At 41.1% G+C, this 144179-nt stretch overlaps 4 protein-coding genes across 10 annotated transcripts; all 4 read right to left on the bottom strand.

Annotated features, from left to right (window-relative positions):
- Positions 1–6015: 6015 nt before the first annotated feature.
- LOC142839415 (GTPase IMAP family member 4-like) lies at positions 6016–14590 on the bottom strand. Of its 2 annotated transcripts, XM_075955533.1 has the most exons (4): positions 14391–14590; positions 13384–13447; positions 11478–11547; positions 6016–7700 (listed from the first exon to the last, which is right to left on the bottom strand). In XM_075955533.1, exons 3-4 carry the CDS (start codon positions 11533–11535, stop codon positions 6769–6771), a joined length of 990 nt encoding a protein of 329 aa, XP_075811648.1. In that variant the 5' UTR covers positions 11536–11547; positions 13384–13447; positions 14391–14590; the 3' UTR covers positions 6016–6768. The 2 variants fall into 2 exon arrangements, with proteins under 2 accessions (XP_075811648.1, XP_075811647.1); XM_075955532.1 differs by lacking the exon at positions 13384–13447 and having other exon boundaries at positions 14391–14589.
- A 2220-nt stretch (positions 14591–16810) lies between these two features.
- Positions 16811–20468, bottom strand: LOC142839448 (GTPase IMAP family member 9-like). Of its 2 annotated transcripts, none has more exons than XM_075955578.1 (2): positions 20331–20468; positions 16811–18923 (listed from the first exon to the last, which is right to left on the bottom strand). In XM_075955578.1, exons 1-2 carry the CDS (start codon positions 20415–20417, stop codon positions 18012–18014), a joined length of 999 nt encoding a protein of 332 aa, XP_075811693.1. In that variant the 5' UTR covers positions 20418–20468; the 3' UTR covers positions 16811–18011. The 2 variants fall into 2 exon arrangements, with proteins under 2 accessions (XP_075811693.1, XP_075811695.1); XM_075955580.1 differs by having other exon boundaries at positions 16811–18930; positions 20331–20420.
- Positions 20469–36469: 16001 nt separating this feature from the next.
- On the bottom strand, positions 36470–105305 carry Stk31 (serine/threonine kinase 31). The gene is made up of 23 exons (XM_075955256.1): positions 105265–105305; positions 105125–105177; positions 99326–99424; positions 90727–90801; positions 88463–88621; positions 83911–84263; positions 81491–81674; positions 79986–80101; positions 74009–74168; positions 73085–73207; positions 70124–70303; positions 69562–69678; positions 68190–68309; positions 67073–67204; positions 65201–65302; positions 63892–63972; positions 59610–59735; positions 58730–58855; positions 58481–58567; positions 56781–56930; positions 55290–55412; positions 40905–40973; positions 36470–36858 (listed from the first exon to the last, which is right to left on the bottom strand). The coding sequence occupies exons 1-23, from the start codon at positions 105290–105292 to the stop codon at positions 36631–36633; spliced, it is 2991 nt and encodes a 996-aa protein (XP_075811371.1). The 5' UTR covers positions 105293–105305; the 3' UTR covers positions 36470–36630.
- Positions 105306–116602: 11297 nt separating this feature from the next.
- Fam221a (family with sequence similarity 221 member A) lies at positions 116603–141412 on the bottom strand. 5 transcript variants are annotated; one of them, XM_075955355.1, is made up of 8 exons: positions 141313–141412; positions 136179–136352; positions 132386–132576; positions 130133–130339; positions 124683–124799; positions 123449–123451; positions 122892–122971; positions 116603–117061 (listed from the first exon to the last, which is right to left on the bottom strand). In XM_075955355.1, the coding sequence occupies exons 1-8, from the start codon at positions 141375–141377 to the stop codon at positions 116993–116995; spliced, it is 906 nt and encodes a 301-aa protein (XP_075811470.1). In that variant the 5' UTR covers positions 141378–141412; the 3' UTR covers positions 116603–116992. The 5 variants fall into 5 exon arrangements, with proteins under 5 accessions (XP_075811470.1, XP_075811471.1, XP_075811472.1 ...); XM_075955356.1 differs by having other exon boundaries at positions 124692–124799; XM_075955357.1 differs by lacking the exons at positions 123449–123451; positions 124683–124799 and adding an exon at positions 127259–127261.
- Positions 141413–144179: the final 2767 nt, after the last annotated feature.

The raw sequence follows: 144179 nt of genomic DNA, 5'->3' as shown, positions 1-144179 counted from the left end.
AATTCCCTCTGCCTACCTTTCAGCTGTGCAGCAGGGGCTCGAGCTCTCTTCCTCACGGAAGGTTCGGGAGTGGGGCAGTAGGGACTGTGTGGGTGGACTGTCAGGACTCAGAAGATGCTGCCTTGGGTTCTGCTAGATGCTTATCTGTAGGCCTGAGTCCAGTCTCCTCTGTTTGGCCAGAAAGAGGAAGTCCTAACCTCCCTTACCAGGCAAGGATATCATGAATCACTTCTTTAGCAAAAGGCAGAAATGGCCCTGTTTGGAATGATGCTGGGAAGTATCTGACAAAGCGCTTGCCCTTCCTTGTATTGTTCTGACTTCCCCAAACAGGAAACAGACTGTTTCCTCAGCCCTGGCTCCCAGCAGCCAGAGTTGATCAATACTTTTACTTCCGTGATCCTCTCCTGCCTGAGATAGCTGCCCCACTAAAAGCTGGGCACAACTGATCAGGCGTGTTGATATCCCCAGACTGAATCATCCACCTGGAACAAGTGATTTTTATTAAAGACAAGCCTGGCATCGTGCAAGGGATCTGTATAGAGTGTGGATCTATAGTAAGGCACTCTATTACTGATCTATAGGAAGGCACTCTATTACTGATCTATAGTAAGGCACTCTATTACTGATCTATAGGAAGGCACTCTATTACTGATTTATAGGAAGGCACTCTATTACTGATCTATAGGAAGGCACTCTATTACTGAGCTGTAGTAACACTCTATTACTGAGCTATAGGATGGCATTCTATTTCTGAGCAGGGAGGGAGGAGTCCTGAGCAGACGGAATGTGCTCCACAGCCTCACCAGCGGGGACGCTCTGTCGGGTAATGACTGCAGCAGGACACACTGGCAAAATGTGGAGGAGAAAGGGATGCCCTACAGCTAGGTCTAAAGTTCCGCTATGCCAATCATAGCCTCTCTAGAAATAAGGCTTTGAGGGATCTTAAAAGTTCATGGGCAGCAAGCTGAATGGCAGCATTAAAGGCAGGCTAGGATTGGGAGACCAGGAGAAAGTTGAACATTCTTCTTTTCTAGAAAGAAAGAAAGAAAGAAAGAAAGAAAGAAAGAAAGAAAGAAAGAAAGAAAGAAAGAAAGAAGAAAGACTATTCTTTTGTAGTGCTCACCCATTGCATTTGGCAGCAGATCACAAATGAACGTTTGGCACTGTTTAAATCAATGCAATCTGACCTATTGAGCAGCTCTATATGGTGGTGGTGTGCATTCTCCACAGTGTGCAGTCTCTGCAGCTCTATATGGTGACGGTGTGCATTCTCCGCAGTGTGCAATCTCTGCAGCTCTATATGGTGACGGTGTGCATTCTCCACAGTGTGCAGTCTCTGCAGCTCTATATGGTGACGGTGTGCATTCTCCGCAGTGTGCAATCTCTGCAGCTCTATATGGTGACGGTGTGCATTCTCCGCAGTGTGCAGTCTCTGCAGCTCTATATGGTGACGGTGTGCATTCTCTGCAGTGTGCAGTCTCTGCAGCTCTATATGGTGACGGTGTGCATTCTCCGCAGTGTGCAGTCTCTGCAGCTCCATATGGTGATGGTGTGCATTCTCCGCAGTGTGCAGTCTCTGCAGCTCTATATGGTGATGGTGTGCATTCTCTGCAGTGTGCAGTCTCTGCAGCTCTATATGGTGGTGGTGTGTCGTCTCCACAGTGTGCAGTCTCTGCAGCTCTATATGGTGACGGTGTGCATTCTCCACAGTGTGCAGTCTCTGCAGCTCTATATGGTGACGGTGTGCATTCTCTGCAGTGTGCAGTCTCTGCAGCTCTGGCCCCGCCAGCTGTCCTGCAGGTCTCTGTGTGGGTTCCAGAGTCGGGTGGACTCTTCTCCAGACCACACTCTGCCCCTCTCCACTGAGGCCCCTTATCTCCAGGCTCTGGTCAACATGGAGGTCTCAGCTGAGGTAAATGGTGTCAGTTTCTCAGCTCAGAAAGCATCCTTTGCACTGCCATGGTTGACTTCTCCACATCTGTTACAACTGCTCTAAACTTCCCTGTGGCACATGGGGATTGCTCCCCATCAGCCCAAGCAGCACACTGATATTGTTGGCAACACCTCGGGAGATAATTCACTACAGTGGCTTGGCAAACAAAGGGACGATTTGGACATGACGAAGGGAGGTCCTGAGTCTGTTTGGGGCTGAGATCAGCACCTTCAGTCCTGTTTCCCTTTGTTCCTACTCAACATTCTTTGAGAGCAGCCTCCAGCCTCCAAGTCCCAAGGAGAACAAGAGAACAAGGCCTTTATTACCAAGGCAGAGGAAGTGCAGGAACCCACAATACTTCTGCTTATGTTTCCTGGTCTACATCTGCCTCTAGCCACAGGAAACCCTGTGGAATGCAGCACTCACGTGGACACTGCTTTCTAGGCAATGGTGTGGGTCTATGAACAAGGAAGGAGCAAAGGTGGTAAGGACAGAAGACTAGTGGTGGGTGCCCGGCACGTGACTCAGCTCTGCTCCTCACTCTGGAGCCATTGCAGTCGCATTGCCGGGGTCAGGGTGACTTCCTACAAGGACCCACTGCACTCTTGTTGATTGTACATGGGAGCCAAAGATGGGTCAAGAAATAAACCCTCAGAGTGGGCATCTGGTTTCAAACCACACAGAGCTTGTACCTGGCCAGACTCCTACAGAGACACCCTGGATAAAGAAAAATCAACCAGACCTAGAGAAACAAAGGCATTTGGGTTCTTGAAATAAGGAAACATGCCGGGCGGTGATGGCGCACGCCTTTAATCCCAGCACTCGGGAGGCAGAGGCAGGCGGATCTCTGGGAGTTCGAGGCCAGCCTGGTCTACAAGAGCTAGTTCTGGGATTGGCACCAAAGCTACAGAGAAACCCAGTCTCGAAAAACCAAAAAAAAAAAAAAAAAACAAACAAACAAAAAAAAGAAATAAGGAAACACACGCAGGCATCCCCTGTTGAGTGCTTTTCTCCAGACCAAAGCTCAAGGGGGCGAGAAGGCCTGAAGTCCCTGTGAGGTTTTTATTTCCTGGAACAACACCAGAAAGACTAAATTTGAAGTACATGTTTGTTTAATTTATTCTGTTGTGTTAGCCTTTGGGTCTTTTCCTTAAGGGATGAGGGCTGTTCCTATACTGACCACTTACAGCTCCTCTGTATCAGATGTTACCACCTAGTGGGAATCTGGGCGGTGTTAATGGTGGTGATTGGAAAAGCCATAGCAGAGACGATCCACGCTGAACAAATGCCCACGCTGAGAAGGCTGCCATCTTTTCTTAAATTTGCGTTAATCCTAGAAGATGATCGCTGCTGTATACTTCCTGCGTATTTTATGACGTGAGCACAGCACTTCACAAAAACATTCAGTGTTTGTCACAGGTTTTTATCAGGTACCTGGCAATTGTTGAAATATAAAGTGTGGGCCAAGGTCTGATAATGCACTGTCCAAACACATCCCAGGTGTGACTGGTGTGGCATTTCTGTGCCATTTGAGGATGCCTCCCCTGAGACTGAGAGCCTGTGCTGGACCAAAGAAAAGGCATTTCCCCTGCTTCAGATATTCCTAGAAAATAGCAGGATTACGTAGGATTACGCTCCCTGGGGGAGTCTGTAAGGAATGAATACCTATGCTCCCTAAGGGAAGTCTATAAGACATGGACACCTACGCTCCCTAGGGGAGTCTGTAAGACATGGACACCTATGCTCCCTAGGGGAGTCTGTAAGGAATGGACACCTACGCTCCCTAGGGGAGTCTGTAAGACATGGACACACACTAAGGACTGGGTCAAGTAAGGAAGAGCGTCATTTTTGCCCACTTTATTGCTCCGCCTAGCATGTGACTCTCAGGTCATTAATGAGAGTCCACAGCAGGGACCCACAGCCATCGTGGGCGTAAGTATCCCATTACCTGTGTGAAGGTTCCCCATAAAGGACCAGCATGATGAGACCTGTAAAGGAAGATCCCGAAAGAGATCTTCACTCGGTCTACAAAATGGAAAGACCACTTGAATAAGTGGTCCTGAGTTATATTTAAAAAGTTAAGCTAAGCAAGTCATGGACAGCAAGAAAGTAAGCAGCAATCCTCCGTGGCCTCTGCATCAGGTCCTGTCTCCAGTCTTCAGTCCGAGTCCCTGTTCTGGCTCCCTGCGTGAAGGATTATACACTTTAAGATGAAATGAACCCTTTCCTCCCCGAGTTGCTTGTGGCTGTGTTGTTTATCACAGCAAACTGTGGTCCTCTACACCCTTTCCACCCCTCTTACATGATGCTCTCTGAACCCTGGACGCAGGAGCTGTGGGTAGGTGTACCAGTTAGCGCTGGGCACACCACGGTGAGTTGTTCTCTGCATTTGACTACTGACCTTCTGAAATGGTCACCTGCTGCTGGAAGCAGTTCAGAGAAACCAATTTTGAAATTATGAAAGTGTTTGGGTTAAGGCTTCACCCCAACCCCTACATCCATTTATCCAAAGAGTCTGGAATGTGGGGTGGAAGTTCCATCCCAAGCCCCCTCCCCTGGGAGTTGTCTCAGTCCAGACAAACACATGGTTTTCCAGTCTTCCTTTCCCATTTCCTGTCTGGGGGGCTGGAAGGCCACTGGGGAGCATTGGTATCCATTAAAGTTGGGTTTTTGCTAATTCGGTTTGATTTGGTCTAATTTGGATTACTGCATTGGCAGAGAGATTTATTGGGGCACAAAAACTTTTCAGGAAGAAGAAAGTGAGCTGTGAGCTGTCACAGGTGAGCACTGGGAAATGTTGGGACGAACACTGAGGAGTCCTAGAAACTAATAAGTGAGGATAACTCCACTGGCTTTGAACTCACAGAGCTCTGCCTGCCTCTGCCTTCCGAGTGTTGGGATTAAAGGTGTGCACCACCACTGCCTGGCTAAGGAAATAATTCTTGCTACCTCTATATGAGAGGGACACTTATGTAGCAGGAAAAGCTCACAGGCTTCAGAAATCTAAGGTACATAACATAATAAAGGTCCAAAAGGGTCGTGGTGTTTGACCAATGAGGAACTGAGAACGTGGCTCAAAGATTTCAGAGCCAAAAAGAGGACGGGCCTAGGACAGCACTTGTCTCACAAGCTTGGGAACCTGAGTTTGACTCCCAGAACTTGTGTGAAAAGTTGCACGTGGTGGCCTGCACTTGCTAGGGAGGTGGCAGTGACAGCATCCTCAGGACAGCCAGGACAGCCTAGCCAGTGAGCTCCAGGCCAGTGGGAAGCATCGCTGAGGGTGAGGCCTGAGATCACCCTCTACCCTCCACATATGCACATGTACCTGCACGTGCACAAATATGCACACACACATACACACTCACACACATATACACACATGTACCTGCACGTGCACAAACATGCACGCACACATACACACTCACACACATATACGCACATGCACCTGCACATGCACAAATATGCACACACACATACACACTCACACACATATACGCACCTGCACATGCACAAACATGCACAAACATGCACGCACACAAACACACTCACACACATATATGCACCTGCACATGCACCTGCACATGCACAAACATGCATGCACACATACACACTCACACACATATATGCACCTGCACATGCACAAACATGCACGCACATATACACACTCACACACATATACGCACATGCACCTGCACATGCACAAACATGCACATACACACTCACACACATATACGCACCTGCACCTGCACATGCACAAACATGCACGCACACATACACACTCACACACATATACGCACCTGCACCTGCACATGCACAAACATGCACGCACACATACACACTCACACACATATACGCACATGCACCTGCACCTGCACATGCACAAACATGCACGCACACATACACACTCACACACATATACGCACATGCACCCACATGCTTAAGGAAACAAGGAGGTGCCAAAGGGATAGAGTAAGTCTGGTTTTAAAAGTACCTAAAAATTCTACCAATAAAACAAAATTCATCACTGCTATTACAGCAGCACTGTTCTCCAGGACAAAACAGACTCCAATTCTGAACAAGGATGAAGCAATAGAAAAGTTTATTATAAAAACAATAAGAAAATTAGCTGGGCTGGACAGAAGCAATACAAGCTGGATGTATTGGGGTACGGGGTGGGGTTGGAACAATCAGATCAGTTCTCAAGGAGAGAACTGATTTCACCAAACTGGTTAGAAGGTTGACAGAGAGCTTCTAGAAGCCCACCTGACACACCGAACACTGCAGTGTCGTCTATTAAATTGCTAATTTGTGCTCATCCTGAGTTAGTTGACTTATAAGATTTGCTTTGCCATCAAAGGGTAAATAGGGAACAACTTGAGTTTGTAACGAAACAAACTGACACTGAGAACTGTACGGTCATCTATTTCTGCCTAAAGATTACCTAATGCAAAGAATTGACCTTCTAGTAGAACATAGAAGACTCTTGTCAAAAAACCTGAGCAGCAGTGTATAGAAGCTGCAGGTGAAGATTATTGTTGAGAATCCAGAGGAGGACAAATGGGAACATCTTACAGTCATCTCCTGGGGGCGCCTGGGTGACTTTCTCTGAGGAAGAATGCAAGAGTGGCGAGCATTAATACATCTGATTTGAGCTGTACTAGAGAATTGGTCGGGTTTTCTTTGCTGAGTCAATTATACATCTGCCAACTGCCAAAGGTGCCTTTTACTCTTAGTTCTGGAGGACGGAAAGCAGAGCATTTGGCCAGTGAGGGGTGGGCAGGGTTATCAGGAACAAACGCAGAAAGCAGATGAGGTCTAGTCTTACAGACCAGGTCTTAGTCATCTTGCATAAATTGACTGATGATGAAGCAAGCAAGCTTCCATATTTTTAAGATCATTTCAAGTATCTCACTTTGGTTCTCCACTTCCCTCCTAGCATTTTGCTGTCTCTCTGTGTAGTAAGCCTCTGTTCTGGTGAACTCCCTCTCCATCTGTGCCTTTCTCCTCTCCCTCTCCAGCTGATCTTTCAGGTCTCTAATCTGCTCTTCATACTCCTCTCTTATCCGCGCTAGCTCTCTCTCCAACTCCTGTCTGTAATGCTCTTGCTTCTCCCGGGTTTGTTTCTGAAGCTCTTTCTCAGCACTTCCGTACATCTTGTTTGTAAAGCATCTTCCTCCATTTTCCATCACCATGCGCTGGACCAAGGTCAACAGCTGTGTCCTCTGGTCCTCCTGTTCAGCTCCTGACGCTCTGTTGTTGAACAAACAGTAGCGACCCTCAAACTTACGGATCAGTTCTTGAATGCCTTCAGGAGCTGACTTTAAGTACTCATGGATATCGGTGTCTTCCAGGTCATCCTTCCTGGTGAGCAAGAGAATCATGAATTTTCTAGCCTCATTTCCAAACATGCTTAGAATCTTCTGTGTAGCCTTATGATCTTCCACGGTGTAGCGCCCCAATGGGACCACCAGGAGCAGAGCATGGGGCCCTGGGGAGGTCAGGGCAACACAGCGAGCAATCTCTTTTTGCGTGTCAACATTTGGTACCTCAGTGTCAAAAACACCAGGCGTATCCACGACAACAAGCTCTCTCCCACCCCAGGTGCTCACCCTTTTCTCACAGACCTTGGTAATGGATTTTGCACAAATGCCAGAATGAAACACCTTTTCCCCGAGGATGCTGTTCCCTGTTGCACTCTTTCCTGCTCCCGTTTTTCCCAGTAAGACAATTCTCAGTTGGGAATTTTCCTGGTCTTGGTCTCCTAGCTCTAGAACATCAAGGAAATAAAACCAAGTGTTAGACGCAGTCCCCAACAGTTAAACGCACAGTCCCACCATCCAGTGCCTGCTCTCTTGCTTCTCTGCTTGCAGGCTTTCCCCCTGGCTGCCATCTCTGCCCTCCCAGGGTCTACAAACAACCGCTGGGTCTAAAAGGCCATCTTGAAGGACTTGACAAAGAGGTTCGGCTACCTCCCTTGATCTCTTTTCTTCACTGCTTCTTTTCAGTATTCTTTTGAGCTCTTCCTTCTGACCCTTTGTGGCTTCTAAGCCCCCAGAGGAGGAAATAAAAGTTTCAGAAGAGAACTGTGAGCTGCTTCCAACAACGACCCCACTAATGGAATCCAGCGCAGAACACAAAGGATGAGTTTGGGGCATCTGCCGGGAAGAATGTCTTCTTTCTGATTTATATTTAAAAATGACTTGTTCTCCTTACAGCTGAGAGCCAAGTAGGGGTGATGTACAAGTTTTAAGATAGCTCCTCATACTGGCCCAGGCCCTCTACATACATACATATATATTACAGCTGTGTAACTTGGTTCTCCTGTGAGACTCCCCTAACAGTGGGAACAGGGACCGTCTCTGACTCTTTTACAGGCTTTTGCGACCCTACTTCTCATACTGGGTCGCCTTGCCCAGCCGTAATACATGGGAAGGTGCTTAGTCTTACTGCAACTTGATATGCCATGTTTTGTTGATGCTCATGGGAGACCCACCCTTTCCTGGATGGAGATAGAAGAGGAGGAGATTGGGGGTGGGCAGCAGGGAGGGACAGGAAGGGGGTGAGGAGCTGGGAGGGGAGGATGAGGAATGTTGCAACTGGGATGTAAAATAAATAGATGAATACAAATAAAAATAAAATAAAGACTCAGGGGAATAAGGATAATTCCCCATGTTTGGAAACCAGAATCCTATGATGAAGAAATAATACAGCTGAGAATACTGCCTGAGACGACCTAGGAGAAGACGTGAGGGCAGCTTCCGCTAGTATTCATTTAGCTGCACAGCGGAGACCCCCATTTGAAAAGTTATTGTAGGCTTTGGGTCTTTGGCCATAGGAAGGAAGGATGGGAAAAGGTCCCAGTCATAGCTCCTGTGCCCTGATTGGCCACTGTTGGTCCCTGTGGAGATGAGCCATGGTTGGACTGCAGTGTGTGCCCCAGTCCTTCCCATCTCTGAATCCCTCCTCTCTGGGACGGAGATGTTCAGCTCTTCCCAGTAAAATGTAGCCAGTGGGACTGGCTCTGGAGGACACGATGACATGCTCTGACTCTGGAGGACCGGCATCAAAAGTCCCAAGAGCCTTTAAGCACCATGGGCTGCCCGCTCCTTTGACTTCTCTGCAGCCGCCCTGTGAAGACACCTGGACTAGCTTGCTGGACAGCAGCAGCCGAATGAGACCCCACCATCCTGGCCTGCCAAAGAGCTAGTTCACCACCCAAAGCTTTTGAACTACAGGTCGTGACCCCATGTGGGGCCACAAAACTGAACATGAGAAGCAGGAGGAAAAGCTAACAACAGTAAAAGATTCTGAATACACAGCAACTAAAACTCATTTCAAGATCAAAGGTTTAGTGAACCTGTAATGTCTCTCACCACCTTCCCTGTGTTTTATGGTGAAACGACAACCTTGGTTCTGACCAAACACCACCAATACTTGGCCTCGCTCATACCATGCAGCACCAATAACCGCTGCCCAGAGCATTTTGGCTCAGATTTGAGACTATTGCCACTTTGTGTTGTGTACTTAGTGAGTGGCATTCTTACAGCTGATTATTGTAAAACTAAAATACCAGTCGACCCTGGAAAATGTCCAAGATGCTCTGTCCTGCAGCAGCAAATATTCAGTCACACTCACATAAGCAAAACACGCAAACCTCCTCACTAGTGTGCAGCTATGCTTTTTTTTTGAAGTTGAAGAAAAACAACAATACATTCATTAACGTTAGATTTCTTACTTCCTTTGAGCACGCCATACACTTCTTCAGTGTTGCCAAGGACTCGTTTTTAAACCCAACTTGTACGTAGTCATAGTGTACGATGAATGCTTTAAAGGGATATAATACTGACCATCTCCATTGCTCACAAACTATGTTTTGTGGTGAGAACACTTAAAATCTACTGTCTTATCAACTATAAAATTCAGTATTAAGTATGTTCACTATGCTATGTAACAGGTTTCCAGAATGTATTCATCCTATCTAACTGAAACCCCTTACTACATGGACAGAAAAAAATATTTTTTAATCTTTAAGAAATGGTAAATTATATGTCTCTCTCTGTGTGTGTATCAAAAATTTATTTCAAATTTCTTATCTTTGATTTGTAAACTGTTTTATGTACTTATGTACCTGAAGTCACATAAATGTTTCTTGAAAAGCAGCGGCGGGGGGTGGGGGGAGAGTTTCAGCCCTGAAGTGCACACACCTGTGAGTCTGCCAACACCCTGACAGGAACCAGTAGCTTGCCAAGGTGCATCTGTGAGCCTATCGGGACTCTGATGGGGAACCACTAGTGTGTCATAAGTACATGAGTGACACATCTGTGAGCCTATCGGGACTCTGATGGGGAACCACTAGTGTGTCATAAGTACATGAGTGACACATCTGTGAGCCTATCGGGACTCTGATGGGGAACCACTAGTGTGTCATAAGTACATGAGTGACACATCTGTGAGCCTATCGGGACTCTGATGGGGAACCACTAGTGTGTCATAAGTACATGAGTGACACATCTGTGAGCCTATTGGGACTCTGATAGGGAACCACTAGCTTGCCGCAGGTACGTGAGTGAGTACCCAACTTTAACAGGTGTGATTCAGACCCCAGGAATGCCTGACTGACTCCCAGCATCTGGAGCCAAAGAAATGGGTGATATTTGAAGGTACTACCCTGTAAGGTAGTCTGATAAAACAGCAGAATCTCAACTGACATAATGAATATGGTGGGCGAGGAGCTGGGCGTGCCCAGTGACACACTGATTTATTAGTTAGTTGGAAAATGAGGAACCTGGAGCAGGGACCCAGATGGGGTTCAATTGCCCCCACATTGTTTTCTCCTGATCCTCCTTTAGGAAAGGACAGAGATATCACCAGAGAAGCCACAACCAAAGAGGCCACAGGCAGCCTCTCTGCCATGTTCACATTGTAGGAAGGAGGAAGTAAGAGGCTGTGCAGAAGTCAGGCGAGGTGGTCCACTAGGGAGACAGGAGCAAGATGGCTGCCACACGCTCCCAGCTGGCCTGGCCCACAGTGTGAGAGTCTGCGTCCACACAAACAAAAGACGGAAAAAGAAAGAAGAAAGGGAGGGCTATGCCAGGGTGAAGACCACTGACAGGCCCTGTGGCTTCTCCTGCTTAGCCAGATGGACGTCACCCTATGAAGAGAGCGAGAGCACGAGGAGAGGAGGGCAGCAGCTGCTCAGGTGGGGACTGACCATCAGGGCAGGGGGGACTGCCCACTTCCGTGCCTGCCTCCCCCTTCTCCATGCCCCCCACCCCCACACCCCCGCACTCCCACAGCCCCCACACCCCCCCCACATCCCCACACCCCCGCACTCCCACAGCCCCCACACCCCCCGCACTCCCACAGCCCCCACACACCCACGCCCCCACATCCCCACACCCCCGCACTCCCACAGCCCCCACACACCCACGCCCCCACATCCCCACGCCCCCACACTCCCACCCCCGCACCCCTCCCATCCCCACACTCCCACCCCCGCACCCTCCACATCCCCACACCCCCGCAGCGCTCCAGCTCCTCTCACCATAGCCGGTCTTGGGCTTTCCGGTTGTGGACCCCACACCATCGTACTGGGCTGCCATTGGCTCTTGACTCTGCAGATAAAGAAACAGACAAGGCATTTTCTGAAGAACACTCGGAACCCAATCTCCTGAAGCCAGCACTGAACTTTCGGCCATAAACTCCAGACCTTCATTTCTCCTGCTCCATACCCCAGACCTCACCTCACTCCATTTTCGGGCTATTCTTTTTCTTACACAAACTTAAATACTTGCAGCACCTCCTTGCGCTTGTCCTGGCTCGGGACCTCTCTCAAGCGGTTGAGTGCTGTAGCGTCTTTTATAGGAGTTCCTTCAGCGTTCCAAACTTCTGCCTCTGCTTCTCATTGTGGCTTTTGCTCTTTCAAGGACATCTCTTATAAAGGCTGGCCAGGATAGAAGCCCTAACTACTCCCCACCTCCGGGATGGCTCCCTGGTGAATGACGTCACCATACAGCCAATGGCTCTTGCCGGACTAGGCACTCCATTACAGCCTCTGCTTCCTGCCACACATCAGCCCATCCCAAATCCTATTGACGCTCCTTTTATAAATCTCATTTGTCTCTTTGTCTCTACCTTCACACAGATCAAATCTACTGCCAAAATCTACTTTACTTGTCTTCAGGGTAACAGGCGGTGGTCAGATACCCTAGCATGAAGACTCCTGCCGCACTCCTGAAACCTGGCAGTTGTGTCTTCGTGTTATTAGGTCCACAGTCACTCAGCATCAAAGAGATACATTGTCTAGACCCCAATCTCCCCTCATAACTATGTTGTCCTGTCTAGATGGAGAATTAACATTTTTCTTGTCATGTGAAAACAGGAAATAAGCAGAAAAGAAGCTCAAACCTCTCCAAGTTCTAGTACCCCATAAATAATCACTTCCATGCTTTGGTGTAACTGGACTTCTTTTTTATGATTGTGTGCAGATAATTTTTTATGAAAAAGAAACAGTATCACTTTATTGTCTACTGTTAAGATTCAGTGTTCTGCCAAGCAGTGGTGGCGCACACCTTTAGTCCCAGCACTCAAGAGGCAGAGGCAGGCGGATCTCTATGAGTTCGAGGCCAGCCTGGTCTATAGAACAAGTTTCAGGACAGCCAGGGCTACACAGAGAAACCCTGTCTCAAAAAACAAACAAACAAAAGACCATTTTAACTTTGCGTTTTACTTTTTACTTTGTCAATGCTTTGAGCACTCTATTCTAGCAGCGCATGGAGCTGAGGAAGAAGGTGGCTGAGGGACTAAGAGCGCTTGCTGCTTTTACAAAGAGCATGGGTTCCGTTTCCAGACCCACATGGCACTCAAAACTGTCTCTAACTCCAGTTTCAGATGATCTGATGTCTCCTTCTGGCCTCCTGGAGAACCAGACCTGCACACGGTACACATATGCATACATGTACACGTACATATACATGAAATCAAAACACTTATACACATAAAGTAAAAATATCTTAAGGAAAAAATAAACTTGAATTTAACTTTTCTTGTTTGAATTCCCTAGCGACTTTTGTTCATCTTTAGAAGGTGGTTTGGGCTACCGAAATGACCCAGAGGTCCCGGCATGATCATCCCTCTCTGAAGAAACTGACCTCCCTGTGCGCCAGGGTCCTCTCATCTCCTAGGCTTTGTGGGAACCCCCTTCCTAGGGCACTGCTCCAGCCCACTGCTTCCTGAGGGGCCCTGTCTAACCCCTCTCCTGCAGCAGCACCAGCCCGAGCTGCCAGCTCCCGAGGTCGCCTGTGCTCACTGCTCAGGAGTGTTTCTCCGTCAGGACATGGTGGGAGCATGAGATTGTTCTCTAACATCTGCTGTCTCCTCTCAGGCTATGTGACGGGAAACTTCCTGGGTACAGGCACAACACTGGACGAAGGGCGGTCTTGGTTCTTTACCTTCCTCTGTCGGGTGGTGGCCTGTGTGTGCAGCAGTCCCTTCCTCGTTAACCAATACACAGACCTGCAGAAACACCCAGCTCGTTTTGCATGCTTCTTCTACCTACTACCCATAAATATTGTTGAGAACTCTGGAGCCGACTGTGTCCAGGACAGGCTGGAATGTCCTTTGTTAAGGAGAGAGTCTCCACACAGAGAGCCATGAATTACAGATGTGAAACAAATGCTTTTTTTTTTTTTGAAAGAGGCTCATTTCTTTATGTCTGAAGAGGTGGATAGAAGACAGTCTCTCCTAAACTAGAAAGGGAAATCACTCAGCTCTTAATGGAGCTGGTACTGGCGATTAACAAGGAGAGCCAGAGGCTGGGGGAGGGGAGGGGAAATATTTAGACCAGGTTCATATGTAAAACCAGGACCTGTGCTTCGGTAGGTGCTGATTTCATTGACTAAGTTCCCCTCCCTCGGGCTATGAGCAAACATCCTCTACTGGCTTCAGAACTGTGGCCCCAATGAGTGTAACTTAGACCTCCCTGGAGGGAGCTCAAGTCTTCCGTGAACCCAGGAAAGAATGGTTCCCCAGGAAGCAGCTTGAAGGAAAAAGATAACAGCCAGTGAGGACCCTGACCTGTGTGCCAGCTTAGAGGAGGACACTCGCCAGGCTGTGCCGGTTAGGGATCCCCCACCCCTACCTTTTCTTCTCCTGCTCCCTCCAACCTCATTCATTCATTCTCTTCCTGGAAGAGCCAAGTTAAAATTGTTTCTGACCAGTGAAGGAACACTTTCTCCATAAAGAATGTACCCTTGCAGCAATGGACCCTGAAGCATACATGAATTTGTAGGACTCAGCCTTCAGAACGGATTACAGCCTAAAATTAGCAGGCAGGAAACACAAACCAATAAGCACAATTTCCAATAGCAGGTCTGCCGGGGGTTTTACTAGACGCGGCCAACAGAGCAGCCCCCTCCTCACCAAGTTCAACACTCCCGCACTGCACCCCAATTCTTACCTGGAAAGGTCTTGTGGCCTTCTCTGATTTTACAGCGGTGCTGAACCCAGAAGAGAGAGCCGCAGAGGAAGCGTGGGGGAGGAAGTGTGGAGACAGGAGCACACAGGGACCCACCCATCTACCCTGCAGCACTGCGGAGCTCTACAGTCTGGCGTTCTGTGCCATCTAACAAGGCACCCAGGGCGGCTGGTAGCTACTGGACGCTCGAGATAGGAGAAATCAAATGAGAAATAAAGCATTTCAGTGGCTTGGCTGACAGTGATACTGACTCTCCTGTGTGCTTACCTATTTACAAATTAGCGGGAGTGAGGGGCTCCTTGCCGCTAGCAAATAGTAGAATCTACTTTTAATTGGGGTGTTTAGATATTTTATACTTCAGATAATTCACTGTGTGACTGGATTTCAGCGGGACCTCTCTATCATACCTCCTCCCCTCCAGGCCCAGGGAGCACTTCAGAAAAGGGGTTGGAAAGATTGGAGGCAGAGGGCATCTGCAGGAAACAGTACTTGCTCGGTATGACAAGGCCATTTCACTGTGGGGAGAGGGGACACAACGCTGGGAGGGAAAGGAGAGGGCTAGAGAAGGAATTCGAGGGGGGACTGGGGTGGAATTGATCGAAACACATTACGTGAATTTATAAAGTTCTCTAACGATAAAACTGATCATCCTGCTACCAGCCTCTCTGTCTGATCCGTTCTTTCTCTCCCTTTCTCTACTATTCTGCCTACTTTGTGGCTGATTCTTGGGTGACTTTGCTTTTATCCCTTCTTATTCAGGACAGCCCTTGTTGGGTGGGTGCTTCAGGGTCCATGCAAACCTCTTCGACTTGGACTAGTCTCTTTTCAAATTCTGTGCAGCCCTCCTGCATGTGTAGCAGAAGAACCTGGTGTCTCCACACTGTTGTTATGTACTTGACAGCTGCATGTTTTATAACCAAGGGACCGCCAGCCCTGGGTAGTTACTCGGACAGAGATCAGCAGGGAGAACTTAGATTCTGGATCCTAACACAAAGAACAGGAGCGCTGGGGAGGGGGAGTAGTGGGTCAGATTATCCAAATTTCCACCTCCAGGAAACCTATTTATTCGGTGACTTTGATTCCCCAGGTTCACCGGTGAAATCTGCTAACTTGGCACAGAATCACCAAGCAAGCAGGTGGTGCTGAGATAGGTCCTGACCAAGTCCCTTCTTCACCGCAGGCCTTCTAAACCTTCCTCTCACCTTTCCACGTCCTGCACTGTGCACTGAAGGGCCCGTGAATGTGTAGCCTTCAGTAACCAGGATGCTGGGAGCCGAAAAGTCCCCATACGAAACTGACATCTTTCTCCAATCTGTGGACTCCCTTCTCCTACTTACACAAATCTCCAGTCCACCTCATTAGTTTTGCGGCAAAGAGACCAGAGGGTGGTTTTTCATTGCAATTCTCGAGAATCTGTGAACTCTATGTCAGCCCATTTCCCAGAACCCTCTGAGAGTAAGACAGTTGGTGTTAAATGTATCTGTGCCCTTGCAACGCTTCCTGCCTGCATCAGCCGCAGACGTTTCCTGTCCCATCGCCTTCACCTGTCGTCTTACTCATCACTTGAGTTGTGGCCATTTCACGGGGGAGAAAGGTGAGGATGGAGAGACCATGCATCCTGCCAGTAACATAAGGTGGTACCCAAAACAGGCTGTGAGGAGAGGTTGAGAGAGGGAGAAACATCGCGGGGAGACCTCAGCACACTAAACTGTGCTCAGTGGTCTCCCTGAGTGTCACTTTAGACCAGCATTGGCCTACCAAAGAGCTTTCCTCTGCCTTCCACCTGAAGAGGGCACCTAGCTCTGGCCACTCAGCTCAGTCTTGAGTGGGTGTGTTGTGTGCACAGTGTCTCTGCCTTTTAGAATCAATGTGATAGGAGTTTTAAAAGCCTAAATTATTAATAAAACACCTAGCAAATTCATTATAAACATTATCAAAAAGACCAGTAGTTAAGAGCACTTACTGCTCTTCCTGAGGACCCGGGCTGGATTCCCAGGACTCGTGTGGTGACTTAGAACCATCTGTAACTCCATTTCCAGGGGATCTGTCCCCTCTTCCAGTCTCTGTGGGTTCCATTTACACACATACATACAGACAAACACCCATCCATACAAAATTTTTTAAATAATCTACATGAAGGTCACAGCTGGGAAACCCCATTGATGCCATGACTCCCCTAACAGATTCTGGAACTGGTGAGGGTGGGGGAGCACAGTCTCCAGTTTTGTACCCACTGCTGAATGCTCCAGCCTCTAATGTATTGTCTCAACACATGGTCACATGAATAGTACGAGTTCAATTCTGTGAGACATAAAGCAAAACAAAGTGTTGTAAATTTGAGGAGGAAAATTTATAGGGAAAAAGATGGAGCAGAAAGAAGTTGGAGAACCAGAGGAACGGAATTCATTAATAAAAACAAAAAATCAAAATATTTTTTATTATTAGTTATATTGAACCCACAGCTATTTAAAATACCCTTGAGAATACAGAATGGCCATGAGTAGGTCTGTGTAACCACGTGAAAGTATTTTGTGCATTTTGTTCTGATCTGTTCTATTTCCATTTAACAATGCATCAGAGATTTCAAAGTCAAGATAGGTTGGCTTATGGAAAGTCAATCACACCATAACGCTGTGGTCTAGCACCTAGCCCACGGCAGTGTTGTTATACACCATGGGCAGCCTCACATCTAACACGCCTACTAAAGGGATCCCAGGGCTATCAAGGGTATAAAAGTAAAAGCGCTAGCAGCGATGAGATACTTGACAAACACCTGGAAGAGGGGAAGGTGAGAGTTCACTGGACAGGGCGCAGACATCCCGCAAAGCCCAGAAAGTCTAGAGGTGGGTAGCGACAGACTGAAGCACAAAACGCAGCTCAAGTTCAGAAACAACAGCTATAAAGAACCAGGCTACTAGAGGATGACGTTGGGGTTGGCGGAAACAGTGGGACCTATCGTCTCCTCCCTCCCCCTAATTCAGAGAACTGCACTTCATCTTCTCCCAGGAAGATGGTGAGAAGGTTTTCAAAAGATGAGAACCTCGCACAGAAGCCTAGGACATCCCAGCACGTAAGGGTTCATTCTGCAGCCATCTGTGCCTGCTCTGCCACCTGTGGCGGGACTCTCAGGCCCACTGCAGAGCTGCCAGACAGCTTTCCTAGTGACTTAAACATGTGAACGTGTGCGCATGTGTATGCGTGCGCAAGCTTATGTGTGTGCGCGCATGTGTGCATGTGCGTGAGTGCATGCGTGTTCGTTCAGGAAAGAGACGCTGCCATCAGGAGCTCACAGCAGATATGGACCTGGGTAGGGGAGGAGCTCATATGAACCTGTCCACCCTGCTGAGCTAGCAACTGCTGATGGGTTCCGGAAGAGGAAGAGTCATTGTCTTCCATTGTGTTCCTCCTGATCAGCCCACCAGGCTCTGATAGATTGTTCGAAACCTATTATCACCCACACGAAACTAGTTAAACTCAGTGGATCACAATGCAAAAAACATACCAAAACAAAAAGACATGAATTCAATCCGAACACATTATATGCATGTATGTATGAAATTGTCAAAGAACAAATGTCATTAATATAAAAGGATGGCATTTACATCACGATGTCAACTTGTCCCAAATAATTGAAAGCAGTCCACATATCTTCTTGAAAATATACCCAAATATATTCTCTTCAGCCTTTTCCTTCAAATTTTCCATTTTCTCATCATAATTTTTCTTTGCAGAATCAATCCGTTTCTTCTTTTCTTCTTCTGATTTATGAGCACATTCCCTTTTTATTCTTTTGATTTCAGTATTGAGTTCCTGAGCGTAAGTTTCCTCCAGTTCCCTTAGACATTGTCTCAGCCTTCTGCCTATGTCCTCGTATATCTTTTCAGAGAAGTAAGAGCCCCCGTTCCTGTCCACCATTTGCTCTATCAGTTCTACCAGCTGCTTTACTTGATTTTCTCGCTCCGCCTCTACCGCTTTGTTATTAAAGGCCAGGTAGCGTTTCCCACACTGCGCGATGACATTATTTAGCTTGTCATTTGGCTCGCCTAGAAAGGCATCCAGGCTCTGGTCCTCAAGGTCATCTTTGCGAGTAAACAAGACAATCATGTACCTCATGGCTGCCTCCCCAAAAAGACTCTTGATCAGGGAGACAGTTTTTTGCTCTTCCTCCGTGAAGCGGCCCAGCTGCAGAACCAGGATGATGGCGTGAGGCCCAGGGCAGGAGTAGAGAACACAGCGACTGATTTCTGTACATGTGTCTTTCATGGTCTTCTTGGTGTCAAAGAGCCCAGGGGTGTCAACTACAACAAGGTTTTTCCCCTTCCATTCCCTGGATGCCTTCTGGCAGGTCTTGGTAACAGCGTGGGCAGAAATCTTAGACTCGAACTGACGTCTCCCAAGAATGGTGTTTGCTGTGGCACTCTTTCCGTTCCCAGTTTTTCCCACCAGAATGATCCTCATCTCAGTGTTTCTGTGGGCGGCCATGTTGAGGCAAGCAGATTCTGAAGACAGGGAATGCTCAGATCTTAAGGGGAAGAGAGCAAAGTTGTCGATTAGATAAATGTGAACGGCCCCAATCCTTTCTTTTCTTCCCTTCCCTAAACTTTCGCAATGTTCTGTTATCTTCATGCACCCTATAGAGACAGAAGATGAAGCAGTACAAGGGAGGAAATAGAGAAATTGAACAGCTCCTCCATAGAAGAATGTCCTTCCATGGGATTCTACAGGGAAATCCCACTGTTCCTGTAGAGGTCAGGGGATGACTTTGTGGGGTTGGCTCTCTCTTTCCACCTTTCCGTGGGTTCTGGGCACTGAACAGTGGTTGCCAGGCTTGTGCAGAAAGAGCCTTTATGTGCTGAGCCATCTCAGTAGCAACACCCTCCCCAGCACACTTTTAAAACCCTGACAATCTGGATGCCTTTTGAACTGTTTGTAATAACACAGAAAGGATATTTCTACTCCTGCTACCAGCCGACGCGCCATCCCCAATGCCAGGTCTGAGTGAGTGCACCCAAATCTCTGCTGTGCCCAGCCAGGAGCATGCACCAGGATGACCATAATGTTCAATAGCTTACTATATATTTTATGAAGAACTAGGAGAAGCAGTCTAAAATGGCAAACATAAAGAAACAGTAAGAAAGCAGAAGGGCTCACTCCCCCGATGTGACCAGTACACAGTTGAATGTATGTCTTTAAATATCACATTGATGTCAGAAATATGTTCACTTATCATATGTTAATACAGAAGAAACACAACACACACAAAAACAAAAGCAAAACAAACAAACAACAACAACAGCAACAAACAGGACAGTTAAAACAACCCTGAATAATGAGAGAATCACTGGGGCTGTCACCGCCTCAGATTTCAAGGCCGTGATGCAGATGCTAGAGAAATCAATAAGGAAGGAGAACAGCAGACAGGAAGCCCTGGGCCACCCGCAACTGCAGGTTCGTCCTGCGCTGTGCCTTCAGAGCAGCTAATGTGGCCTTCGTGGCCCCACTCCACCTCACCCCAGGGTCACACAGGCAGAGTTCTCTGTTGTCCAGTGGGAGGAGTCAGCACCCTGGGTTCTAACTCTCCTCTGCCCAGGATGACCGGGGGAACTAAGTCATCAGACTTTCTGAGGAAAGAAAAGTGACTTAGACAAATGATCTGAGCTGTCTCCGGGCTCTGAAGAGCCTGCCTTGAGTCAGAACTTTCTGAGAAGAGTGTCGGGCTACACTCTGTGTCCTGCACCACAGCTACCTATGGGCTGATGAAGGCTTCAGCTTGTTGATTCGGCTCCTTGCACCCCTGAACCCCCACCACTCCCACCAGCAGCACCCTCCCTGTGAAGCTGCAGAAACAAAACCTGCACCCCAATAGATGCCCCGTCCCCCATTGCCTCTCACACTTCCCTTCCCCTGTCCAACCAGACTCACCTTCTTCAGGAACTGACGAGGGCTCAAGGCTTCTCTGGGGCCTATTTGAGCTGTACTGGGCTTAACTGTAAAGCAAAACTGCTGCATTCCCAGCCTGCCAGGCAGGAAGTTCTATGGGCGGAGTCAATGAAGAGACTATGACCTTTAAAGAAGCAGAAATATTGTCCTCTAACTTATGGGTGCTTCTGCTTTGTCGAGGTTAAGCTTTCTGTCTGAATGTCTGCTATAATGCCAAGAATTTCAAAATCTGTTTTAAAAAATCTTCTGGATTGCTTTCTGTTTTTTGAGACACAGCCTCAGGCTAGTCTTGAGTTCACTGTGTATTGAGAATGGCTGATGTGATTTATTTAAAAACAGTGAGAAGAGAGTCACACCGTGCAAAAGGGCTCACATAAGAGATTTAGTGGAAGAGGAGAGAGAAGGGGCAGAGACAGGTCCTGGGGGACAAGAGTAATGGGAGGGAGGGAGGGAGGGAGGGAGGGAGGGAGGGAGGGAGGGAGGGAGGGAGGAAGGGAGGGAGGGAGATAGGATGTGGATAAGGCTCACCTTTTGAAGGGGAACTTAGTGAATGTGCACAGGAGGTGCTCTTAGTGGCTGCAGCTGAGGACAAACCCTGCCAGGACCCCAAGGGCAGGCCAGTCCAGGGGCCTGAATACTAACAACCCTCCTTGTTACTCATCATAAAAAGGAGAGGAGTTAGAAAGGGGTAGCAGGTGAGGAGGGGACGAGGATGCTGTGTTCTCAAGACTCTGCTTCATGCTGACCTGGGGGCATCACTAGATTTGGGGGACCTGAGAAAACTGGGGGGTGACTATGTCCTGGAGCAACTGGCTGTTTCACTTCCCTGTCCTGGCTCTGTGGAACCATCAGGTGCTGCTTGGACCTAGCAAAATGCTGTTTGAGCTGGATCCAAGTCAATTCCCTGGGGCTTAAAGCCCAGGAAGAGAGCGGATCTGTTGAGGGTGGAGCAGGTGGGTAGGGTCCCAGCGTGACGTGATTACCTTTCAGTGAGCTGTACCACTGAGCAAACATGTCACAGCAGCAGAGTTAGCCTAAGAGGCCTATTGGGGGAGGGGAAAGCGGAAGAGTGAAAGGAAGAAAAGGTGATTCCTCTTTCCGTCATCAGGGTGGAGGCTCTGAGCCTGAGAGAGCAGTGGCGGTTTCCTGGTACCAGGGCTTACAGAGATCAAAAGGTGAGAAACCACACCCAAGAGACAAGTCCTCACTTGTGGGAACTGTCCAGAGGTGGGGAAGGGGGAGGGGCTCACCAATTGTGCCAGTATTGGATGAAGGGACCCAGTGATCTGGAAAAGCAAGGCTATCATATGCGTACCTGGTTCCAGAGTCTTGGACTGCCTCAAACACCTGTGGGCAAGAGGAAGTGCCAACAGAGCCTTTCCTGGTCAGGGAACCAATATTGCAATTTACTAAAACAAACAAACAGTGAGAAGAGAATCACATCATGCAACAGGGCTCATATTGGAGGTTTATTGGAAGAGGAGAGAGAAGGGATAGACATCTGGGCCTGGGCTATGACCAAGTGCCAGGTATTGCCCCGGGCCCTGGAGCAGCCAAGGGGGTCTGAGCTGATGTTTGTGGCTCCTGCCGTCACTGGGTGTCCATGCAAGGGCCTGCGATGGGGTCACATTGGTGTCCAAGGGTCTCCCTGTCACAAGGGACATGGTAATCTGTGTGGCCCGCACAGCCATGGTGGGGGGTGGAATGTTATGGTGACAACCCGGCCTGGGCTGCTCCCGAGGACCATGTCTGGTCTGTGGTCCTGCTGCAGCCAGGGCTGTGTTGATGTTCCTGGTCCATGTTGTCACCAGGGCCCACCTGGATGCCTGGGGTGTGGACCCAAACCTTTGACCATGAGGGCTTCTGAGGGCCATGCTGCCACTGGGACACACGGACCTAGGTGACCTGCACTGTCAGCCGGGCCATGGTGCTGTCCAGGCCAGGGCTGCCGCAGAGGGCCATGAATCCATCAGTGGCAGCCAGGGTCTGAGTCGATGTCGGGGACCCCTGTCATCACTGAGGGCCATGTGGAGGACCAGAGTCTGGTCTGCCACCTCAGACCATGTCAGTGTCCCGGACCTTGCTGCTCCCAGGGCCATGCTGATCTGAGGGTCTGTGCTACCCCTGGGACCATGGTGACGTCTGACCTGAGCTTCTGCCGAGGCTACGTCTGGGTCTATGATTCTGCTGCAGCTGGGGGTCTGTGGTGATTGATGTCCATTGTAGTAATAGGAGCGGCGGGGCTGCATCCCCGGCACCCCGGCCACCTCGCTAGCTTATGCCCCAAAATAACAACACACAAATTGTATTCATTTAAACACTGCTTGGCCCATTAGCTCTAGCCCTTACAGGCTAATTCTCATATCCCGATCAACCCATCTCTAATAATAATCTGTGTAGCATCAGTCTTACCGGGAAAGATTCTAGCCTACGTCCATCCTGGGTCTGAGCTTCATGCGTCTGCCTCAGAGAGCAGAGCTATGCATCTGCCCTGGAGAGGAGAGCATGGCGTCTTTGAGCTCACTTCCTCTTCCTCCCAGCATTCTGTTCTGTTTACTCCTCCCACCTATGTTTTAACCTATGGGGCCAAGCAGTTTCTTTATTACTTAACCAATGACCTTCCTCCATCAGTCCATGGCATGTATTAGCAATGGGATCATTGGAACCATGCTGTGTTGAGACAGCCCCACCTTTCACCAGTCCTGGGATGGCTATTGGTTAGACATTGCAGCAGGGGAGTTGGCCCTACCACTCAGGGGAGAGCTCACCCCTGCTCTCGGGAAAGATGGTCCCATATCTCACCATAGGCATGCACCTCACCTGGGAAGCACACTAAAGCTGAGCCTGTGGTCGAGGACACAGTGACCCAGCCCTGAGGGCAAGAGAGTAACAGAGATGACCTTACCTCACGCTTGCTCTGCCACGTGGTGGGACGGATAAGGAAAAGATACCCTCCCTCCTCCACCCCTTGCTACCATGGCAGGCAAGAGAGCTGGCCCCAGGGTCATGCAAGTGAGAGACCAAGTGCTTCCCTACACCAGCTGCAGCACACAGAGGAGCAGGCCCTACACTCTGCCTGGGCAGCACCCTAGAGCTCTAACCCTGTTGTCTGGGAAGGGACAGAGGTTAGCCAGCCCTGAGGGCATGAGAGCAGGAGAGCAAACCCTGTTCCTCCCTCGTGTGCCCCCTACAACAATCAGAATAGAGGACCTTGCCTGGGCAAAACAGTAGAGCTGGCCTGCGGCACCCGCACCACCTTTTACACTACATCTCTTCTCTAGGTCAGTTGCTGAGCCCGAAGCATCACAGGTCCATAAAAGGAGAGATGTGGCCCTGGACCTGTCCATAACTCTGTGGAGGCTCAGGGCATAACAAGAAACCAAGTAAGCTGAGACATTAGGTTAGAATGAAGGTACCCAGGCCCAGAGAATGCATGTTAGCCTGGGCCCATCATTTATCCTTAAGAGGCCTGAGGAGAATGAAGAAGAAATGTGGGCCTAGGACATTCCCTTACCATGAAGAGAAGAGGGTTCAAATAAAGAGATGTGGGCCTGGGTCAAACTCTTTCCCTAAAAAGATCTGGGCCCAGTGAAGAAGGCAAAAGGGCCAGGGCCTAACACTTACCCTGGAGAGGCCTGGGCCCAAATAAAGGAGAGATGTGGGCCTAGGCCTAACCCTAACAATGAAGAGGCCTGGGCCCAATGAAGAAGAAATGAGGTCCTTGACCTAACACCCTGAAGAGGCCATGGCCCAGTGTAGTAGAGATATGGCTCTCAGCCTAATGTTTACCCTGAATAGGCCAGAGGTTAATGAAGAAGAGATGTTGGTCTGGGCCTAATGTTTACTCAGAAGAGGCCAGGGCTCAATGAAGAAGAGATGTGGGCCTGGGCCTCACACTTACACTGAAGAAGCCTGGGCCCAGTGAAGAAGAGATGTGGGCCTAGGCCTAATTTTTACGCTGAACATGCCTGGGCTCAATAAAGAAAAGATATGGTCGTGAGCCTAACGCCATGAAGAGGCCTGAGCCCAATGAAGAAGAGTTGTGGGCCTGGGCCTTCCTGAGGAGTCCTAGGTCCCATGAAGAGGCAATGTGTTCCAGTGCCTAACACTTACCTTGAAGAGTCTGGGCCCAGTGAAGAAGAGTTGGGCTGGTCCCAAGGAAGAAGATATGTGGCCTAGGTCTTACACTTACCATGAAGAGACTTGAACCCAATAAAGAAGAGATGTGGGCTTGGGTCTCATGTTTACTCTGAAGAGACCTGGGCCTCATGAAGAAGAGATGTGGATCTCGGCCTAATTTTTACCCTGAATAGGCCTGGTTTCAATGAAGAAGAGATGTGGGCCTAGACCTAACACTTACCCTGAAGAGGCATCAGCCCAATAAAGAAGAGATGTGGGCCTGGGCTTAATACTTACCATGAAGAGGCCTGGGACAATGAAGAAAAGATGTGGTCCTGGGCCTAACTCTTACCATGAAGAGGCCTGGACCATTGAAGAAGAGATGTGGGCCTGGGCTTAATACTTACCCTGAAGAGGCCTGGTCCCAAGGAAGAAGATATGTGGCCTGGGTCTTATGATTAGTCTAAAGATATTTGGGCTCAATGATGAAGGGAAGTGGGCCTGGGCCTAAGCCTTACCCAGAGAAGGCCTGGTACCAATGAAGAAGAGATGTGGACCTGAGCTTAACCCTTACCCTGAAATACCTCAGCACAAATTAAGGTGATATGCGGCCTGGGCCTAACACTTTTCTAGAAGATACCTGAGCCCGAAGAAAGATGAAATGTGGCCTTGGGTCTTTCCCTTAGACTGGAAAGGCCAAGCCCCAGTGGAGTAGATATCTGGTCCTGGTATATCTCTAAATGTAGAGTTGTGGGCTCAAAGAATAAAGTGTCTCTGGGCAAACAACTGATCCTCCTCAGTCCTGGACCAAAACAATGAGATATGGACCTGGACTGATACCTCATATGAATAGTGACCTAAGCCATATAAAATATGTTTGCCTGGGCCTCCCTCTAATCCTGAAAATGTCCAGTCCAAATCAAGAGAAGAGGTGGGCCTGGGTATTTCCCTGACACTGAAGAATCGTTACACAAAAGAAAGAATGGATGTGGTCCTGGGCCTATTCCAGACACTGAAGAGACCTGGGCCCTAGGAGAATAGATGTGGGCCTGGGCCCTTCAATCACTCTGAAGAATGTTGGGACCAAAGAAAGGAAAACTGTGGACCTCAGGCTATTCCCTAACACTGAAGATGCTTGGGACCAATGAAAAGAGAGAGGTGAACCTGGGTCACTCCCTAACACTGACGATGCTTTGGCCCTTAGAAGAAAAGATGTGGGCCTGACCCATCTCTATCCATGAAGAGGCTTGAGTCACAAAAACAAAGGGATGTTGGTCTGCGCCTATCAATCACACTGAAGAGGGCTTAAGAGGGAAAATGTGACCTTTTGCCTGATCAGAAACCTGAAGAGACCCAGACCCATAGAAGGGTTATGGGCCTGGGTCGTTCACTAAGCCTAAGGAGCCCTTGGCCTGAATAAAGGAGAAATGTGGTACTGGGCCTAATCTGAAGAGGCCTGGGCCCAAAAGAGAAGATACATGGGCCAAGTACTATTACTAAACATGAAGAATCCCAGCCCTAAAATAGTGAAGATATGAGTTTGGGTGAATCTGTAATCCTGAAGAGGCTTAGGCCCAAAGAAAAAGAAGAGATGTGGGCCTGGGCCCATCCCTAACAGTGAAGACTCCTGGGCCCAAGGAAGAGCTGTGGGTCTGTGTATATACATTACACTGTAGATTCCAGGGCCCAAAGTAAGACGAGTTGGGGGTGAGGGCCTCTCCATGAACCCGAAGATGCCCAGGCCCAAAGAAGAAGAGATGTGTGCCTGGGGCTATACCTGACATTCAACAAGCATGGGCCTGGAGCACGAAGACAAGTGTGAAAATACAAAATGAGCCACGGCCAGGATAAATTTAAACAAAAAGGTGTGTGTCCAAGGTTCGTCAGAACCAGAAGTGTCCCAGACCTAGATCAAACAGAGCCCTGGGACAATTGGCTCAGATTCATTCTCCCCAGTAATCCCAGGACATAAGGAAGAGTGCCAAAGTCAAAACTAAAGTGAATCAACATTGTGTTTAGACCATGTACCATGAGGCACACTGGGACTAGGCTAAAATCAAAACCACCAATGATAGCCTTTGCTGGAGAGGTAGTGCTCGGCCAAATTCCTGTCTACTACTAGGTCAGTAGCTCTGGACAAGGCCAGATCTGCATTGTCAGCAGTTTCCATCACTCTCACAAAGCTTGGGCAGCAGAAGCAGGAAGGAAACCCTACCCACTAAAGAACAGGACATGAGAACCAGAAGAGGGTTCTGTCTGAGAAGCACAGCGGCAGACCCACCATGCAGAGACCAAGCAAGCAACCCACAGGACCACAGAGTACACACACAGGCAGAAGCTCCCAATCATATACTGCAGACCAGGGTGACATGGATTCTTCTTTGTATTTCTTTCCTTGTTTGTTTCCTGTCTTCTTCTTTTTTTCTATTGGTGAAATTATTTTGTAACTATTTACTTAGTTTAGTTAGATTTTTTTTTTAGTTGGAAATAGACTCCTTTCTCATGCTAACTTTCCAGGACACAATTTCCTCTATCTCCACTCCTTCCAGTTCTCGCCCCCACTTCCCTTCTCCGGCAGAACTAGTCCAACTCTGTCTTCTTTAGAAAAGAACGAGCCTCCAAGAAACAACAACCAAACATGACAAAATAAGTTCAATAAATCAAAGCAAAAGCCCTTACACTGAACCTCAACAAGGCATCCCATAGCGAGTAAGAGTCTCAACAAGGCATCCCATAGCGAGTAAGAGTCTCAACAAGGCATCCCATAGCGAGTAAGAGTCTCAACAAGGCATCCCATAGCGAGTAAGAGTCTCAAGAGCAGGGAGCATACTCAGAAACAAGCCCACTCACACGGTTAAGGAGTCCCACAAAAACACCAAGTTAGCAGACACGACCTGTACACAGAGGACCTAGTACAGACCCATGAAGTCCCCTTGCTAGCCACTTCAGTCTCAGGGAGCCCTAATATGCTCTGCTTAGTTGATTTGGTGGGCCACATTCTTCTGGTATCCTCCCTGTGCTCTGACTCCTACAATCTTTTCCCTCTGCCCTGCGGTATTCCATGAACTGAGGGGAGGATGCAATGAATAGCTCCAAGTTATACTCTCTCACCCCATAATATTTGGCTGTGGGTCTCTGCATCTTCTCCCATAATGCCAGAGAAAGCCACTAATGATGACAATTGGACAAGGCCCTGATTGTAAGTATAGTAGACTATCATTAGGAATCATATCACTGATTATTTTAAAGACCAGTTGCATTTCATTCTATCCTAGGGTTATCCAATCTCTAGTTCCTGGTCGTCTAAGCTGTGACCAGCATAGGCTCAACCTCTTGGAGTGGGCTGTAAGTTAAATCAGAACATTGGTTGACCACTCCCATAAGTTCTGAACCACCAACCACCATTGCCCCAGCACATCTGTCAGGCAGAACAGACAGGCTTTGTGGCTGGGTTGATGTCCATGTTTATCCCTCAGTTGCATACACAATACTGTCTTGCATCAAAGAGACTAGAACATGGGGGTGTAGGCTCCATGTAAGCACAAGCTGTGCATTTTTAATAAGGTGAATGCACAATGTCCTATTCCAGGGAGATCCACTGTCAGTGTGTAGAGAGCAACCCAACTTAGCATCAGCCTGGGTTATTTGAGCATAGCCATGGGAACTCTTCAGTCAGCAACTAAGCAAAGGTAGCTCAGTCCTACTTCTCGGAGCCTTGCTTGGCTACAAGAGATGGCCAGTTCAGGCTCCATTTCCCCCATTACTAGGAGTCCTCAGTAGGATCGTTCTCGTAGAGATTCTTAGGGGAGAAATAGTCAGCAAAATCTAGAACACAATCGAATACATGACTGACAGAAGAAATGAAACAACCCCGAGAGAGTTCAGAGCCTGCCTGTGTGAAAATGCATCACTAGCAGAGTGATGAGCGACGGGAGGAAAGCTGACTGTGGCTTCTGGGTAATACAAACATGTCAACTGTGCAGAGTATTGGGATCTAAGAATGGAAATGAAACCAACAGAAACCTTCCCGCAACTGGAGAAGGACACAAATACCCAGGTACCAAAAGAACAAAAGTCACCATTAAGTCTATCCCAAGACAACTGACTCAGCTCTCAAAGGTGAGTGATAAAATGCCCCATGGTAAAATACACAACCTACAAGATTGTCCCAAGTTGTCAACAACACCTTGCTCAGCAGAGACTTTCCAGGGAGGAGCGAATAACATCGATTTTCACAGCTTCACATAAAAAACTGACATCTCTACCTAATAAAGCTATCCTTTACAAATAAAGGTGAGGCCTCACTCTGGGCCAAGGCTACTTACTACACCCACAAGTGCCAGGTCTTTTGTGGGCCAAGTATGAAGTGGGCATTGTGTGTGTCATGTTGGGGTGGGCAGACTAAGAACCAGCAGCAAAAGCAACAATGGCAACAGAGCTGGTAGCCCGGCCTTGGCTTCAGCACAGCCATAGGTTTGTCACCATGGGCCTAGCCTGGCTGTGGGAAAACAGGTTTGAGGAGCAGTTCAAGAAGTATGCCTACACGAATCTATATATATATTATCCGGGGTCAGTCACCAAGCCACCCAGCCAGTCGGGGAGCAAGCGTGAAAGATATACAGAAGAAAAGAAAAAAGCCTGGAGGCAAAATATAGATAGGATGATTCAAGAAAAAAAAAAAGGTGACAAGAAACAAGCCAAGCTAAGGCTGCGAGTTTATAAGCAAGAATAAGTCCCCGTGTATATTATTGATTCTGGAGTAGGGTGGCGGGCCCCCCAAAAGAATAAAGAGTAAGAGTAAAAAACAAAATCAACTACATTTTGGAGTACCAACGTGGGGCTCAAATAACCATCGAGAGCCTGAGAAACCTGAAAACAACATACAGTTCCTTTAAGAAACCCTGCTGTACAGCAGAGCACTTCAGCAGCTTTCTAATGCTAAATAGAAACCAAAGACGCGAAGGATGCCTGCGCCAGCGCAGAGCATTGGCGCACGGACCGTAGCTGGGGAGCTGAAGCAGGTCCTGGTGAATGCAGCTCAGACCCAGCTGCAGGACTTTGAGCTTGGCTGTGATGAACTGAAAGTGGGCAGAGTCAGCCAAGGGAGCGTGGGGAGGATCCAGGTGTAGCCTAACTTTGTGATTTGCTGTGTGGTCAAAAAGGCTAAAGGATAAGTACTAAAAGCTGTCCAGATGAAAAACAACAACAAAAACAAAACAAAACAAAAAAAAACCTTTAACCGTTTCCCCTGTGTTTTACAGTGAACATAGGCTTAAGAAAGTGAGTAGAGACAGTTATAGAAGGAAATAAATAGTTTTTAAAAATAAAATAAAGTATTTAAAAAAACAGTAGAAGTAATATAAAGGTTGGAAATACCCTGGGAGTCTGGACCCGGTATGCTATTGTGTTGATTTGGAAAGTTTTGAATGCTGATAAGCAAACAACAGCTGCTAAGAGACCTGGGATTGAAAGAGGGACTGATGAAGTTAACCAGCCTAGGGGGTCAAGTTTGGAGTGGGCCTGAGGGGAAAAGTAATAAAGGAGATATCTTTTTTGTGTGTGGTTTCTCAAGACATAGTTTCTCTGTGTAATAGTCCTAGCTGTCCTGGAACTAGCTCTTGTAGACCAGGCTGGCCTCGAACTCAGAGATCCACCTGCCTCTCCCTGGCGTGCAACACCACCACCCTGCTTGAAAGAGATGTCTTGATAGAGGGGGGTCATTATGGGGTTAGGATTAACCTGGTGCAAGAGAAACTCCCAGGAACCCATAAGGATGACCCCAGCTAAGACTCCAAGCAATGGTGGAGAGGGCGCCTGAACTAGCCTTCTCCTATAATCAGATTGATGACTACCCTAATTGTCATCACAGAGCCTTACTCCAGTCCTGATGGAAGCAGATGCAGAGATCCATGGCCAAGTGCTGGGATGAGCTCCAGAAGTACAACTGCAGGGAGGGAGGAGGGATTGTATGAGCATGTGGGGTGGTCAAGATCATGACAGGAAAACCCACAGAGACAGTTGACCTGAACTTGTGGGAGTTCATGGAATCAGGACAGATAACAAGGGAACCAGCATGGGACTGACCTAGGCCTTCTATAACTGGGTGACACTTATGTAGCTTGGTCTTACATGGGGCCCCTAGCAGTGGGCCCAGGACCTGTCCCTGATGAGCTGGGTCTTCAGAACCTATTCCCTATGGTAGGATGCCTTGCTCAGCCTTGATGCACGGGGGAGGAGCTTGGTCCTGCCTCAACTTGATATGCCATGCTTTGTTGATTCCCATGGGAGGTCTTATCCCATCTGAATGTAGACTAAGGAGGAATGGATGGGAGGAGGGGAAAGAAAAAGGTGGGGGGAGGAAATAGGGGGAGAGGAAAGAGGGGAAATTGTGATTGGTATGTAAAATAAATTGAAAAAAAAGGATGAATCAAAAAGAATAAGTGCAGCATCTTTACACTGGGTACAATATATTACTAAAAATCAATGTTCATCAAATTAAATAATGATGATTTTAACTAAAAATACTGTGTCTTCCCTAAATTTTAACTTCTTAACCAAGATAGTAGTATACTTAAGAAAACAGAAAGGCATTTGTTGTGTGGCTATTTTGGTAAATGTTTACAAATAAAGGTAAGAATTGCATTGCAAAAAAAAAAAAAAGAACAATGCCTTTAAAATAGAATTCAAAAAATATATTTGTAAAATGGAACTTAATAGATGTATTGTCTTGGAGAAGCATTTTTGCTTTTGTTTTCTCAGTAAACAAGAGGCTGTGGATTTGTTCCACGTAATAATCAAAGCAGACCTCCTGAACCTTGACAGGTGAAATCTAACAAAGGTTACCACTGGTCTTCCCGGGGACCATCCTCGGGGACCCTAAAGATACTTCATCAATGGACAGCAGAAAGCAGTTTGGAGAACACAATGTCCACATTTCCATGAGTGGTGTGGGAAGTTTTTGGATATTTGGTGAGTCATGGATGTTTTTTATAATTATAATATAATAGGGGAATATAAGATAAAAAAGACAGCTATTAATCTCAGATATTTTCCATTGGCATGCATTTTAGTATAGCAACACAAATTTAAAGTTATTTTTCTTATGTTTCTACTCTTCTTTGGGATATTGTGCTTATACAGTTCACTTAAAAATGCAATGCATAAAAAAGAAATGAGGTTAGTAGTTGACCTTTAATAATTAAACTTGTAGTCACATTAAATATGTTTTCAAGATTAAATAGGTATATTTCAAATAGATAATTTAAAAACACTTCAAAGATTTATAGAATATGGCATTTAAATGTTTTATTAACTTAGGGTTTTGCATGACTGTGAGACACATCTGCTCTTGGCAGTACCAATTTACGTCAGACATGATGGACATTGCAGTAACTCCTTACGGAGTTTGCAGTCATTGTGGCAAGCTTGGCCGCTGGGCAAAGAAACTGCTCCTGCCTTTGACTGCTGACAATGTGCTGTGCAGACTGAACATGCAGGAAAAAACTGGGCATGATGGTCATTCAAAATTCCAGCTTCACAGAAGAGTCTGCCAGACACAGAAGAAAGTGACTGACGAATTTTGCCAATACAAGGCTGACAGTCCTTCAAATTTCCTGCTTCACCGACCGGTCTGCCAGATCCTCTAGGCCTGTAGGCTCAAGATGAATGCCCCAACATTGCAAGGAACTTTGAGTAACTGTGCAGGCAGTCAGGTGTCTCAGTCATTTCTAGAGTTTTGGAAGTTGCTTGCAAAGTACTTCTTGTGTAGTCAGGTAATATTTTATCCTTCTAGGGTCTTTGGAGCTGAAGGCTAGATATACTTGTAGTTTTCTTAGTTATGATAGAAAGTAAATTAGATGTAAAATGTAAAACTTTGAATAGGATAGGATAAATAATACATTATTTTTCTGAATATGCTAAGTACAAATGGACAAAATATTGTAAATTTAATTCTTGATAATTATTTTTGTTATCTATTTTACTATGCTAAAACTTTTCTTTTTGTTTAAACAACAGTGGGGGAAATGTTGTGGAATATTATTTTAGGGTATGTTACATTTGTTTATGCTGTGGAACATTTGTTTTAATGATGTAAAAATATACTGCATTCTTTTATGTTGCAGTTGTCTAACTATGAAGCTGTGTTACTTTACCTGTCTAAAACACATGATAGGTCTAATAAAGAGCTGAACTGCCAATAGCAAGGCAGGAGAAAGAATAGGCAGTGCTTTCAGGCAGAGAGAATAAATAGGATGAGAAATCTGGGAAGAGAGAAGGGGCAAGATAGAGCAAGGAGTAGAGGACGTCAAGGCCCAGCCACCCAGCCACTCAGCCATTCACAGAGTAAGTGTGAAAGTAAGATCTATGAAACCATGAAAAGGAAAAGACCCACAGGGGAAATGTAGTCAGGATAACTTAAATTAAGAAAAGCTGACAAGAAACAAGTTAAGCTAATGCTGGGCATTTATAAGAGAAAATGAGACTCTGTGTGTGTTTTATTTGGTCCCTGGGACGAGTCCCCCAACAGGCTTAAAGAGTAAAAGAGTAAGAATCAACAAAAACAGAGGCCTCCTGAAACTATATTAGTTCTTTATAGAATTGGAAACAGTGAATTTATTTTTCAAAAACACCATAATACTGGGAACATTTTTTTAATTCAATAATAAGAGAAAAAATCTTAAAGAGCCATAGAAAACAAATCACATGTTTATAGGTTTTATTTATTTATTTATTTATTTATTTATTTATTTATTTATTTATTTATTTATTGTTTTTCGAGACAGGGTTTCTCTGTGGCTTTGGAGCCTGTCCTGGAACTAGCTCTTGTAGACCAGGCTGGCCTCAAACTCAGAGAGATCCACCTGCCTCTGCCTTCCAAGTGCTGGGATTAAAGGCGTGCGCCACCACCGCGCCCGGCTGTAGGTTTTAAAGGGAGTGAAATGACTCTGTGTTTTTTTTCCCTTCTGGGATTCCTTTATTTCTATCTTTTTGGCTTGGCTCACTTGTTTGTGTAGAGAAGATCTAAGATGGTCTTCTATTCTAATCAAAATAAGGTTTTGCAGTGGGACCAGAGATTACTAAGCCCATAACCCACTCAGCAACCCAAATCTGCTGCTGGAAATTTCTCTACCTACTCTCAAGTTAGAACCTGTAGTGTCCCCTAAAGATGTTGCCAGCCCAAGACCCTGCCAGCATCAGGCATCATATGTGTTTGGCACTAGGGCCAGAAAGGCTTTACAGCCAGAGACCAGGATGCTACTAAGTTTTTACTATGATAGCAGGAGTGGATGGCTTCTTTCTCCTCCATGAGGAGGACTAATTCTCCCCATTTACCTTCAGACTAGGGGCTGGGGTTCAGGAGCAGGTATGAGAACCTACCCTTATCCCCAACACCTCTGCCCATCCCCAGCTTCATGATGGTGCCACCTAAAACAGTCTTCCTCGGGTGCCTTGCTAGAGAAGTCACTGGTCAGAATTCAAGGAGCACCAACAGGAAGATGGAACTGTGGAATAAACTGCCTTGGTTGTGTCTGTTTGTGGCTTAGCTTTGTGTTTAAATAGCAAACAAAAAAGGAAATTAAGAGCCGGGTGGTGGTGGCGCACGCCTTTAATCCCAGCACTCGGGAGGCAGAGGCAGGTGGATTTCTGTGAGAGGCCAGCCTGGTCTACAAGAGCTAGTTCCAGGACAGGAACCAAAAGCTATGGAGAAACCATGTCTCGAAAATCAAAAAAAAAAAAAAAAAAAAGAAGAAGAAAGAAAGAAAGGAAAAGAAAAAAAAGAAAGGAATAACTAATCAAATAAATCTGGCAAAAAAAAAAACCTCACAGTCACAGAGCTCATTAAGTTCCAGGGGGTGAACCTATTACTATTTTGATAAATGGACACAGTATCAAACTGCCCTCTAAATTCATATCCCTATACTCAAAGATTAATGCAGTTCTCAGACCTCATCAGAGAAGTTTCCTTGTGCAGTGGACAGAGGTGAACACAAAAACACACAAAGGATGTATGTGGACAACTGTCTGTAGAACATTGGGTCATAAATGGGACATATGTATTATACCTTCTCCATGGCTCAGGGATCATTACAGAAGAGGGGATAAGAACTGTAAAAGTCACATTTCAAAGAGAACCAGGGCTAAACAGCTATCTTCTGGACAAGATGGGACCACTGCACACATGAATTCACAGACACTCCGATTTCCCGGAGACGTTAAAATGTAGTCAACATTCCAGCATGCCAAAAACGGAGGAGGTATTTACAGTTCATGTTTTCTGGGAAGGGAGAATCGGTTTTCTTTAAGGATGTGGTTGGTCTCTAGTAGGTTGGCCATGTCTAAGTGGATGACCCCACACTTATGAGTAACTAGACAGTCCTATTTGGACTCAGTGATTTTAAGAAAAAGGGGGTAGGAATATGGGAAGGGGAAGGAGTTAATATGATCAAAATATATTAAATGAATATATAAAAATCTCAATTAAAATATTTTAACATAAAATAAATAAACTTAAGGCTGGCTCAATTATTTAAGTGCTTGAAAGCATGAGAACCTGAGTTCAGTGCCCAGAACCCACATAAGAAGGCAGACATAGTGCACATTTGTAATTCCACTGCTATGAAAGTAGAGACAGGCAGACCCTGGGCACACTAATCAGCTGACCTAGCCTACATAGGTGATCTCCAAGGCATGAGGAACCCTCTCTCAAAATACAGTTAGCAGCATTCATAAAGAATGAAATCCAAGGTTGTCATCTGGTCTTCACACGCATCTGCATAAAAGTGAACACAACTTCCCCAAAACATGCACACGCACACACACACACCCAAAAACTAAATTTAAAAATTTTAAAGCAGTAAATTAGTGAAATGTAAGGAGGGTATAACCTACTCCAGAAAGCATTCTATGACACTACTCCTCCATAGAGAAAGTGCCTCTTTATAATCCCAGAAAGCCCAGAGCTATCTCTGGATAGCTCTATACTGCATTATCAAGATCTCTTTAAACATCAAAATTTTTCAAACTGTGGGCCATATAAGAACCATGGTTTTTTATTGTTTTTTGGATTTTGGGCGAGGGGAGTATTTTGTTTTGTTGTTGTTGTTATTGTTTGAGACAGTTTCTCTGTAGATTTGGAGCCTGTCCTGGAACTAGCTCTTATAGACCAGGCTGGCCTCGAACTCACAGAGATCCGCCTTCCTCTGCCTCCCGAGTGCTGGGATTAAAGGCATGCACCATTATCCCACAGAACCATGGTTTTTTTTTGGTTTTTTGTTTTTGTTTGTTTGTTTGTTTGGATTTTTCGAAACAGGGTTTCTCCGTAGCTTTTAGTTCCCGTCCTGGAACTAGCTCTTGTAGACCAGGCTGGCCTCGAACTCACAGAAATCCGCCTGCCTCTGCCTCCAGAGTGCAGGGATTAAAGGCATGCATCACCACCACCGCCACCCCCCCAGAACCATATGTTGCCAGAACTGGATACAAAACAGATACTAAGTATCATTTGTTTCTAAAAGCATCAGTCTTTATCACTACCAACTAGCATACAAGAATCAATAAAGGACTTGCTCTAATGCCATAATGTAGGGCCCTGGTCTCCCTTATTCCTGTGGTGCATTCATGAGGACAGTTTATGATCAACTACTAAGCTTCCTGTGTGTTTCTGTGCTATGCCTGCCCCACCTGGTGGTTAGCTGTAGGGCATTCACTCCTTTGTTAATATGGTAATTTCCCACCTGCCTGGGCGGAGATCCTTGTGCTGCAGTTAGGTAGAGAAGGACTTCCCAAAGGCTGAATAAAGTGGCATTCGGCTGATCTCCTTTCGAATGACCCTGGTCTCTCTGTGTGTTCTTTTCAACCTCCAGGCCTTTGCCCGACTGGCGTTCAGTAAAGTGGCGTGCGAAGGGTGTTACACCATAATGATTTCATTTCAGGAAGTCCAAACAGAAACCCCTTCCTTAACAATGCCATGTTAGGCAAAATTTCAAAGAGTATGAGTGATTTTCAGGCATAACCAAAACTTTTTTATTTTTTACAACCCAAATACACAGACCCAATCCAACTAGTTCCAGAACACTTACACACACATTTTTGTTGTTGTTGTCTACTAAGCAAACAGAACAAAGTTTTTAAGGGGACATGTACAGAAACATTAGAAGACTACATGTCAGTCAAGTGTTGGCGTCACCATTCCTTGTCTTTCTTTATATCTATCTAAGCTCTCCACCTTTGACTCATCTTCTTTATTATGCGGAATACACTCAATCTCTTTTTCTGGGTTTGGAAGTGATTTCCCCTTTGGAAGCAAGAAACATTCAGCATTCAAAACTTGCTCAGCGGTCATTGAACTTCTACAACATATCAAGCTACAGAGGAGGGATTTGACATTATCATCCTGAAAGGAAAAAGAAACATTTTAAAAAAAAATAATCAAAATCAAAAGTAATGGTAAAAAGAGGAACAAATCTGTAATGATAGAGGATCCAATTTTTAAAACCTCTTTTAGTTACTGAGAGAGGCTAACAGTAGTTTTCTATTTAGATTTTTAGAAATTCTTTCTAAGTTCAGCTACATTTCATTGGAAATAGATATCTCCAGTGATAAGGAAAACAGAATTTATCTGCCAGGGAAAATGCAAAAGCAAAGAATCACAGCTAAAATAAAATGAGTGAAATTTGAATAAAATTTTCTTTCTTTAATGGGACAGTGGTTGGAGTTTCATATGAAAATTTCACCTCTCTACTACCCAACATCTTATGGGAGACCCAACCACTTAGGAAGGAAAAATTTTTAAAAAATTAAAAAAACCGAAAGAAGTAAAATCTCTATTTTAATGGTACACATGTAAGTTAAAGCATTAAGATACCCATTAAAAATCATTTGAATAGTTAAGCATAATTAAACAAAATAGTTACAAAGCATATACTCTGAAGACAAGATATAGTTGAAGGAAATCAAAGGTTTCAGTAAACAGAAAACATTCAATGTTTAATGAACCAGAAAATAACACCGATAAGGAGGCACAGAGTGAAAACAGTCCTTATTAGATAAACCAACTTCTTTGTAGACATTGACAAAGGACCGCTGAACTTTATGGATCAGAATAATAATCCTGACTCTTTAAAAAAAAAGTGTAAAAATTCTTATTTCCCAATTTTGAATCACTATAGCAATAATCAAGACAACATGATACTTGGCAAATGAACAGACACAGTTACTCTGTCCGTGACTGCTGATGGTTAGACTTGTATTTTAGCAATACAAAAGTCTAACACTCTCATTGATATTAGACATCCTCAGTGATCTGCACTCTAAATCAGCATGTAATCACTAAATCAGCTTGATCAAGAAAATCAAACAATATTCTTCAGTGCACAGTATGCAAAGCTGTAAATTCTGCAGGTAATGTGGACCATATGCATTTTAAACTTACAATGGGTTTATAAGGATATAATCCTATCATAAATGAGGAGCATCTGTAAGACAGTGGAAAAGAAATCAGAGTCTAGAAAGAAACAGAACTATCATCTACTGGTTCTGACAAGGATGACATGGTCATTTAATTTTTACAAAAGTCTTTTCCACAAATTATATCAGGACAGATAGCCACAAGCAGAAGACAGCAGTTGGACTATTACCTCTTAAAATATACAATTTACTTCAAAATAGATCAAAGATCTAAATATAAAATCTTAAATTATGTAACTGTAAAGAATATCTTTTTTATATTTGACAATTTTATATTTGACAAAGAATTCTTGACAATAATCCCCAAGCACAAGCAACATCAGAGAAAGTTGCGCTTCACGAAAATTACAAACTCTTGTACTTTAAACAACAATATCAAGAAAATGAGAATCCCACCCACAGGATGAGGCAAAATATTTGCAAACCACGTGCCCAATATGTCATTTGTTTCTAGAATACATAAGCAACCATTAAAATTCAAAAATCAAAGGACAACCCAAATTTTTAAATGTAAAAAACAACGTAAGAATCTGCACAGGCATTTCTCTGAGAAAGACGCCACAAATCTAAATAAAGACTATGAGATGGTACTCCCATTATGATCTCTAGAATCAAGACGTTTTTTTTTATTCTTAAAATCTCCTGAGTAAATTGTGAACATGCAGGTCACAGGAGAGGGGAGAAGGAAGGGAGGGGGGTGAGCAGAGAAAAATGTATAGCTTAATAAAAGTTTAAAAAAAAGTCTTTTTTTTTTTTTTTTTTTGGCTTTTCAAGACAGAGTTTCTCTGTGTAGCCCAAACTGCCCTGGAACTAGCTCTGTAGACCAGACTGGCCTTGAATTCACAGAGATCCATCTGCCTCTGCCTCCCAAGCGCTGGGATTAAAGGCGTGCACCATCACTGACTGACCTCAAATTCAAAAAGTCTTATAACCAGTATTAATATAGAGAAACTGAAGGTCTCACATACTGCTACTACATATGTAAAACAACTGCTTTGGAATCTAGTAAGTCTTCAAACTACTAAACAGGTGCCACAAGATCCAGTAATTCTACTGCTAAGTATACAGCCAAGAGAAATGAAATGTGTCTGCTCAAATATTTATAGTCAAATGTTTGTACCATTTTTCACAGTAACACAAAGGCATATACAACGCAAATGTCCATAAGCAGACAGGTATCAATAAACTGTGGTAAATATGGAGTATTAGTCATGAAAGGGATAAAATATTAATACTAGAATTTGTGAAATTTAAAAGCATGGTAAGTGAAAGCAAAGCACATTGTACCCATTAATTTTCATTCCATCCACATGATTGCCCACAATAGCAAATTAAACAGAATTAGAAAACAGATTAACAGTTAAGATTGAAGAAATGCAAATACTGAGAGGTAGCACAGACAATGTAGTGTTTGTGGTTTGGTCTGACGCATAATACTATACTTAAAACCACTAAGTTATATACTCTAGGTGGATAAACTGTAAGGTTAGTTATCTCTTTTGAAAGCCATTTTTAAATTATTTAAAGCTTTACTGAAAGGCATACCATATCTGAATAAATTTTAAGATGCACTAAAATTAAAGGAAAAATTTTTAATTTGAGAAAATGTCAAACTATGAATGAACCATGATAAAAAGACTTCAACTGAAAAATATATCCTGAACCTTTTCTTCCTTAAATTGTTTCTTTGACATATATTTGATCGCAGCAATAAAAAAATGTAACAAAAGAAAATCTGTACTGAAAGCAGGGGTCAGTGCTGTTATAAACCTGGCCCTGTAGTTCTAGGGTCTATGGAACTGGTTTGCAGGAGGAGTATGAAAGAGTTTAGATTTTGGTGTTAAATTCCCCTAGAGTTCCGCAAGCAGAGCATACTGTGCTTCTAGTGGGGGTTAAGAAGATAAGAATGCCAAAACGAACGTGGACAGTGGCAGTCTGGTCCATGAGGTTTCAGAGGGGAGCAGGATTCTTAATGTGAAGTGGGACAGACGCCTTTGATGGTTTGAAAGAAAATGAGCCCTAGTAGGGAGTACCACTAGTAGGTGTGGCTTATGTTAGAGTAGGTTTGTCCTTGTTTGAGAAAGTGTGTCACTGTTGTGGGCAGGCTTTGAGATCTCCTTTGCTCAAGTTGCACCCCACGTTGCCTACGATCACAAATGTCGAACTCTCAGATCCTTCTCCAGCACCATGTCTGACTTCACGTCACCCACCATGGCAATAACAAACTAAACCTCTGAAACTGTGAGCCAGCCCCAATTAAATGTTTTCCTTTATAAGAGTTGCCATGGTAATAATGTCTCTTTACAACAACAGAACCTTAACTAGGTACATTCTGCCCATATTCTGAGAACATGAGTATGAGGAGAACCTAAGGAGTGGTGCACTAATGTATTTGGTGGAGGAAATTTCAAGACAGACCATCCAAGATGTGTGGAATTAGCTACTGGTAACTTTTCTCATCCAGATCTACAATGCAGGAGAACAAAAAGTAAAACAGAAAGATATAAAAACAAAAATTGTAGTTAGTCAAAGAAAAGGCTGGGCAAGATTACATTCCTAATTTCACTTCCTGCTCCAATCCTGGTAGCCCTAATACCTACCTAGTTCAAGTCCTGGTACCAGACAAGTGCTCAACATAAGTTGGCTAAAAACATATATGGATGACAAAGTCCTATTGATGACATTCGTGAATTTCAAAGAAAAGATATAGTTAGGCACTTATAAAAAAAACAGGAGTAAAACACTCATTTCAAAACAAAATATCTTTGAAACATATAGTAAATGCTATTATTTTCTTATTACATAGATGCTTTGTTAATTATCTGGCAGTGGCTTAAGTGGGATACTTGAATTTTCTTAATACTTATTTCTAACACTAGTTAAATTTTTGTAAAAATTAGGGAACATTTTCATACACTTATAAATTTATATTATTAGATATTTCAAATGAGTAAATAGTCAAAGGAAACCTACCAAATGAAACTGATCCACTTTTGGGATTCCATCTTCACTTGTCTCAAACTCCTGATTATGAACAGAAAGCTACAAAAGAACACAAAAGTGAATAGGCTCCAAAAGTATCTAAATGAGTTGTTCTCAACCAGGGTCAAATATCAGATAGCCTGCATATCAGATATTCACATTACAATTCATAGCACAATTACAGTTATGAAGTAGCAACAAAATGATTTTACAGTTGGGGGTCACCACAGCATGAGGAACTGAATTAAAGGGTCACAGCATTAGGAAGGTTTAATTAGCAATAGATACCAATCTGGACTACTTTCAGATATAATCAACCCCATAGCCCATTGGCTGCATATATCTTAGTATAACCAGGAATGAAACCCAACATTTTATAGATTATAACATCAATTCCACAATGTTCAAAGAGTGGATGTTACTAGATTCTGGTGAGTAGAGAAGAGCTCATAAGAAATCACATTTATCATGAAAGATAAAAGAACTTAGTAAAAATCACTTACCTAAATAGCCAAATAGTTCCTGAGGCATATACAATGTTGATCAGCTCATAGACATACCACAAATAAACAATGTAATACTTCCTTGCTTTCTAAGAAAATGTTCTAGGACCTAGAGAGCTGGCTCAGCAGTAAGAACACTTACTACTCTTACAGGGGAAATCGGAGCTATTCCCCGGACCCATATGGTGGTGCATGCCATGAGTAACTACAGTGCCATCTCCTGACTTCTGTAGGACCAGACACACACATAGTGTACATATATGCAGTCAAAATACTCACTTGAATGAAAATGAATAAATCTCTTTTTTAGAAAAAGAAAATGTTCTAGAACCTAGTAATCTATGTCATATTGGCTTTACCATTCTCCAAACTTAAATACCAAGAAAATAAATCATGTGAGTTTCCTTCCATTCTAACACTTACCTTCTGTTCCTGAAATATAAGATATACTTCATTTGGGCTGGGCGGTGGTGACACACACCTTTAATCACAGCGCTCGAGAGGCAGAGGCAGAGGCAGGTGAATCCCTGTAAGTTCGATGCCAGCCTGATCTACAAGAGCTAGTTCCAGGGCAGCTAGGACTGTTACACAGTGAAACCCTTTCTTGAAAAAAAAAAAGATAAACTTCATTTGTCATGATTAGTTCTACGACAACTTGGTACAAGATAGAGCTATCTGGAAAGAGAGACTCTCAATTGAGAAAATACCTCTAAAAATTGGACTACGGGCAAATCTGTTGGGCATTTTCTTCATTAATAATTGATGTAGGAGGGTCAAAACCACTGTGGGTTGTACCAACAATATAGGTGGGCGTAAGAAAGCAGGCTAAGTAAGCAAAGAGAAACAAGCCAGTAAGTAACATTCCTCCATAGCTTCTGCTTCAGTTCTTGCTTCCAGGTTCCTGCTCTGACTTCTTATGATGAAGGAATTTTTGGAGGCCCAAAAATGTGAGCCTATTTCCACCTTGACCAAAGGTTGGAGAGTTGGAACTTACCTCTACTCTTTCAAGGTTATTTTGTTTCCACCTCAAAATAAGTTCCCACCTAGATTCAGATCAGAGAGTTATACTCTCTCAAGGTTATTGTCAACAGGTGTAGCTAACAGCCAGACTTTGTATTTCAGGAATAAAGAAGGAGATATGTTTCTACTCCAAACAAAAGTCTAAGGATCCAACTAAGTTGTCCAGTTCCCTTAAGGAGACAACATTGGATTCCACCCCAAGAATGGTTTGCCTACAGAATGTTTTGGTCTAGGGTGTGAGCATGATTTGTATTGTTCTAGCAACAGAATGTTTAACTATGGATGTAGCCTGTGACCTTCAACTGGTCTTGTATCATGTTAATGCAAGTTTTTTTTTAACCTTACTCCTACTCTTGGGGTCAGGGGTATTTTAAGCATTTGGAAATTAAACGCGGATGATTTCAGTATTCACTATTCTGTGTTTTCTGTTTTATTATTTTTACATCTTTGTACTCTTTACTTATATTTCTAATCTCCATGCCCCTAACCTGGCAAGTGGTAATTCTGTCAAGGCTGGTCCCCAACAATATTTCTATATGGAAATATAACAAACCTTTTTCTCTCCATATTTCTTTTGATCATGGTGTTTTATCACAGCAATAGAAAGCTAACTAAGACACTATTAAATACACTAAATTTTTTACATTCACAAAGGTATTCTAAGTTCTATATATTTCATCACCCAACCCTAACAACCATCAATTAATGATTGTTATTTTCCTATACACAAAGCCATATTCCATATTTGCTACTATTTTAGTGGTGATAAATATAAGTATACAAGCACACATGTATATGTATATGCAGAGACCAGAGATCTCAATTATCCTTCCTTGGAAGTTATATTCATTACTTTTCAATTGCTGCAATAAAACAGCATGACCAAGGCAACTTATAAAACAAAGTGTTTAATTTGGGGTTCAAGGTTACAGAGGGTTAGAGTCTGTAACCATCATGGCAGCAAGAACAGCAGCAAACAGGCAGCGTAGCACTAAAGCAGTAGCTGAGTATTTACATCTCCATACATAAGCATGAGGCAGAGACACACAATGGGAATGACGGAGTCTTTTGAAACCTCAAAGCCCACCCCCCAATGATATACCTTGTCCAACAAAGACACACCTAATCCTTCCCAAATAGTTCCTCCAACTGGGGAACAAGTATTCAAACATGAGCCTATGAGGGTCATTCTCATTCAAACCACAAGAGCCATTATATACCTTGTATTCTGAGACAGGTTCTTTCACCATCTTGATACTCCCAAATTAAGTGAGTCTGGCCAGTGAGTCCTAGAAATCCACCTGCCTCCACCTCCTCAGTGTTAGGATACAAGTATACACCAAACATTGCCTGTTTTACATGGGTTCTGGGGACTAAACTCAAAGCCTCATACTTGTATAGCAAGCACTTTACCAACTGATCTATCTTCCTAGTCCACATATTTATTTCTTCTGAGGTAAATACTATACAAGTCATAATTTCATCTATGAACATTTTACTACACGAAATAGAGCACTGATGGGACAGGGGCGTTGTGGACCCAGACCCTCCATAAACTATACTGTCACGAATCTCAAAGCCAATGTCACAGGACAATATGCTGAAACCTGACCATCAACTACGTCTAGTCTACAAGGAAAAAACTGTGAAGCACATATGCACAATAAGCAGCAAGGTAGAAACATGGTGAAAGACAAAATATCTATAGATATCAAGATGCAGCACACTCAGTGTTGAGAAGGACAGCCCAGAGGTGTGCCAGCAGTCAACATTGACTCCTGAAGACTAACAGGCGTTGATTACCATCTGTAACCAGACACAACGATGGCTCACTAATAGAATTAGCATCTAGGCCGGGCGGTGGTGGCGCACGCCTTTAATCCCAGCACTCGGGAGGCAGAGGCAGGCGGATCTCTGTGAGTTCGAGGCCAGCCTGGTCTACAAAGGGAGTTCCAGGACAGGCTCCAAAGCTACAGAGAAACCCTGTCTCGAAAAAAAAAACAAAAAAAACAAATAGAATTAGCATCTATATTACCTGACCTCCTCTCCACTTTATTCTTTCCCTAGTAATTTCTATTTAATTTTCCTTTGGAATGACTTTAACCTGGTTTACAGAGTCTCCAACCCCTCAGGACCTGGAATTCTTTTAGGTTGTCTGATTACATTTTTTTCTTTCCATCCTACCTTTAGCTTTTACTCTCTAATCCTTACATCATCCCTCTTTACTTATTCCCTCTTCATGGAGAAGCTTTGTTAACCAATTATCTTTAAGAAGTGGAACCAAGTTAGGGTGTGGCTTTCTAGGACCTGGAGAAAAATGAACGCACGGCCCAGGTGCCCTCTCTCTCTCTGAACACTGTTTAGAGGGTTGTTGATTATCACTTGTATCAGATAGAAGGTTGGGGTGGAAACTATGTGGGTTCAAAAATGAAAAAAAGGGGGATCATAATTGTGGATAATAGAGTGAATACTTGTGAGCTATTGTTTATGGACAATTTACATTGGTATAGTTTTGTATATTGATACAAGTTCAAATTATATTTGTTATTTCTGTTTACAATACTTGTACACTTATGCAAAGTTATTCTGTCAGACTGTATACATGCATGTTCCTACCTCTGTTTAGGACATTTTGTATACTGATACAACTTTTAGGATATAATTTCATATTGCATTATATATTATTCTTACCTCTGATCAAGATACTTATACATTGTTTACATTTTGAGGTCACTGTCCTCATTTGCTGCACATTTGTTTACAGATTATTTAACATTCTGACATGAAGTCTTAGTCTTTAAATTATGCACGTATCAAATATTACAGGTCAACAGTTGTTAATGTTTGTTATATACATAGTCAGATTAATTAGGTTCTTTAGATACAGAGACTATATTCTGCCTAGATAGGTAATCTTCAACCACTTCAAGGATCTGTAAAACATGTCATTTAAATAACTTAGGGTTCTGTTGACATGAGACATGATTGCTCCTGACAGCACCAATCTATTCCTGAGAGAATGTTCAGCACCAAAGGCACTCCACTCAGAGTTTGTTTTCTTCTTGGCGCAATTGGCCTCTGGGCAAGGAACTGCCCATGCCTCAACCACTGACAAAGTACATGCTATCCAGACTGGATTAGTAGGACATAAGGAAAATAACTGCCAAACCTTTCCAAGATAGGTTAAGAGAATTCTGAAAAATTCCCTACCTCTGAAAATGGTCTGTCAGTTATTTGTAGGCATTAGCCAAAGTTGGTTGCTTCAACGCTGCAAATAAGACAGGTAGCCAATTGTCTCTGTCATATACTGCTCAACTCAAGTAATATTATCTCCCTTCTCATCAGGACTTCAATGGGGTTGAAGATTAGATAGTTGTAGTTACCTTCCTCTTATGATTTAGCCAAGCTTATTTCCAATGCAAGACTTATACTTTTTGAAATAAAATGTTTATTAAAACATTTATCAAGTGTTCCTTGCTTAATATTGTTTGTGTTGTAATTTTATATTTGATATCTGTTCCTGTTGCATATAGTTTGATATTGGGTTTGGATCACTCTTGTTTAGAAAAAAGTGGGAGGTGATGGGGAAGCCTTGTTAACAATTATCTTTAAGAGGTGGGACCAACTTACAGTGTGACTTTCTGGGACCCAGAGAAAAATGGGAGCATGGCTCAGGTCCTCTCTCTCTCTCTCTCTCTCTCTCTCTCTCTCTCTCTCTCTCTCTCCCTCTCTGCTTCCCTGAACTTGAACTTCTCGTTTCAGTTTCGTGAGTTTTCCCCTTATAATAAATATAATTGTTTATCTTTTAGCTAACCTGGTTATTTCCCAAATCGAGTTAGCTTCTACATTCTTCCTACTATTTTTCCTTCATCATCAATCCAATATTAATCACTAGTCTTACTCTCCTTTTGTTCCTTCTACTCAAACCCACAGTAATTAACATCATAGTATACCCTGTACTATGAGTGTCCTTTATTTAATTAATTACATTTTTCAAATTTATTTACTTTTCATCCCAGCACCATTTCCCTTCCTACCTCTCCTCCCAGTCCCTCCCTCTAACTCATTTCTTCCCCCAACGCACTCCTCCTTCATTTTTGTTTAGGAAAGGGCAGGTCTCCCATGAGTATCAACAAAATATGGCATAACTTGATTAATTTTAAATGATGATGATTAATTGACTATTATTTTAAGTTCATAGGGAATCGAGCTTCTGACAGTGATCTTACAAACAGTAGTCTATTTTCAGGGTAGTACTAGAGACTAGAGGCCTGAACACTAGTCTTACAGTAAAATGACACTTCAGCCTTTGACAACGTCATTCTTCTTGAACACACTTGCAAATACTTCCACTGAAAGTGGGTATTTTTTAAATCCAACCAATATCATAACTCCAATTGTGCAAAAACACAAGAAACATGAAAAATTAGGGTGACAAGACTCCTTCAAAAATTGTTAATTCCACTCTTAGCATTCTCCAGCTATCTGTAGTTCTTTGTCTAGAGACGAAGCCCAGTGAACTTTCCACTTCTGTGTTAGCGTGTAGGAAGAGCCCTCAATTGGTTATCTAATATCAAATGATCAATCCTGATACCATATACATGCAGGTTACTTTATACAGACTGAGTAAGTTGTATTTATGTATTTAAGGAATACACACACACACACACACTCCAGAGCTTCCAAAACCCTTTTCTAGAATTCACAAGTACTGTATGCACATGGTACACAAGGATTCATGCAGGCAAAACACCCATACACATAAAATAAAAATAAACAAAATTTCTTTAAAAATTAATTAATTAAAAACAAAACCAGCTATCTTAAAAAAAATAACTTAATGATATGCATTGAGGCCTTGGTGAAAAAAGAACAAGCTAAACACAAATCAGAATTGTAAAGAAATGAGGTCAAGTTAGGTGCGGTGGTGCTGCACACCTTTAATCCCAGTACCTAGTAGGAAAAAGCAGGTGGATTTCTTTGAGTTTTAGCCAGTTTGGTTTACATACCAAGCTCCAGCCCAGACATGGCTACAAAGTGAGACTCTATCTCAAAAAAATAATAATAAATAAGAAAGGAAAGGAAAAAGAAATGCAAAAATATAGTCCAAATGGAAACAAACAAATAAACGAACAAAAGGCAATAAAAGAACTGATGAAACAAAGATTGGTTCTTTAAAACAATAAATAAGAAAGGCAAAGTCTCAACTAAACTAACTAAAAGACAGAAAGAAAACCCAAATTAATACAATCAGAAAAAAAAGGGAACATTACCAAAAATACTAATAAAACTCTTTTTTAAATTTATTTCATTCTACATTCCACCCACAGTTCTCCCCCACTCCTCCCCCTTCTACCCCCCCCCATCCACTGAGTAAGGGCTCCCATGGGAAGTCAACAAAGTCTGGCATATCAAGTTGGGACAGAACCAGGGAAATCACCATTAAATTGAAAAACCTCAAAGAAAGTAATTTCTAGAAATAAATAACCTACCAAAAATTAAACCAAGATAATATAACCTTTTTTTTTTTTTTTTGGTTTTTCAAGACAGGGTTCTCTGTAGCTTTGGATCCTGCCCTGGAACTAGCTTTTGTAGACCAGGCTGGCCTTGAACTCACAGAGATTCACCTGCCTCTGCCTCCCGAGTGCTAGGATTAAAAGCATGTGCCAGCACCGCCTAGTCAATATAAATAATTTTAAAGTAACTATAATAGATAACAAGATTCAAGTCATTTAAAAAAAAAACCCTCAAAACTCAAAAGATATCTTCAATGCTGAAATATACTTTCACATGTGAGTATTGCCAAAAGGCCAGAAGCAATTCTAGCAGATCTTCAAAAAACTAATATCAATGCTTCCCAAACTATTCCACTAAATAAAATTAAAGGGGTACCATATATTCTATTTATGAAGCTAGGATTGCTGGGTACCCAAACCAAACTAGTGACCACAACAACAACAAAAGAAAATTACACCTAAAGAGCATCCGTGCAAAAGTGAACAAAATTTACAAACCAAATTCAAGAACACATCAGGATCACTCACCATAGCTCTATTCCAGACATGCTGGGAAGGTTCATCATATTCAAACCAGTAAATGTAATAAAAGGACTCAGAGACTATCATCTCAATGAATGCAGAAAAGGCTTTTGACAAAAATCCAACATTCTTTTAGGATAAAAAGCCCTAGAGAGACTAAGAAGGAATATATACCAACACAATTAAGGTGATATAAGTCGATATTCACTGTCACACTACATAGGTGGAAAAACTCAGTACACTCCCACTAAAATCAAAACAACATAAAAATATCCACTTTACCCACTCTTATTCAATAGAATGCTTAAGGTCTTAGCAAAAGCACTATAAATAAAAAGGATACAGATCACAAAGGAAAAATGCAGTCAAAGTGTATTTTCAGGTGATATGATTCTATCCATACTAAGGAGACTCTAAATAATCCACTAGAAAATTCCTAGATGTGATAAACATTGTCAGTTGATAAACACTGTCATTTAGTTAAATGGCAAGATTTAAAATAAACATATATCCCCCTACATGCCCTTCACATGTATCAGTAACAAGATGAGAAATAAACCAAAAGATACAAATCTCTGTCAGGCAGTGGTGGTGCACACCTTTAATCCCAACACTTGGTAGACAGGGGCAGGGGGATCTCTGTGAATTCAAGGCCAGCACGCTCTACAAGAGCTAGTTCCAGGATAGGCTCCAAAACTACAGAGAAACCCTGCCTTGAAAAAAGTACAAATCTCATTCATAATTTTAAAAATACTCTTTGGAATAAACTGAACCAAGGAAGTAAATGACCTCTACAAATAAATTTTTTTAAACTCTACAGAAACTAAACCATCTCCCATGCTTGTGGATTGAAAATTTTAATATGTAAAAATGGCTATATTATCAAAAGCTATCTAATGATTCAATGTATTCCCAGAAAAATAAAACGATGCTAATCTCTCACCCAGAACAAAAATAAACTCCATGTAAGATCTGAAACTCTGAAAATGTTTAAAGTAAAAATGTGGGGGGGGGGGGGGGTCTAGGGGCTGGAGACATGGCTCAGCTGTTAAGAGCACTGGCTGTTCTTCCAGAGGACCTGTACCCAATGGCAGCTTACAACTGTAACTCCAGTTCCAGGGTACCTGACATGCTCATACAGATACACATGCAAGTAAAACACATAAATGGAGGAAGGGAGGGAGGAGAGAGGAAGGGGGAGAGACAGAGAGACAGAGAGAGAATGAAAGAGGGGAGGGAGGGAGGGAGGGAGGGAGGGAGGGAGGGAGGGAGGGAGGGAGGAAGGGAGGGAGGGAGGGAAAAAATTTTTTAAATGACAGATTAAAAAAAAAAGCCCAGCAGTAGTGGCACATGTCTTTAATCTGACCATTCAGGAGGCAGAGGCAGGTGATCTCTGTGAGTTTAAGGCCATTCTGGTCTACAGATCAAGTTCCAGAAGAGCCAAAGAAACCCTGTCTTGAAAAACTAAGAAACAAACAAAAAATAACAACAACAAAAAGAAAAAGCAAAAGGTAGGCAAAATACTTAAAGATCTAAGTATAGGCAAGAATTCTTTAATAGGACTCCTGTCACTCAGGAAACAATGCCAACAGTTAACAATGGTGACCTCATGAGATGAAAAAGCTTTAACACAAAAAAAAGGAACTGGTTATTTGAATAAGAAAGATAGCTTTCATGTTCTAGTTAGCGTTTTTTGTTTTGTTTCCTTGACACAAGTTAGAGTCTTCTGAGAAGAGGGTACTATAAACCTCTTTAAGCACAAACTGGCTACCCCACCACACACACACACACACACACACACACTCATTCACTCCAGGCCATAAAACCATTCCTAGCCTCTGGAGGTGTCAGCAGCTTGACCCTCAACCCCAGACTTCACGAAAGGCCTTTCCCAGCCCCTTAAGAGTGGCTAAATTCTGTCCTACAGCGGCAGGGCATACAAGCGCGCGCGCTCACACACGCACGCACACACGCGCACACACGCACACACACGCACACACACACACACACACACCAAGATCAGTTAACAAAATCCCTCCAATCTCAGGCCACCCTAGAAAGCTCTGCCTGCCCCAGAAGGAAACCCTATATAAAACTGCCTCCTGTTCAGTTCTTTGCTGCTTCCCTCCCAAGAAGAGGCAGCCACCGTTTTATATCTTTTCTAATAAATCTCTTGTGTGATGTGACTTTGTAGTATTCCTTGGTTCCCAACTGCCAGGATACCTCTCCCCTCAGAACAGTAACACTTACAAGGTACCTCAATTAAGGAAATGCCTCCATTAGACTGGCTCATAGCCAAATCTATGGAGCATCTTCTAGATGAGTGATGTGGGAGGGTCCAGTCCATTGTGGGTTGTGTCATCCCTGGGCAGGTGGTCCTGGAAGTTATACGAAAGCAAGCAGAGCAACCTAGCAAGCAGTGCTCCTTCATGACCTCAGCTTCAATTCCTGTATTCAAGTTCCTGTCTTGGCTTCCCTCATGAAGGAAGTAAGCTATAAAATGAAATAATAAACCATTCCCTCCCCAAGTTGCTTTTAGTCTGGTGTTTATCACAGCAAAAGAAAGCAAACTAAGATATAATTGAGTGGAAGAAGTCTTTGCCAACTACAAGTCTAAGAGGAGATTAATATCTAGAACACAGAAAGAATTCAGCCAAATAAACGAGAAACCAAACAACCCAGTCCATAAATAGGTTTCATAAAATGAACAGATTGTTATCAAAAGACTGTTATACACAAATAACTAATAAATACATTTTAAAAATCTGTTCAGCCTGTTATGGTCCATGAGAAATCCCATAAAAGACCACCAAACATGTATGCGATCAACAAGAGCACTTAATTCCTACATGCAGGGCTCAGACCATCTAACAAAGTGGTAAAATGGCGACCCCAAGCAAAGCTCACAGGCTCCTTATGCAAGAACAGGGGAATTCCAGGAAGAGGAGGTTAATCTGGGGGCTGATTGGTGGGTCTCAACAAAAAGTTTATGGGTTGCTATAGGATTGGTTGGTGCCTTAGTGGTTAGGGGCTTTCCAGCAACAGAGTGGGAGAAGCTATCTTTAGCTATCTTGAGATTGCATAAGGCTGCAGGGTGCTTACTGATTATTGGTTGTCCCTGAGTTGTGGTCTTTCCAAATCCTGCTTGTTCAGTTCCAAACAACTAAAACTGGGGCCTGGTCCCTGACAGGGCTATTAGGAGCCTGGCATGGCGTTGGTTTGGCTCCTTGGCTCTCTCAAACCCCATCTGCCATCAGAGAAATACAGATTAAACTACACTAAACTGCTAGCATACACCATTAACCCCAGCACCCTGGAGGCAGAGGCAGATAGATCTCTGTGAGTTCAAGGCCAGCCTGGTCTACAGAGCAAGTTCCAGGACAGGCTCCAAAGCTACAGAGAAACCCTCTCATGAAAAAAGAATAAATTCTCATCTCAACCTAGTCAGATTGGCAATCATTAAGAAAACAGCAAGTGCTGAGGTGACAAAAGGGAACCTTCACACTGCTGGAAGAATATAAACTAATCTAGCTACATGGAATTCAGTATGGATGTCCTCGATAAATAGAGATCTACCATAAAACCCAGCTGCATCACTTCTGAATAGCCCAAGAGTCAAAATCAGCATATCACTGACAATTTGATGATTTAGAATTACCTACGAGACATACCTCTGGGAACATCTTTGAGAGTTTGACCAGAAAGGTTTAAATGAGGACCCAATCAATAAAGGTGGTGCCAATGAAGACTGGGAGATACCTTAGTCTGCAAAGCATTTGCAATATAAACATAAGGACCCTAGCACCAACATCAAAAGATGAGGCAGTGTGTGCCTTTAATCCCAGTGCTGGACAAATTTGGCCATTTCTTGCAATCTATCACTTCTGCTTGTCATCTACACACCAGAATTTAAGACAAATACAACTGGTGTCATCTTGAGTTCTTCATTTATTTTTACCTAATTATTTCAGATTAGAAATACCACTGCACATTTATCCCCCTTTGGTGGGGACATTTGCCTATGTCACCATAAAGATGAAATAAAGTATCAGGCTTATGGTTATAAGTAGGGATCAACAGCATGGAAAGGAACAGCAGTGCAGTATTAACAGCAGCTAGAGACCAGGGGAAATGCAGAAATGCTGAACTTCTGGTCTGAAAAAGAAAACAGGAACCCTAACAACAGGCACCAGGAAAGACAGTAGGAAAAAAGGGAGAGGAGATTTTCTTCAGTAGGGCTTTAAGCAAAAAAAAGAAAAGAAAAATTATGGCAACCTCCATGAGTATTCCATTTGGCAATCTGTGAAAATACAGATTAAAACAGGAGATCGGTGATCTGTACAACACAGATACTAAACAAGAGCCTTTGTACTTTTTAAATTACTTATCAGGGCTGGAGAGATGGCTCAGTGATTAAGAGCATTGCCTGCTCTTCCAAAGGTCCTGAGTTCAATTCCCAGCAACCACATGGTGGCTCACAACCATCTGTAAAGAGGTCTGGCGCCCTCTTCTGGCCTTCAGGCATACAGACAGAATATTGTATACAAAATAAATAAATAAATAAAAATTACTTATCAGTGGTGTGGCTGGATTTTTATATATTCAAGCCACAAAGGCCTTCCCCCATCTCCACTGCCTGAATAAGCAATAACATAGAGAAGTTGGAGACTCAGTAAACTGGTTAGGAGACTCAGTAAACTGGTTAGGACCTGAACAGACCTGGAAAGCCCAGGTCTATGTAGCAGGAAATGTAAGCAAGCTGAAAGAAAAGCAGCCTGATCTGAGGAGGAGCCAAGGAGCAGAGCAGGCGCAAAGGCAGAGAGCACACAGGGCCACTACTTGCCTGTGCCTTTTCCCTCAGCACAAACTTTAGGCTGCTTCCTACACTCTCTGAGTCCCAGACACAACTCTAAATGCCTATCCCCAGCATCTCCCACACCTACACATGCAGGAGCAGGTTTGCTTCTGGTGACAGTAAATGCATAATGAGTGAAAACACAGGCTCAGCAGGTATGAGCTAGAGGGTAGTTTCTACATTCAAAGAGCTCCAAATCTACATGGGAAAATGCTAGCAAGAATTCAGCTAGGCAGTGGTCATAGATGCCCTGGTAGGAAGGGCAGAGAAGAGCTCACTTTCCAATGGCCTTCAGAGAAAAAAAAATGGGATTACTATTTTGAATACATAAGGAACTGAGAAAATCTAAACACAAATGTGGAATATACAACTCTTCAGACCAATATCTGGCTGCAAGCAGTCATGAGCTGATATGGAGCTCATGTCCCACTCCAGCAATTCACCCTGATAGCATTATCAAAGAGAAGTAACACAAAAGATACGGGGCAAACCAAAGAGGAAATTAGTTACAGGAGGTTAAATAGTGACATTATGTCACATGCATGAAAACTGATGTGATTTAGAAGGTACTCTTTGTTTGATATCTTCACAAACGAATAGACAAAGTTTTACAGGGTGGGGGAAGAATCTGCATTCTGTAGCTGTTTAGATGGAATAGTCTATATTGTTTGAATATTTTATACTTCCCTACTTTATTTTATATAATATTAAAGCATTTTTCTCTAAAATCAAGAAGATAAGGGTGTCTACTCACAACCCTTTTATTCAATACAGTGCTAAATTCTTAGCCAAAGCAATAAAGCAAGAAAAGAAATAAAAGGGATACAAAAGCAGAGAAGTTAAATTACCCATCTACAGATGATATGACCCCATATTTAAAAGCTCCTAAAGAACTCACCTGAAGAAAAAGTTAATAATCAGAACACAACCCATTTAAAACCAGGCAAAAGTTATGAAGAGATTTTAACAAGTATATAGAAAACAAAATATGTTCAAAATAATTACCTATATTGGTGCTACAGCGGAATAACTCCATACTGACAACACATACCATGCCATAGAGTCTAAAAATGCAATGAGCTGACTCCTCATAGAAAACATTTGTTCATCCCTGGGCCAGAGGCGCCAGTATAATGTTCACTAGAAGAACAGATAAACTTCCTAATACTCAACCACTCAAATTCTCAATCACTAAACCATCTTTCCAGTCCCAAATCACTCAATTCTCAAGTGATGGGTAACATCTAGTATACACTAAAAGCAAAAATATACCTAGTGCTCATTTAGCATTATTTTCCACACATGCATGAATTTCTTCTACATTACTATAAAATAAAATCTTCACTGTCAATACTGACTATAAAAAACTAAGAATAATGTAATGCCTATAATTTGTATCCATCTAAATTATAGAAAGTGTATAGTAGTAAAAAGGGTATTAACAGTCTATGATTGAAAGAACTTTTTTAAAAGTTCTAATCCTGAAGATGGCTACGTGCTTGCCACCCAAGAATAAGTTCCTGAGTTTAATCCACGGAACCCAAGGGAAAAGAAACCATGGGTCTGACTGCACATGCCTATCATCCTAGTGTGGGGAAGGCAGACAGGAAGATCCCTGAAACTCACTGGACAGCCAGCCTAGCGGACTTGGCAAGCTCTAAACAATGACAGCAGAAGGAGCTCCCGCAGCACAGTGACAGACCATGTCAACAAACCAAATAGATGACTCCTAGTAACTCATCCAAAGTTGATCCCTGATCCCTACATGCAAACACACAGGTACATGTGTACTCCCACACAAACATAACACACACATATCCATATCCACAAACAAAGTTTACTTTTAAAAGTTACACCATTATTCTTCATCCAGAAAAATGGCTGAAAAATCACTACACTTATCCATTTACATTCTGAAACATATGTAAATTACTAATGATTTTTTAAAAAAGCAACATACCCATAACAAAAGGCAGCCATAAGCATATAAGTCTGAACTTGCAGAAGGAGGTTTCCCAATTTTCAATTCAGGTGATATCAAACTCAATCCACCAACCATCATGTTCACTGAAGCTCGCTGACTCTACAAAAACAGTATTGTAAGCATTTTAGAGACAAAACAGTTGAGGGCTTTGTGTTCTCAATTTAAAGTTCTTTTGAAATATGTCATTATTTACCTCTAAAATATCTGTTCAAAGAATTGGTACACTAATGTTTTAGTTAGGGTACAATTCATAATAACGAATTCATAATAACTGAGAAGCATAAGCCTACAGCTAGGCTTGAGGGTACAGACTTGTAATCTCAGCTAAGGCAGGAAGAGCACTATGAGTTCAAGACCTGTGCTACAAAGATGGTTCAAAGCCAACAGTTACTACCCAGTAAGACCCTGTCTTCAGTAAACCGAAAGAAGTATAAATCCAAATATCTATCCACTAATGAAAACAAACACCAAAGTATTACATACGCATACAATTAAATGCATTTGGTCATAAAAAGAATTATATCCTTAAACATGCCGCAACATACATTAACTCTGAAAGTTACACAAGTAACAAAAGTGATTCACAAAAGGTCAAGTGCTGCCTCATTTTACTTTTATAAAATTACAGAATAAGTGAATCCAGAAAAAAAGTTTATTACTGGCTTCCAAGGCCTGAACAAAAGCAGAAATGAAAATTAACTGCTAATCAGTGACTACTTTGAGGTGTGATAAAAATGATCTGGAATTAGTGGCAATTCATAAAGTGGCACCACTCTATGAATATGCTAAAAAACTAGTACTGAATTCTACATTTTCTACTACATTTCAATAAAGTTGTATTTTAAATGGGAATTGTTGATTTAGCCATTCATATTATACACATACTTCAAAACAACAGGCTATATATAATAAACATATACATCTTTGTCAACTAAAAATAAAAAAAGGAAATTTCTCCCTTGTGATTATATTTCTAGACTTCGTATTCCACATATACAAATAAGAGTATCACATTCTCTTAATTGTCTGGACTTTGTTATCTCTACAAACTGCCTATTGGGAGATAATATGGCACCAAATTAAGCTATGTAGCTGAACCTAGACTTAAACAAAAACACCCATGGTTCTCAGTCTTCTTCTTATGTACTATATTAATAATAGAAAAGCATGTATATCTGAATTTAATCTGTGAGAGAAAGGCACACAAACAGAAGGAGGTTCTTATGTGTTTTCTGAAAAGAAAAATAATGAGCAATGTCAATGCCATTGAGTAGGTTAGACTGTTTCTGTATTTATGGCAAAAACACACAATGCTCATCACAATCTAGATGATTGTTACAAATACTATTTGTACAACATGGCACACCTTAACTGAAAGTGCAAATCTTACAATACATTACCACTTTGTGTGGAAGTTTTAAACCATTTATTAAAAGGTTTCTGTCCAGTACAGCTATGGTATTTTACCTCAGATTTGGTGAAGTCAAAATCTCCAACAATTCCTTGTTCACGATTTAAGGCAAATACATTGTTTTGATGAAGTGATCCATGAATTATGTTAGCATTGTGCAATGTATGCAGGCCTCGGGCAACATCTTTCATGACTTTTAAAGCTTCCTACAAATAAATATATATGAAAGAGATGGAGTTTAGAAAATTGACAACTCATTTTCAGGTATAAATTTTGTCTCTGTTAAGATTGTCCCAGAAATAAAGTAAAGCTTCCTTCAAATTAAGGATATATCACAGACAAAGAATTAAAGGCTAGATAAAGCTTAACTATGTGTGGTTGTTTAAATAATAATGGCCTCAAGTTTCAAAAGCCCATGTCAAGCCCAGCATATCTACCTATCACCCCCACCCCAGCCTGTGGATGTATGTAGCGCTCATACATGTGTTCCAGTCACATGCATGCCACCATGCTTTCCCCACGATGACAATGGAATAACCTTCAGAAAATGTAAGCAAGTCCTTGGTTAAATGCTTTCTTTTACAAGAAAAAGAATGACCTCAATAGGCTAATGTTGGTTTGAACACTCAGTCCCTAGTTGGTAGACCTAGTTGAGAAGGATTAGAAAAAATGACCTTATTGAAGGAGGTACATCACTCAGGGCAGACTAGAGATTTCAAAAAAACTAGAGTCATTCCCCAGTTGTGCTCTCTGCCTCCTTTCTTTCAAGATAGGAGCTCACACCTTTCCCACCACCATGTACTCTCTGGAATTTTAAGTCCAATTAAATGCTTCTTTTAAAGTTGCCTTCCTTATGGTATTCTACCACAGCAATAGAAAAGTTAAGTAATACTCTATGTAACTGGCAACATCATAAGTGGTCTTTGCACACATGCAGGCACATGAAATGCATATGCACATACATACATACACACACACAATCTAAGGCAACTTAAATTATAAATAACCACCTCATAAAGTATCTAGAAGAGAATAAAATAGTAAGAATTACTAAATAGGAAGAATCAGAACCTCCTCTAAATTTAAAATAAAATCTAAAGCTGCCACTTTCAAAGTATCAACTACTGTCACAGGCAGTTACACATAGCACAGCTTAATGGCTACTAAGTCTGGGCTCTGGAACCAGAAAGACCGAACTTTAAGTTTCAGCTCTACTTCTGGATGAAGAGGTTCTATACAAGTCACTTAATCCTTGTACAGAGCTGATAAAACAATGAAATAGAATAATGCAGGCCAAATATTTGTGCAGGACAGCATGTAGTATTAGGTGTTGCTGTGGGATAATACTCTTGTACACTGTAAGATCTGTCACTCATATTGGTTTAATAAAATGCTAGTTGGCCAGTAGCAAGGCAGAAAGTACAGGTGGGGCAACCAGACCAGGAGAATTCTAGGAAGAGGAAAGGCAGAGATGCAGTTACTAGCTGGATGCAGAGGAATCAAGATGAGAATGCCTTACTGAGAAAAGATACCAAGCCATGTGGCTAAATAGAGATAAGTATCATGAGTTAATTCAAGTTGTAAGAGCTAGTTAATAATAAGCCTGAGCAGTATGCCAAACAGTTTATAAATAATGTGTTTCTTTGGGACAGAATGGCTGCAGGACTAGGCAGGACAGAAACTTCTATCTACAGGGTGTTACATATTAGATGTTAGTTTCTCATTTAATGCATCCCTGAAAATGATTTTTACTTACTTCTGAAGTTAAAGGCATACTAGCTTGAATTGCACTCAGGTTTGCCTTAGGATAATATGGGACCATCAGGTAGGCAACAGGATCAGACTAAGAAGCAAAATAGAAAATGTAACTCAAAGTGAACAATTAACCAATATATTTGCATTATACAGTGATTCTATTAACTTTTGTTTTATATCAAGAAAAAATCACTACTTTAAAACTTACTTTAAATAAAATCATTTCTTCAATGAATTAACTTAAGTTTACCTTACACAGAAACAAGAATATCAATGGCAGTAATCCAGACTCTTCCTTAGAATTTCCACAAGCTCTATAATAGGAGGCTGCTCTCTGAATCACCCTGCCTTCTGTGTCAACATCCACAGAATAGCCCTGAACAACAACAAAAAAAGACATTGGCAATTTCAACATTAAAATCCCATTCTAATTTATTATTCTAACTTAAATATGATAGGTTATTGCATACAAGGTAAAGTGTATCTATTTTTCTATTTTAAGTACCTTCTCTATATGCATTGAATACTGTAATATGGGAAGAAAAAAGTAATTCTACCTGTAGCCTACTCTACATCCCCATATATGTAGCAACTAAGGCCAACTTAAAGACCCTTTGAAATTCATGCACAGTCTCAGCTCATAAGAAGAAATTAAGGGGCTGAGGAGATGATTAGTTGTTAAGAGCACTTGGTGTCCGTGTGAAAGAGGAGAGTTTGGATCCCAGCACCCAAGTGGAGTCTCACACTGTATGAACAGGTACCAGACATGCATACTGAACAAAGATATACAAGTAGTCAAAACACTATAAACATAAATATATAAAATGAATAAAAAATTTGAAAATAAAAATTTCAAAGAAATTAAGCAACCCAAGATTGTGTTGGTGACGTAGCTAAGCTTTCAAGAAACATCTAGGAAAAAACAAGAATTTTTAAAGGCTATTGAACAAAATGCAGTAAGTTTACCCAAAAAAGAAAATCAAGTACTCTTAGGGAAATGAGAGGAAGGTCAAAATTAGCTCAAGTACAATCATCATGCAAGTCAACTTACATACTTTAGAATAGTGGGTTTGTTTTCTTCTTGAGCATCACTACTTCTGAAGCTTCCATAAATCAGAACTTAAAATTACCTTTAAGAGAACTGGCTGCCCATTAACGTCAGAGCACACCAGAGGACGTTTGCTGCTAAGTTCCTTCATGGGCTCAGTGTCAAGAAGGTCTCGCTCTAAGCTCATAGTAAGAAGACCACCAGAATTCTAGGCACAAATTTTTATTACATTTAGACAATTAAAAAATTCCTTAAGGCTTTCAAATCACCAATATAATTAGGGGCATATTATTAAATGCTATGAAAATCATCAATCTAATTGAAAAATAAAAATGTTTAAAGTTTGGATTCTTTTTTGTTTTTTGGGTTTTGTTTTGTTTTTCGAGACAGGGTTCCCCTGTAGCTTTGGTGCCTGTCCTGGAACTAGCTCTGTATACCAGGCTGGCCTCGAACTCAGAGAGATCCACCTGCCTCTGCCTCCCAAGTGCTGGGATTAAGGGCATGTGCCACCACCACCTGGCTAAAGTTTAGATTCTTTTTAATATGGTTATGTTATGAGTCACAGAATCATTCAGTAATTAGTTAGCTTCATTTCACAAGGTCAACCCATCAGAGTCAGGGACTCTGTATTAGAAGACTGAGTTGGAATTATTGCCTTGTGAATAAAGTGGCTGTTTTTGCTGTAGATTTCTCACCATAGCTTATCCCCATCTGTTAGGAGACAAATTTGGGATTTATCTCCCTCATATATCTCCTAAAAATTAAAATGAAGACAACTGAAGGTAGTTATAAAATAATGAGAAATCTAAATATTATGACTGTTATAAAGTAATCCTGACATCTCTACTCCTGCTTAACATCCTTAAATGTAAAAATGATTTTCAAAAAATTTAATTGTAACATTTTTTACATTTTTACATTAATATTAATTTTTTCTTTAGTGGTAGATTTGATTGTTTATTCCTTCTTTGCTTTTTGAGACAGGATTTCTTTGTTCAGCTTTGGCTATCCTGGAACGTTATGATGAAACTACTACTGCCACTTTCCAGTTCATTATAATTTCTACCTGTATTCTTTTTTTTAGTATTTTTTTATTGATAAAAGGAGAGTAAAAAAAAAAAACAAATTTCCACCTCCTCCCAGCCTCCCATTTCCCTCCCCCTCCTCCCACTCTTCTCCCCCTCCTCCCACCCCTCTCCCCATCCCCCCACTCCTCTCCCCCTCCCTCTCCAGTCCAAAGAGCAGTCAGGGTTTCCTGCCCTGTGGTAAGTCCTAGGTCCTCCCCCCTCCGTCCATGTCTAGGAAGGTGAACATCCAAACTGGGTAGGCTCCCACAAAGCCAGCACATTAAGTAGGATCAAAACCCCGTGCCATTGTCCTTGGCGTCTCATCAGCCCTCATTGTTCGCCATGTTCAGAGAGCCCAGTTTTATCCCATGCTTTTTCGGTAACAGTCCAGCTGGCCTTGGTGAGCTCCCAGTAGATCAGCTCCACTGTCTCAGTGGGTGGGTGCACCCCTCGTTCTACCTGTATTCTTAATACTTATCCTTATACTCCCCAATAAGTACAGCCCCCACCCCACATCAAAGGATCTTATTTTGCAGCAAAGATTATTACTGAAACCACGACTGGTCAAAATGAAAGAAACACTGACCATGGGGTGCCCAGCTCTTGTAGCTACATCTACACCACAATTCATACACCTAAGGCTCAGGGAACATCACAGAAAGAGAGACAAAAATTTTATAAGAGTCCAGAGGACCAGGAAGTCTGGTGCAATATTGGTTAGTCTATAAAAGACAGAGAATCTAAACCCATGAACTCTCAAAATACAGATGACCCGAACAATGACAAAGTTTTACTGCAGTGTAGTTTTATAGTAGGCAAGGCTATAGGATTGCTTTCTAGTTCTTGTTTGTGTTGTTATTAAATTTCAATAATATATAATTAGTACAAAGGATTTCTAGGAATATACATCAAAAATCATCTTGAACATATTAAAGTCATTGGGGGCATCCATAAATCATCATTTGCACCTCTTATAATCTTCTACAACAAAATTAGTAAGTTAATTTCAGCTTCCATATAGCTATACACACAATCAGTCACCAGACACAAGAAAGTCTCTACAGCTAGAGTTACTTGCATCAAAGAGAAATACACATTTTTTTTAAAATTGTTTTGGTTTTGTATTGTTTGTCTTGGTGTTTGGGGATTTTTAAGTTTGTTTGTCTAAGGTTTTTTTCTTGGGTTTGGTTTTTGGTTTTTAAGTTTGGTTTGGTTTTTTGAGACAGGGTTTTTCTGTGTAGCCCAGGCTGACCCAAAACTCACAAAGATCCCCTGCCTCTGACTCTCAAGTGCTGAAATTAAAGGTGTGTACCATTACCACTACCACCACCACCCAACTGTGTTTGGGCTTTTAAGACAACTCTCACTTAGTATCCCAGGCTATCCTAGGACTCAGTACACAAGTCAGGCTGGCTTCAAACTAAGGGCAATTCTTGTGCCTCAGTTTCCCAAATTTGGAAACTCTAATAGTAAGTTGTGATACCCAGCTTACATAACATTTTTAAATATATTACGGGAAGACATTATAACAACTGTTTAAAGAACGTTCTTTATTTTTATGGATCTGGGGATGAAATCTTGGATCACATACCGTGATCCAAAACACTTTACATATTTATGAAAATAAACTCACACGTTTATTTTATAGATTATGTTTTAGCTATTATCATAACTTAATAACACTTTTTTTGCAACAGGGTCTCATGTAGCCCAGACTGTCCTTCAACTCTGATCCTCCTGCCTCTACCTCCAAAGTACTGACACTGCAGATCAGTGTCACTATACATATTTTATTTAATATCTGTATTTAAATACAGAATGCTGGAAAACTGAACAAAAGGTTTTATGCATGCCAAGCATGTACTCTGCCTAAATTAAATCCCTGGCCATGCATTAATGACAATCTCAATAAACAAACATGATTAGCTTCTATATCTGTGGATTCTGCTTTGTAATAATAGGGGCGCGGCGGGGCTGTGTCCCCAAAACCCCAGCCGCCTGCCCGGCTAGCTTATGCCCCGAAATAATTACACAGACACTGTATTCATTTAAACACTGCTCTGGCCCATTCCTATCTAGCCTCTTCTAGGCTAATTCTCACATCCCGATCAACCCATCTCTAATAATCTGTGAGCACCGGTCTTACCGGGAAGATTCTAGCCTAAGTCCATCCTGGGTCGGAGCTGGGGCATGGCGTCTCTCTGAAGCATCTGCTCCGGAGAGGAGAGCTGCGGAGTCTGACCTCACTTCCTCTTCCTCCCAGCGTTTTGTTCTGTTTACTCCTCCCACCTATCTCCTAACAAATGAGAGCTAAGCAGTTTCTTTTAATTTAACCAATGACCTTCCTCCATCACTGCTTCCTTGTATCCAATCAATTGTGAAATGGAAATATTCAAAATAAAATTTTATCTGCAACAAAACTGCAGATTTTTGTTATGCATTCACAAAACACTGTCTACTAATTAATTATGTAACACATATTTTACTGGGTATTACAAGTATTCTACATATGTTTTAAAAATATAGTGGAAAAGCGGGAATATGGTCACTCAAGCCTGTAATGCTAGACCTTACAGCAGGGTCAGAAGGAGAATGGAAGTTCAAGGTTAGCTCAGATTGTGTCAGACCCTGTCTCAAGGTCGGGCGGTGGTGGCACAGGCCTTTAATCCCAGCACTCAGGAGGCAGAGTCAGGTAGATCTCTGTGAGTTCGAGTCCAGCCTGGTCTACAAGAGCTAGTTCCAGGACAGGCTCCAAAGCCACAGAGAAACCCTTTCTCGAAAAACCAAAAAAAAGAAAAAAAAAGAGAAAGAAAAAGACCCTGTCTCAAAAGTCAAAAACAAAAAACACATATACAACACATATACAAACATTATGCCGCTTTATGTCAGGAACTTGTACATGTTGAATTCTGGAACCCTACTGGGAAGCAATTCTAAAAATTCTAAACAATGGTGTTTCATCTAGTTCTCTGTTGCCACCAGGCAATCTAAAACACTAGGGTATATATAGATTCTCCTCAGAGATTTAGTTTCCCTATTCTTCAAGTTATTTAATATGCTAATCTCCTGGCTTTCGAGTCCTGCTTGCCAAGAAAACCAAACTTCACATCAACCTCTCTACTTAACTACCTGGTTTAAGACAGCCTCAAGAAAAAGGTTCTAGTAATCCTTTAAACTATTTATCAGGAGTATTTTCATAGAAAAGATACTACAGATGTGACACTGGCATGATCTGAGCATCACTGGGCTTTTTACATTCGCTGCATGGTGGCAATTCTCAGAGGAAACAAAGCTTACCATATACTTAAGTAATCCGATTTCAGGGTATAACAGAGGCAGTTCAGGGAACCATTTCTGCGTCAAGGTGTTCAGCTTCTCCTAAAGTTAGAAAGTATTTCTACTGTAGATGAATATGTATTCAACTGTGGTATATTGCTCCTCAGGAAAATATATTACCATATGCCTTCCTAAATCTAATAAAATAGATAATCCTTAATCTTACTTGTATTTCAAGAACTATCAAGCAAAACATGAGCTAGTTCATATTCAAAGTGAGATAAAAATATTTTTAACTGGGTGGTGGTGGCGGCGCACGCCTTTAATCCCAGAACTCGGGAGGCAGAGGCTGGCGGATCTCTTGGAGTTCAAGGCCAGCCTGGTCTACAAGAGCTAGTTCCAGGACACGCACCAAAGCTACAGAGAAACCCTGTCTCGAAAAACCAAAAAAAAAAAAATTAATTCTAAAAATAAACTTTCATTTCTCAAAAACAAGAACATAGTAACATTTTAAAATAATGATTTAACTTAGGAAGAAAATCATAAAAGCCAATCCTAAAAGCCTTGAGATAAAATTAAGTATATAAGTCTACATACACTTTGAAGCAAATGAGAAAACAGTATTTACAAAGTCATGTATCAACATATTTACTAAGGAAAACTTCTAAATATTTACCAGGTTTTATTCAAATATTCAAAGGTATGTATAGTTACATGAATTTGGTAAATAAAGCTGGACACTTGTCTATTATTTGCATAATATTTTTACTTTAAACAACAGTCCCTTACCTAACTCTCCTTCATAATATCTCTCAGACATAAAATGAAATATTCTTTCAATTGTGAATAAAAGTGGACTGGCTGATTTTTCTAAGGCCACAGAACTTAAGAGTAGAGTGGAAACGAAGGTGAGATTTTTTTTTTTCTGGTTACAATCACTCAGGAAGATCAAGCTGCTCCATTCATGATTTTATTGCTTATTAAGCTAAAGGGTGTTAATGTTAATCTGTGAGACTCTCTATGCTTTACAACAAAAAACTATGCAGAAGCTCATTTCCAAAAACAAGCAGAAAAAAACTAAAGAAGTTCAATTTTTCTTACTACTTTTACCACTGAGAACATTACAAGTGATTTTTTTTCTTTATAATAATCTGAATTTCCACATTGGTATAACTGTCTCAAATTTTGTCATATTTAATTAATTTGCAAATTCATGTAAACATTGCTATGACAATGATGCCTCTAGTACATGATTATATGAAGTCTATGTTTTTAAATTCGAATTCCTGAGTAAAATCTACTTTAAAATTTCAGAGAATCAAATACTTACATATTCCTCCCTCTCCTGATAAATTTTCTGGAAGACACTATTGCGCAACTGAGTTATTTCTTGTTTTATTTTCTCAATTTCAGTTCCATCATGGTCATCAGACTATATCAGAGAGAAAAAGTTGTCAATAGGCTTATTGCACTAGATGAAAAGTAAATCATTCTGTGTGGTTCACATTCATCCTTCAGTACCTAACATATAGCAGGTCGTCTAACATTAAATAAATCAGTTTATTCTAACACTAACTTGCCCCAAAACTATAAAAAAAAAGTATTATACGTAAAAAATTATTGCATATGTTTTAAGTTCCTGTACATTTTCTTGAAGATAAAAACAACTAGCTAATGTGAAGATAAAAATTAAAAACAGCCACTGAATTGGATTCTGTGAAATTTTTACTTGAAATCAGGTTTTTAAAAGCATACACAACAAAAAGATGTGAAAATCTAAATTATCTACTATGAGAAATTCTGTGATTCAGAAATACTCCAAATGACTTCAATGGGATTTTAGTAAATAAGATACCTTAAAAGGAATGACTGCATTAAAAAGTTAAATTATGTCTACAATGTCTACAGTACTACTACAATGAATGTGCCCAATCTCGTCAGGTATATTTCTCCAAAAGTTGAAAAGACTAGAAAAGACCACCTCCTGCACAGCCTAAACTACAATAAAACTAGAAACCTCTTAAACTGCAATTAGTTATGAAATAGCTCCCATTTTGCTTCCAATTGCATGCTAAGAAGAGGAAAAGATACAATCACACTGCATGAAAACATACTTTGGATCTCTTCTGTACATAAATAAATCCTCAAGAAAGTTCAGAGAATTACTAGTTTATTCATAAAGTTTCAAGCCTAAAAGGAAGTGTAGTCAAAATTAGAAAATCCTAATCCCTCCAGCTCTATTATTATATGAAACTATTTTTTAAAACTTGCAAGAAATATTATAACCAGTGTTAAATAAGTTTACAAAAGAGAGCATGATCTTTAAAAATACTTTGTCACAAAACTCTACCTTTGGAGATGGGAAGACAGTAAAGTGCTTGCCTTGTAGGTCAAAGACCTAAATTCAATCTCCAGGAAAAAGGCTCACAGCGTGACCCATCAATTCCTGCCCTAGGGAGGCAGAGACAGGGATTCCTGGAGCTCAACCTAACCGCTCCAAGCCACTAACATACTATCTCCACAAACACAAAAATAAAGGTAGACAGTGCCTGAGAATGACACCCAAGGTTGTCCTCTGACTTTCATGTACATGTGAGCACACATACATGTGCGCGCACACACACACACAAAAAGAAACCATGGGAGACTATCCTACTAACCTAAATGTAGTAGTTTTGTATTATAACAAACATTCTAACAGTTCATAGGGGAAAAAAAAGTTCAAAAATTAATTCTACAATTTTTGTGTTACTAAAAACCATGGTAGCAATGTAAAAACATTTAATTTTTTAAATACTTAATTATATGGGACACATGCTTTCAGTATGAATGTCATTTCAAATTTATTTCCATATACAGAGATAAAAAGATAAAGTACTGGGGCCTGTGAGATGGTTCAGTGCCTCTAAGTCAAATGACCTGAGCTCAGTTCTCAAGACCCACATGATGGAAAGACCTGACACTTAACAAGTTATTCTCTGACATCCACATGTCACAGTGGTATAGACACACTCACATATTCACACATACACACTAAATAATATAATTAAAATAAGTCATTTTTCAAAAGATAAACGTACATAATAAAAGAATACACTAGCTCTCTGGTTTTAGAGAGTATTTATTTATACATAGCTTTATGAAATAGTTCAACCAAAATGAAAAACAAAAACACATTAGCTAGAAGCAATTTTTTTCTTACTTCTTCCAAATTCCTCTTCTCAACCAATTTCCATCTCAGTTGAGCTTTTAAGCCTTTCAAAGTCTTCTTAATGGACAACAAGTAATCCACACTGGGGCTCTTATTTAAACAGTCAGTGATCTGATTTTTAAACTATATAAGAGAAAGAATTACCTTATTTTCAAACACATGAAACAACAGTCACTAAACATCATTATTTTGCAAGTACCTGGGTTCAGAGTGAATATTAAGAAAATTCTGTAACTGTCTACAAGGCAATGCAACCAACTGAATTTCCTAATTGACCACATTTCTATGGTTCAGTGCTCAAAGTACCAAAGGAAATACTCTCCAATTCAACTGAGGAATGAAATTAGATACACTATACCAACATTATACAAACTGAAATTTACGGTGAGGATCTAAGTTGAAATGGTCCTTCTCAAAAGTAGTTTCACAATATGTATCAAGTTTCAATAATGTTCATTCCTTTTAACTTTAAAATTATAAATTATAGGTATCTGAAAAATAATGCGTAAAGATATGTTCAGATTTCTAAAGTATTATTTATATGATAAAAGGGAAATACCTTCAACATCCAACATATGATAAGGTTAAATAACTATATGTTTATGTAAGAATGAAAACATCCAAAAGGACAGTAAAGAATTGTTGATCATGGCAAAATGTTCACAATATACTCTAAAATTATGAAAATACCTTCAAAAGTGCTCACAAGACAATGCATTGCAAAGCACATGTGTATATTCATACCTGATAAATGTGCCCATTCACAGAATACTGTCTAACTATCTCTTACACTAAAAGTATTAAAAAGTTTTTTCTTAACTTTCTATATATAGCAAATTTCCTACAACAAATCTGCTACACAGAAAATGATGACAAAGATATCTTTAAATTTAAACTAAGAAGAAACTCAATATTCTAAGACTCACTGAAATAAAAATCACCATTCATATTGTATAGTGAAGTCAATTATATGCCAAGCAACAATGGCTATACTATTTTTTTAGGAGTACTAATTAACACACTGAATATTAAACTACTTGAGAAAAATTCACCAACTTAGAAAAAAAGTATCAGTTCATAAGACCAATAAGAGAAAGCAAAATCCAACCTCGACACTATCCTTGTACTTGGCTAGCAGGGTGGCAATGAACTTTTCCTCAGAATGGATCTTCTGAAGCACTTGACTGTATGTACTTAAAATAATCTCCTTGTCTACAACACCTTGTTCCTACACAAAAGAATTTGCATGAACAACAAAATGATTAAAACCTTTCATAACAATGAATAAACTTCAAAATGAAAATGTCTTTGAAAACTGCTATATCCAATACAAATTATTTCTCAAATCTTTTTGTAGACAGAATCAAAAATGCTCATAGGCAAAATGCTATCCTAAATATACTATAAATTATTTCTGAAGCTGTCTGAAAGGATGTCAGGACAATCCATATTCTAAACATAAAAGAACAATATATAAACTTCAACACTTTAAAGTTACTTTTAGAAATTGTCTCTCACCAACAACTTCTAAAATCAAGTCTTATAAAACCAACAAAAACTATTTAATAATAAAGAACTACAGTAAATCTAATTTATAAATAAAATTTCAAAAAAGAAAGAAAATGAAAAACATTACCACTGAGACTTTGGAAAGCAGGCTAAAAAACTGAGTAAGTGTCCCAGGTAAGCAAGGCTTAAAGGTCTAGAGTACAAAATACTCTTCAACACCTATACTTATTTTGCACTGATAGAGCAATAGAGATTATACACAATAAAGGTGTTCTAATGTATGTATGTATAGTTGTCCAGATTTTATTTAATTTTCACAAGATTTAATGTGTATATTCTTAAATGCATCGGATATATGTAATATTAAGTTGTGGACGTCACCCCAGCCACTGGCCTGGGAGTTGCATTGGTCCGGACTCCAACTCCCAGACTGCCAAGCGCTGACCCCTCCCACAGGCTACTTAGGCTCACCTGAAAAAAAGGAACACGTGGTTTTGGGTTCTCTCCCTCTGTCTTCCCCTCCCCCACTGCCTCCCAGCCACCTGAGAGTGATGCATTTATTAAACAGAGGCATTTTAAATTCAGTCTAATCTGGTTTGACTGGAATTCTTTGTGTCAGCAGAGAGGCCTGTCTTGAGATTTTTCCTAACAATATGTTGTACTCAGAAGTCAAATTGTACAGAAAGTCAACCCATGTAGATTAAGGAGAGGTCTCCTAGAATTAAACATTAGTTTTCCTTAATGTGAAACATCCTATTAAAATGAAAGCATTATTCTGTGAAGAATTAGGACACTAATTGAATTGGATTGGACCTCGACCGTGTAAATGTTTCAAGCAGGCCTATAAAGAACAAAGTGAAAGTGAATGTTAGTCTTAATTCTAATAAGAGAAGTCATATTATTGGTTAACACAATCCAACTGCTAATGAAACTGCTGTCTCAAAGAAAACAATAATAACATTGTTACTCACAATGAGAGATATCTCCAGCTCTTTGCAGACAGATGACTCCGTCTTCTCTAGAATTTCATCAATATTACCAATCATGTCTTCTGAAGTCAGTGACTCACCCAAAGATAGATCAAAAACCTTATTTGCAAAAATAAAAGCATGGTACATCTCAATTAATTCACTTAACATTCATTTTGCCTATATACCTGGAGTATGAGGCTATACCATGGACAAAATAGGAAAAGTAAAATTCCAGGAAAAAGCAAAGGATACACCCTTGTAAAATTACACATGAAAAGAAAAAACATATGTAAGCATAGTATGCTGAAAGAAAACTAGTGGTTAAGACAAGTGGTCAATTCAAATGAAATGAGAAAAACAGAAACAAAATCAACATGATTTTTAATATAATAAAACAAACAGCCTAAGTCAAAAGTGATGAAAAATCTTGACCGCCAAGTCTTAACTCTGATAGATACAAGTAGATGATGTCAGCTATTGAACAACAGAAGAGACAGAGTTGGAACAAACATACAATCCCCACTTCCTTCCATAAACTTTGCTATTTGGGAGCTCTGCTCACCTTCTGACTGCTCTGGAACCATGCCACAAGATGCTGCAGAGAAGCCTCTGTCTCACTCCTAATACGAGCAAACTCTTCTCTTTTGTTACACTGCCAGTCATAAAACTTTCTAAGTATTTCTTCAGAGTTAGTTCCTTCTTTGGCCTTTCCATACACTGCTTCTAATGAAGTAGATAAGTCCTAAAGACAGAAATATTCATTTGTTAAAGTAATTAACTGAATGTTAGTATTTAAACACTGTGTTAGGATTCAAGAAACAGAATATCATAATGTTGAACCCCTACTCTTAAAAATGGTATAAATATAACTAAAAAGAAGAGAAAACATATTCAAATTAACAAACTTAGAAACAAAAGGGGGACATAACAACAGACACCAAGAAAAAAACCAAAGAGTATAAACCTATACTCTATCAAACTGAAAAAACAAGAAATTTTATCAATATATACCACCTACCAAAGTTAAAATCAAGATCAAATAAGCAAATAAAACAGACCTATATCTGTAAGGAAATAGAAGCAGTCATTAAAAGTCTCCCAAACTAAAAATTCCCAGGGTCAGATAATTTTAGCACAGAAGTCTACCAGACACATTCAAAGAGTTAATGCCAACACTCCTAAATTACTCTATAAAATTGAAACAGAAGGAACATTTCCCTATCCATTTTCACTAGGCCACAGTTACCCTTATACCTAAACCACATAGACACAAAAAAGATACAAAAATACTCAACAAAAACCTTGCAAAGTGAATCAAAGAACACATAAAAAAGATAATTCACCATGATCAAATAGGCTTCATCCTACAGATACAGGAATAGTTCAACATATGTAAATCAACAAAATGGAAAGAAGAAACACATGATCATTTTATCAGATGCAAAAAAAGGCTTTTGACAAAATCAAATAGCTCTTCATTATAAACGTCCTAGAGAAATCAGGGATACAAGAGATACACCATAACGTAATAAAGGCAGTTTGCAGCTAGTCCATGGCCAACATCAACTTAAATGGAGAGAAACTCAAAAGAATTTCCATTAAAATTACGAACAAGTTAAGGGTGACCAGTTTCTCCAAACCTATTCAATATAGTATACTTAAGAGTCTTAGCTAGAGCAATAAGAAAACTGAAGGAGATCGAGGGGATATAAAATGGAAAGAAAGAACTCAAAGTACCTTTCTGTACAGATAATATGATAGTACTGATAATATGATACAAGCCACCCTAATAATTCCACCAGGAAACTCTTACAACTGATATAAAAAAAAACTTTCAGCAAAGTAACTGGATACAAAATCAACTCACAAAAATCAGTAGCCTTCCTATGTGCAAATGACAAACAAACTGAAAATATCAGGTAACAACACCTTTCACAAAAATCTCAAATAATCTAAAATATCTTGGGCTAACTCTAACCAAACAGATGAAACACTTTTATGATAAAAAACTTTAAGACACTGGAGAAAAGAAACTAATGAAGATATTAAAAGATGGAAAGATCTCCCATGCTCATTGATCAGTAGGAATATTATAGTAAAAATGGTCATCCTACCAAAAGCTATCTACAGATTCAATGCAATCCCCATCAAAATTACAAGACAATTCTTCATAGATCTTTAGGGGGCAGTTTTCAGATTCATATGAGAAAACACACACACTAAAATAATCCTAAGTAATTAAAGAACTGCAGGAGGTAGCATTATCCCTGATCTCAAATTGTATAAAAACTCTCTCTTTATAGTAATAAACACATGATAATGGCACAAAAACAGACACACTGATCAGTAAAATAGAACTGAAGCCAGGTGGTGGTGGCACACACCTTTAATCCCAGCACTTGGGAGGCAGAGGCAGGAGGATCTCTGGGAGTTCAAGGCCAGCCTGGTCTACAGAGCGAGTTCCAGGTCAGGCTCCAAAGCTACAGAGAAACCTTGTCTTAAAAAAAAGATAGATAGATAGATAGATAGATAGATAGATAGATAGATAGATAGATAGATAGATAGATAGATAGGGAGAAGAAGAAGAGGAAGAAGACAAAGACATAATTCCACACACCTACAGATGCCAAAAATATACTGTAGAAAACATAGTGTACTCATCAAATGGCACAGCTTCACGTAGAAAAATGAAAATAGAACCATATTTATCACCCTGTACAAAGTTCAACCTGTGTATCAAGGACCTCAACAGATACCCTGAGTCTGACAGAAAAAAGTAGGGAATAGACTGGAACTCATTGGTACAGGAAAGGGCTTTCTGAACAGAATGAATACTTCAGGAATTAAGGCCAAGAATTAATGAATAAAACCTCACGTAGCTTAAAATAAAAACCTCTATACACTAAAAGACACCATCTTCTAGCAAAGCTATATCTACAGAATGGGTAAATATATTTTTTACCAATTATAATCTGATATAGAATTTGTATATAAAACATATAAAAACTAACACTGAACATCAAGAAAACAAATAACCCAACTAAAAATGGGATATAGAACTAAACAGAGTTCTCAGAAAATGAAATGACTGAGAAACGCTTAAACAAAAATGTTCACTGTCCCTAGACACGAAGTAACACTGGATTTATCAACCACACTCCAGAGCAGGCCTCATGCTCAGGGGTAGCTGACCAACACAAAACAGTCTCCATAGATTTGTGTGTGCTTTTTTGTTATGGTTTCTAGAGTTCTATCTTTTTTTAAGAGAGAAAAAAAACATTGAATTGGATAGTGAGGGATCTGGGAAAACAGAATGGAGGAGAATATGGATCAAAATGTATTGTGTGAAAAAATAATAAAACAAGTTAATATAAATTTTAATGCCATTAAAAACTAGAAATCAGCAAAGAAGAAAAAATGATACAATTATCCGTACTATCTAAAATATCAAGGCTAGTACTGATTTAATCTCTTAAAGAATAAGCTTAATTTTAATGTATATTTAATATATTTTAATTCAAACCTGCAACGTTTTTAAGCGTTTATCAAGTGGTAACTCATCTACTTCCAGAATAAAAACATCTACAGCCATGAACAGGTTTTGTTGCACTTCATTTCTTTTAGCGATCAAAATACTACCTTCATTCTGAAGGAAGGAAAAGAGAGTAGTCACTATTAGACATAAGGTATTTTCACACATTTACCTATAAGGACAATAGTGATTTCTAAAGCTTAATACCACACTTAAAACATAACATTTAAGCTCAACAATCCTGTTAATTTCATTTTTCCCTTTTATTTTTGCCATGATGAACGTGTTCCTTTGGGATAAAAAGTATATTATAATCTAGAAAGATTTCAGTCTCCATGCTCCTCCTTCCTTCATACAAACTACCTCTCAACACTGAGTGACTTAGTACATAATAATGTGTCAGAGTCCAACTGTAGTAACATAAAACATACTACTCAGACTCAAACTCAAGGCCCCTGTTGTAGTGTAATTGCAGACTAGAGGAAGACAGCAGCTTTCTTATTGTGTTTCCCAATAAACATTTGTTATCCTTACGGGCTCTCATGGACCTCCTTAATTACGTTAAATGTTAGCAGGTTTAGAAGTTGCCCTAGTTAAAACCCCATATGAGACCCTCAAAGTTAGTATTTCTGTTAACTCCTCCACAGGTTTAGCTTCTAGGAGCTGTGAAGGACATACCCAGATGTAAGAACACTCGTTAGGTGTTTATGGTTCTTCCTAATGTAGATACAATTTATCATTCAGGAATATTTACCATAAAGAATCTTTACTATTAACATGGCTGAAACATTTTATCAGATTTCCAGGGAAATATAAAGTATCACTACAGTGTCAGACCCTCTGCTTTCTTAAAAATTTCAACAGATTTTTAAAAAAATAAATAAACAAACACAGGAGACAAAATTCTTAACCCACCTCATCATGACAAGTTTTGATCTTCTCCTGAGCTACATTATATTCAGCCCAAATTTTTTCTAACTCATTCAAAGATTCTAGAGTAGTAAAGGAGCCTTCATTCAACACTTGCATAGCATCCGAAAGATCATTACCAAAACGAATACTAATGTTAATGTGCCTAGTAAAAAAAACAAACAGAAAAAAAGGAAACAAGAAATTGCAAAGTTCATATGAAAAAATTCATCTAAAACATCTGAAAGTTACTATTTATAACACTGATCTATGACTACATACTTTTTAAAACTTTATATCACATGTAACTACAATACAAAGTTCTAATTAAAAACTGAGTAGAACTAGAGGGATGGGCCAATCAATGGTTAAGAAGCTTGCTCTTAAAGGTTCAGTTCCTAACACCCATACGGCAGCTCATAACTATTTGTAATGCCAGTTCTAGGGGAGTAGATGCCTTCTGGCCTCCACAGGCATCAGACTTGAATGTAGTACACATACACACATGCAAGCAAAACATTCATGCACATAATAAGTAAACCTTTTAAAATGTGTGCAAAAAATAATTTCATACATATTTTGAGATAAAATATTGCTGTCAGTCAGGTGTGGTGGTACACATATTTAATCCTAGCACTCAGAAAGCAAAGGTTGGCAGATCTCTGGAAGCTTGAGCCTCTATCTACACAGCAAGTTCCAGGCCACCAGGACTACATGGTGAGACTGAGTTTCAAAACAAAAACAGCAAAAGATACTGCTATATTACTCAGCTTGGCCTCAGAACTTCTGAGTTTTTTTTCCTGCCTCAGCCTCCAATAGAACTGTAACTATTGACACATGATACCATATATAAAAGAAATAAATTTAAAAAAACTGTGTAGAGAAAGATGACTTCCATCGGGCAGTGGTGGTGCATGCCTTTTTTTTAAAAAAAATACTATTTTTTAATGATGAATTATTACCTTTCATCAATAGAATAAAGTTCTTTTTAGCCTGAGTAACAATTTCTGTCACTTTACTCTACCCCAGTGTTCAATTTCTATGTCCTTTAAGCTTCAAAGGTAGTGATAATAAGCTCCCTCAAGTCTTTCATGGGAACTTCATTCTGGTGAGCACAGGTAAATGTTATTTTAAAAGATTCCTTAGCATTTTGAAGATTATTGGGACCTACATCTTTAACTGTCTGGGTTCTTAGCTGCAAGCAAGAGAATGGAAGTGTTTGGGAAAGGATTTATTGGAAGGGTACTGAAGGGATTACAGAAACAGTGACAGCTCAACCATCTGAGAACTGCACAAAGGTAATTCTGCAGAGCCAAGAAGTCTCAGCTTCATCTTTTATAAGAGTTATTGGTTCACAATGCTAGTGGATCCTACCTCTTTTCCTGCAAGACACCATTAACACAGACCCTGCTGCTACTTCTAGCTCTACAAGCCTAAAAGCGTTTTTACTGCCATGAGCTTTTCTTGTCTTTGGGGCACTATCTTTCCATTAGGAATCTTGGGTTATAATCCCAGCACTCGGAAGGCAGAGGCCAGCAGATCTCTGTGAGTTCGAGGCCAACCTGGTCTACAAGAGCTAGTTCCAGGACAGGCTCCAAAAGCTACAGAGAAACCCTGTCTGAAAAAACAAAACAAAAAATCCAAAATCTACAGATTTTAAAATGTCAAAAGGACCTTTAACTTCTGTTCTATAATGAGATTTATAAATTTATAAAAATTTTAGACATCGCCTGTCTTGTTTACCAGGGCCATAGGCAAAGTCCTTTCTACCCAGTATATGCTGAGTTGCTTTGTTTTTTTTTTTAATCTATAAACAAAGCAATCAGAGGTCAGGTAACAAAACCAACAAGTTTCATCTATATTTTTTTTCTAGCACCCAACTAGATGGCCACCATTCTAATAGCACAGTTTTTCCTCAAGAATGAATTAAAACACGCTGTCGTTTGGCTCAAGTCTGACTCAGAGCAAATACAGACACCTGAATTTTAGTATTGTATCACAAGTTAATTAGACTCTGGGAGTCCAAATTATCCAACAGACCATATATTATGTGAGGGATTTATACTGGAGAATACAAATTTCCACTGGGGGAAGAAATCATCATGCAATATATGCATTCATGGCAACATCAAAATAAAGGTTGAAAATGAATCATTAGGGGTTTGTGGGGGTTGTTGTTGTTGCTGCTGTTTCTGGTTTAAGACAGGGTTTCTCTGTGTAACAGCCCTGGCTATCCTAGAACTAGCTCTTGTAGACCAGGCTGGCCTCAAACTCATAGAAATCCATGTGCTGCTGCCTCTGCCTCTCGAGGGCTGGGATTAAAGGCATATACCACCACCACCACCACCACCTGGCCGAATCATGGGTTTTAAATCCAAAATACAGCATGAAAAAGAGAATTAGATTGTTTTAACAACTATTTAATCCATGCATTAGAAAAGAGGGACAAATTGTGTCTAACAATAACATAACCCCCATTAACACAAAAACCTACAAATTCTAACGTAGACTTTGAGAACTACTGAATAAATGCTGTATAAGACTTGTTAATTAGTTCCTTTTCTTCACATTTTCAAATAACACTTTTTAGACAAAATATAATAAATTCATATTAATAAAACCTTCAATCCCCTTCCCTGGGCTGCACACTAGGGCCCACAGCCCCAGCAACTTTACCAGAGACCAGAGTGGTCCTAAGGACCCTAGGTAAGACACTGCTCACCGCCAGCTAAAACTCCTTAAAACCTGCCCAACAACCCCAGACTGCAGCCCCTCCCCTGAATTCCATATCCCAGTCTTAACTACAGAAGCAGACTTTGACTTTACCTAAGCACAGGCCAGATCTAGAGACCTCAGCCCCTCAACTGGGCTGGAAGCCAGACTGATCTTAGGGAACCCAGGTAATGCACTGCCCACTAACCCCTTTAAGCTTGCCGAACAATCCCAGACTGCACTCTCTCCTCTGGGCTCCATATCCCAGCCAACTTCTGAAGAAGACTTTGGCTTTACCAGAGGCCAGGCTGGATCTAGGATCCCACGTAAGATATTGCCCCAGCATCCACTAATACTCCTTAAAACTACAACCCCAGACTGCACTCCCTCCCCTGGGCTCCACACCAGGCCCCACAGCCCCAACAGCCTTATGGGAAGCCAGGCTGGGCCTAGGGACACACACACACGCTCCATATCCTTGTATACAACTTCAGAAGAACACTTTAGCTTTACCAGAGGCCAGGTTGGATCTAGGGACCCCAGGCCTCAAAAATACCAGATGAAACACCCTACTGGATCTGAAGACTTACCAGTCATTAGAACTGTTGGCCATTTAGACCAGAAGACCAGAGAGGAAAGAAAAGCCAAGAAACAAAACATCCATCCCACAAAGACAAACACAGAAATCAACACCTTGCCAAATAATCATGCCAAATCCAAATGTCTAAATGTCACTGTAAGAACACAATCAATAACGGAAAGGGCAGTATGGCATCACCAAAGCCCAGGTATCCAATGATAGCAAAACCTAAACAACTTAACACAGATGAAACACAAGAAAACAACCTTAAAAATAACTATGAAAATGACATAGCTCCTTAAAGAGGAAATTTTAAAAATCCCTTAAAGAAATTGAGAAAAAAGACAAACAAAAAATTGGAAGAAATCAATAAATCCCTAAAAGAAAGTCAAGGAAAAACAGAAAACTGGAAATTTTTCTACCAAGGAACCCAGCTATGCCACTCTTGGGCATATATCCAAAAGAGGCTCAATCATACCACCAGGACACTTGCTCAACTATGTTCATAGAAGCTTTACTTGTAAAATCCAGAACCTGGAAACAACCTAGACGTCCCTCAACTGAGGAATGGATAAAGAAAATGTGGTACATTTACATAATGGAGTATTACTCAGCTGCTAAAAACAAGGACATCAGGAAATTTGAAGGCAAATGGATGGAACTAAAAAAAATTATCCTAAGTGAGGTAACCCAGACCAAGAAAGATAAACATGTGTGTACACACTCCTAAGTGGATATTAGCTGTAAAGTAAATATAACCATGCTACAATCCACAGACCCATAGAGACTAAGTAACAAGGAGGGTTCACGGGGTGCGGGGGTACCCAGATCTCCCTGGGAAGGGGAGACAGAAGAGATTTCATGAGCAGGTAAGAATGGGAACATAAGAAATCAGGTTGTAGGAGAATGGAGAAGAGAGTACTAAAAGAGACTACTGGAAAGGGGGCCATTTCAGGGTCAGGTAGAAACCTGGCATGAGGGGATCTCCCAGGTATCTACAATGATGCCCCCCAGCTATGGCTCCTAACAACAGCAAATACTGAGACTGAACTGGATATCTGTGACCAGGTAAGAAGACTTCGAGTGGAGGGAGTGGGAAACCAACCTAGCCACATAACCTTTGACTTACAGTTTGTCCTGCCTTTGGGATATGCTGGGTTAAGTAAGGATAGGCTAGAGACTGAAATAGTAGTCAAAGAATGACCAGTCTAGCCTAAAAGCCATGACAGGAGAGTAAGCCCACCCCTGACTCTGCCTGAAACACCACCAGACCCACAGTCTGGGTAGCCCAGAGTCTTAGGATAAAACCAAATACGACAAGAGAGGAAAAATGTAATGTCAATGTAATGATGCCTATCAATATTTTGCTATACACATATATTGGTGCCTAGTCCAAATGTCATCAGAGAATATTCATTCAGCAATTGAAGGAAACAGATTCAGAGACCCACAGTTAAACATTAGGCGGAGCTTGGGAAATTCTGAAGAGGGAGAGAAAGGACTGTAGGAGCCAAAAGGGTCAAGGACACAAGAAAACTCAGCAAATCAACTAACCTGGGCTCAAGGGGCTGGAAGAGACTGAACGGACAACCAGGGAGCCTGATTGGGATTGACCCAGGCATTCTACATATGTTACAGTTGTGTATCTTGGTCCTCTTGTGGGACTCCTAACAGTTGGAAACAGGGGTTGTCTCCAACTCTTCTACTGGTTTGGGGGACCTTATTCCTTTTACTGGGTCACCTTGCTCAAACTTATACATGGGGAAGTTCTTAGTCTTACTCCAACTTGATATGTCACGTTTTATTGAAACTCATGGGAAACCTGCCCTTTCTTAAACAGAAACGGAGGAAGACTGGATTGGGAAGATAGAAATAAACAGGAGTTGGGAGGAGGAATTGGGAAGAGAAGAGGAAGGGGAAACTTGACTGGGATGTGAAATAAATAAATTTAATTTAAAAAACCTTCAGTTCCAGTAAACTGAAAAAAAGACCTCAAATAGAGTTAACATGCTGGCTCCCCTTCAAATCACCGCTTAGAAGCTGAAGTAAGGAGAGGGGGTTGTTTCTAATTTCACTCTCAAAGATGAATTTACGACTATAATTTTAAGTGAGAACAGAAAACTGACCAAAAGATTCTATAAACTTAATCTAAGGTTTGAAACTTTCTCTTTAAAGTCATAAAAATCCAAAGATTAAACCTCAAAAGCAAAAACAGTATACACACAATTTTTACGTGTGTGTGTAATATAGATGGGGATGGTCTAAAAAAGATCAGTTGGGAAAGTGCTTGCCACAAAAGCATGGAGACCCAACTTCAATCCTCAGTACCCACACTGAAAGGCTAGGCCGAGGGGTATGCAGTGTAATCCCAGTGCTAATGGGATGGAGATCAGTACATCCTGGGTCTCAGTGGCCAAGCACAACAGCCTATCTGGTGAGCTCAGGACAGTGGGAAACCCTGTCTCAAAATCCAAGGTAGAAAACACCTGAGGAATGATACCCAAAGTTGTCTCTGGCCTCTACACATATACCCATGCACATGTATGCACACAAACACACATGTATCCACACAGAAAATTCTTTTTGAAGCTGACATTTTTGCTCAATGGTAAAGAATCTACCTAGAATACACAAAACTCTGGGTTCAATAACCGTAACTGTAAAAATACACATAATTTTGCTTTAAGGTACCTTATTTCTTTCAATAGTTCCACTTTAGCTGCCAGATTCTTCAGCCTGGTTCCTACACATGTCTTCAGAGTACTTTCTAAATGCTTAGTCAGATCCATGGTAGTTGTTTTCTCTTGCTGAAACAAAAAATATACTATCTTAGTGAGAACCAATTAGGACACTGTACTTTGAGCATTCAAATGACTGTTCAGTTAAAGACTCTAGCAAAATGTTAAGGGTTTAAAAAAATGTTAGTGTTAAGAACTGAATGGAATTGTTGGACATCCAGCTAATACCAGGTCTGGGACCCAAGTTGAAAGGGATAAATTTTAAAGATGTATGCAACCACTACTTATTTTTTATGAACTATGTAATATGGTTATAGTTTGGCTGATTTTCAGTTGAGGAGGGCTGAGAATCTAACCCAGGACACCTGTACCTAGAAGTAGTTGTTTGAAGGAAGTGGAGGAGGTAGAGGTGGTGGTAGTAGTGCAGGTGGTGGCATTGGTGATGGTGGTAACAGGGTCTATGTAACCCTGATTGGCCTAGAACTCACAGTGCTGACCAAACTGACCTCAAACTCATAGAGATCCACCTGTGTCTACCTCCTGGGTGCTGAGATTAAAATGTGTGCACTACCACACTCAACTCTTAGTTTCTTTAACATCCTCTTCTATTAGAAATAGATATATATTATTTTTTGTAGCAATAACTGGCCTGAAGATTGCTATACAGACTAAGTTGGCTTCATACTCATTAAGATCTACCTGCCTTAGACTCTTCAGTGCTGAAATTAAAGGTGTGCATGTACCACCATGCATGGAAAATAGACACATTCTTAAGAATATGAGATATTATTAGTGGGGCTTGTTTTGAAACATTATATGAAGTACAGATTTAACAAAAGACTAAATAACCAAAGACTGTAAAATAAAATGGTGCTGCACAATAGAGGGATTATGATATCTCTCTGGAATGTTTTGAGATTTTCCATAATTTAAAAGGTTTTGGGGGCTGTAGAGCTGGCTGCATCAGTAAAGTGCTTGCCAGACAAGCATAAGGACCCGAGTTAGATCCCCAGCTTCACTTTAAAGAGCCAAGCACAGCAGTGGCACATATCTGCAATCCAGCACTGGTGAGGCAGAAAAAAAGGAGGACCTGACTGGGACTTGCTGTTGAGTCACATCAGCATGCTCCAGGCTCAGTGAAAGGCTCATCTGAAAAAAACTACAGTGGAAATGAGGAAAACATCTTACATCGACCTCTGGCCTCCACCACACACATGTAAATGCACTTGCATACAATGAACACACACATAAAATTGAAGAACATAAGAGAAAATATAAATGAAAAATACTTAAATTTCAAACAGCCAATGAAATATAAACATGGTTAGCCTAAAATATAAGAAATTCTCCTTACATAAATATCAAGAGAATGGAGACAGAGTGACAAAATAACAAATAAAAACAGTAAGTACACAGATTTCATAGGAGAACTTTCTTCACCACAAGCCACTGACATACCTGCAGCTCCTGAGCAGTCTGTTCAATCTGTTCAAGTTTCATTTCTAATGCCTTGTAATTTTCTAGAAGAACCTCTTTCTCTGTTTTAAGCTTTTCATTTTCTTCAATTAGTTTCTGGTCCTGTTTAATTTTTGCCAAGCTGACATTAGAGCCTAAATTAAAGTCACCAGCAGCCAAATTTTCCCTGTTAAAAACAAATTCGCTCATTTTTAAAAATATGCTAAGGTTGTTGGAACTCAAAAACTGAAATTATCGTGGACTTTTATAATACATTTTACAATTAATTGTGGACACTAAAACTACTGCCTAATTCAACATTAAAAACTAATTTAAGCTGCGCATGTTAGCAAAAGCCTGAAATCCCAGAATTTAGGAGGCCAAAGTGGATGCATACAAAACCTGAGACTACCTTCACCTACATGCAGTTTGACAGAAGTATGGGCTACACAGTGAGACTCTGTACCAAAATACAAATTATTTTAATGAAAACTAGGTTTTATTAACTGGGGTATACTTCAAGTACAATGCCTCCACTCTCTTATTTTCCAAATTCCTTTTAACACTATCAGTTCCAAAGAACAACATAAACAATCAACAGTTCTGTGTCAGTTTTTTTCTTTTCCCTCCTCCCTTGCACCTTACTTGTTTAGTTCCTAAACCACCAGTAAAATCCATCAAATTGCTATGACATTATGGCTTGGCTCTAAGAACATACTGGAGCAAGAACAGAGGTTCTCAACCTGTGAGTCACGATCCATTGAGGACTCAACAACCCTGTCATAGGGGTCACCTAAGACCGTGGGAAACATCAGGTATTTACATTACAATTCATAGCAAAATTACAGTTATGAAGTAGCAATAAAAATAATTTTATGGCTGGGGGATCTCTACAACAAGAGAACTGTAGGAAAGGGTCACAGCATTAGGAAGGTTGAGAAGCACTGACCTAGAGAGATGCTCAGTGGTTAAGAGCACTGGCAGCTCTTGTAGAGGACCCTGGTTCAATTCCCTACCAGCACCCACATGGCAGCTCACAACCTTCTGTAACGCCAGGCCCTCTCTTCTAGCCTCTGAAGGCACCAGACATGCATGTGGTGCAGAGACATGAGTGTAAGCAAAACACAAACATAAAATAATATTTTTAAAATAATATGTTGGTATATTTGAATATCTAGTCTGGCTTTCTGCCTCAAGTAAATAATTAAAAATTATCTAAAAAGTGGCTCAAATTATGTATACCTGAGATGACAGATATGCTACTTCCTCTGATCTTTTAATTACATGGTACAGATAAATCGAAACAACATACCAACATACCATACATGAGAAGTATAAACAACTATTCAATCAGTTAATAGTTAAAAATATAGGTTGAGGGTGGAGTTCAATTGGTAAAGTAAATGTCTTGCAAGCATCAGACCTTGGGTTGGACCTACAACACTACAAAAAAAAAATGCTGAAAGAATATTTTTAAAGAAATAAACTCCTTACAGAGCAATTAAATCTCACCACAAGTTTTCACACCAAAGATTCCTTAAGCATGTGAAAAATATTCTTAAAGCCAGAGGAAAAACATTTAACCTTTCTTCCCTTAAGAGAATGGGGATTGTATCCAGAGCCTTATGCATACTAGGTATGTATTCCACTGAGCTACCTACCACTCCAGCCCCAACTTCAAATCTTAAGTTCTGGGCTTTCCTTGAATAATTTTAATACTGGGTAATTTTTATTCTTATAAAGACATTCAAAAGAATTGGAATGTAAAGCTGGCAAGGGAACTTTAAACAATTCAAGAACAATTTTATTTTCAAACTGGTTTTTAAGGAAAATACTAAAGAAGAGCGGGACAAGCATTTGATGAGGGAAAAATAACAGAAACTATGTAAGATCACAAAATCATAGGCACTATTAAGAATTCCAAAAGTCTACAGAGTTCTATAAAGGCCACTACCATAAATTTGAAATCAATTAAAATTTTAAAACAGCACCACAGTTGTCCTGGCTGCTTTTGTGTCAACTTGATACAAGCTAGAGTCATCAGAGAAGAAGGAACCTCAGTTGAGAAAAAGCTGTAAGGCATTTTCTCAATAAGTGATCAATGGGGGAAGGCCCAGCCCATTGTGGGTGGTGCTATCCCTGGGTTAGTGGTCCTGGATTCTGTAAGAAAGCAGGCTAAACAAGTCAGGGGAAGCAAATCAGAAAGCAACACATCTCTCTCTCACTCTATGGCTTCTGTATCAGCTCCTGCCTCCAGGACCCCTGTCCTGTTTTGAGTTCCTGTCCTGACTTCCTTCCATAATAAACAGCGATATGGAAGTGTAAGCCAAATAAGCCCTTTTCTCCCTAACCTCTTTTTTGGTCATGGTGTTTCACTGCAGCAAAAAGAAACCCTAAGAAAAACTAAGACAACCCCGTCTTACTTTGGAAATGTCACGTGATTTCCTGCATTAGTTTCATACTTCGCATCCACCTTCCCATTAAACTGCCCCTTCGGCCTGTTGAAGGATGACTGGTTTGATCTGCGCCCCCACAAGGGGATAGGGTTCTTGAGGCTCCTGAGAGCAAGCTGACTAGGATCTGGTTTCTTTGCCTCACAGACGTCAATGCCAGAGGTTAGTCTGCACTTTTCTGCAAATCCTTTCTTTGCCACTTCTTCCCCTATATCGACAGTGCCATACTCAGCCTGAGCAATAACTGTTCCATCTTGATAGGTTGCTTTAATTCTCATTTTTATTTCTTTTTCAAAAATCAAGCTCCCCAAAAATGTTCTGCCCTAGGAAAGATAAGGGGGAAAAATATAAACCATCCACATTAACATTTTCTCACTTACTGTTTCTATTCATTGCTCCCAAGCATATTTCTATTTTCTAAAATTTGTATACAGGGGAGGTCTTACCTTGTTGTTGACTTATAAAAATATATATCTTCATAGGCATGAATTATTCCAATGTTTGTGAAAATTTTCTTTTCTAGAAGTAAAGCTAGTATTCAACCATATTAATAAATGTTTAATAAATATTAATTAAATATCCTAGAATAATTTTTTAACCTAGCAGATTGAACTATGTTGGCTCTAATTAAATGTAATGTTTTGTTTTGGTTTTTTTTGGTTTGGTTTGGTTTAGTATTGGTTTTGTTTTTCAAGACAAGGTTTCTCTGAATAGCTCTGGATATCCTGAAGCTCGCCTTGTAGACCAAGCTCTGGAATTAAAGGCATGAGTCTCCACCATCAGCTATAATGATGTTCTAAGTAGCTTTCTTTTTATAAAGAATTTCTGGTACCTATAAAAGGAGTCCAACAAAACTTAAAAATACTTTAAAGGCAAAATGAGATACTTTGATTTTAATCAAAGAAAAAGAAGTAGAATCTCAAAGCACAAAACAGATGCCCACAATAATTCAGTGGGTAAAAGAGTCTGCCACCACATCTGACAATCTGAGTTAGTTCAATCCTCAGAAGCCACATGGTGGAAGGAGAAAAATTCCTACAAGTTGCCTTCTGACTTCTACGTATGCCATGCCACATGCATGCCCACACGTGTGTGTACATATACACACAATAAATGTAAAATAATTTCAAAATTTATTAATTAAGGATTTTAAATTACAGAATGTGAGATACTACAAATCGTTTACTCAAAACCCAAGACATTAGGAACGCTTGGCTAGCTATCTCTGTCTGAAGTCCCTATAAATATCAGTGACTAGAGGACCATAGAGGAGGACAGATGCTATTGAGGGAACTAGGAGTAACAGAAGCTGTGTTTGAAGCCAGTTCACTGAGTCCAATAGAACCATGTTCACAGAAGAGTTAAAGAAAAGGCTGATCCTGCAGGGACCTCAAGACTCGTATGGAGCTTGAGCGGCTTTGCTGAGTCCATTGGTGGTGCAAGACCTCTATAAAGCAGGAAGGGCTTTAGCAGATCTCAGCCACTTAGACCAGCATGTAAAGAAAGGAGACAGTTAAAGGGTAAAGGCAAGGAAGAGGTCTGTCTGGGCTTCTCAAAGACAAAGGGCAGGATTTGTGTGGAGCTGGAGTTCCTGAGGAAAAAGGTGATAAAAAACCACACTGTATGCTAAGGAGCTTCTGCCTGAGGAGTAGTTCACAGAGGTGTCCTTGATTAAATACAGGAGATGATTAAGACTGTCCCAGGTTTGGTAATCTGCCCACCACCACTCCCCCCACTCCTCCATATACCTCCACCTCCCCAACCCCCTGCAGACTAAGGAGGATACATTTCCCTCCAGCAAAAGGTTATACAAGGGGTGGAGATGGTTTGCCCAGCCAGGAACTACCCCCAACAGTCAGGTATGTTGACTGGGGAGGCTACAGACACCATGCTAACCCAGGGCCACTCTGACCCTGGGAACCAGCAGGTGCAGCAGGGCCCCATGCTTTGGCCCTAAGTGGGTCTGAGCAGATAAAGTCAGGCCCACTGAGTTTATGAGATGTGGAGAAATGTAGGGAGGCTCCCAGGAAAAGCTCCAGGATGTGTAAAAGGTGTGAAGATTACAGAGAACTAATTAAGTTAGCACCTCCTATTCAAGCTTTAGACTCAACCCTGAATTGCAGAGGAAGCAAACTGTGGAGGAAGCAAATGATACAAATCGGTGAAATCTTTCCATGCTGTATTATAGCTTGCTTATGTTCTAATTTTGCATCGTCTTAACTGTGAACTTAGGAATCACCTGACACTTTCTGAGAACAAAATGACAACAGACATTCAGGTGTTTCACCAAGGATATCTCTGTAACCCTACTATCTTATGAGACAGTAGTTCAGGACAATGCCTTGTCCTATTTATCTTCTGGAAAAGGTCTTGCTCTATAGATAACATAATGCTAACCCCTAAGTGTATTGCATATTTGGAAAGCCACTAAAGAAACAACCAGATAAAATGGTACTTCTACCTACCTTACAACCCTACTGGGGCTGGGTTAATTCTTTAAAAAAAAAAAAAAAGTACCCTACATGCATAAAAAAGGACACTCCAGAGAGCCTAGTGCTAGTAAATAAAAACCCCAGTACCAGGAGTGTGCTACCTTCCTGTGAGTAACCACTGGAGACACTCCTGAGATCCGATGACTGTCACTATGATAGGGTAGCCTGTTTCTTAGCCACTGGTGGACATCTATAGTCAACCCCTTCCAAGGCCCAGTGATCATTGCAAAAGAGGGGGCTGAAAGAATTTAAGAGCTAGAGGAAGTGGTGGGGAGTGTTATGTAACACTTTCCTGGTTAATTGAAATATTTCATTCTGCAAGAAGACTCCTTAAACAGAAAAGTAATCAACTCAAAATAGCTTCATGCCAGACGGTGGTGGCACACACCTTTAATCCCGCACTCAGGCGGAAGAGGCAGGCGGATCTCTGTGAGTTCGAGGCCAGCCTGGTCTACAAAAGCTAGTTCCAGCCTGGTCTACAAAAGCTAGTTCCAGGACAGGCTCCAAAGCTACAGAGAAACCCTGTCTGGAGGGGGGGGGGAGAATAGCTTCAGGCTGTCACTGAAACTGACCTGATCCACTGGGACCCCTCCTGCCACAGTAAGCAATAAAAGACAGTCCCTCTCAGAAGAGGAAGCAGGGCTACAAAGTCTCTGAGATAAAACCAGCTGCCACAAAGACTCAGACAAGCTGGGCTACAAAGAAGACTCTCAGAAGAAAAAAATGCAAAATAGACTCTGACATACAAACAGTTGCCTAGAAGGAAAACCACCCAAGCTGATTCGTTAGAGCAACTGAGGCACCTGGAAAAGACACTCTAACCTGTTGAGCTGCCTGCAGGCTGAGCACCATGCTCCATTTGCTCTGTCATGGGATCTCTATGTGGCGTGAGGAGACATCTGTGTTGCATCTCCCAGGAAAACAGAATGGAAAGGGTTTATTTGCCTTACAATTTCAAGTTAGATTAAACACTACAGGGAAGTTACAGAGGCTGAAACAGCCAGCAACACCACAATCATGCTTAAAAGTAGAAAGAAACGAATGTCCCCACGCTGCCTGTTTGCTCTTATGTAGCTATCTCCTGTACTGCATCATTCAAGAGACCTTAGCCAAGGATCGGTACTGCCCACAATCGCCTGAGCAGTCCCACATTACTTAGCAATCAAAACAGGTCCGCATATACACGCTCACAGAGCAATTTGATCTAGATAATTCCTTAATTGAGACTCTTTGCAGGTTATTCTAGTTTGTGCCAGCTACCATCACATTGCCTAAAACATAAATCTGACTATTTGTAATACTATTTGTAAAAAATTCAAACTACTGATATTTATGGACAGGGCTAAAGATCATTGAGGGGTGCTCTAGATTCAACCCCAGTACTGCCAAAACAAAAAACAAATCTAATATTTTCACAAAAACAATGCTAACTGAATTTCTGTCATATAAAAGACAATTCCTTTAAATTTTTACAGAAGAAACCATTTACATTTGTTTTGTTCACTTATATATAAAATCACTTATGTGATCATTAAGAATGATTACTTACCAAATAGGAGAACAAATATATAATTGTTATTTTTATGTGTTTATGCTCATTTGTCTGTTTGCTGGGTTGGTCTTTTGTTTGTCTGGTTTTTGTTTTTGTTCTTTTTTTTCGAGATAGGGTTTCTCTGTGGTTTTGGAGACTGTCCTGGAACAAGCTCTTGTAGACCAGGCTGACCTCGAACTCAGAGATATCTGCCTGCCTCTGCCTCCCGAGTGCTGGGATTAAAGGCGTGTGCCACCACCATCCAGCTCATTTGTCTGTTTGGTAAGTACCAGGAGTCAACCCCAGGGTCTGACCATATGAGGTAAGTATTCTACCGTAAACTTTATTGTAATCCTGAATTATTTTATAATTAGTATTTTTTCACCAAAATATACAAGCTTTTACATTAAAAAAAACTGACATTTAAAGGTGCATATGCTTTCATGTATATAGTTTCAAGTATAATACATTAACAAAAGTATTTAAATGTGTGACTTGCCTGATCAAACTGGGTAACTTCTTGGCCAGAAGGGATCTGTAGTCCCCAAAGTCTATACTTCTTGGCAATACTAGAAAATTGCAGCTCCAGGGGAATTTCTACTATGTCAGATCGGTTCAGAATTTCAGTATTTCCATAGTCAATGTACCTCACCAGACACTAGAAAAAAAATTCAAAAGGCAAACAGTAGTACTGAACCTAGATTAGAAATCTGTTAACAAGACCTATAAATGTTACTACCTCAAGTGACTAATGCCTCATAAACAGCCTCAAAATAAAGAAAACTGCACTTGGGAGTAATTTCCATAGTCCCGTTTGTCTTTTTTAACCACTGATATTTTTATACAAACATGAGGATATAATGTGATCCTTTCTAATTGCTAATATTAAAATCAATCTAAATTCTTAAATTTAAATTAAAAACAGTAAAGCCTGTTTTTTCCACAGGAAAAAAAATTGACAAAATTAAACCCACTCTGGCTAGATCTTGAAACTGACCAAATTCACCCTTACTTCCAGCCCTGCATCAATTTTAATTTACTCCTTCTGGGGTTGTAGAGATGGCAAAGCAATTAAAAATGCTGGCTGCTCTTCCAGAAGACCCAGGTTCAGTTCCTGGCACCCACATTGTGACTCACAACAATCCGTAACTCTAGTCCCAAGAAATCCAATGCCTTCTGGCCTTTGTGGGCACTGCAAATGCACAACACACATACATACAAGCAAAGAGATAACTCCCATACACATACTTTAATTTTTAAAAACTTTCTAAAAGTATATTCTGAAGTTAATCATCATTTTGTGCCTTAATTTAAAATCTTAGTCAGTCCAAAAGGCAAGTGCAAAATATTTTTCAACTGTCAAATTATGGGGAAGGTTATATTAGAAAATTCAGTTTTACAAAGACAAAACAACTATGGCAATATTAAATGATATTTTTAAAACACAAACCAATCAGAGAAATCATTAAATTGTTCTACTTAGCATTTATCAAGAAAAAATATTTTCCAAACACATACATTGTGAAATATATTTTAGGTCTAGAAAACAGATGTAGAAAAATTACTTAAGGAATGCCTACAGAACTGTTTCCATGATCTCACAATGTACATTTTGCCCCCAAACAACTCTGCTGAAGAATCTTATCTCCCTTAGGAGGGTGTTTGTTGAGAAGAAAAAAAAAATAGGGTTGGCAAGAGTGGGAGGAGAGTAAGACAGGATAATGGGGAGGATGAATATTATCAAAGTAGATTTTTATATATGCAAGAAATTGTGAAACAAAATATATAAATAAATCTTCCACAAGCTTTCAATGTAAGAAATAAAACAGATTGACACAAAAGAATTTATCACATTTAGCTTAAGGATTACAAATGGAAAACCAATCTTTATTGTTAATAATATTTGACACCAAATTCAAAATGCAACTAACTTCAAGATCAAATAAATGTTCTTTTTCTATTCATCAATGTTAATAGGATGAACTTTAAAAGTTATTTTACAATTAACCATTAAGAGTAGGACTTAAAGAGCCAACTAATCTGCAAAAATAACCCACAAACTTTAACTTCTATTTTTTAATTTTCTTATTTTATTAATTACTATTTATGTATATGGGTATTTTGTTGGCATGTATATATGTGCACCATGTGTGTACATGTTGCCTAAGGAGGCCAGACAAGGGCACTGCCCTAGAACTAAAATTACAGATGGTTGTAAGCCCATCATGTGAGTGCTAGAAACTGAACCCAGATCTTCAGGACAATCAGCCAGTGCTTTTAACCACTGTACCATCTACCTGTTTTTAGACAACCTGATGGTTGTACAGAAACTTAAATTCAGAAGAATATTCCTGAATCTTATCTAGTTTTAAGAAGTTAATTTTTCATATTAGCAGGAAAAATTTTTCATAAATTTTAAGTTTATTAAACTAGACATTATCACTATGAATAAGCAATAATAGACTCAATAAGCACCAAGTTTCAGAATCAAGGGCCAGCAAGATGGCTTAGTAGATGAGGATGCTTGGTGCTAAAGCTGATGACCTGAGCTCAATCTCAGGACCCAATGGTGGTAGGAAAGAACCAACTCCTCAGGTTGCCCTCAGGCCTCACAAATGCTATTCACTGTGGCGCTCTTGTGCTCACATACATATGTGTGTACATACAAAAATAAATAATTTTAAAATTACATATTTTAAAAAGTTTTGGAACCAAAATAAACTTAAAACCTTAAGCCCAAAAACATGAATACATATTTCCTGCCTTATCATCACTGATGGTTTTTAGCACTTTGCATCTGTACCAACACTTATCTTCAGAAAACAATCCACCATAAATCTGCAGAAGAAAAAGAAACATTTGTCATTTTAATTAAAAGTACACTAAGTAGGTCAGGATATAAATTAGCACTGTGCACTAGTGTGTGTAATAAATACAGTAACTTATCTAAGCCTCCTGTGAAGCAGGTACTTTGCCTATACCACTGTGTATCCAAAGTCATAGCCTCGTCTTTAGCAGAACCAAGAGTCAAACTTCTGATTCTCGAGTCCATTATACTAGTCTACCTCTTAGAAAGTAAATTTTAAAAAAGACCAAGACCACCTTCTGGTCTTCTGGGAGAGGACAATACTCAGCTATCACAATCATGTACTTGCACAACCACACATGACTATACTGAGTCTGTGCAAGCATGGGTCCATCAACAGCCAGGCATATATTAAAGAGAGGCCCAGGGAAGTCTATGCCATTACTCTGGCTTTATCGAGGAATAGTCACTGCCTTTCAGTTATGTACCTACTAGTCATCCCACTGGGCTCCAATGCTCACACATACTTCCCTGGTTAAACTAACTGGGCCACAAAACAATGCCAAAAATCGTAAATGTGGAAAGGGCCAGGTGAGGAAGAGGATGATAGGGCTGGTATGGAGAGAAAGTAACCAGAATGTATTATATATGAACAAATGAAATTATCAAAAAACTAAATTAAATTTTAGGGCAACCTTCAGGACAAGAAAAATGCCATCCGGTTTCTCAGAAAATTAGGAAACAACCTTCCTCAAGACCCACTAATACCATTTTTGGGTATATATTCCAAAGATGCTCCATCGTGCCACAAGGACATGTGCTCAACTATGTTCATAGCAGCTTTGTTTGTCATAGCCAGAACCTGGAAACAACCTAAATGCCCCTCGACCGAAGAATGGATAAGGAAAATGTGGTACATTTACACAATGGAGTACCACACAGCAGAAAAAAAAAAAATGACAGCTTGAATTTTGCAGGAAAATGGATGGAGCTAGAAAACATTATTTTGAGTGAGGTAACCCAGACCTAGAAAGACAATTATCACATGTACTCACTCATAGGTGGTTTTTAAACATAAAGCAAAGAAAGACAGCCTACAAACCACAATACCAGAGAACTTAGACAACAATGCGGACACTAAGAGAGACTTACATAGATCTAATCTACATGGGAAGTAGAAAGTAGAAAAAGACAAGATCTCCTGAGTAAATTGTGAGCATGGAGACCTTGGGGGAGGGTTGAAGGGAGGAGGGGAGAGGTAGGGAGGGGAGCAGAGAAAAATGTAGAGCTCAATAAATATCAATTTTAAAAAAGTAAAAAAAGAAAAGAAAACTGCCATAAAGGAATGCAGAAATCCAAGGTAACTAACATGAAAGATCTTAAAATCTCTCATGCCCTACATGCCAGAACCCCAAGAACACTGAGGCTGCAGAGACCAACAGTTCCTACTTGCCCCTTACACACCTAGGAGCTAGAGCCAGAAGAATCAGAAGATATTACCTCTCAACTCAGCATAGCTGTGCCAGCAATTCTCCGTAAATCTTTTTTTTCTTATTCTCTATTATTTAATCTCCACTCTTGAATATATATCTTGTAATGATCTCCTTTTGTTCGTATATTGCTCAAGTAGGTTTCAGGACTGTTGTCCACCAGTCTAATATAAAGCAGTTTCTACTACACTTTTCTCCCATATCTCGTATAATGCCTCCTCTTATTCTTCATCTTTATCACCTCTTCTTTTTACTTAATTACAACATTCCATAGATATAACCACCTCTATTATTTGTGGACCCTAACAGTACCACAATTTTCACGTCCTAGTTACATTATACACCTTGATTTTTTTTCTTTTCACAATAAATCTAATATTGTGCTGGCTAGATTTATGTCAACTTGACACAAACTAGTCAATCTGAGAGGAGGGAATCTCAATTGAGAAAATGTCCCTATAAGACAGTAATTCTCAACCTTCCTAATGCTGTGATCCTTTACTAAAGTTCCTCATGTTGTGTTGACCTCCAACCATAGAATTATTTTCATTGCTACTTCATAACCTAATTTTAATATTCTTATGAATCATAATATAAATATCTGATATTTCCAGTGGTCTTAGGTAACCCCTATGAAAGGGTCGCAAACCACAGATTGAGAACCACTGCCATAATACCAGGTTTTAAGCCAGCCACAGAGAATTTTCTTAATTAGTGATTGATGGGAGAAGGCCCAGCTCATTGGGGGTGATGTCAACCCTGGGCTGGTGGTCCTAGGTTCTATAAGAAAGCAGACAGAACAAGTCATGAGGAGCAAACCACTAAGCAGCCCCCCTCCATGGCCTCTGCATCAGCTCCTGCCTCTGAATTCCTGGATGAGATCCTGTTCTGACTCCCTTCAATGATGAACAGCAATATAATATAAGCAGAATGAGTTCTTTCCAACTTTCTTTTTGGCCACAGTGCTTCATTACAGCAATAGAAACCCTAACTAAGACAAATAATTAATCCTTATCCTTACCCACTCTACCTCCCTACCATTCCTAATTTTATTTATTAAAATCTGAGTACACTCCACACTATCCTTAGTTATTCATCTTCTAGCAGTTATAGAAGCCAAAGGGACCACTGTCATTAACTGGCTAGTTAGTTTCTCCATAATGATAATATTAAGTAACTGTGGTTTATCTTGAAGTTTATATCCTGATAAGGAAGTAATACGTAATTTATACCTAGCACCCTGAGCTCCTAACTGGGGAACTATTTTCTGAACTACACACTGAACACTACCACATCCAAGTCCCACAAAAACACTGCAAATACTTCAATTGAAAGAATACAACTGATAGAAAAAAAATATAGCAAACGAATAACATCACATACAAAAATTCAAACACAGTGACATAAGAAACACACACACACAAATTATCCTTCCAAATTTTACTAATCCTACAGCAATGGTATCTAGCAAGAGTTAAATAAAATCACAGACAAAGAGCTCAAAGAATGATTATAATTATATCCAAGGAAATCAAAGAAAACAAGCTCCTGATTGAGAATGCAAAACAGCTGAATGAAATGAGGAAGGCTAGGGCCTGGATAAGATATGAAGAAGAAATTCAGTAAGGAAAAATACTGAGAAAAAAAAAACAATGAAATGTTGGAAATTAAAAAAAAAACAAAGTCAAATAAAAAGCTCTATGAAAAGTCTTACAAATAGAACAGATCAAGGAGAGAACAGATTATCTGTGCTTAAGGCAAGGTTGAGGAACTGAAACCATCAAACAAGGCAAAGTTAAAATAGGTAGCAGGAGGAATTCCAACGTACAACTGGCACTCTAAAAAGACTAAATCTATGAGTAGGCACGGAAGACAGAAAATCTAGTTCTAAAGGCACAGAAAACAGTTTTAAGAAACCTAACAGGGGGCTGGAGAGATGGCTCAGTGGTTAAGAGCACTGCCTGCTCTTCCAAAGGTCCTGAGTTCAATTCCCGGCAACCACATAGTGGCTCACAACCATCTGTAATGAGGTCTGGTGCCCTCTTCTGGCCTGCAGACATACACATAGACAGAATATTGTATACATAATAAATAAATAAATATTTAAAAAATAAAAAAAGAAACCTAACAGGAACTTTCCCAGAATTAAGAAAAGAGGTACCAATCCAGATACAATAGGTATTTACACCAAGACCAGAAAAGAACCTCACGTTGTCAAATTAATTAAAACTCCAAATATACAGGGCAAAGAAAGTATACTAAAAGCTGCAAGAGAGAAACACCACACCATAATAAATAAAGGCAGGCCCATCAAAGTAACAACAGATTATTCAATGGAACCTTAAAAGCCAGGAGGGCCTGAATAGGTTTATTTCAAATTCGGAAAAACTGCCAACTCATACTACTATACCCAACAAAGCTACCTATGATAATTCAAGGAAATTATAATCTTCCCATGATAAAAATAGGCTAAAGGAATTTATGACCACCATGCTAGCTCTATAGAAAAACTTTGAGAAATTCTTTGAACTGCAGAGAAAAAAAAAATCATGACGCCACAGGAAAGGCTAAATTATGTTATGAAATAACATACTGTTGAAAAACAACTGGGACCTTAAAGAAATAAAGACATGAAAAAAAAATAAATTACTAGAATCAAATGAAAATGAAAACACAACATGCCAAAACCTGAAATATAATGAAAGCAAACCTAAGAGGGAACTGCATAGCTCTAAGTGCCTACATAAGAAATCAGAAAAGCCGGGTGGTGGTGGCGCACGCCTTTAATCCCAGCACTCGGGAGGCAGAGGCAGGCGGATCTCTGTGAGTTCGAGACCAGCATGGTCTACAACAGCTAGTTCCAGGACAGGCTCCAAAACCACAGAGAAACCCTGTCTCGAAAAAAAAAACAAAAAAAAATCAGAAAAATCTCAAATACATAAGCCAATTATTCACCTTAGAACCTGCACAAAGAACAACACATCAAATCACAATTCAATAGGTGAAAAGAAATCTTTAGGGCAGAAAATAGTGAAATGAGGAAAAATAAAAAAATATATTTTGTTCTTTGAAAAGATAATAAAACTGACAAACCCTTAGCCAAACTAACCAAAAGAAAAGATGATAATTGATAAAATAAGTGACCAAAAAGGAGTCATTACAGCAGCTACCAATAAGATCAGAAAATCATTAGGTCTTACCTTGAAAATATACATTCACAAAATTAGAAATACTAAAAGAAACTCATAAATTCCTAGATGCAAATGGCATAACAAGTTAAGCCAAAGTGAGATGAATGTAAACAGATCTGTAACAGTGAGTCTGAAGCAGTAATTTGAATTTTCTTAACTAAAAGAATTTCAGGCCCAGATTCACTGGTGAATTTTACCAAACCTTCAAGGAAGAACCACCACTAATTCTTCACAAACTTTACCATAAAGAAAGAAGTAACATCACCCACTTCTTTTTACTAAGCTATTAGTACCCTGATACCAAAAGCAAATAAAGACACAACAAGAAAATCAGAGATGCCTGTGATGAAATTACACACACACACACACAAAAAAAAAATTCTCAACAAAATATTTGCACATTGAATTTAAGAACACATCCAAAAAAATCACCCACCATGACCAAGTTGTCTTTACTCCAGAGATGAAGGGATAGCTTAGTATACATAAATCAACTCCCTATGACTAATTGGTCAAGGAAGCCCCAAAAATGCAGAGGCTCATCATTGTAACTAGATGGTAAAACTCTCTTGCCACAGAACCAACATACTTTGGTTGCAGGACACAGAGAAACCACAACTTATCTGAAAACTTGTCCATGCTTGTATCTTCAAAGTGCCATACTGTGCTATACAGGCCACTGGGGAAAAAAGTCATTCAAGGTACTACCCAGAAATAATCCTCAACACTATAAAATGGCTTTACCAGGCAAGATGCAACAGTGGTAATAACCAACTGTTTTCTGATTGAATTTGAGGCCTGCTCCATGGGAGAGAACTCATGCCTGGTACTATTAACCTGGTCAAAAATCCATAGCTTGGAAGGCCATAGGGGAGAACCTATTACTGCTGTTTTGTTAAATAGACATGTTGTCAAACTGCCTCTAAATAAGTATGTCCTTGATACAAGCCAGAGCCATTCTGGAAGAGGGAACCTCAATTGAGAAAATGTCCCCCACAAGACTGGCCTGTGGGCAAAGCTGTGGGACATTTTCTTGATTGATGGTTGATGTGGGAGGGCTCTGCTCACTGTAGGCAGTGTCACCCCTCTGCAGGTGGTCCTGAGATGTGTAAGTAGGCTGAGCAAGCCAGAAAGCAGTGCTCCTTCACGGTCTCTGCTTCTAGGTTCCTGTCTTCAGTTTCTGTCCTGACTTCACTTGATGTGATGGACTACAACTTGCAAGATAACATAAACTTTCCTTCTCAAGATGCTTTTGGTCATGGTATTTCACACAGCAATGGAAAGCAAACTAAGACAATTTACGTTTATAAAGACAGATTAGTGCTGCTTTCAACCTTGGCTAGAGAAGCTGTTTTCTGTAATGGGCAGCATTTGATGCAGCAACTCCATTAGTCCAAGTGCTAAGAATACGTGACTACTGAGTACTCAGCTCTAGATGGAAAATCTCCACCAACCTCTAAGCAGAGAACATCATGGAAGAGAGGGGAGAAAGACTCTGGGAGCTAGAGAATGGGGACAAGTGCTAGGAAATTATTCTCCTGGATATAACATGGCCCGTGCACTCACAAACTCACTCCAGCAGTTACCCACATCAGACTTAGCCATGATCAGTCAACATTCTAGAAGGGGGCACTAACTGGGCTCAGTGGGTTACAAAAAGAAAGACTTAGAGGAGGAAAGTATAAAAATGAAAGGGGAATACACCATAGGATGTCTGGGAGGCGTGGGTAAAGGGATTTGGGGCTAGATAGGATCAAGAGGTATTATACACATATATAAGATTGTCAAAGAATAAATAGAGATATTTCAAAAGGAAAAAGAAACACCAGTAAAAAAAATAAGTTAAAAAATAAATTTTGAAAAGAAAAGAAAAAATAAAAAATATAAAAAACCAAGTTTTAAAAGCATCTTACTGTTTTAAAAGCATCTTACTGCTTTAATATCTGAAAGAAAACAGGTCAAATATTTTTATACCTAAACATGCCAAGAATATTCTATTTAAGTCTAATATTGAACCTGGTGGACATAATTCCTGTGAGTAAAGAATGATTTTTATACCTTTTACTTTACATAAGGACATTAAAAACATTTTTACCAAGAAAACAAAACTCTCTCGTTTCTGTGTTCTTAATTAACTTCAAAGACACTAACAATTTTGGAGGTCAATGCACTATCAGCTTGTTGCGCATTTGCCTCTATGTGAGTATAAAAAACAGTCACTTGTCACAGAGTTGAAGGTAACTTTTGATGAAAGCACTGATCCTCCATTGGGCTTACAGATGTCTAATTTGTGACTGGAACCAGAATGAAAGGCTTGGCATCTCTGTCTGTGTTCTTTAGGACTTTAACCTTCTGGTTATATGTGAAAATACCAGACCACAGAAGATACAGAAAAACATAGCACCCAAGTTCTTCAAAGATGTGTGCCTATTCACAGAAAAGATGCATACTTCTTCCTGGTTTCTCTTCCTCATTATTCCTATACTGTAACTCCTTAGCTCCCTGGAGTCGAGAGGCTGAATTGCAAGCACAGACTCCACTTCTCCATTTTTTGGCCAATAAAGTTTTCTTTTCGTTACTCACTGTCTCTTGAATCGTTTAATCAATCAACAATAAAATCAAGTGCTTTCTGCTGCATGGTTAACTGAATAAATTTAGACAATACCAAATTTAGACTTTAATGATGTTTAATAAAAGAGCAAAAAAATTATAGTATGAATTTTGATCCTGCCTCAGCTCTACTGACATTTGTGACTGGATGGTTCTTTATTTGGAGGTGAAGAGCAGTACGGGATGTTTGCCATCATTCCCTTTGGCATCACCCAATAGATATCAGTAGCACCACTTCCAGTTAAGACAACCAAAAGCAATCTTCATTGTCAAATGTCTCCTAAAAGTAGAAGTGGAAGATACAAAACTCATTCCTGGGTTATAACCACTTAAAAATATACATTCTCAGCTGAGATAATATTGTCTCCATGGAAACAAAAAGTAGATATGGAGAAATACAGTACAAGGGAAATCTTAGCTATTACAATTGTTCACAAACCTCCTAAATTCCACCCTACATGACAACATATACAATTTATCAATAGTATGATATTATAATATCTTGTTGGAGAAGTCCAACTAAGAAAAGATTAGCCAAAGATGTTTCTTAGGAAGAAATAATGAAAAAAGTCAGAAAACTTAGCCAAAACAATTGAGCCCCAGCTTCAGTGACAGACCTTGTCTCAAAAAAAAGTAAAATGGAGAGCAATAGAAAAAGATACCCAATCTCTGGTCTCTAAACAAGTACAGGCGCTTGCTCGCGCTCCCCCCTCCCGTGTGTGTGTGTGTGTGTGTGTGTGTGTGTGTGTGTGTGTGTGTGTGTGTGTTGCCCTTGCCTTTCCCTCTCACTCTGACCCCTTCTCCTCCCTCTCCTATCCTTCTTCCCCCATCTTTTTTTAAGTGAAGAGTTGAAGTAGGAAAGAGAAATCACATAATAAAAAAGAAAACACTAATCTAGATCAGATTTCAAGTGATATCCAGACGGTAATCAAGTTAGGCACAGACTAGGAGCAAGTATTAGCCATACACATCTAAGACAAAAGTCTTACATCAACATAGAGGCTGAAGACGCAGCTCTGGTGGTAGAGGGCTCACCTAACATGCACTAGACCCCACACTTAATCAAGAGTCATCCAGATTGTAGCTTATATCACAATTCTTGACCATAGTTATTTTAAATTAAATAAATTTACTATTATTATAGTTTTTGGAAATTCTTAAAAATTCTAAAAAATCTGTCTTTCCAAATTCCAAAATCTGAAATTCTAGAATGTAGAAAAACAGCCATATAAGATGAAATGGTTATATGCAGAAATAAAGCTTACCTTCTTAGGATCAAGATTCCCAAAAACTGAATTAGCATGAGGACAAACTTCAGATAGTGAGCAACTGAGCTTCATAATATCCTTATTTTTACTAATATTCTAAGAAGAAAACAGAAAAAGTATGAGATTCAATAAATTCTGTTAGTATTATATATAATTGAGGATTCTACTAAGCATGACACTTAAAAGGACTTTAGAGCACTGGGAATTGGATCAAATTCTTGTGTTATCATTTTATAATTCAAATGAATTCTTAGAAGAAATTATATTAAGCTACATGAAGTTTAATAGCAAGAAGCTCAGATCACATAGGTAGAATTCAAATAAAGTTTTGTAGAGACACAAGAATAAAATATTCAATGAAATCGGGCAGTGGTGGTGCACACTTTTAATCCCAGCAGCACTTTGGAGACAGAGACAGGCAGATCTCTGTGAGTTTGAGGCCAGCCTGGTCTTCAAAGCTAGTTCCAAGACAGGCTCCAAAGCTACAGAGAAACCCTATCTCAAAAAAAGAACAACAACAAAAAAAAAAAAATTTGGTCCCCGCACAAAAAAAAAAAAAAAAAAAAAAAACCAACCAAAAAAAAAAACTAATTTTAAACTGAATCATTAGAATTAGTTCTTGGAATCTGTAAATAAAGTTCAAGTATATCAAAATATTCCTGTCATTCACTATCAATACACAGACTACATAAATGGAAGTTCCTTTCAAAGAAAGAAACAAATAGATGTGGGGAATGAATTGACATACCATTAATCCCAGTACTCAGAGGCAGAGAGTCAGGCAGTCTACAGAGTGAGTTCCAGGCCAACAAGCGCTATACAGTGAGACTCATCTCAAAAATACACACACGGGGGGGGGGGGGGGAGCACACAAAAAAAACTAAGGAAAGAAGGAAGGGAGGGAGGAAGGGAGGGAAGGTGGGAGGGAGGGAGGGAGGGAGGAAGGGCGGGCGGGACGGAGGGAGGGAGGGAAGGAGGGCGGGAGGGAGGGAGGGAGGGAGGGAAGGAGGGAGGGAGGGAGGGAGGGAGGGAGGGAGGAGAGGAGAAGAGGGGAGGGAAGAGTTGTCATTCATCTGACTAAGAACACCAACAATCCTGAAGTATTCTCTTTCAAGTGACTTATCTGGCAGAAATCAGTCAGCGGAAGCAAACAACAGATCTTTACCCTGGCTTACCTCTGCTTCCAAATCTTTGTGTCTCATATCTCATCTCACTCCTAACATCAAAAAGGTTTTATGATTTGCATTTTGGGAGCCTCAAGTTGATGGTTGGAATAATAAGTAGGTAAATTATACCAACCTGTTTTGATGAACAAAGTTTATTGGGTGACAACTGCATACCTTCTTTCAACATGCTGTCTATGGCAGCTTTTATACTACAGTGGTAGGGCTAACAGAGATGAACAGCTACAACAGAGAATGTATGACCCATTCATTAATCATGTAATATTTGCTATCCGGTCATTTACAGAAGTTCTGACTCCCAGTTTAGATCATAGCTCTATTTTTAATTTTTTTTAATTTATTTTATTCATACGTGTCTCTGTGTCTGTTAGTGTTAGCAAGAGCGTGATTTGATCTCCTAAAGCTGGAGTTACAGGCAACTGTGAGCTGCCTGACATGGTGCTAGGATTTGAACTAGCATCCTCTAGAAAAACAATGAGAGTAATAATTTGAACCACTAAGACATCTCTCCAGCCCAAATTTATTTCATTTTATGAGTGTGAGTGTTTTGCCTTCATGTATCTATGTGCAAAACATGTGCTTGGTGCCAAGGAGGGCAAAATTTGATAGTCAAAATAGGCACCAAATCCCCGGAACCGGAATTACAGAGGGTGTGAGTTGTCCCTTAGGCGCTGGGAATGGACCATGGGTCCTTTGGAAGAGCAACAAATGCTCTTAGCCTCTAAGCCATCTCTCTAGTCCCCATAACCTGATATTTAAACTAATGACAAAGATAAATGAAAATCAAAGTCTGGAAATACACTAACAAATACAAATAAAAAAGATGCAATATAAGAAGAGGAATACAAATATCTTGCTCATGTTTTATTATATTTGTCAATTGTGTAAGTGCACTTTCTTCTAGCACTGGAAATGGAAGCCATAGCCTCCCTCACACATCCTAGGCACATACTGTACAACTAAACCACATCCCCATTCTTATTTTATTATTTATTTTTTTAATTTATTTATTTATTAGGGATTTCTGCCTCCTCCCTGCCACCGCCTCCCATTTCCCTCCCCTCCCCCTCCCCCCCCCATCAAGTCCCCCTCCCTCATCAGCTGGAAGAGCAATCAGGGTTCCCTGACCTGTGGGAAGTCCAAGGACCACCCACCTCTATCCAGGTCTAGTAAGGTGAGCGTCCAAACTGCCTAGGCTCCCCCAAAGCCAGTACGTGCAGTAGGATCAAAAACCCATTGCCATTGTTCTTGAGTTCTCAGTAGTGCTCATTGTCCGCTATGTTCAGCTAGTCCGGATTTATCCCATGCTTTTTCAGACCCAGGCCAGCTGGCCTTGGTGAGTTCCCGATAGAACATCCCCATTGTCTCAGTGTGTGGGTGCACCCCTCGCGGTCCTGAGTTCCTTGCTCGTGCTCCCCCTCCTTCTGCTCCTGATTTGGACCTTGAGATTTCTGTCCGGTGCTCCAATGTGGGTCTCTGTCTCCTTTCATCGCCTGATGAAGGTTAATATTCAGGAGGATGCCTATATGTTTGTCTTTGGATTCACCTTATTTAGCTTCTCTAGGATCGCGAATTATAAGCTCAATGTCCTTTATTTGTGGCTAGAAACCAAATATGAGTGAGTACATCCCATGTTCCTCTTTTTGGGTCTGGCTTACCTCACTCAGGATAGTGTTTTCTATTTCCATCCATTTGTATGCAAAATTCAAGAAGTCCCATTCTTATTTTATTGAACAGGGTATGATTAAATATTTCAAGATAGCTGCAAACTCAAGGTCCTCTTGGTTCAGCCCACAAGTACCTGAGACTACCTTGTCCAGTTTGCTGATTAGATTTTGAAACAATATTTTGGATATATTATGTTAAATAAAAATATTAAAATGAATTTACCTATTCATTTTACTTACTCCAATATGGCTGCAAAACCTAGGTTTAATTACTCATAGGACTCACATTGTATTTCTAAAGTGATAGCACTAATCTAGAAGAATTATTTTAGTATATATATATATAGTTACTATATAATGAACTTAAATGTATAATTTGTCTATCAGTGTAGGGCATCATTAAGGGGCACATGTGTTATTAATACATGACACAGACACAGACCTACAACATGTGAGCACCATTTTAAAAGTATGTGCACAGCTGGAAAGATGGCTCAGCTGTTAAGAGCTCTTGTTGCTCTTCCAAAGGAATCAATTCAATTCCTAGCTTCTACAGGGCAACTCACAATTGTCTGTAACTCCAGTTCCAGGGAATCAAATGTTCTCTTCTGCCTCCATGAATACCAGACACACAAGTTGTGGACAGACAAAAAGAGTCAAAACATACATACACAACTTAAAAAATAATACAAATAAGTGCCGGGTGGTGGTGGTGTACACCTTTAATCCCAGAACTCAGGAGGCAGAAAGAGGCTGGCTGATCTCTGTGAGCTTGTGGCCATGGCCTCCAAGAGCTAAGTTCCAGGACAGCTAGGCCTATTATACAAAGAAACACTGTCTCTAAAAATAAAAAATTATAGTGCTTAAGTATAACTCACCACAAATTCTAAATATTCTTTGGCTTTTAAGAACTTTTTGATGTTGTTAAAGATTTATTTATGCAGTGGTCAACCTGCATGTGTGCCTGCACACCAGAAGAGGGCACCAGGTCTCATTACAGATGGTTGTGAGCCACCATGTGGTTGCTGGGAGTTGAACTCAGGACCTCTAGAAAGACAGTCACTGCTCTTAACCTCTGAATCATCTCCCCAGCCCAGTTTTTAAGAACTTTTAATCATATTCTTCTGTAGCTCCGTATAACTTCTATTTACACACTGTATACTTAGTCCCATCAAAAAGGAGTCCCCAAGCCATGGCGAGTGTAGAGAAACACAACTTTCTTCCCTCCCTTACCATGTACAGCTTGCAAAACCAAAAATCCATTGGTTGGAGTATATTAGAAAGATTCACCTCTTAAAATCTGAAACCCAAGAACTTTGGTGCTTTTGTTTTGTTGTTGTTTTCTTGTTTTGTTGAGAAAACGTCTATGTCAGCCTTGCTGTCCATGACTCAAATCTACCTGCCTCTGCCCCTAAATGCTGGGATAAAAGGGATGTACTACCACACACATTTAACTTTGTATTTAAAACTGAATATACTTACCTGATTTTCAATCTGTCATTGACACCAGAAATATTTCATTAATTCTCCAAATTTTATAATTACCTAAGTATTTATCTTACATTAAAATTTATGCCATTAGAAAAAATGAACAGGGTTTTCTTTTTCACCTCCCAGTGTCTTGACTATGGAGCTCTTCCTCTCCCTATCTCTATTCCTTTTACAATCTACCACCTTCTGATATGCTAGACACTTTCAAGAAATGTCTTTGAAATGGCACAGGAGTATAAGAATGGTCCCATATTTGACATATCATCTGATCTCCCCCACAATATAACTTCTAACAAAACAATGTTGTCCCAAATCCCAGCATGGAAGAGGGAAAGTGAACATGAAACCCCACACCTAGCAAAGAAGCTACTCAAAATTGATAACTTCTGGGAAAATCAGTATTTTTAATGGAATGATACTAGATTAGTCACATTCCTGAGCAGGAGTAGTCAACCAACACAAATTGAATACCATGGGTTTTTGTTCTGTTTTTAAGAGAAAGAGCCTGAAGGTGTGTAGGTAGGGAGGTGGGTGAGGATCTACGAGTTAGGAAATAACAATATCAAAATATACTGTATGAAATTCTCAAAATAATAAAAAAAATTAAAAATATTAAACAGGAAAAGCACATTAAAATGTTATTTTATACAGATATAAATGGTACATGTAACCAAATTCAGATGTTAAATATAATTAATGTTATTTTAAAACTAGGCTGCCCAACCCTCCAGCAATGCAACTGTTCACCTTTATACCATGAAAATTGGGAAAACACGAAATTTCTGAGTGTGCTTTACACCTAGGCCAACTGAGAAAGTCTGCTGTGCGCCTTCTGAGGCCACCTGCTGATGCATCTACAACCCCTGCAACGTCAGCACGTCTGCTAGTCCCTGTGTAACAAACTGGCCCGTGGCAGGATCAAGAACAAAACTTCATTTTGAATAGAGGTGTGGGTATGACGACATGTTTAATAAAATTCTCAAAGAATAAAAATGAGAAAAATATTGTCAATGTGTTAAAGGTACAAAAAAAGCCCCACACACAAGTCAGAAAGCTAAAATCTTTTTAATCAAGTTTTCTTTAATAATAAAAAAAAAAATGTTTGTTTTCAGGAAACAATCTTACAAAAGACCTCTAGATGGGGCTATAACTTCATAAATACAACAGTATGTGGCTTCCTGACCCTACTGAATATAATTTTGAAGTCCCAATCTTGATAATTTTCTTATTTAATTCAGCTGTATTACAAGCATATTATTCAATTTAGGAAAACTGCAAGTTGGGGTCATTTTGTCTTCTAAGTATGTCTTGTGCTACATGAGTTCATCAAGAGTGATACTGATAATGAAAACAAAAAATACATTTATGCTTAACTTTTTACTTTGTTTTTGTTAGGAAAGGCATGGCTAGAAAGGGGAAGGTAGAAAAGAGAAGTCAACCACAGTTCTATTTACCTGGGCCCAAAACGTCACTGCATCTTCTACATGACTTCCAACAACATCTTCAACTAAAATAAAATCACAATGCAAAACAAATCAGAACTTCATCATATCATCTAGCTCCTCCCCCCGCCAATATTATTTAATGCCAGTACCTTTATTGTAATGTGTATCTTCATCCATTTGGACAAGTCCTGAAAAACTAACAATTCAATATTTTGAATTAGATTTTAGTATCTATTAATAATGAAAAAATCTAAACCACCTATATTCAAATTTTTTTTTCTTTTTTTTTTGGTTTTTCGAGACAGGGTTTTTCTGTGGTTTTGGAGCCTGTCCTGGAACTAGCTCTTGTAGACCAGGCTGGTCTCGAACTCACAGAGATCAGCCTGCCTCTGCCTCCCAAGTGCTGGGATTAAAGGCATGCGCCACCACTGCCCGACTATATTCAAATGCTTAAAAGTGTTTGTCCCTTATGGGGTTATCAAAACTCAAGCTCTATACTAAAAATTGCCTTACACATATTTTCTCATGATTCTTATATTTGTTATGAATATATTGTAGTTTTTAATGTCAAAATGTATCATTTCTATCCCTATCAGTATCGTTAACCAAACTTTTACAGATTTACATGTAAGATAATTCACTCACAGTTTGATCACTTATTTAAATCAATACTTTGGAACAACATGAATACTCTTGTGTGTATGTGCGTTCAAGTGTTGTGGTGGGGGGGATGTTTTGTCTGCATGTATGTCTGTGGACCCCATGCACGCAGTACATGCTGAGGCCAGAAGTGGGCTTCAGATCCACTGGGACCGGAGTTCTGCCGGTTATAAACCACCATGTTAGTGCTTCTGGAGGACTAAGGGCCAACTTCTAACAAACCTCGCTGGCCCAAGTCTCATCCTGGAGGAGGGGAAGTGAACCCCAGTCCTCTGGGAAAGCAACCAGTGCTCTTAACTGCGGAGTCCTGCAGCCTCCATACAAAAAAAAAAAAAAAAAAAACCCAAAAAACCAAAAAAACAAAACAAAACAAAAAACAAAGAGAAATGCTACAACTGTCTGTGAGACAGGCTATTTGGTTTTTTTAAAATACCCTGGAATTTTCATTACAATATTTTAACTGAAAAACATTTCAAAAGAAGTGTTTAGTACTTTTCAATTTTATTCTAAACACACCAGAAATCACATTTTCCACTCATGAATCTTAAAATGATACAAATACGTAATGTATTTCACTATTCAATTCCAACTGATTTTATTTCGTTCTCAAAAAAGGCACAGAAGGTATATGTCACCAGCCTCCACCCTTCAAAGCTGTGGGGTTTGGGGGACCAGGGAGGTAAGAGGATTAGTTTGTCATCCAACTTTAAGGTAACTATTCTACACATTACAATACACGGGAAAAAATAATTTTTCGCAAAATTGCCTTTAAAACATAGAGTACATGTCATGTTTTAAAACACATTTTTGTGAACTTTTAAATTATTCAAGAACATCTACATCAAAGTTTCAAATGCTCTCAACTATGAAAAGAAAAATTAACTCATAACAGAAAATAACGGCTTATCTATAAAAATTTAAAACTTTTGATTTTTGGGGCTGGAGAGATGGCTCAGTGGTTAAGAGTATTGCCTGCTCTTCCAAAGGTCCTGAGTTCAATTCCCAGCAACCACATGGTGGTTCACAACCATCTGTAATGAGGTCTGGTGCCCTCTTCTGGCCTGCAGACATACAGACAGAATATTGTATGCATAATAAATAAATAAAATATTTAAAAAAAAAACTTTTGATTTTTGTTTAGCTTAAGTATTTTTGGGTTGTTTTGTTTTGTTTTCCAAATAGTATCACAGAAACATCTTCAAATCAGGGATCCTTTACTACAAGATCAAAAGGCAGTTTTAAAATTCAACTAAGAAGCTGTAAAACAAAGTTAGAATCTGTTTAGAGGAATAATTTCTCTGGAAAATACTCCTGTGTTTCGTTTTGCTTGCTTTTTGAGACAGGGGCTCCCGTGTAGCCCTCACTGTCCTGGAACTCCCTCTGTAGACCAGGCTGGCTGTGAACTCATAGAGATCCACCTGCCTCTGCCTCCCGAGTGCTGGGATTAAAGACAGGCACCACCGCTAGCTGGCCACTGCCAGGTTCTTAGTTTTTAAAAAAAAAAAAAAAAAAAAAAAAAAAACCTGCCGCTTGTTTACTGTTTTCTAGAATGACTTGAAGTCATTTTTTTTTTTTTTTTTTTTTTTTTTGGTTTTTCGAGACAGGGTTTCTCTGTGGCTTTGGAGCCTGTCCTGGAACTAGCTCTGTAGACCAGGCTGGTCTCGAACTCACAGAGATCCGCCTGCCTCTGCCTCCCGAGTGCTGGGATTAAAGGCGTGCGCCACCACCGCCCGGCCTTGAAGTCATTTTTAAAAGACTTGCCACGTACTTTTTAGAAGCCGGAATGGCTGTGAGCACACGTGGACGACCGAACGGTGGGTCTAAATCTCACCCTGAAACAGACCAGGGAAGAAGCGGAAGGAAGCCCCTCCACACTTGCTTTCTGGGGGGTCCCTCCGCCCCTCCGGCCCTGGAAGGTGAAACCACCGCCGAATTTGCCAGAAGGGGAAGAAACTGTCCACACACTGGGTCTACTAGCACCTCACAAGGAAGCGGGGGTACCGGGGGTACCGTTGAGTTCCTGCGGCAGGCGGCCCGAGGGCAGCGGGAGGCCCGGGGTGGGGTGGGGGAAGGGATAGGCCTCATCCTCGACGCGAACCCTAAAACTGCGACAGCGTGGACAACACCGCCCTGGAAATGGCCCCCATCACCCTCACCACCAGTACTACGACTAACCTCACACTTTCCTCCTCGGCCGGCCCAGCAAAAAGCCGCTGGCCCCACATGCTAGGCGCTCCGCCCGCCCGCCCACCTCGCAGGCCAGCCCTCGACGCGCTTGCAGACGCTTACCGCTCGAACTTCCGCGCCTCGGGGACCGCACTGCGCTTGCGCACCTGGTGCTGCGCCATGGCCGCTAGAGCGCGGCGGTCGTCGTGTGGCCTGGCCGCCGCTAGGCCTCGAGCTCGGCGAAGCTGGCTAGGCCGCACACGGCCGTGCACGCGGGTCCGAAAGCCGCCCGCCCCCGTGCGCTGCGAATTTATAGGATGGCTCCCCCGCACCTACCGGCCAATGGCCGCTCGCTCTCGCCAGGCGTCAGTGATGTAAGACCATGGCGTGGGTTGCGTGGGTTTTCCTTTTTCGCGGGGATTTAAACTACAAAAAAAGAAAAAAGAAAAGAAAAGAACCGCAAAAAAAAAAGGAAAGAAAGAAAAATGGAGGAGGAAAGGGAGGGAGGAAAAGAGGGAAGAAGGATATCCCAAGGTGGAAAAGAGAATAACTTGCTAATAGTTTCTTTTCGTCGAAATAGCTTTACACGCATTTGTCCCTGAACCTTTGCAGCCATGGCTAAGGTTGCAGGGGTGGGGGAGGGTCTTTTTTTCTCAGGCCATTAAGAAGGGAAGGGAACTGATGTGGTTGAGTCATCAGGTACACGTGGCACAAATATTGCACAGCTGAAAACTGTCTCTAGTTGATTTATTTTGCAAAGCTAGGAATGGAACCCAAATCCTCCTGCAAGGTTAAACTACTGAGCTACACCCAGCCCTCCAGTTAATTTCTAAAGCTTGAAGTATAATTTGCATACATTGCAGACGTCAATATTTCGTATGTTAATTTTTGCGTGCCGTGGAAGTCATCCTCCCAATAAAAATTTCCATCAACTTCAAAAGTTTCCTCGTATCCATTTACAACAACATGGCTCTCCTTCCTTCTTCTTAATACTAAACATTTATTTTCATTTTCTGAAAGTGTTAACTGGATCATATATAATGATCATTTTATCTGTCTTCTTTCAAATGGCATGGGTATTTTAAGATAATTTCATCTGTCTTTTATATATCACTAGCTTCTAATGTTTTATCCCTGTGTACTAGTCCACTGTGGATGCATAACAGGTTTTCTACATTGCTGTGCACATAGGGATTGTTTCCCATTTAGAATTGTTTCGATTAAAGCCGTTATGATCTGCAGGTTTTTGCGTGAACATATTTTTTTTTCATTTCTTTTGGGTTAATGTCACCCAGAGGAAGATATTGCCAGGCTGTTTAACAAAGAAGCCACGCTAATTTATACTACCATCAAAGTGTGATGGCCCCTGTCACAAGTTGCCCTCCTCTGACAGTGACCTCATGACATTCCAAAGCACCAATGAGATACCCTCATGGCTGTTGGGTGTGTGCTTTGGTTTTACTCCTAATAAGAGCCCTTGCAGATGGATGCTTTTGTTCGACTTCCTACCTGCTTGACTGAGCCTGTTCTCTTGGTGACTGGCCTTCCTACAGAGCTCCTTACGAGGCATACCATGCTCCCTTTTCTGGGACCCATGGGTAGAAGGAATCCTTAAGTTCATATTTCTCTGTAATTTACCCAACATTATTGGAATTCTTCTTAAAGATTCCACATGAAGAACTCACTTCCCTGTTCCATGATTAATAAAAACCCAGAGACAGAAACTGGGGTTCAACCTGAAGGTCAGAAAAGCAAAACAAACAACCACCTCTACCTCAGTCCGAAATGGCAATCCTGCCCCCAGGAATCTCAGAATGAGACTGTGTGAGAGCTGTCTCCTCCCATTTTATAATCCTCTCTAGTGCTGAGATTAAAGGTGTGCACCACTACTGCCCAGTTTCTATGGCAAACTAGTGTGGCTACTGGGATTCAAGGTGTGTGTCACCACTGCCTGGTCTGTAAGGCTGGTCATTGTGACTGTTTTACTCTGAACTTCAGGCAAGCTTTATTTATTAAAATACAAATGAAGTATCACTACACTCCCCTCCCCCTCGGTGTTTTCCAAAGGATTTGTCTGTTTGCATTAGCAAAAATAAAGGAAGGTGAGGAATGGAATTATTTACATTTTTAGTAAGTATAGACTGTATGGGAATGGCAAAAGTTACAATCCTAAAATTCATAATTTGGGTCCTCATCCCCTAACCCAATCCCACCCACTGATCAGTCACGGCACAAGTTTACTGGCCTCAAAGGAAAAAATTCATCTGTATCGACTTCCTCTCATGTCTTCCTGCTTGTTTCAATTTATGGTCTAATCTTTATTATTTCCTCTTTACTATTTAGTTCTCGTGGCTATTTAACGCCACAGAATCACAGTCTCATTGCAACATTTCCATGCATGCACATAATTGCCTTGATCCGGTTCACTCCCCATTGCCCTCCCTGATCCTACTTTCACGTCTTTGTCTAGATTCTACACGAGAAACTTGTGTTCGTCTCTGTGAGTCCACCTTATTTCACTTAAAATGGTGGTTTCCTATTCTATTCATCTTTCTACAAACGACAATTCTTCTCAAACTGAATAGTACTTCACGACATAAAACGAGACATGATTCTTCACCCATCCCTTCGCCTATGGCCATCTAGAGTGAGTCTATACCAGCCATTGTGAAGAGTGTCATGGCATACATTGCTATGCAGGTATCTTCTACGATACAGTAACTTTGATTCCTTGGGGGTGTGGAATAGCTGAGTCAAACAGTAGTTCTATTTTTAGCTTTTTTGTTTGTTTGTTTTAATTTTTTATACTTTTTATTTTTATTTTTTATTTTTTTTATATATTTTTTTATTTTTAGCTTTTGAAATGCCTCCAAACAGATTTCCAAAATGACTGTCAATTTGCATTCCTGCCAACAGTGTATCCCATCACATCTTCACCAGCGTTTGTTGTCCTTTGCTTTCTCAGTGATGCCCATTCGACGAGAACTATTACCATCTCCGTGTCGCGCTGACTTGTGTTTCTCTGGAGGCCAAGGGTGTTGGGCATTGGGCATCTGTCATGTGTACGTCTTCGTGGGTTGGCATGTGCAGCTCCTTTTCCAAGTACTGACTGGACTGCTTATCTTTCTATCTTTTTCTACTTTCATAACATAATGTCTGGACCCGCTAATTTGACAGTGTCCTTCTTTGCTGATTTAAATATTTGTTGTCCTAAGTTTTCCTATAAATACTACTTTAGCTACAACCCAGGAGTACTGTTTTCATGGTCGGTTATTTTTAAGCACCCTTTTTTGAATGGCTGAACTTGAGACAAAGTATTGAATTCAAGTAATGAACACAGTTATGAAAGGATATAAAGCTAATTATTTGTCCAGTTCTAACTCATTTATGTTTTTTTCATTTTTTATTGATAGGTAAGTGTGTAAAAATATACTTGAGAGTGAAAGTATAATATCAGATATGATGTGCCACAGCTTTAGCGTGGAAAGGCTGCTAGAACCATATAGAAGTTCATCCAATTGCATAGTCTTTGAATCTAGTTAATTTTGGTAATAATTTTTATTTGTAGTTTTTTTTATAATGAAGTGTAAAACATTTTAAATGCCCCATTTATTTATGTACTTATTTATATAAATGTACGCTGAGTAACCCAACAGTGGCCGTCAGCATGCTTGAAAACCTACCAGCTGCTCGGCCCACAAAGCTAGATGCCTCAGCAGTCCCAGGCAAGTTGCTAAAGGCCTGGAAGATTCCTGGACAGATGCTGATGTCCAGTCCACATTAGTAGGCCAAAGAAGCTTGTGTATGGTATCAGTCGAGAATGGAAGCAGAGCAACACAGGCACTCAGCAGCAAGGAGGGAAAGCAAGTAGGCTACACTTTTCCCTTAGGTCTCTTGGCCATTGCAAGGCGCTGCCCACTTTGAGGAAGGGTCCTCTTCCCTCAGTTAATCCCTTCTGGAAATGCCCTCATAGACTGACTCATCCAGAGGCAAGCCTCTTAGCTGATCCCAGATACCACCAAGATGACAATCAAGAGCAACCATTGCACCTGGCCACCAAAACAAGCTCCCCTGCTTTAAAAACAAAAATTTTAAAAAAGAAGAAAGGAAGGAAGAACTAGGAGTTGGGAAGGACCTACTGAGGAGGTAACTCACTCAGTCAAATAGGAGACCGTGAATTTGATCTCCAGCACCCCCCAAAACAAACAAAAGAAGCCAGGCGCAACAGGACATGCTGGAATCCCAGTGCTAGAGGGGCAGAGCCTGGAGGATCATTGGGGTTGTGACCCTATCTCAAAGACCAAGGTCAATGGCTACTGAGGAATGACACCCTCAGGCGACCTCTGTCCTCCATACACATGGGTTGGCATTCCTACATGTGCATGTACACACAAAACTTTTTGTTAAAAAATACTCTTAACCAGTGGGCCAGAATATTTTTGGTCCTTTTGAATCTGTTAATGCACATCCTGTGCCTTTGTTCCTTGACGGAAAATGTATTAACCTTTATCCGCTGAATAGTTGCTCTAGTAAATATCTTCCCCAGAAAGATTTTCAGAGGATAGTAAACATCCTTCCTGCATTGTGTGTGTGTGTGTCAGCTTGACACAAGCTAGAGTCATCAGAGGAAGGAGCCTCAGATGAGGAAATGCCTCCATGAGATCCAGCTGTAAGGCATTTTCTCATTTAGTGATCAATGTGGGAGAGTCCAGCCCATGGCGGGTGGTGCCATCCCTGGGCGGGTGGTCCTGAGTTCTATAAGAAAGCAGGCTGAGATAAAATGAACAAATGGGTCAAGACCATGATGGGGAAACCCACAGAAACAGCTGATCTGAGCCAGTGGGAGCTCACTGACTCTGGACTGACAGTAGGGGGACCTGCATAGGACCAAACTAGGCCCTCCGAATGTGGGTGACTGTTGTATAGCTTGGGCAGCTTGTGGGGGTCACTGGCAGTGGGACCAGAATTTATCTCTAGTGCATGAACTGGCTTTTTGGAGCCCATTCCCTTTGGAAGGATACCTTGCTCAGCCTAGATACAGGGGTAAGGGCCTTGGTCCTGTCTCAATATGATGTGACAGACTTTGTTGACTCCCCATGGGAGACCTCACCCTCTCTGAGGAGTAAATGGGTGGTGGGATAGAGGGAAAGTAGGGTGTGTAGGAAGAGGGGAGGGAGGGGGAACTAGGATTGGTATATAAAATATTGTTTTAAAAAATAAAATAATAAAATAAAGCAGCCTGAGCAAACCAGGGAAGCAAGCCAGTAAGCAGCAACCTCCATGTCTTCTGCATCAGCTCCTGCCTCCAGGTTCCTGCCCTGTATGAGTTCCTGTCCTGACTTCATTTCGAAGAGCAATGTAAGCCTAATAAACCCTTTCCTCCACAACTTGCTGTATGGTCCTGGTGTTTTGTCACAGAAATAAAAACCCTAACTAAGACACTTCCTGAAGGGATCTGGAATCTCCCTTCCTCCTAGAACCAGGACTGAGCTGCTTTGGAACTGGTAAGTAGGTAAGAAATTGTGGAGTTTGTTTGGTTTGTTGTTTTTTTCTGTATTCATTACCAGAACTTACATGAGCCTTCTGCTTGCCAGTTACCAGTTTGGGATTTGGGTTTGTTGTATTTGAGAGATGAGGCAGGAGTAGATATCTTAACTGCCTTTTCTTTGTATCGTGAACTTATTTAATCAAACTCATGCCTTGTTGCCCATTTAGTTACATTAAGCCTCTGACAGTCAGATTCCCCCACTTGATATTCCATTATCAATCTGCTCGGAGTCCAGGATAAGGGCAGTATCTTCCACTAATTCTAAATTGTATTGGTCAGCCGGGCGATGGTGGCGCACACCTTTAATCCCAGCACTCGGGGGGCAGAGGCGGGCAGATCTCTGTGAGTTCAAGACCAGCCTGGTCTACAGAGCTAGTTCCAGGATAGGCTCCAAAGCCACAGAGAAACGCTGTCTCGAAAAACAAAAAAAATAAATAAATAAATAAAAATAAAATAAAAATAAATTGTATTGGTCAGACCTGCTGAGTTGTTTCCAGGACACTCTCAGCTATTGCATAAGACCATAGTGGTGAGTATCATCCAGGCCTTCCTAGAGAAGATTCAGACTATAGCTTCTCCAGGTTACTTTTCCAACATAATATTTTTGATTTTGGAATTTCACATAATACACCACAATAACACTCATTTCCCAGTCCCCCCAGGTCCACCCTCCCAACCTTGGACCCTCCCCAATAAAAGAAAACATACACCAAGTCCAATTTGTATAGCCCATATATTCATTGAAGCATGGTCAAACTCCTAGTAGCCAGCCCCTTACTGAGTCCACAGGGTGGTGATGGAACACGCCTTTAATTAATCCCAGCACTTGGGAAGCAGAGGCAGGCAGATCTCTGTGAGTTTGAGAACAGCCTGGTCTACAAAGTGAGTTTCAGGACAGCCAGGAAACTCTATACATACGTACACACACTCACACTCACACACACACACACACACACACAACTGAGTCCTTCCCCAGCCCTACCCCACCCCCAGAGAAGTCATCAAGTGTGGAAGAGCTACACGTCAGATTTCAGAATCCCTATGACAATTTTGAAGGACTCTCTTCAATGGCTTCCTGTCTAGACTGGGTTTGTTGTTGTTATTGTGGGGGGGGGGATCACAGAAGCCTTCAATGTCTCTCACTCAGTCATTCTGCAGTCAATGCCACTGCAAAAGAAGCTTTCTTGTGCATAACAGCCAGCAGCAGCAGAGATCATGGACTTCCACATGGTTTCCAGCAGCAGCAGAGATCATGGACTTCCACATGGTTTCCAGCAGCAGCACAGATCATGGACTTCCACATGGTTTCCAGCAGCAGCACAGATCATGGACTTCCACATGGTTTCCAGCAGCAGCAAGGATCATGGACATCCACATGGCCTGAGACAACACGGACCACAGACAACTCAGTCTCTGGCAGCAGCACAGACCGTGGAGGTCTTTCGAGGAGGCCCAATCCAGAAATGAATCATTCTCCATCTCAGACATCCTGCCGTTGCTCAGAGCCAAGGAAATGGTGTGACTGGGCAGCACTTGCCTGAGCTCCAAGCTGCTGCACACCACCCTGCCAGCAAGAAGGTACCACGTCCCCACACCTGTCTCCATTGCCGTGTCTGTAGTTCTGCCTATTCCACACCTGTCTCCATTGCCGTGTCTGTAGTTCTGCCTATTCCACACCTGTCTCCATTGCCGTGTCTGTAGTTCTGCCTATTCCACACCTGTCTCCATTGCCGTGTCTGTAGTTCTGCCTATTCCACACCTGTCTCCATTGCCGTGTCTGTAGTTCTGCCTATTCCACACCTGTCTCCATTGCCGTGTCTGTAGTTCTGCCTATTCCACACCTGTCTCCATTGCCGTGTCTGTAGTTCTGCCTATTCCACACCTGTCTCCATTGCCGTGTCTGTAGTTCTGCCTATTCCACACCTGTCTCCATTGCCGTGTCTGTAGTTCTGCCTATTCCACACCTGTCTCCATTGCCGTGTCTGTAGTTCTGCCTATTCCACACCTGTCTCCATTGCCGTGTCTGTAGTTCTGCCTATTCCCGCCTGGCCCTGCCTGGCATGTGACTCCATTCTGCCATCTTTCCCATCTCTCCATCACCATGTATTCATTGAACTGTAATTGCAAACTTCAGTGTGTCACTGTGTGTGTGTGTGTGTTTGCCCAAACAGCTTTACATGCAAATTCTTATGACAATGAGCCATTGGTCTAGTTCAAGATTCCTGGTTTCTGAAGCACCATAAATACTAACTACCTCTGAGACTCATCTCAGATACCCTGTTCTTGCCCAGAACCAGGGTGACCTTGCAGGGTCAGCACCTTGAGGCCCATTGGTCCTTGCCTCCTGGCAGGCAGAGCACCAGCTACTCAGCCGTGACAAGTTCTTTATCCACTACAGCCACGTTGCTTCTCTGTTTTCAACACTCTCACATCCTTGAGTTTCTGACCCCTTTATTCAGTACTATGTCAAACAACTTCTGAATTCCATATGCGCATTCCATATCTTCTGTGCACCATCCCTACAGTCTCTTAGGGCCAACTGCAGGCACCTTTGTCAAAGTCCAAATCGCATGTCATTATGAGTGCTTCCGCATCATCCTTTCCTACCTTACTTCATATTCTCTTTTCACCCCGCTCTTTGATCCAGCATATTCTCAAGATCTGCTCTCAGACATGTTTCCTGGGTTCCAGCCAACACTCTTAGACCAGAATCTGCAGTTCCATTCAGGACATAGTATTCTCCTCAAGGAAAGACTATTCCCCAACGGGGTGCAGTGAGACCTGACCCTCATTATTAATCTGGAGTCAGTGTAAGGTAGCAGGAATGGGGTGTGAGAAGGACAAGTGTCATTTGTCATACAACTGCCTTAGGTTATTTTTTAATTAAATTTTTACGACATACAGGTGTGTGTGTGTGCGCGTGTGTATGTGTGCACGCGCGCTTCACTGCAGGTGTACAATACACCTATACCCAATGGACAAGTTTGTAAGACAATGTAAGAAATCAAGTGATTTTTATTAGAAAGAGACTTGTAATTAAAATATAATTTTTAATTAAAATAAATTAACATTCCAAAGCTTAAAAAGTAAAATCTAATGGTTGTAACTTTCCATTTTGAATGAAAAACTGACCTGTATTTATTTGTTTAAAACCTTTAATAATATCCTTAATTTTATAGGTAGCCTACAAAAGTTAAATATAATAAGCTAAAAATATTTACCTAGTTTCAGGGTTCTAATAATATGAAAATAACATATATAACTCGCTGAGAGAGAGCGGGAGTACTGTGACTTCAGCACCGGCCTGGGCTACATAGTAGACCACATTTAAAAAGCATAGAAAGTGCTACGTCAGGAATTCTAACAAAAATAATTTCATTTCACTTGTTTCAATAAAGATAAACAAAATTCAAAAAGACATATTTATACAATAAGAACGTACACAGATCGAGAGATAATAAATAAATAGAGATGTGTCCAGAAGGTGGCTTGTCCAACAGACTTCAAGAAGGTTTTGTACCTGGTGGCAACAGAGTTTTTCCTTTCTGCTTAGCAGATTTTTCCATTTTTATCTGTAAATTTAAAACATTTATTGATAAAATTTTTAAATTATCCTAAATAAAGCTATACATATCATACCTTGTTAGCCATGCCTTATTTAGCATAGTCATGCCAGAGTTATTAACTGTTAAACACTAACACCAAAATCTGATCATTAATGGGGCATGACGGCATTCTTCAAATGACCGGCTTTAGCTTTTCAGAAATTTGATAGGAAGAATATATAAACTAATATTGCCTTGGATAAAAATAAATCTGAAATGTTACTGGAGTATTTCTGAATGCTTAAAATCCTGACAGTGCACCTGGCCTGTCTGATTCCTGCAGTTACAGAATAACCCTAATTCAACAGGATCATCTGTGACGTACCGGCACCGTTCAGGGTGAGTTCCTAGGATCCCAGAGTGGGGACCATAAGTGGCAGCTGCCTGAGAAACATGAACCTTCTCATGACAGCAGGGACTCCCCATAACACAGGCACATCTACTTCTTCGTCACGGCCACTCAGGACAACTCCCAGGCACACCATCTCAGCCTCAAACTTCAAGGGGACAGGGGCTGGAGAGATGGCTCAGTGGTTAAGAGCATTGCCTGCTCTTCCAAAGGTCCTGAGTTCAATTCCTGGCAACCACATGGTGGCTCACAACCATCTGTAATGAGGTCTGGTGCCCTCTTCTGGCCTGCAGACATACAGACAGGATATTGTATACATAATAAATAAATATTTAAAAAAAAAACTTCAAGGGGACAAACAAGTGAAAACAGGACATTTGAGCTTAAGTGACAGCACAATACCAAGAAACCAAGGGGAAATGGAACAGGGATTGAATATGACCAAAATAAATTATATACATGTATTAAATTCTCAAAAAATAAATATTTTTTTAAAAAGAAACCAAAAAAAAAAAGGCAGGAGGACGGTGTAGCTCAGTGGCAGAACACTTGCCTAGCAAGTACCAAAACTTGATTTCCAGCAGAAAGGGAATGAGAAAGGACAGGACAGAACAGGAGGAAACAGAAGAGGAGAAGAGACTAAAGGAGCAAGGGAGAGCTGGAACCTGGTAAAACCAGTTTATCCTATCCATTGAATTACAAGTGACAAAATTTTCAGTAATAAAATCCAAGTAACCTATCTATCTTCCCCATTTTCCCTTCCTCCCCTTTGGTTGGCACCTCACTCAGTCACCATGCCCTCGACCACTCACACGCTGTCAGTCAGGCCATGTGAGGGGCTCTAAAGGACACCCCATTCAAAGGCAGCATCATAGGACCTTTTCGTTAGTCTTTTTATGGGTATGGGGGGATGGTTTTGGTTTGGTTTTCGTTTTTCAAGACAGAGTTTCTCTGTGTAGCCCTGGCTGTCCTGTCCTAGAACTCACTCTGTAGACCAGGCTTGCTAAGAACTCAGAGATCCACCTGCCTCTGCCTCCCAAATGCTGGGATTAAAGGCTAGTTTTTGTTTGTTGTTTTTAATTATCATGTAAAGACATAGGTTTCATGATGGCATTTGCATATGTATTTTGTTTATCCTTCTCCCCATCCCCATCTCCCCTCCTGCTGATCCTGTCTAGGACATTTAGAAATGTGGTAATACAAGTTAGAATACAAAATGAATTAGGTACGACCTCTTGGAATCACCAAAATAGGATAGATAACAGAGTATTTTCTCTGAATTTGTCAAATGCTAATGGACTAGACATTGTTAATGTAATTATTGCCTTATATATTACATATAGTTATTGTACTTATTGTATGTAGTTTTTATATTAGTTATAACTTTCTTTTTTATTTTAGACAAAAAAGAGGAAAAGTGATATTTTCTTTGTGATCTACCAAATAAAGCTTGCCTGAAGATCAGAGTGCTGAGCTAGCCACACTAGTCAGCCATAGAAGCCAAGCAGTGGTGGCGTACACCTTTAATCCCCCGCGCTTGGGAGACAAAGGCAGATTTCTTGAGTTCAAGGCCACCCTGAGCTACTCATAATTGATCCAGTCTAAAGAGAAACAGAGCCAGGCAGTGGTGGCTTTCACCTTTAATCAATCCCAGTACTTGGGAGTCACACACCTTTAATCCCAGCATTAGGGAAGTAGAGACAGAAAGGGATATGGCTGGTCAGAGAGAAGAGAAAGAGACAGGAGCTCACCTCACCATATTCAGTCTGAGGACTTGCAGACACAGCATACCCAGTTGGTCTGATGATTTTGTAGATAGAAGATCTAGTGGCTGGCTGCACTGCTTCTCTGATCTTTCAACTTTTACCCCCTTATATCTGACTCTGGGTTTTTATTATTAAGACCAATTAGAAATCACACTACAAGAACTGTAAGCCCAATTACTTTCTTTTAAAAAGCCTTGGTCATGATGTTTTATCACAGAAATAAAAAAATAATTAATATATTAGGCATGGTGGCATATGCCTGCAATTCCGGCATTTAGGAAATGGAGGTAGGAGGATCGGAAGTTTAAAGTCAGTCTCTCAAACATACTGAGTGTGATGTCACACTGAGCTACCTAATACCCTGTTCCACCCTCCCCAAAAAATCAATCTATAGATAAGTGCTCAACAAATCCTACTCCTTTTTCATCTCATTTAAGACTAAGTGTTAGTTCTTAGTAATATGAGAAAGAGGGGGAAATGCAGAAGGTATGCCAAACAAAAGCAGAAGGCCAAAGAAGCCACTAAAGCCAGGCAAAGTGGCACACACTGAACCACCAACATGCTAGAGGCTGAGGCCAGATGATGGTAAATTCAAGGTATCAGCATATAACAAGACCCTGCTCAAAAAAAAATTAAACTTAAGGAGAATTATTAAAAGACAAACAGTAATTATCAAATATCTATTTAGCAAGCTAAAAGGCAAGCTGTCTCTTTCCCAGACCCTGTCCTGCTTTTTTAAATGATCCAACACAAACAAAACATCTTGCCCTAGTGAGCGTTCGGTACTAGATTCATAAATAAAATTCTGCTTTCTTGGGGAAAGAAAACAAGTCTTATCATAGCAGAAGAAAACAATTTAACCTGACATATAAAGTAAAAACCTTACCAATAATCTCTGAAAGCAAAGAGTAAACCACATTAGTACAAAAGCTCCACCTGTCAATGCCAACTCCCACTAACCATTAAGAGTCCCCATACCAGTGTTCCAAAAAATTAGCAAAGGACAGAGGCAACACACGGTGCTCTTGAACAAAGCCCTGAAACATCCAACACAGCTTCCTACTCATCCCTTTTGCTCAGTGGTTCTGGAGTAAATGCCGGCTCAAGGGAAAGCACTTCAGTGTGGACTTCTTACTTTACTACTCCATTAACTACACTACAAGGACTATGAAAACTGTCTCAGGAAACAGTTCATCACCCGGACTGGAAAGTTTTAAACTGCATCTCATACATTCATTAATGAAGGTTTACTTATAAGTAAGAAAACATTCATAAATACGAGTTCCACTCTACCTGCCAGCAAACAAATGCCACTGCCATGCTTTCAACACAGCCAACACTATCCAGGCCCATTCAGGGAGGGACGGGAGTTTTAGAATCCAGAAAAACTAAAATTAACCTGTAAGTATGTGTCCCAAGAATAAAGATTGATTGGATTATAAATTTTATAGCCCCCAATAGTGCTATAAAAACAGTCTTTTAACTCCAACTCACCTTGAAGGCTTTCAGTGATGTGTTTCCCTTAGCTATGCCCCCAAGTGTTTGTACCCCTGCCAAAGTCATATGTTGACAGATAACAGTAGGAGGTGTGAACTTTCAGTAGCAGGTCGGCTATGAAGGCAAGCACTCAGGAGTGCATTTGGTGTCAATGAAAAAGATGCCAAATCAACATCTAGAAGAATAAAAAAGGATCCATATCTATCCATATCTATCACCATGCACAAAACTCAAGTCCAAATGGATCAAAGACCTCAACATAAGGCCAGCCACACTGAACCTCATAGAAGAGAAAGTGGGAAATACACTTGAACGCATTGGCACAAGAGACCACTTTCTAAATATAACCCCAGCAGCACAGACACTGAGAGAAACAATTAATAAATAGGACCTCCTGAAACTGAAAAGCTTCTGTAAAGCAAAGGACATGGTCAACAAGACAAAACGACAGCCTTACAGAATGGGAAAAGATCTTTATCAACCCCACATCAGACAGAGGTCTGATTTCCAAAATATACAAAGAACTCAAGAAATTGGCCATCAAAAGAACAAATAATCCAATTTAAAAAAAAAATGGAGTACAGACCTAAACAGAGAACTCTCAACAGAGGAATCTTAAAATGGCTGAAAGACACTTAAGGAAATGCTCAACATCCTTAGTCATCAGAGAAATGCAAATCAAAACAACTCTGATATTCCATCTTACACCTGTAAGAATGGCCAAGATCAAAAACACTGATGACAACTTATGCTGGAGAGGATGTGGAGTAAAGGGAACACTTCTGCATTGCTGGTGGGAATGCAAGCTGGTACAGCCCCTTTGGATGTCAGTGTGGCAATTTCTCAAAAAATCAGGAAACCTTCCTCAAGACCCAGAGAGGGAGAGGGTTGAAGGGGAGCAGAGAAAAATGTAGAAATCAATAAAAATCAATTTTAAAAAAAGAAAAAGATGCCAGAGAGCTAGCTGCCTTACCTCGTTCACAATCACACACCAAGAAGGTACCAAATATGGACCGGAAGGCAGCCCTCACAGGATACCAAATCTGCAAATGTCTTCACTAAGGCTTCCTGGCCTCAAAAACTTAGTAAGCTTCTATTGTTTATAAGCTACTTAGTTTACGCTATTTTGTTAAAGTAATCTGGACAGAGCGCTGCAAAAGAACTCTGCAGTGGTGGAAAGGAGGTATCTTTGCTGTCCCCGTGGGAGCTGCTAGACCCTGTGGCTATTGAGAACTTAAGCCATGGCTCGTGTAGCTAAGGAAAATTGTTTCATTTTTAATTTTATTTAAATCTAGACTTATACAGTCACAAATGATACGTGATTATAACACAGATAGCGATAGTTTCTATCACTGCAAAATGGTCCGCCATTTATCTCTGGCCTAAACTGTGTCCAGGATGCCCTTCCCAAATTCAGAACTTGCCTCCCAACTTCAGGATTCCTCATGGAGGTAGCTGAGGTAATCTTGTTCTCATTTCACCTCCTGTACTCGTGCATGGAATTTATTTAATATTCTACTTCTAGATCCTCCATTTCATGGTGAGCTGAGCTAGGCATCATGTGGGGGACAACAGAAAGTAAAAGGAGAGTCTCATCTATGTGCAGTTTTTAGTTAATTATGTATACTGGCGAGCTGCAATGTGGTCCAATACAGCATAAAACGTCTAATAATTGCACTAAGGTTGTTGGCATATCTATTACCTCAAACATATACAACTCCTTTGTTTTAAAGACATTCAAATCCTCTCTGCTAGCCATTTTGAAGTACAGTCGAGCATTCCTGGTATGCTACAAAACATTAGAATGTGCTCCTCCTACCCAGCTTCACCCCTGCACTCATTAACCAGCCTCTCCCCTGACAATTACTTATGTAAAAAACTTTAAATCATGTATAAAAAAGTCAATACACATAATTAATAAATATGCAGTTGGTTGATGTTTATTTTACTTCTTATTTAATCAATATATTTATGAGTTTCACAAATCAGCTGGTAGATGAGTCCATTTACTCACTGGTGCTATTTCTATCTGAATTGTTCTAAGGAAGCCTTAAAGCCCAATACCAGCTGTGAGTTAACCCTTTACAAACTATTTTCAGTGATGCTGCACATACTCGATTGAATCTTCAGTGGTATCTGTGTTTCAAGTAAAGCCTTATGCAAGTAGATTTCCGCAAACACTTACCCTTTCCTGGTATCGCCTTTCAAAGTAAGCCATATCATCCTCTTCAGGTTTCCTTAAGGAAGAAATCTGAGTGCTTGGACCTAGTAACGTGAGAGAAAAATTCAAGGTGTGTATTTATAACATTACGTGCCCTCTCCCCAGAAGGAGATGGGGAGGAGGCAGAACTCCCTTATACCAAGGAATAATAGTTTATTATTCAAACTAGAAATGACCTAGTGGTCTCATATTAAATTCTTTCTCTACAAGAATTCCATCACAAAAGTGATTTTCCATGGCAAACATTCTCTAAATATTCAATTGGTTCCCATTAAACAACACCATACGGCTATTCCATTTGAGTAGCCTAGAACTAGGTGCAGAGCTTATACCTAAATCCAAGTCACTGAGAGAGGCAGGAAGAGTTCAAATGGGCTACCTACATAGCAATCCACGCTACTTTAGGCTACAACGCTGTATCAGAAAGTAAAAGAGAGGAACAACAGATGGTTTGATAGGTAAAGGTACTTGTCACCAACCTAAGTTGAGTTCCCAGGACACATGTGTTGGAAGGAAAGCACCAACTTCAGCAAGTTGTCCTCAGAACTCCACACACGCACACACACACACACACACACACACACAAATACACTTATTTTCCAACTATTTTTAGGATGTAACTAGAATCCACATCATACCTTAAGAGATAATATACAGCATTGTACACTATTGAGGCTGTCTATAGGCAACCATAGAAATGATACTAACTGCTTTGAAAGTTCCAGAACTAAAATAGTTTAACCATCTTTCATGGTGTTTATTTTGTAAAAATTAACCAATATTGCTTTCATAAAGTCAATTTTTTCCACTTCTGTGCAAAAAGCATGGGATAAAACCGGACTCGCTGAACATAGTGGACAATGAGGACTGCTGAGAAGTCAAGAACAATGGCACTGGGTTTTGATCCTACTGCACGTACTGGCTTTGTGGGAGCCTAGGCAGTTTGGATGTTCACCTTACTAGACCTGGAAGGAGGTGGGAGGTCCTTGGACTTCCCACAGGGCAGGGAACCCTGACTGCTCTTCAGGCTGATGAGAGAGGGGGAGTTGATTGGGGGAGGGGAGGGAAATGGGAGGCGGTGGCAGGGAGAAGACAGAAATCATAAATTAATTAATTAATAGAAAATAGCATTATTCCCTGAAGCCTATAAGAAGAAAATTTGATTTAAAAAATCATCTGATGTATGTGTAACCATCATCTGCAAATAAAATAACTAGAACAAAGTGAAAAAAATTAACCAATAGTTGGTTTAGTGTTCTGAAAGGAATTTAAAATCGTTTTTTATGTGTGTCTGTGTGAGTGCTAGAGTGGGGTTGGACTCAACGCATAGACCCAGGTTCCTGGGAATTGCAACATTCCTTCCAAACTGAAACATTGCCTGCAGGAGGGGGGAGGAGGCTTTTATCCTTTACAGCCTTACAGGGAAATGGGAGGTAAACAAAAGGCACCACTGGAGAAAAACGAGAATTCCCAAGATTCTCCCAGCCGTAAAAATAGGAGTAAACAGCTGCTGTGGGCAGAGAACGCCAGACTGTGAAAGAGATCCCCAATTTGGGTTGTCCTGAGTTGGGGTCTTTCCTGTAAAGCAGCTTTCTTGAGCTATCCCTGCTCCTCACCACGCTGTTAGGAACCCCAGTAAAAACTCACAGGCTCACTAAATTAGACACTGGCGCAGTCCTTACCCTGGTCTGTCGCCTGGGAAGCACATCAAAGCTGATTACTGTTATATTGTACACCCAAAAGTACTTCTTTTACCTTCGTTACCATCTGTTAGTGTTTGTGAAGCAGAAGTCGATGGCATCTGCAAGGCTCTGAGGAATGGGTGGTCCATGGCCGAAACTGGGGAGTCCAAAACTGCAACTGAGGGTGCACCTGGGGACAGAAGATCCGGAGGATGGAAATCAATCTCTCTCCATAAAGATAGATGCAATTCATCATTTAGATAGATCAGAACATCAGCAGAACTGCCAGGAAGAAGTCCTGTGAATTGTAGATGCCCAAGTAGTCCATGTCTACAATCCCATACTTAGGAAGTGAGGCATTAGGCCAGTTTAAAGAATACAGTGAGACCCCGACTCAAAAGAATACACAAAATCAAAAAACAACGACAAGCACAAGGAAACAAACAGGAATTTTTATTTTAAATTACTTTTATTTTCTGTGTATGAGTGTATTACCTGATGTATGTCTGTGTAATGTGTATGCCTGGTGCCCAGGTGTTAGATCCTCTGGAAATGGAGTTATAGACAGTTGTGATCTGCCATGTTAATTCTGGGAATCAAACCCAGGTCCTCTGCAAGTGCAACAAGTTCTCTTAATCACTCAGCAATCTCTCCAGCCCAATGAATTTTTATTTTAAATTCTTATCTACCACACAAAGAAAAAAATAGCTTTAAAAAAGTATTTTGCATTTCTCATAAACGCTTCCACCAAAGGAAAAAATATTGTATACGTATGTCCAGAAATAAGTATCAGATCTAATATAGTTATAAAACACTAAAACAGCATTCAGTATGAGGCAAACTGAACCTCTAATCCACTCCTTACTAGAAAACCAGTGATCTGCAGTGTTCAACTGGACACAAACTAGAGTCATCTGAGAAGAGGGAGTATCTTTTGAGGAATGCCTCTATCAGGCTGTCCTGACAGCATGTCTTTGCACTTCCTGATTAGAAATGACTGATGGGGCTGGAGGGATGGCTCAGTGGTTAAGAGCATTACTCTTCCAGAGGATCTGAGTTCAGTCCCCAGAATCCATATCAGGTCGTTCATAAACACCTGTATCACCAGCTCCATGCAATCTAACACCCTCCCCTGGCTTCCAAAGGCACCTGTATGCATGTGACTTACACATACACACACCAAAATAAAAATAAATACATTTATTTAAAAAAAATAAGAAATGATTGGTTGGGTGGTGGTGTCATTAACCTTTAATTCCAGCACTTGGAAAGGAGACACAGGCGGATCTCTGAGTTCAAGGCCAGCTTGGTCTACAGAGCAAGTTTCAGGGATACACAGAGAAACCCTAATTAAAAAAAAAAAAAAGACTGGTGGAGGAGAATCCAGTCCACTGCGGGTGGTGTCATCCTTGGGCAAGTGATCCTGGGCTGGTTATATATTTGGAGTTTTTGTTTTGTTTTGTTTTGTTAGATGGGGTCTATGTAGAATAGGCTGGCCTCAGACTCACAGAGTTCCCCTGCATCTGCCTCCTCAGTTCTGGGATTAATGGCATGCATCCTACCCTAAGCCAGTAAGAAGCATTCTTCCACAGTCTGTTTCAGTTCCTGCCTCCAGGTTCCTGTATGGCCTCACTCAATGACAGATTATCACTTGTAACCCTTTCCTCTCCAAGTTGTTTGGGGGCAGTTTTAAAACAGTCAACAGAAAAGCAAACTAGAACAACCAAGTATGAAAAATGAAGTTCTTTCTTCAATGAACAAGAAACATACACTTCCCACAAACTACAAAAACTGCTAAAGGCATTAACTCTTGAACCAAAAAGAAGGAAGCTACAGAGAAACAGATCAAACCATCCTTCCTCAGAAACCACCTCCTTGGAAATACATTTTCAGTCTAACTGGCTGACAAGCCAGTCTTAGCTCCTAAAGCACACAGCTCAGAAAAAGCACTCATTCTTCCAATCCCTAACCCTGCCCATCTCCACCATGCCCTCCTGTGACGGTGGGGACATGGGAGGCTCAGTCCAAGTGGGTCTGTACAGCCTCACTTGTTGCATGGCTTCCTGGTCTCCAGTGGTAAGAGCTGGCATAAGACAGGGCCTCATGGGTGTAGGGATAAGTCCCGCCCCTTGGGGGGCGTGTTCGCCTTGGGCTAATGTCTGCCTATAAATTTGGGGAGGGTGCTCCTAGCTGTCGCTTCTGCTTTCCTGGTCTCCCCGGGAATGGTGGTTCTGTAAGTCTATTTCTACATTAAAACTATATATATTTTTACAATCTGTCTGCATTCGTTTACGCCGCTACACACGGGCTCCCATTTACTCTCACTGCAAGTGCAGACTCTACCAGGCTCCAGTGCCTGTCACTTCCCATACCGAATCTTCCAGTGATGGGGACCCACCTTCAGCTATGCTCTGGGGTCACCTTAGCCCCACTACAATAGACTACATGGCAGACCCATCATCTCACAGCTCAGCTGTCTGTCAGACTCTCCTGAGAGCTGGGAATTACGTATTGCTTCTCAATCACAAAGGAATTAAGTCCCAGCCAAAGAGCACCACTGTTTAGAACTCTACATGGCTGCGAGCAGAAGCCTCACAGCCCTGGGTGGTCCTTCAACAGGGCAGAAACTTTTGGATCTCCTCTCCTCACCCACTTCCCTTACCACCCCTCCCCTCATGGGTTGTGGCGGTTGACTAAGAATGGCCAATAGGCTCATGTCTGAATGTGTTCCCAGTTGATGAAACCGTCTGAGGAATATTAGCAGGTGTGACCTTGTTGGAAGAGCTGCGTCACTGGGGCTGGGCTTTGAGGTTTCAAATGCCCATGTCATCCCCCGTTAGCTCTCTACCTCCTAGTTGTGGCTCAGGATGTAAGCTCTCAGCTATTCCTACAGTCAGGCCTTCGTTCCCCCACCATGGACTCAACCCTCTGGAACCATAAGCCCGAATTAAACACTTTCTTTTCTAAGTTAGCTGCCTAGGAAATGATGTCTTATCACAGAAATAGAAAATGAATACGAAGGCAAGACTGCTTTACACTGCAGACTTGAGGGATAAATATTAGATAAATATTAAATAATTAGATAATTAAATAAATATTAGACAAATATTCATCACCACTATTCAGGATAGCTGTAAAACTATTAATAAAAATATTTGGAAGCACCTGGGGAGAAGCAAAATATCATTATTTGCAAACTGTACTGAAAATCTATCTAAAACTCCCAAGATTGAGGTTCCACATGATAGAGGTACTCCAAAAAGTTGTTGTCTGGGCTCCATTTGTGTTCTCATGCATATACATGTGCGCCTAAACATACATACACACAGTGCACAAATGTAATTTTTAAAAATTTTAGAGATTAAGAGTCGCCATGATTCTCCCACTCCAGACAGACGCAGGTTAAGATCTTTCCTGGGTTTTTCATGACAATGAGACACGTCTGCTCCTGGCAGCACCAATCTACTTCAAGAGGAAGATGGGCATTGAAGAGGCTCCTTATGGAGTTGGTTAGACATTTGGGCAAGAAACTGCTCTTGCCTGGACTGATGCATAAACTGGACACAAAGAACCCGCAGAGAGAGGACTGCTGAACTTGCCTAAAGGTGAGATGGGGTTCCTGATTCATGAAAGAGTCTGCAAGACATTCTGCAGAACACAGCAGACAGTGACTGTCTTTAAAATTTCCTGCTTCATGGAAATGTTTGCTGGAAACTATGGGCCTGTAGGCCAAAGATGGATGCCCCAACGGTACAAAAGAACTTTGGGTGACTGTCCAGACAGCGAAGATGTCTCTGTCACTTCTAGAGCTTTGTACTTCTTGTTGGCTTAGGTAATATTATATCCTTCTGGAGTCTTTGATGGAGTTGAAAAATAAATGGATAGTTATAGTTTTCCTTAGTTATGATAAAAGATAAAATAGATATAAATATTGTAACTGTAATTCTTGCTTGATAACTGTTTTGTTATATGTAATTTTACTATGTCAAAGTGAACGCCTTTCTTTTTTGTTTAAACAGAAAAAAGGGAAATGATGGAGAAGGGTCATCTGTCTATTGGTTAAGGTCATTTGTCTATCTGTTGCTTTCATTGGTTAATTAATAAAGAAACTGCTTGGCCTCTGATAGGACAGAAAATTAGGTAGGCAGAGTAGACAGAACAGAATGCTGGGAGAAAGAAGCCGAGTCAAGCAGTCGCCATGATTCTCCCACTCCAGACAAACGCAGGTTAAGATCTTTCCTGGTAAGCCAGCTCGTGGTGCTACACAGAATATTAGAAATGGGTTAGATCAATATGTAAGAGCTAGCCAATGAGAGGTTAAAACTAATGGGCCAAGCAGTGTTTCAAAGAAAAAAAAAATTTTAGAGATTAAATAGAAATAAGAATTGTGTGAGCTTTCTAGAAAAATAATTTCAGAATTCTACTTGTCTGTACAGAAGAGCACAAATCAATGAAGATAAAATATTATAAACTATCAGTTCTTTCTATATTAATCTGCATTTTAATGTGCTTTTAATTAAAATATTAAAAAAATTAGGCTAAATTTCTGAAAAATTTTAAAAATAGGTCAGAAATATTCTGAAGTAGTAAAATTAAAACGTAAGTTAATTCATTTACTTATTGTGAGCCCACAGTAATGAAAATAATATGGTGCCTATACAGAAACAGACAAGAGTGAGGCAGACCCAGGAGTTCAGAGCAATCTCTAGGCTGCAGCCAGTCCTACTAACTGATGAAGAACAGCCAATGTAGTATATCTATTGCTTATCAGTAAAGCAGAAATCTTAACTTACCCCCACAGACTCGCTTTAATAAATGAGATCATGAGAAGCAGTTGGAACCACTGAGAGCACTACAAAGCTTCAACCTTCATTATCATCAATTTTGTACTTGCTTTGGGTTTTCTGAAGCTGTTACATGAGCCTAAGAAAACCATGTAATTCAATCTACAGAAAATTTTGTTTATGTGATTATATAATTATGTAAAATAGAAAATATATAAAAAGTATCATAATTTTGACAGATGAACACAAACAGGAAGAATAGGTCAATGAGAAAAGATGAAAAAAAAAGAAAAGGAAAACTGAGGAGGGAGGAGAAAGAGCAGGAACATAACAATAGCAAGTTTCACATAATAAAGTAACAAGTAACTCTATCATATCAAACAAAAGTGTCATCCAGCTTCTTCAATAAACAGGAACATGGATGGACTCAGGTTTGGATTAAGTATGGCAGGCAGAATAATCTTTTGTGTTTTGTAAGTTTTCTATAACAATACGTTGTATAGTACAGCAATGTTTGTAAAACACAAATCAAATAAGGAAAATTTTCTGGAAAAAAAATATGACAATAAAATGCTAAATAAGGCCAGGTGGTGATGGTGCACGGGGGGGGGGGGGGGGGGGGGGGGGGGGGGAGACCTGCTACACAGAAAAACCCTGTCTCAGGAAAGAAAAAAAAATAAGGATTCATTACTATTAGTGCACTTTGTGCCAAGTTCACACTTCAGATGCTTTCACTTACCAATGCCACTGTCATCTAAGCGCATGTAGCCTTCTGCCAATGAGCTGAAACCAGTTAAACCTCCCATTGCCGCATAAGGGACATCCCGTCCTACTGGTTTGCCCTGAGCCAACCTTTCCTGCCGTGTTTCCACCACAGTGTCGTGGGCATATGCCGGCTGGCCACAGGCACAAGTGAAACAGCTGTGGAAGCCTGAACACTTGGAGCCTGAATTAAGACACAAAGGGTAAACCGTTAATAAATGCTAAGCTGCCCACCCTAAGACACGTATCTTAGGCAAAGCCAGCTAGGGGTAGGTCCTTCAAGCCTGCACCTCTTTTTTTTTTTTTTTTTTTTTTGGTTTTTCGAGACAGGGTTTCTCTGTGGCTTTGGAGCCTGTCCTGGAACTAGCTCTGTAGACCAGGCTGGTCTCGAACTCACAGAGATCCGCCTGCCTCTGCCTCCCGAGTGCTGAGATTAAAGGCGTGCGCCACCACCGCCCGGCTAAGCCTGCACCTCTTATCTCCCGTCACGACTACTCTACAGATGCTGAAGTGGCTAAGTACACACTGAGGGGGAAATGTTTCAAACACCAACTGGGCCCAAAAGACACTGAGTTAAAAACCTGAGTGCCCGAAAATGCAGACCCTCTTCCTCCAAAGCGACACTAAAGCTGAGCGCTGTGGTGAACTCCTGGAATCTTAGCACTTGGATGCCTGAGACAGGAGGGTCACAACTCTCAGGCCAGACTAGTTTACACAGCAAAACCCTGTCTCTAGAAAATAAAATAAATAAAGGCTGGAGATGGTTCAGGGGGTTAAAAGCATGCGCTGTCCTTCAGTTCTCAGCACCTACATGGTGGCTCTCTACTGTCTGCAACTCCAGCTCCAGGGGTCTAACGCCCTCTTCTGGCTTCTGCCAGCACCAGATGCATGCATGCATGCAAACACACACACACACACACACACACACACACGCACACACACACACCTTTTTAAAGTAGCCATAGTGGAATGGAGACCAGAACATATAATGTAAAATCTTTACCTGCTCACACCACTTATACCTGTGTAGGGGAACCAAAGCTCCTAAATTTTATGCAACTAATGCCATTCTTGGCAGATGAAACACATTTACTGCTGCTATTGTCAGTAAAAACGTGTCTCGGGTTGAGTATCCTTATCCAGAATACTGGAAGTCAGAACTGCTTCAGGTCTGTTCTGGATTTGGAACTGCTACATGTAGAATTTACTGGCTGAGCACCCGTAGTCAGAAAATATAAAATGTCTGTCAGGTTGTTGTATCTTCTTTACCTATAAAATTCCTCTTTTAAAAGTCTATAAAGAATTAATTTAGGGCTGTGGGTGTAGCTCAGTGGTAGAGGGCTTGCCTAGCATTCATGAGACCTTGGATCAATCCCCAACACCAACCCCCATAGCAAAAAGGAACCAGATTGACTAAACTCTCATTATTAAAAACATTTTGTCATTGTTTAGGTTTATTTATTTTAATGGATATGAGTGTTTTTCCTGAATGTACGGATGTGCACAGTGTTCTGTAAGCCATCCTGTAGGTGCTGGGTCCTCTACAAAAACAGTGTTTTTACTGCGGTGCCATCTCTCCTGTTATTGACAAGTTTTAATCAGAACTGGAGAGATTCTTCTAGAGGACCCGGGTTTAATCCCAGCACCCACACGGCAGCTCGCAACCATCTATAACTCCAGTTCCAGGGATATGACACCCTTTTCTGGCCTCCACATACACCAAACACACATGTGGTACAGACATGCATGTAGACAAAGCACCCAGACACATTAAATTTAATTTAAAAAACTTTTAATAAGGTGGTATCTAGTAATTCTTTAAAATATATTCCTATTACTTAAATCATTTAAATTCTATGACACTGAAGTTTATTATTATAAATCATACCAGGAACTGAGTATCTACCCGTTGAATTTTGCTTTGTAGCCAAATAAATTGTTACAAAAATTCATCACCGGGCAGTGGTGGCACACACCTTTAATCCCAGCACTCGAGAAGCAGAGACAGGCAGATAGATCTCTGTGAGTTAGAGGCCAGCCTGGTCTACAAAAGCTGGTTCCAGGACAGGCTCCAAGCTACAGAGAAACCCTGTCTCGAAAAACAAATAACAAAAAAACAAAAGGAAGGGAGGGAGGGAGGGAGGGAGGGAGGGAGGGAGGGAGGGAGGGAGGGAGGGACGGAGGGAGGGAACTAAAAACGGTCTGCAACTGTGTATAAAATGGAACTTACAGGAATTGCATGCGAAGCCAAGTGCAGCACTGTGCTGGTCAGCAAAGTGCTTGCACCGGCAGCGAACAGGCTGGGTACCATTCAGAGGAACATAGTGATAAGCCTTACACTGGCACCCAGTCACTCGGCAAGGCAGCTCAATGGGGCGCTGCTGTGGGACTGTTTCAAAGTCAGTTTTATGCTGTTTGTACCTTTTAAAAATAGAAACACAAACACAATTTGGATATTGTCAAACATTACAATTTATTGTCTATTAAATGCATATGTAATTGTTTTGATTCTGTTTTTATCTTTTGCTATTCATATTAATACGGTAAAAGTAACCACTCCCACATTCAGTATTTCTATCTGCTTTGGTCGGTCAGTAGTCCTCACCTTTTCAGATTTTAATTTTTGGTTACGTAAGAAGTTTTACAATTGTATAAAGGAATATAATTCCCTTACAATACTCGCCATTGCAGTTCTTCAGTGTGGATGCATATCCTCAAGGGATGAAAAAGCTCCTCTTTAGGGACTATACTGGGAATCAAACCCAAGCATCAAGTATACTCAGCCAATGGACCATGACTAAAATATAACCAGCCATACAAAATAGCGCCTTACAAAAAATTTGCTTTCCATCAAGACAGTGCGTGCAGTGGTATTGAGAAAGTGGAGGCAGGAGGATTGTGAGTTTAAGGCCAGCCTGAGCTATACAAGACCCCATCGAAAACCTTAGGTGTGAGGGAAGTGGTGAGATGGCTCAGAGGGTAAAGGCGTTTGCTGCCACAGCTATGACTTCTTTGATATCTAAAAGCTCCATGGTGGGAGGAGAGAACTGCTCCCCTCAAGTTGTCCTCTGAACATCCACACTGTCACACTGTGTCATAGTATATCTGTGTCCTCTCTCTCTCTCTCTCTCTCTCTCTCTCTCTCTCTCTCTCACACACACACACACACACACACACACACACACACACACACACACATCCACACTGTCACACTGTGTCATAGTATATCTGTGTCCTCTCTCTCTCTCTCTCTCTCTCTCTCTCTCTCACACACACACACACACACACACACACACACACATCCACACTGTCACACTGTGTCATAGTATATCTGTGTCCTCTCTCTCTCTCTCTCTCTCTCTCTCTCTCTCTCTCTCTCTCTCACACACACACACACACACACACACACACACACACACACGCAGAGAGAGTAAAATTATATGAAATTTGTAAGGTTAGGTAGGTAGGTAGAGCATTTGCGCGTGCTATGTACAAGACAATGAGTGTCCTAGCACACCAAGAAACTAAGAGGGCCTGAGAGATGCCTCGGTGGGTAAAGGGACTTGCTACAAAGCCTACTGTCCTGAGTTTGTTCTTCTGGACCCACTGACCTCACGCATGTACACATATACACACACACATACACAATGAATGAATTAATATAAATGTAAGGTTTTTTTAAAAGAATTGTTTTCATCAAAGTACATCACTTAAATTTATTTTTATGCTTTGCTATCTAAACCTAAAACAAATTTAATAAAATATTAATGATATTTACTTAACTATAATTTAATTTTTAACTTTCAACATCAAAATGAAGTAATGGTATTGATAAGGTATTTTAAGTTGTGTGTTTTTGGTTTTGCATACACATAAAATAATAAAAAATCAAATTTTTTTGTTTTTGAAAAGAGGTTATGACAAAACAACCAGTTCCATTTGGTGTTTCAAGAAACTTTAAAAATTCCATCCTCTTACCCTAGAAATTAATTTTGGAAAACACACCTCAAGTAAATAATTTCACATATAGATAAGGGTTTCACATAAAGGCAGTGTTGACAATAGTACACACACTAGTAGATATTTATGTATAATGGGCAAAAAGGGAATGGACAAATCCATTACTAGAGAGCAGTATTTTTTTAATCTAAAGAGAGTGACAAAAGAAAACCAGAGAATCACAATACTATCTATAAAATATTTAGAATTTAGATGGTTAAAGCCAAAGGAAGAACAGCAATTGGAGTTCCCACTCCTGTAACCTGCCTTTCTGCCTGGCACCCCAGAGTCTCACTCACAGTTTGGAGAACAACAGTGGACTAGCTGAGACATGGACTAGTTATTTGAGACCTGCCTTGAGATTGCTAATAGCCGCATGCATGCACATTTCCTGTGATTCGATCGTGAAAAGACAGTGTTGTTTTATGAATACACAGAATACAACTAAGTGAACACTGCAAAGAGAAATTATACAGGCAAAACGGGAAGCGCTAACAGCAGCAGGCTTCGGGTGGTGAGTGTTCTACTTTCTATATATGCCCTGTTTCTCCTAATAACCATGTTTCACTTTTATAAACAGAAAAACATGTGTGAGATAGGAATTTCATTAAGTGAGGAATACCACAGAGAAATTTCTTCATCGTCGTTGGGTTGGATTTCGAGGGTCATTTCCAGACCGCACAAATTCCACACAGAAACTGGCACTAGACATTCACAAGCATAAATCATAAGACTACCACACATTTGCCCAACCCCTTCAGTTTTGACAAATATCAACATGTACCCATCATCCTCCAGTCCTCCACAGTGCTTTTGGTTATGGTTTCTAGGTAAGTCTGAAGCCAATCTACACACATTACTCATCCTAGCAACTGCCTAACAACTTTTGGCAAACTACAACTCTGTAAATAGCAACTAGACAAAGAGTCTCTCAGAAAGAGCCTCGCAGGTTGCTGTTGAAGCAGGGCGGTTCCCCTTCAATGGATTCCTTAGAACAAAAAGTCAAACCTGGTCCCTAAGAAAACGTACTAGGTTCGGTGGATTTTCCATTTTGTACTTTTTACAATGCACGTTGGTCATTTTGCTATTTACAATTGTGAGATGATATAAAAATCTGAAGGAATGTATTGCACAACAATACAAACAACGCACACCATGACTGACCTCTCATGTCTCCTCTCTCAATGATGTTCTTGAACACAGCCATTTGAAGTCAGAAGAATTTGTATTTTTTTGTCTGTTCAAGGTAGGGGCCAGGTATGGTGGTCGCACCTGTCATCCCAGCAGCCGGCAGACAGGAGAAGCATGAGTTTGAGGCTCCATGGGATGACTGCACAGAAAGTTCCAGGCCAGCCTGGACCGCATAATGGAACCCTCTCACAAAGAACTGAGCCAACAAATACAGAGTGGAAAACACCAACCCAGCTCCCCGCGGATGTAAAGAGTGATTCGTAATCCTGAGAAATGGGTCTATTGGTGGATGAGTAAGTAGTCTGACCAGCGTGGGTCAGTGTGACCCCATGTCCTATTTTTCTAATAATGGGACCAGTAGGTGCTACCTTCACCACACCGAAAGACCTCTGGACAAACACCATCCTCTGGTTTTGCCAATGGCAAAATAAGAGTTGCTCATGGTGACAGACCCTGTGATGAGTTTTAACACAGTACGGGGGTTTATTATACGTTTAAAAACCTTTCCATAATCCTAGTGCATTATGTAAATGCTGGCATCAAATGCTTCTTAATCATCACAATGTATTTGCCATAACTTTCATTTTCATTAACAAGCACTAAAGTAGGCTGGAGAGATGGCTCATCAGTTGAGTGTGCCCACTGTTCCTGCAGAATCCGCTTCCCTGCACCTCTCTCAGGTGGCTCACAACCATTTGTAACCCCAGCTCCAGGCATATCTGACGCCTCTGGCTTCAAAGGCACCAGCACTCACATGCACATATCCACCAAGACACACACATATACATAAGTAAAAATGAAATTTTTTTTAAATAAATGATGCAATATCTTACCTATGTGTACAAAAACACAGTGTCTCTGGGCCGATGAGTTTACAGTCCATTCCTGTTGGTGACCGCCAGCTCACAAATAACCTGTTCTGTACACGCATGGGTAAGACCTTTTTCTTGTACTCTTCATACTCTTCAGGAGTAAACAGTTTCCCTCCGTCGTCCTCACCAACAATTCTACAACAAAAAGTATTCCTATAACCCTGAAATTTTTCCAGGCCCAAAATACTAAACTCTAAAATTAAATTATTCTTGTATATTTAAATGAAAAGTAGCTTTGACTTTGGATTTTTCCTTTCAACACAAATACATAGTCAAACTGCAAACGGTAACAATAAAACTGCTGCTTCTGATGGAGTCCAGGATGTACCACACCTCCCCCGACACTTGGCAAGCACCTTCTTGAGCAAACAGTCAAAGCAGGGCTGCTACTCCCACCTTCCCTGAAACGGGTCCTACCCTTGTTCCAGGAGGAGCCTCCTTCCACCCACATACTTACAGATGGATCTACACAAACAGTTCATTGCCATTACGTTATACCCTGCTGTCCTTGGGTTATGTTTCTTTCTGGCTGGTCCCCATTCCATAAACCTAAGCATAAAGTTACAGTATTTCCTGTGTGTTTATTTTTTTTTCACTCCCATGCCACATAAACTTGACTCTGTAAGTGTTTCCCTTGTCAATCTTCCTTTTATTTTAGGTACTTTTGCTATGAACCCAGGGATGTCTGAAGAAAGAAATCTTTTCTCTATTCTCTTCCCATATAAAAGATTGTAGGTAACAATTTTTAAACATGACTTCACTGATCGTGGCAGTCTGACTGAGAAATGTCCCCATAGGTTCTTGCATCTGAACACTTGGTCTTCAGTTGGTGGGAACTGTTTGGTGACATCATGGAACCTTTAGGGGTACACTCATGCTGGAGGAAGTACATTGCTCAAAGCCAGCATTGAGAGATTATAGCTTTTCTCCACTTCCTGTTCTGTCTGTCTCTGCTTCCTGTGTGCAGACAAAAAATGGTCAGCCACCTTCCTGTTCTTGCCACCATGTCATAATCCCCGCCATAATGGACTCTAACCCCTCTGGAACCATAAGCCCAAACAAATCCTTTCTTCTTCAACTTCTCTTGCTCATGGCATTTCTTCACAGCAGCAGAAAGGGGGCTCTACACTGATCGAGGTCTATCAGGGGTCATCACTACTCATCTCAGTCTCTCCTTAATTCTGAAACATTCATTCATTAAAAGCTAGATCCGAAACCAGATGTGGTGTCCTCCCGAAATCCCATCTGAAATGGCTAAGGCAGGAAGATGAATTAGGGGCCAGCCTGAAATACACAGCAAGCCCCTGTCTGGAGAAAATACAAATCTTGAGCTTAAACTTCTAAAAGTTATGTTTTTACCCTTTTTGTTTTGTTTTGTTTTTTTGGTTTTTCGAGACAGGGTTTCTCTGTGGCTTTGGAGCCTGTCCTGGAACTAGCTCTGTAGACTAGGCTGGTCTTGAACTCACAGAGATCCGCCTGCCTCTGCCTCCCGAGTGCTGGGATTAAAGGCGTGCACCACCATCGCCCGGCCCATGTTTTTACCCTTTTAAAACAGTACTTTAATTCACACCTTTAATCCCAGCTCTCGGGAGGCAGAAGCAGGCAGATCTCTGTGAGTTCAAGGATATCCTGGTCTACAGAGCAAGTTCCAGAATAGCCAGAGCTACATAGAGAAACCATGTCTCGAAAAAAAACCAAAACAAACCAATGAAATAGTACCTAAAATTAAAACTCTATTAGTGCAGAAGTCAACATAACATTTTGGCCTACCTGACCTCTGGACAGAAGCTGAAAGTCATGTGAGCTCTGAAAACCTTAAAATGTTTTGATTTACACAAGGTCAAAGTCATAGTATATAATGGGTGATCAGACGTTTTGAAGTTTCATAAGATTCCAAAATCTTATGAAAAAGAAAACTATTTCTATGGGGGAAAATTGCTTTGCTAGAAGAAAGAAAAAATACAATTAAAAAATTTTTCAATTGTTTATAGCGAAAGAAATTTCTCTTTGAAAATATCTCCCTTTAATTTCTTCTTTAAATAAATTTCTTTATTTACTTATTTTACATCTTGGCTGACGTGTTATTTTTTTTAATATTTATTTATTTATTTATTTATTATGTATACAATATTCTGTCTGTGTATGTCTGCAGGCCAGAAGAGGGCACCAGACCTCATTACAGATGGTTGTGAGCCACCATGTAGTTGCTGGGAATTGAACTCAGAACCTTTGGAAGAGTAGGCAATGCTCTTAACCACTGAGCCATCTCTCCAGCCCCCATGACGTATTATTTATAGAATGTTTATGTGATTCTTTTTGTACATTACATACTTCTCCATGCTTTGAAACAGCTGGTTGCAGTAGAAAATCGAAACCCAGATGTACTTAATTACAGCACTCAAGAGGCAGAGTCAGGTGGCAGAATCGGAGTTCAAAGCCAGCCTGATCTACAAAGCAAGTTCCAGTACAGCCCGAGCTACACTGAGAAACCCTGTCTTAAAAAAAACAAACAACAAAAAAAAAAAAAGAAGAAAGGAAGGAAGAAGAGAAAATGAAAACCCAATTTATAAGCTATACAATAAACACAATCTTCTTTTTTTTTAATAAACTGGCAAATAAAATTTCACACACTGAAATTAACCAGCCCCAAAGCTACAATGTTAGAATGCCCTTTCCGAAGCTGTGAGCTTCACATTAGATGTTATACTTATAGCATGGAATATATTTCTGTACACTTATCTGCCAAGAAAACAAAAGTCTATGACAGAGTTAGGACTAGAAAAACAGCTTTGTACCATCCTCTTCCACTCCTGTGTCCATTGCCTGTGCTCAGTCCCTCCTCTTCCCAAATGCTCACCCTCTGGCTCTCTCCTTTATTCTTTTGATTTTTCTCTTCTTTGCTTAAACATTCTAGATACACACAATAGTTCTTAATAATGAACTTATTTGAGATAAGGCTTTACTATAGCTATCAAAGAATATCAAGAGTACCGGAAAGCTCTTAAGTCAAATGCAGACCTTTAAAGAGAATGCTGGTGTTTACATTTCCAAACTGAGCACTCAGACGTTATTGTACATCCGTCGTCTCCAGCGCCTCTGGTTCACTGCAGAACTCAGTCACTGAGTCTGAGTAAGCCCCAGGTGAGGCGGGATGCCCGTGGACCCCCCTTCTGACACTTTGAGTAGAAAGACTGCATACTCCCTCCAGACGCCTCCCACCCGAGCCAAGTCAAAGTTAAAAAAACTGTGAAGAAGCCTTCGTTTGGTATTTTTTCTGTGTTTGCAGAGCCCAGGCCTCCCAAGAGCTAGGCAATGGTTCTACCACTGAGCTACATCTCAGTCCTTAGTTTTTCAGCAGGTTCTCCACTCACTGCCCTCTGGGTTGAAATGTCAGGCCTGGGCCACTGACTGTTGGAAAGTTTATTTCTGATGGAGATCATTTCGGGAGCCTCCCCCATATAGCCCTTTTATATCTAGGAGCCCAAGTCCTCATGTCTCTCAAAGCTTGTTGATGGTTAAAGGACATGATAACCTCTCTTAAAGGGGCATGTCCCATGATACTTACGCTTGCACAAATAATTTCCCATGAGCCTGTCCCTAGCATTTTCTGGACAAGAGACAAGTGAAAGTCCAATCCATGTTTGTAAATATGTAAGTCTTCATTCTGTCAGCCTCAGGATCAAGTGACTTCCTCCAGGGGAAAGCCAGAGAGCCAAAAGGAATGACGCCAGCCCCGCCAGAGGGAAGAGGGTAAACATGTGATGAGTAGACCTGCCATGAAGACTGTGTGCTAGCTAGTTTGACGCCAACTTGAGAATCATATAGAAATATAAAATCTCAATTGAGAAAATGCCCCCAACTAGATTGGCCTGTGGGCAAGCCTGTAGTTTGTTTGCTGATTGATGTAGAAAGGCCCAGTTCACTGTGCTCAGTGCCACTCCTAGGCAGTGTCTAGGGTGCAATAAAATAAAATAAAAAATAAAAAAAGCAGGCTGAGCAAGCCCTGAGCTGCAAAGCAAGCATCACCCCTCCATGGGCACTGCAATTAGCTCCTGCCTTGAATTCCCCAGATGATGGACTTCAAGCTGTAAATGAAATCAACCCCTTCCTCCTCATGTTGCTTTCGACTGTGGTGTTTTATCATAGCTTTAGAAACCTGACAGATAGAATGATCAAGCTGTTACATCTCAAATTTCCTGTTGAAAACCTTCAGAAAGTTCTAAACATCACTACACTAATGCAGCAGTATGCCAGGAAACCCAACTGCCTAGATAGATGCCCCCAAATGACTTGGGGGAAGCACCACACTTCTAGCCTTTCCTTTGTTCCCACACATACTCCTGACAAGTCGTCTGTAAACCCCATTTTCCCAGTTTCCCAACTGCCAAAATGAAACTTAGGAGATAGGAACTTGGAGGCTGATGTATCTATCAGCCTTAGTGCAACCTTGAGCCAAAAGAGCAAGCAGCTGTGGCCCCTGCTTCGGAGAGAAATCTCTGAAACCAAGTCCTAAAACCATCTCCCTAGGGTTGGAAGTGCATTCATCAGTTCACACCTTACCCATCACTAAATTAAATGTGCAAACTGACGTCTACTAACTTTTATAGGTCCCGACTGCTTCAACTGTTACTAAGAAAAACAAAAAAGGACCCACTATAAAAGTCATTAATCACCCCTCTTGTCAGGTGAGACTCAAGAGGTCTCGGAAGAGACTCATTAAAGAATAGAACCGAGCCGGGCGTTGGTGGCGCACGCCTTTAATCCCAGCACTCGGGAGGCAGAGGCAGGCGGATCTCTGTGAGTTCGAGACCAGCCTGGTCTACAGAACTAGTTCCAGGACAGGCTCCAAAGCCGCAGAGAAACCCTGTCTCGAAAAACCAAAAAAAAAAAAAAAAAAAAAAAATAGAACCGTCTGTCGTCATATTTAATTACAGAAGAGAAAATGTGAAATTAATCCAGGCCTCCCGAACAGCCCAGGAACGGACTCCCGGAACCCTAAAGCTCTTGCCCGATCCCTGCTCGCCCCACTGTGCTCTGACGACGAGAGACTCAGCCGGGAACGGAGTCCGCCCCGGGAAGCAGATTAAAGCCTCACCTTCGGTACTCCAGGTACTCGTCTACCGCCGCCGCGCCGCCGGGAGGCAACGTCAGCCGCTCCATGGCCCCGGGAAGCGAAAGAAGCCCTCGCCTCGAGCCCTGAGGCAGCCCTGCAGCCGCCGAGCGAGGACCTGCGCGCGAACACCAGCCTTGCCGCCGGAAACGTCAGGCCCCGCCCCTCTGAGCTCCGCCTCCGCCCGACCCCGCCCCTACCTCCTCGCGCTTAGCCCCGCCCCTTAGTCCCGCTCTCGTCCCCACAGCTCCTCCCATTTAGCTCCGCCCTAACCTTTCCCAGCGTTACACCTCTCCCTAGCGCCACGCCCCTTATCTATGCCACGCCCTCCATAGCCACGCCCACTCCGACCCGTCTCTGGATTGACTAAACCTCTCCACCAGCCCTCAGGATTACTCACCTGGCCCTCTTCGCTACCTGGAGGACCTCTTTGGTTCTTGAGCCTAACGTAGCTTGAGCATCACCACCCTACCCGGTACCTGAGCCCTACAAGCTGGCTTCTCCTGCATAGAAGCAGGCTGCAAAAGAGATGGGGTTTGCCACCTTCCTCTAACACTATGGTTATCACTGCTCCATTCTCAGAGACTCCTCAAGAACAAGGAAATCCAATGCCTGGATATAATGGGTTCACAAAATAAGGCTTTGTACACCTCTTTTCATTTCATCCATCTCTTGAAATATAAGTGGTCTTGGAGAGATGGCCACTTGGAGCGGTTAGAGTGCTTGTTGAGCAATCCTAAGCAGTGCAGTTCAGAACCCAGCGCCCACATAACAAACCAGGCACCTCACAGATGCCTTAAACTCCAGTTTCGAGGTGGGCGGAGACGAAAAATCAAGGAGGCTTGCTGGCTTTCAACCTAGCCAAGAAAACTCTGGGCTCAGGAAGTGACGACTACTAAAAAGGACTAAAGGAAAGTGCAGAGGAAAACACCAAACACCCTCCTCTCTGTCCTTAGTACGGTGATGAGAAAAAATGCTCTCTGAAGAAAGTGAATCACAGGTCTAGGGAAGAACAAATAGAAGCAATTCAGCCAAGTTCTTGCCATCTGGGTCGGAACCCAGAGCCTCTGAGGTACAACGGAAGCCCTGTACCGCCAAACTATACACCTGGCTCCAAGCTAAGTCTGTTCAACATATTAAAAGAATCTCCACACATTTTATATAAAGACGGAATTATCATCCATTAGTAATTTAGCCATAAGTTGTTCTGGCAAGCTGGAAACGGGTAAGAAATCTGCCATACTCAGGACAGAAGAATCCTTGAATAGTGAAGCTCTCTGGGGACCAGGTTTAGCGTCCTTTGTTAATCATCTTGATTTAGACATAGTTGTGTTTTTACAGAGTCAAGGTTCACAGCAACACGCACGGACCAGGTCGATTGTGGCTGTCTCCTAACAGTGTGTCTCCACTTCAGAGTCTACCAACTGAGCTGTGTCCCCTGGTCAGGGTGATGAGGATTCTGAGAGAAGGTCTCACCATGAAATCCTGGCTGACTTAAAACTTCCTATGCTGTCCGGGCTGGTTCACACTTGTGTTCCTCCTGCCTCTGCTTCCCAGGTGCTAGGAATGAATGGAGATGTTCTTAGTATTAAACTTCTTGATGTTGTTAGCCTTTCATTCAAAACCTTTTTTTAAAATTATGTTAATTAATATAACACACAAGGGAAACCTCTCCCCTCAGAGCTATGACACTTCCATTGGGGAAGTCTTTCCCCTCAGAGCTACAACACGTGCATTGGGGATTTCTCCTCAGAGCTGCAACACTTACATTTTTCTATTTTATTGCATTTTTTGGTCACTTTAAATATCCAATTTTTTTGGCCACTTTAGACGTAACTGAAGGAGGGAAGAAATTATGAGAAGGTCCCGAACCCCAGCTGTCCCAAGTCCCCTGTGATTACAGAGCAGTCCACAGGACTGGAGAGATGGTTACAAAGAGTACGTGCACTGCTCTTGGGGATGATCCAGGTTTGTTTCCCAGAACCCAAGCCAACTCATAATCACTGGTAACTCCAGCTCCAGGATGCTCTGACACCCTTTCTGGGCCTCTGTGGGTACCTGCATTCATGTGCATGTGTGTATGTGTGTGTGTGCAGGTACACACACACACACAAATCTTTACAAAAAACTAAACTTCACAAGCCTACACCCACTGGAACGGTAACAAAATATCACTAGTGAGTATATCTTAACCAGGTGTTAGGGTACTATTCCTTTTGGATCCCCATCTCCAACACTCTTGTTAGACAACGGTCTGTCATAGATTTGGATCTATGGAAAGATAAATCAGGATCTATGCAGTACATAAGTACTCCAGTATTCGTGTGTAATTCCAGAAGGGGGCTCCAGAGAAGCTAAGTACCATCATCTACTATACAAAAAATGAGTGCAATGGAAACCCCAAACCCAAACACCTTTATTCCAGTTGGGAAATCAAATCTGGAACATGGAAAATTAAACTGTAAATAAACAAATACATCCAGTCCCTAATGCAGAGAACTCCAACTCCTATTGAAATCAGCCCTGGCAACCTTTAAGGCAACGTAACCGCTTGAAGGAGGAATTAAGAAAGTCTCCACGTTGTTTCTCTGTTTAAAAATTACATAAACCACATAAGCTACAATTACGAGGAACCAGGGGCCTCTTACAACATTCCTCTCGTATTTTCTCTAGTAGCAACCTTCCCCCTCCAGAATGTTTTGAATATTTGAAGTACTAATCTGGTATAGAATCAGCTGGGCAGAGCAGGGCAGGGTGTGCAGCCCAATGGATGATGGAATAAGTCTGCTTGGGCCGTTCTTGTTGAGAGGAGTTATTCCGTTATTCTTCATGTCTGTTTTTGTGCCAGCAGC

Source organism: Microtus pennsylvanicus, chromosome 21 (assembly GCF_037038515.1).
Source record: "Microtus pennsylvanicus isolate mMicPen1 chromosome 21, mMicPen1.hap1, whole genome shotgun sequence".
Classification (NCBI taxonomy): domain Eukaryota; kingdom Metazoa; phylum Chordata; class Mammalia; order Rodentia; family Cricetidae; genus Microtus; species Microtus pennsylvanicus.
The sequence above is the reverse complement of the archived record's forward strand: the minus strand, read 5'-3'. Positions and strand labels throughout refer to the sequence as shown.

Bases quoted from the DNA above. Each gene is read 5' to 3' on its own strand.
- LOC142839415 (XM_075955533.1), bottom strand. From the start codon at position 11,535: ATGGCAGCCCAGTACGATGGTGTGGGGTCCACAACCGGAAAGCCCAAG. The intron at 7,701-11,477 runs GTGAGAGGAGCT...TTGATGTTCTAG, and splicing joins AAAGCCCAAGACCGGCTATG to AGCTAGGAGACCAAGACCAG.
- LOC142839448 (XM_075955578.1), bottom strand. From the start codon at position 20,417: ATGCAGCAGTTTTGCTTTACAGTTAAGCCCAGTACAGCTCAAATAGGC. The intron at 18,924-20,330 runs GTGAGTCTGGTT...TTAAGATCTGAG, and splicing joins CTCGTCAGTTCCTGAAGAAG to CATTCCCTGTCTTCAGAATC.
- Stk31 (XM_075955256.1), bottom strand. From the start codon at position 105,292: ATGGATGAAGATACACATTACAATAAAG. The intron at 90,802-99,325 runs GTAAGCTTTATT...TTTCTTCTGCAG, and splicing joins GGAATCTTGATCCTAAGAAG to ATTTATGGTGGATTGTTTTC. The intron at 74,169-79,985 runs GTACCTTAAAGC...TTTTTTTACTAG, and splicing joins GAACTATTGAAAGAAATAAG to GCACATTAACATTAGTATTC.
- Fam221a (XM_075955355.1), bottom strand. From the start codon at position 141,377: ATGGAGCGGCTGACGTTGCCTCCCGGCGGCGCGGCGGCGGTAGACGAG. The intron at 132,577-136,178 runs GTAAGATATTGC...TATTTTTAAAAG, and splicing joins CTGTGTTTTTGTACACATAG to GTACAAACAGCATAAAACTG. The intron at 117,062-122,891 runs GTAAGTGTTTGC...TTAAATTTACAG, and splicing joins AAAGGCGATACCAGGAAAGG to ATAAAAATGGAAAAATCTGC.